Source organism: Falco biarmicus, chromosome 16, assembly GCF_023638135.1.
Source record: "Falco biarmicus isolate bFalBia1 chromosome 16, bFalBia1.pri, whole genome shotgun sequence".
Taxonomy (NCBI): domain Eukaryota; kingdom Metazoa; phylum Chordata; class Aves; order Falconiformes; family Falconidae; genus Falco; species Falco biarmicus.
This window is the reverse complement of record NC_079303.1, coordinates 9096758-9236756: the sequence shown is the minus strand read 5'-3', so window position 1 is coordinate 9236756 and position 139999 is coordinate 9096758. Positions and strand designations below refer to the sequence as shown.

Genomic DNA, 139999 nt, shown 5'->3' with positions numbered 1-139999 from the left:
GTCCTTCGGGAAGGATCCGCCTGCTCTGGCATGGGGTCCTCCGCAGCACTGCGCTGTGGGTATCTGCTCCAGCATGGTTCTCTCCGGGGCTGCAGGGGAATCTCTGCTCTGGCACCTGGAGCAGCACCTCTCCCTCCTCCTTCGCTGACCTGGGTGTTCGTTTGCAGGGCTGGTTTTCACATGCTTTTCCCCTTCTCTGCCCGTGTGGTGGTTTCGCCCTTTCCTACATTTGTTTTTCCTGAGGAGCTGCCAGCACGGCTGAGAGGCTGAGCTGTGCCCTGCGGTGGGTCCATTGAAACCGTCCATGTACAGCACGGGGCGACCCCTGGCTTCTTCTCACAGGGACCTTCCCACTAACCTGCCACCTGCACCTAATACAGCAAAGCACTGAACAGCTTATACATTGGGCAGTATTTGTGCAGCTTTGTGTCTTTTCTGTCTCAAAACAGGTTCTGCTACTTTGTTGAAAATGCAAAACATACTTCTTGAATATGAACGGAGAATAGAACGTCAGAAAAATCAGTATAAAGCGCTCTCAAGAGAAGTAAGGAAATTGGAAGACGAAAGGGAGGAGTCACAGTTCAGAGCGGAGAAGACTCAAGATTTGAAATCCGTGTTGGCTCACCAAGAAGCAGAATGGAAAAGGGATATCCAAAGCCTTAAGTATGTAAATTGTGGTCTGATAATGTATTATCTTGGTAGTGGTTTTGTTCCGAAAGACACTGATGGTGCAGGCAACAGGATGAGAAGTTTCCAGGCTTTTGGGTTTGGGTTTTTTGAATCCCGTGGGCCAGTTATGCTATGAAGTACATAATGTGAGAGGGGAAAAACGTCCGGATACCAGCTCCATGTACAGTCTTCTGGATGTTGTTCTAACTTTGTTTTCTAGCAAGAAAAGAGCAAGAGAGTGTGTACGGGGAAATCAGATTTATAAGAGAGATTTGAGAGATGGTTGGGTGTTTGTTTTTTTTTCATTTTGTCCTTGCAGCTTCAGTTGGCCTATAATACTAGGATTTCTGGTAACTCCACCCAGTGCAAGTCAAACCAGAGCTTAGAGCATTTGTTTGCTTACCTGTTTGTTTGTTGGAAGGGTCAAGTTTGGGATTGCCCCTTTCCCCACACTCCTGAGCTAGACCCGGAGGCGTGAGGTTTCTCATCGCTGTTGACATCACGTCCGACAGGGGTGGCCAGCAGGCACCGTAGGCAGTTGAGCAAGGACAACTGCAGAGCCCTGGCCTGGGAGGGGAGATCTCCTCGTGGTGATCCCCGGTGGGATGGCGTGGCTGGGGAGCTGGCCCAGCAGGGCCAGGCGGCCCAGGCAGAGAGCGAGCTCAGCAGGAGCCACCGTGAGCTGGCAGCTGGGGCGGCCCACAGCGGCCTGGGCTGTCTGGGGGGCAGCAGTGCCAGGGCACTGGGGGCAGGGAGTGCCCACCCCTCCTCAGGGCTTGCTGAGCTGTGTCTCGAGCCCGGGGTCCGGTTTTTGGCCGCCCAGCCCAGGAGATCTTGCCCAGCCCGTGTGAGGTCGGCAGGGAGATGCCGGGCTGGCGCGGGGGCAGGAGCACCAGCCCTGTGAGGGGAGGCTGCGGGAGCTGGGCCTGGGGGAGTTGGGCCTCCCAGCGCGGGGGAGGGGAGTATGAGGAAGACGAGGCCGGTCCCAGCTTGGCCTGGGTTTGACTTCAGCAGGTGTTCAAAATCCTCAAGCATCTGTCAAGTATAAAGAAGTAGTATTTTCATTCTAAGTGAATTCTCCAAGCAGCGTTAAATTTATTTTTAATTCGCAACTTTTTGCGAAATTACACTAGAAATTACATGTAAAGCTTTTTCCTTGCAATATACACCATTCAAATACAAATGCTTCTGTCAGTCTTTCAAGTAATTTTAGTGGTGGTTGATTCTTGTTTTGCAGAATTTCTAAAGCAGGCTTTCAATTGGCAGTTCTTCCCTTACGTTGACGATTTTTTTTAATTTATTTTTTTGTTCACTGTTGCGAGTATATGGGAAAAAATAGTCAAAATAATGATCAAACACAAAGCTGCTTGCTTGTTTGGGTACCGTGGGCACACCATGGACCGTTTTTTACCATGTCAGTGCTTATTGCTGATTGTTTCAGTTGGTAAAGAAGCTGACCTTCCATAAGGCTTTCCTTGTAAGTCAGCTTCAAAATGGAATTGCTGTAGTTTCTCCCAGAGGTAGATCCAACTGAGGTTTAAAACTGTTTTTAATCGTATTCAGCTTAAACCCCATGCATTTCTGAATCTGGTTTTGAACACTGACATCCTTCTGGAGTAAACAGAAGCTGCTTGTTCTGCCTGTGGTCAGCAGTTGTTTTAGACTTACAGAAGGCTTGCTGAAAAATTGTTGGGTCTGCCACAGATAAGTGGCGTGCTGATTCACCAGTGTTGCTTCTGGTCACTGAATCCGTAATGTGTAGGCAATGCTCAGTATACTAAGAAAATGTATACTAACCATAGTAAAAGTTTGCGATGCTTTGATCTGATGAGACAACAAACTCCTTTTTCAACAAAATGGCTGTAATATGAAGATGTTTTTTTTTAATTTTATTATAGAAGTGTGCACACTGGTGTGTGTTTCCCTATACAAACTTACAAATAACTGATAAATCACTCAAAGTTTTTTTTCTGTATCTTGTACAACTGATACCATGCACAATGGAATGAAGTTAGAATTCTTTAAAAAGTTGAAAAGTACAGTAAAAATATGAACTCTGAAAACGTTTAACATTTTTTATGGTTTGAGTTGTCTCTGCAACTCCATCATGTGGAATATCTACTTTTATATCAGTGCTTTTGTTTCTCAAATACTCCGTTAAATCCCAGATGTTCTTTGAAACAAGAAGAAGAAAAGAGGCTCAGAGTAGAAGTGCTGTGTGAGAAAAGGAGAGAAGACCTCCGAAGGAAAGAAGATCAATATTGTAAAGAGATGGAGGAGAAACAGAAACTTGAGTTACAGTCTAGGAATTCAGAAATGGAGTTAAGAACACTGAGAAAGCTCTTGAAACAGGTATATTAAATAATGAATTAAACTCTTTGTCTTATTTTCTGCTTCTTTTCAATTGTATTCCGGTATGCCTAGAGAAGGAGGCGCTTTGTTCACGGAAGAGGCGCTGGATAACAATTGTCAAATTTTGAGAACAGTAGAGTACAGTTGGTTCACAATTGGGTTGTTCTTTTTTTTTTTGCTTTGCAGTTTATTATTCCTTTTTTCCTTTTTCAAAATTTAGGTTTCATTTGTATTTCAGGCAAAGCCTGACCTTTTTTTGAATTACTACAAAACATCCTGTATTTTGCCTTCTTAAATTTTCCTAAGAAAATTTAAATTTATTTATTTATAGGTGGATTATCATAACGGTGGGGAATCAAAAATGTTTTCAAGTATGCAAGGGAGAATGGGAAGATGTATTGCTAGCTCTGTTTTTTCTTAAGATGCAAGCAGTTTTATTGTATTACTGTAGGCTGAAGAGGAACGTGATGAAACACAGAGACAGCTCTCTCAGGAAAAGAGGGCCAGAGCCCTTCAAGAAGGAATTTTGAACAACCACCTTGGGAGACAAACGGAACTAGAAGAAGAGACAAGAAGATCTATAGGAAAAAAATCAGAGGTAAGCAGATTTTTTTTCTAATAAATCAAATTTCACCATGTTTGTTTTAAAGTCATAATAAATCTTACATAGCTTTTTCTGTTTCTTGATGGTTTATTTACTGTTTACCCGTGTAACTTACCTGGGTAAATACCTTTCTTGTTTTCTCTTATGTCTAAAAGTTCTGGAAAGCAGCATCACTCCTGTATGTACCTGAATTACTTGTGCAAGTAGGAAACTAATAGAAGACACTATTTACCCCGTTTCTTAACCTATCTGTTATTTTCCATTTCATAGACATTTTGTCATCGCTTTTTAGGCTTTCTAGCAGTGAAACACCTAGCTACCTATGGCAAGGTTGACCAGGAAGAAAGTTGTTTGACAGTGTTTGTGTTTCCATTGCTTTTTTTTTTTAAATTAGTTATTCCCTTATTGAACTTACTTCAAGTATGCCTTTCTTTGCCACCTCCACATAACTAAAATTTTATGATCGACTATCAGCAATGAATTCAACTCTCTGTAAGAGTCAGAGTAACTGGAGGAGAAAAAGCAATCATAAACACTGTATTAAAAAAGATCTTGAAAAGAGTTTACTGAATTTCCTAAAGAATGTGCAGTGCCTGGAAGCCTTTTTGTTCTTGGCTGTGCTGCCCAATAAATGTAGGGTGAATGTGTTTAAGTGGAAAAAAGTTATACATACAATAAAGAGGAAATATACAGGACTATTGCATTCCGGGGGTGATTGAGTCTTATAGCTAACTTTCAGTAATACAAAAGGATAAGTGTTCAGAAGACATTTGAGAAGGAAATTACCCTTTCTAGCCTTGTTTTTACCAGATCTGTAGCACAACTAATTCAACCTTAAAGGCAGTATTATAAAGGCATGCACATACAAGAAAGCGCTGTCATTTTAAAAGCTTTGGTTGCTGGTTTAAGGGGGGAAAAAAACGAAACTGTGTATTTGGGATGTTCATTTAGGTTTTAAGGATATGTTGCACTTCCGTTGTGTACGTACATTGTACATGTGCATGGGTTCACAGAGTAGCTTATTGCCTGAAACTTCATCTTTGAAGTCATGCTTCAGTACTAGAAATGTTAAAATGCAGTTTATTGCTGCAGGTTTTTTGTAGATTCATTTCCCAATTGGCTCTTTATTCATTTTCCCTGTCATTCAGGAATCCAGCACTGATAGAGAACAGGATCTGTTGTACAAGAATCAGTTACTACAAGATGAGATTGCTGTGCTAAGGCTAGAACTCACTCAAGTAAGACTTAGGCACCAGGAGGAACAAGGAAAATATTTAAAGGAAAATGAGACCTTGAAAGAAAAAAATGAAGCTCTCAAAAAGGAACTTAAACTGAACAAGGAAGCATTAAGACAAATGTTTTTTCAGTTCAACGCGGAGCTGGACTTAGTAAAGACAGAATCTGCAGTGCTGACTTCCAAACTTGAGCAGACAAACAAAAGCAAAGACAGACTAGAGACAGAAATTGAATCATTTCGTTCCTCCCTGAACGCTGCAGTTCAAGAACTTGAACTTCATTTGTCATCAAAAAGCAATGCTGAACGAAGATTTCCCAGAGAACGTGATGAATGCCTTTGCTTGCAAGTCGAGCTCCATCGTGACCTCTCTGACGTGCAAGAAACCAACAAGAGCTTGTCTCTGCAGCTGTGTAAAGCTAAAAGCAAAGCTAACAGGCTAGAAAATGAGCTTCACCAGTTGAAGCAAATGCTCAGAGAAAAAGCTTTGCTTTTAGAAATGACAAAAAAGAATTAAGTCAAGGCCAGTGTCGGGCACAGGAATGTGATCATGCTCGACAACTTGAGAAAGATCCAGTAAGCGAACCTGTAATAAAACAGGAGTCCTTGCAGGAGCGATTGGCCCAGCTCCAGAGTGAAAACCTTTTTACTCCATCAGCAATGGGAAGAGATGCAGAACAAGAGGATCATGAAAGAAAAAATAGTGGATTATGGGCAGGACCGTTTTAATGACATTTTCAACAAACTTAGAGCTGATACAGAAAAGCAAGTTTATCTAACAGAAGAGTGAAACAAGGATTTAAATGCCAAGTGTACTGATTTAAGGGAACAAGTCTTTAAATATGAGACTGACGTAGTAGAAAGACAGGTAAAGTATATGCGTAGAAAGAACAATTTAAAGTTTGTCCGTTCTTGAAATCAGTTTGTTCCTACAATGTATCCGGTGCAAATTACATGCATGGGACCAAAGAATACTGATTTGTTCTGGTTTGTTATGTTTCCCTCGGAATTGCGGAAAGTTTTGGCAACGGGGATATTAGTCCTCAGATCTAAGCAGAGAACAGAAAAAAGGTATCCAAGTCTAAGCTTTGATCAAGAAAGGTGATTCTTCTCTAGAACTTTTTTCCATCTATTTTCCTTAGTCCATGTTATGCCCTATAGAATAGTCTTAAGTATTGGATGGTTTTGATGTAAGTATTGCACTGATGACATGAATGAGAGTGGTATAAAAGGAGGAACCATCCAATACACGAGGGCTGAGAAATGAAGATACAGAGAAGTGAAGTGGTTGGGGATAGATTTATATGAAGCTTCTATAGAGGGGAAAAAATAGGTTCTCTGTAAGCTGCTATCAAGATTGAAGAGTATTAGTAATGTCCAGCTGTTGATTTCTGTATGTGTTTTGAGGGTTCTGAGGGGCCTGCCTGTTCCTCAAAGTTCATGTCAGACGGTGACCTTAAGCTTTCTCTTTTATGATGTGTAGCCACACTCCAGCAGTACTGTCAATCATTGTGAACTGTGACTTGCTTTGTATTCTTACTACCAAAATAATGGGTTCCTTTTGAAGGTCATGTGAGAGAGTGTGTGTGTGTATATGTATATAGCTATATATATATATGAGCTATCCAGATTTTTGTAAACCTAATCTATCAGTATTTCTAAAACGAGCTGAGTAAGAAGACTACAAGAGGATGTGATTCAACATACCCTTAAAGTGTATCTCAAAGGAGCTTTCAGATATTTGTATTCATTTAATTGTATTTGTATAGTGAAGAAACAGAACAAAGAACAATCTAACACAAAGTCCTGCCTTCAGTCACCGGAGTAATATTTGCAGTCAAACTGTGGCTCTTGGATCACAACAGATTTCTTTGGGTTTTGTTAGGAAAAAATACCCGATTGCAGTGTGTTCCTGTGTATTGTTCAAGGAAGAACAATACCTGAGCCTTTTTTATGTGTTAGGAAACAGAAATCCTCATGAACAGCTGCTGATAGTCAAAGGTGCTCAGCTGAGAAAGATGATGAGAGGTCATCATCTGTGCAGATGCCTGCTGGTGGCAGGCAAAATTTCATACTTTTGGGTTCAATCTAGACAGGTCTAATTGTATAACAAAATAAGTTAAAGGCGTATTTCATGTTCTTAGAACTTTCTTCATGCTCATTTAACTGTTTCGTTAGGGCATGTTTGGACAACTGCAGCAGGAGCTTGCTGATGCACTTAAAAAGCAATCTATGCCAGAAGCTTCACTTGAAGTTACTACACGCTACCACAGTGACCTGGAGAGAGACAAGCTGCGCTTGCAAAAGGAGTTGGAAAAAAAGTTGAAAACTAAGGTACTTAATGTCTGTAACTATATGAATAAATCTGAGTGTAGCTGTTGAAAGTAGGAGCGAATGTTGTCCTTTTGCACCACCTTTTGCAGTGTTCTTACGAAAACTGAAGTATAGAGGGAACCAGAGGAGCTTTGCAGAAAAGCTGTAGGGTGATTCTGTGTGTGTGTGCATGTCATCTTATCCCCCAAAGTTGTAACCTCATCCTGTCGCTTCTAGAGTATTCCTTCTTCCCACCAGCTCCAGCTGCTGTTCTTGGTTATGGTTCCTAAGGTGTGTTTTACACTCCACATCAACCTTGGCCATAGGTCTTGGATGGGTGGAGGAGAGCTTAGGCCTGTTTCTGTGTAAGTTACTGCATTCTCCTGCGCTCTTGTCTTTTCCGGCCACCTTACTTTTTCTTCTGCCACTGTTGCTTTCACAGACGCAGAAGCAGAACATGCTGGCTCTGACATCCAAGGACTTGCACAGCACGTGGGAGGAGCACTTGAAGTCAAGATCCCACCCTGAAGAGCGCGTTGCTCAGCTGGACCAGGAGAAGGCTGAACTGTTGCAACAGGTGAGCCCAGAAAATTCTCCAGGCACCGAGCCAATACCCAGGAGAACCACATGCACCTTCTGGTCAGGTTCTTACATATCATTTTCTGTTATCCCTGCCATTCAGGCTGCGAGTACCTTATCGTTTGGGGGTCATGGAGGAAGCAAATAAAAGCTAGATGGGTGTCTTTGTGTAAGTTCTGGAGTGGCTCTGTTGGGAAGAGTTCCCAGTGTGGTTTGCTATCAGTTGAGCACATCGAGCAAGGCCACAGTTCCCAGTTCTTCCTTGGATTTTGTGTGGTCATCTTCTGACCCCTTGGTTTCTGGGCAGGTTTAAAATGCGTGATGTTTCCAGTGCGTGTATGGAGGAGCTGCTGTATGTTTTCAGCGTAGCGGGAGCTTAAAAGCCTTGCAGGAAAACATACTGAAGGAATGCTGGGTAAATGAACGAGTGCTTGGGAAACAAGCAGCGCCTGCCAGTTGCCAAGGGACAGCCTTCCCCTTTTCTCCTTTTCTGTAGAGGGAAAATGGAAGTACAAAGTCAAAACAGCTGCCGGCTCTCCTCTGGTGTGGCTGAGAAAACACCAAGAGGAGGAAAACCAGCATGTGGCTAAGTAAATGCCCACACAGAAGAGGTGGAGGTAATGGCTGAGGGGAATAAAATGTTGAAGAACTCCAAAAGATCAGATTCCTCCACAAGCCCCTGCCTGCTGGTTGCTGGAAGATCCCATGAAAGCTTTGGATGAATCCGTGTTCTCCCATGAAGTGCATACCTACGTAATCCCTACTATGAGCAGAGGCACTGCCAAAAGTGTTCTCCAGCATCTTTTCCACCTGTTATGTCTAGAAGAGGATGGCCTTTGCTTCAGCGAGGGCATCTGTTTCTGTAGTTACATATTGGTCTGTTTGATGTGAAACCTGAAGGGATGGAATATCCTCGGGAATTCCGTCCCATGGCATTCTGTGGGACGTGGCTAACAGATAGAGACGTCCAGCAGCTTCTCTGTGGAGAGCGCTAGATGCACAGACTGTACGTAGGTATTTTTCCCGTGCTCTGTGTGATACATCTTTCTTTTCTCTTTTGAAAGTGTGAGAGTGAATGAAAGGAAGTGAAGAAGCTGGTAGAGTTGAAACGCCCAGCTGAACTATGTCTGGACCAAGAAAAGAAAATAAACCTCCGCTGCAGAAAGACTGTAAGAGGTACGGCTTTTTAGCGTGGTGAAGAGGTATCCCTGCGTAGAAGTCATGTTTTATTAAACTTTAGTGTAAAAATAGGTGTACCTAACTGTGAGCAGATGCCAGCCTCGTGTTAGTTCTTGCAAGGTACTTCTGTACACCAGCCCCTAGTTTTCAATAGCTGCCAAAACAACTGCAGAGGCAGGTTGCCCTGCAGTTCTCCTGGGAAGAAGGGAGTCTTTCATTCCTCTTTTCAGGTGAAATCTGGACTCTCCAAGTGTATGTGGCACAGGAATACTGTTTTTTCCTGGTGATTCCTGGTGTGTCAAGTACATTAAAGATAAAGCAAGCGGTGTCTGTGCTGTTTACATGAGAGTATGTGAAAAAGTCCATTTTGTTCCTTTGCTTCATTGTTTTCATGACTAGTTTGCAGTGCAGGTTGAAGAGGCTGCTGAGCAGAGCTACGAAGGAACTAAGGGTGTATGAGGAGAGAGGGGGACTGTCCCAGCTTAATTTGCAGGGAGAAGTGAAGAACAGGTATTCTGAAATGGTCAATGAAATCGGCAGATTAAGAACAAAGGTGAGCTTTATTTTGTTTAGGTTATTGTGGTGGTTTTTCTTTTGTAACCTTTGTTCTTTCTTTATACTTCTTTTCATGTTGTTGATTTTGACTACTTTTTTCTTGGCTGTATTTCTGAAATTATTTGGCTGGTTTTTGATGTTCCTTCTATGGTCACAGTAGTAGGCGACTGTAATACTGATGTAGCTCTTAGGGGTAAAGATGGAAGTGTTACGTACACAGCAGTATCTGCGAGGGCACATCAGGGGTAGGCTGTCCTGCAGAGGAAGGGCAAAGCAAGAGCCACAGCAAGGCTGGCAGGGTCTGTGACCACACAGGCCAGGGATCAGCCCCACAGGCCCTCACCAAGAAGAGCAGAAGAGTTCTGGGGACAGTTCTGGGGACAGTAAGCAGAGTGCGCCAAGAGTGCAGATCACCAGGCCGGTCCATAGGGATGGGCAGGTCTGCAGTTCTACTGGGCCGTCACGTCCATGGGTGAGGGTCAGGGCTGAGAGCAGTGAAGGCCCAGCACAGGCCTGGCTGCAGCTTGAGGCCGTGGCAGCATCGTCGGGCTCCGACGGATGCATTCCCTCTCGGAAGAGAGGGGAGTAATGCCACCATCACTCGGAACAGCTCTGTGCAGTTGGCCTTGCCCAAGGTCACCCCCTGAAGCCTGTCTCAGGCACGAGTTGAGCAGGAGGCAGGTGGGGGTTTGCTTTTCGGAATGGTGTCTTTGCTTCCCAGGGCACAATGCAGTGTGAGGTGGTGCGGAAAAAACCCTGTAACTTGTTGCTTACTAGTAGCTGACTCAGTCGGTCTTTCCTGGTCTTAGAGACCCACAAATGGTTTTGAGGTTGCTCTGCGGCGAATGAAGAGACGGGACACAGCTTGATGCAAGCAAATGTCAATTTATTGTACAGAAGCACGCGTTTTTATACACTTTCGGAAGCTGCGCGTTTTAAACTAATTGGTTCTTGAAGCTAAGCATTGCATACTAGGCAATCCCTGATTGGTGGTTAACTACCAGCAATTAACCACAAGGTGTTACCTTTCCTTGGCGCCTTCCGTCTCCCACTCCCCTGTGCTCTGCAAACATGCCTCATCATGTTAATTGTTGTCTAGACAAGCCCCAGCACATTCCCCTCAGCTAACTGATTGCCACGCGTGGTCCTAGTTTCCAGCCCGCTCCTGCAGATCTGCAGGGGCTGCTTTTGCTGCTGGCTCTTCGGTTCATGAGAGCTCTTGGGACGTGTGAAGGGTGGGAAGAAGTTCAAAGGAAGAACCCGGGGGGCTCATTTCAGCAGTTCAGCTTCAACAGTCTCTATATGGAAAATGAAAACCCGCCCTTGTGCTGCCACTGCCAAAACGTGATGTGCTGGGAGTCAGCACGGAGACCTTGATCCCCTAAAAGCTGTAGAGTCTGACAGCGCCTCCGTGGCAGAGACCAGAGGCTCTTTTAAGGGATGCACTAGGTGCCCTGTTTAAAAATCAGAAAGCCCTGGCCCGGGTTCCAGCGCAGGGCAGCCTCTGCGTGGCTGCTCGTTAACAAAACTGTGTCTTTTTGGCAAAAGACTTTCCGCTACAAATGCAGTCAAATATTTGTCTAAGCAAAAGGTAACCCAGCAGTCCCTCCCTGAGCAAACCGGCAATTGCTTTGGGATTTTGCTTGAGTTCAAAGTGTGCCTTTGTGGTTGTGTTGGGCCTGTGAAGGCAACTGCCCAGAGCAGGTGAGGCCACATTCAGCTTTGCTTTTATTTCCTTGGTGCCTGCTTCAGGTTAACTTCCTTGCACAGCAGCGGTGGCGCCTGCCGAGTGCCCCAGCACCTCTTAGCGCAGCCCTGTGTGCTGCAGGGAGCTGCGCCAGCTGGCCCGGCAGCAGCCAGGAGATGAGCTTGTCCCTTCAGTGCTTCACAAGTGACAAATAAAAGAAGCTGCTCCTTTCACAGCACCGCTTCTGAACACCCGATGGTGCTTTGTAGCTGCTGTGATGGTGCCAGGTGCTCCTGTGGGCTCAGGCTGAAACATGTGTCATGGGCTGGGATTGTCCCTTCCCTGTGTCCCACTGTGTTGTCTGATTTTTCCCTCTCGCTTGCTTCAGATCACAGAAGCAGATGCTGGTGTTTGAAAGTGCCTTGCAGGAGAGGTTAGGATCGGCTGGGGCTGTGGATGACCAGCTTGCTGTGAAGCCGAGGAGAGCAGTCCTACTGCAAATGGAACTGCCAAGTGGTGCCAGAAGCTGCAAATGCCAACCCAGCTGTTGTGGACTGGGTTAAGGCCGTGTGGGTTTTTTCTTGGCCTGGAGAAGTTGGAGGAAGGACCGTCTGTGGCGTTTAACGTGGTCTCTGGAGCCGACCGTGGGAGGATCTTGCTGGGCCGTGGGTGCTTGGGTATTGCCATGGTTTTAAATGCACGTGATGCCAAGCAGTAGAGAGCTGCCATGTGCTTAGGCTCTGAGGGAGGTCGGGTATGTCGGGTGGAGGAGAGGAGGGGCTGGTAGTCCCCAGCCTGTGGTGCCCCGCAGTATGGGGCGGGATGGGAGATGCCCTGGCAGGACCCTGCTAGCTGAGGAGAAGAGCTGGGTGTGAGGGAGGAGGGACTGCTCCTGCTCTGCATCTGTGACAGACCACTAAGCCCCGCTCCTACAGCGTGGTGGTACTGCAGCATGGTTCTGTCCTCGGTGTCGTGGGGGCTTAGATGGCTCTTAGCTGCCCAGAGGAAACAGGAGGCCAAGAGGGCTGGGGTTAAGGCAGCGTCAGCCCCAGGAACAACTACTTGACCGATCCTGTAACTGCATAGATATGGGTGTCCTTGACAGCTGTACCCTTTCTTGTCTAGGTTGGGATGTTGTGCCGATACCTTGCAGAGTCAGGTCTGAACCTCTATCCGGAATCTATCCATCCTTCTGTGGCACTGTCTTCTGGCAGTCGCAGCCTTGGATACTGCCTTGTTGACTTCCATGTCAGAGATTCCCCTTGAACTGTGATTAACTTCTTGAGGCTTGTAAATTTTCTTCTGCATGTACACAGAGACAGCTGTCTGCATTAAAGGGTATCATAGTATTAAGGAAAAAGAAAAGCTAGGAGGCATCACACTTGTTAGGGCCAAAGATTTTGCTTTGTTTTAAAAAAGCAATGGGAGGAGAACAACTTACTCTGCAAGTAACTGCACAGTTAATGTCTCAAAAATGCAGGCATTTGAAATGCTGTCTTGCTTCAGAGAAGAAGTAGAGAAGCAGTTCAGAGTTTGGAAGTGAGATGTAAACTAAACAAAGTGAGAAAACGAAATGGGTTCCCAGCATGGGTATAAAAAGGGGGACAGCAAAGCCAGGGTTGTGCGTTCAGGTCTGTGCTACCAAAACCAAAATGAAATCGTTGTTCTCCCCTACAGTGTGGGGCTGCATTGCTCAGAACGCGGCAGGGGAAACACGGACAAAAGGAGCCACCTTGATTTTCCTTCTTTCTCATCGGGAAACAAATACGAAGCCTGTTCTGGCTCAAGAAGACTGAGCTGCCTATTTGGGACTTCATCAGGTGTCAGTGGGTAAGTGATCTGACTGCAGTTATTTGTTAGAGGATGTTTTGGTAGCATCTAAAATGATTGAGTGTTGCAGTCAGTCCTTTCTTGAACCGAGCGCTGGAGTTCTTCCTCCATGGGTTAAAATGGGGGTAGTGAAGGCTCCTTCTGCACCCCCTCGTATAAGCTGCCTGTGGCAGCACTTCCCCCCCCTCCCTGGATCCTCACTGCAGCTCTTTGCCTTTGCTGCAGCTCTGTGTCCTCTGCAAGACAGCAGCCGTGTCCAGTTATTCTGTGGGTTTGATGGCGTGGGTGCAGCAATGATGACAGGAAAGGTGCTTCTGATGTGCCTGTTTCAGACCCTGTGCAGGGGTTTTGGTGTTCAGAAGCTGGAGAGTGCCTGTGCTGTCAGGGTTGACCTCGGAGCCCGCAGCAGGGCTTCTGGGGGGTGCTGGCTGACGGTGCTCTGTGTCCTTCTAACGCTGCAGCAAAGGAGAGGTTAATAATGCAAGGTGCCTGCTCTTGCCCGCGGCTGTAGGCTCCTTTGTTTCTGCAGGAGGAGAAGAGCTGTGTAAACAGTGTTTCCCCGGGGCTGGGGGGAAGGATTTTCAGCCTGGGTGGAGCAGCTCCCTGCATGAACCAAGTTCTCTGTGCCTCTAAAAGAGAGCAGGGCCACCAGCCTGGTTTGGTCAGACCCCGCTAGGATGGAGCAGGGTGGCTCGCTTGTGCGCTGCGCTGTGCACGAGTGTGATCCCCTGTCTGCTTCCTTGGGACTAGCTGCAGCCTGTGCTGCTGGGCATGTGTCTGTCAGGAGCGCAGGCAGCCAGCTGGGAGCCAAGTGTGAACCGGGAGGGATGGCTCCCAGCTGAACTGGATGGTGGCAGCTGGATGCTGTGAAGGAGAGCAGAGGTGAGCTGCTGGGGCGGGGGGGGTGTTGGCAGGGGAGGAGGGGCTTGGTCCCTGCGGGAGCAGAGCTGGCTGTGTAGGACCCCAGGAACAGAACGGAGAGGGGGCAGTGATATAAACCCTGTACCCCCAAGTCCATGGTCGTGAGCTTGGATGGTGCTGTGATTTTCAGCCTCTGGGCTCTTTCTGAAAGTGTGCGTCTCCCCCAGGGGAGGTGGCTAAGCCCTGTCCCGGGGAAGAAGCCTGGAAGAGACTTGGTTGTCCTTCCCCTTCCCTGTCTCAGCTCCGCCTGTGTGTCTGGGCGTCCAGCTCTGTGACAGGGGTGGTCTGCCTTACATTTCCATCTCCAAGCATGGCGAAGCCCAGAACTGGGTCAGAAAGCGGTGGCTGCAGTCCTCTACATCCTGCAGGGCATCCTGAACCATGTGTGTAGGCTCGCCAAGTGTGGGCACCCATACCGACTGTAACTTCAGGTCCGTGGCTGCTCGAAAATGGCAGCTTGGCAGGGCTGTCTGGTGTCTGTAGCCATCAGGAGCCGTGGCTCTGGTGAAAAAGCTGCAAGACCAGCTGGCTGTGGCCTCCCTCTTGTCGTCTGCCAGCAGGCTGGCTGACAGCACACACCAGCCGTGCCATCTCCCCAGCCTGCTCTCTGGGAATGCAGTGTATTCCTATCCCTCAAAGTCCCCGTGAGCTAGAAAAAAAGAATAGTCTGCACTGTTCACCTTCCCTGCCCCCAGAAATGAAGCAGCTTTGGCAGAATGTGCGTGTTTTGCAAAATGTTGGAGCACCCCAAGGGCTTTGCGTGCAAAACACGAGCGAATCAAATCAAGCTGCCTTTTGCAGAGAGCGTGGGTCCCCTTCTGCTGGATCACCAGGGTCTCTGCAGCTCCCCTTGCACGGGGCTGCATCATCTCTTCCCTGCTGCCTGCCAGGGTTTTTGTCTGGGTGTTTAAAGGCCCTGGCAAAGGGAGTTTGCCTCCCGTGGGGCTGGGAGCGGGTTGTGCAAGGGGGACCCACGCTCTCCCTCCAGTGACAGGCACTGCAGGGAGGCTGAAGAGCCTGTCTGAGCTGGGGCCCTCTGGGTGCTGTGCTTCTCTAGCCTGGGTGGCTGGAAGTAGCTCCTGCAGACCATCTTGGCGTGCTCTTGCCGAGCGATGACCTCTTCAGTGCTGTAAGTTGGGATTTCCACAGCGACAAGCTGTGCTGCTGTGGGTGCGCTGGTGTAGTTGCCCTCCAGTTGATGGGCGTGGGTATGTCCAGCCCAGGGTCTGGCAACAGCAGATAGATTTGCCTCCATTACATGTGAGAGTTGGGATGTGGGAAGAGGAGCAAAGGAGAAAAAGGCTTTGAAGTCAAGGTGTATGCATTAAAAAAACAAACAAACAAAAAAAAAGCCCCCCAAAACTGAGCATGTTTCTCTCTGTCCAGCATGCTTGAACTCCCCTGTCCCAGGCTTCTCTTGTACTGTGAACTCTGCTTTACTTTAGGTTGAACCTGTCTAAGAAAAAAAAATAAACTGGCTAAACTTTGTGCAGAAAACTCTAAGATCCCGATGGGTCTTAACCTATACGAGAAAACAGAGTGAACTAACCCTATTGCAATGTCCACGTGGTAAAATGGGGGTGAGCAAGCTGACCTGTGATCGGAGGCTGACGAAGGAAGGCGCTGGCTGGGAAGAATGGTGGGTCCTGCCTTCCCTGCTTCCCTGCCCTGCGTTTGCCTCTGCCAAGTAATGACTGGCTCATCTCGGTGGCAGTGCAGGGAGCACAGGCTAAAAGTGAAGTGGCCCACCGGTAGCGTGTAACTCTGAGATCAAAGTCTGGAGGGAGGAGGGTGAGCCCTGGCTGTGCAAGGCACCGGAGGGTGATGTGCTGCACATCGGGGTGCCTTTTTATTGCATGCCTTCGTGTTTTGTTGCTCAGTCCTTGGAAAAGACTGTGCTGAGGATCAGACGTGGCCCCGTGTCCCTTTCCTGTGCCAGGCTGAGCCTTGCCTGAAGGGCTGCAGTTACCCAGGATTGCAATGCTCGTGTTCCCAGGTGCAGTGCGATAATGGCTGTGGGCCTTCTGAGGTCCAGTTACTTGGGCAGAAGCCTTTTTGAGAAGGAAGTATGGGGAAGACTAATATACAACACAAATTCTTTTTGGATGATTATTTCACACTCTGCGATCCCATGGCATATGCCCAAGGCTCAGGCTTTGAGGTGTCCTGCTTGGCTTCTTGATGAAATACCAGCGATGCTCACTCTGAAGTGGGAATAAGTCTCCAGCTGTCTGATTTGGAAGTGCTCTCGTTTGCCATCTTACGCAGCTCCGTGTTTCCCCTGTGGTCTCACCAGCCAAAGAAGCAGTTCTGTCCTCCTAGCTGGAGGAGCCTCTGTGTCCTTGAAAGGAACGTGAGGGATTCAAACAACACTCAGCAAGCAGTGACCTCCCTCGAGCCCTGTGTCAGACCCTGCACAAGGGCAGGGCAGAGGCGCCCAGGTAAGTGCATCTGTCTGAATGGACCACCGGTGTGCCTGGTGCCCGAGCTCCTCAGCGAGGGCGTAAGGGCACCTGTGGGCTCTGTCAAGAGTTGAGAGCTGTGTGTGATGCTGTGCTTAGCAGGGTTTGCTGGCTGCGGTGCTTCCCCGAGGACAGGTCAGTTGTGCTGGTTTGTGCCCGGGTGTGAGCCTGCGCCGAGAGCCCCGCCGCAGGCAGGCTGCGAGGGGCGCGGTGGCAGCGCAGCAGGTGAGCTGCTTGAGCTGGGCTCCAAGTTATCCCAAAGTGAGCAGGCCAGAAGAGCAGCTGGTCCCTTCTGAGGGCAGTGCTGGCACCTCTGTGGGTTGTGTGGCTTGATTTTTAGGATCTGTTGTCATAGTGGGTGTTTCCAGATGGCGTGTGGCTCTTGGATGATGAGTCTGGAGTGCTGGCTTGCTTTCTTAGCCCCGGGGGAAACCCTGTGGGTCCTGCCATGAATTTCTCTAAGGGCTGCCGCCGTGTTTTGTGCTGAGACGGGCAGGGCTGTGGCTGTGCTGAAGCTGGGAGGGTGTGTTGGAGGCAGTGTGGCTGCATGCTTGCTGTGGGCGTTGCACGCGTTCCCTGAGCTGCTGTTGGTGCTTGGAGAGCAGGCTGTGCTAGCCAGGCACCTGCAGTGCCTGTGCCCAGCAAGTGCAGGGAAGCGCGGCTGGTTCCAGTTGCCCTGGGGCAGGGGTAAGTGGGAGCTCCCTGCTGAAGCCGTGAGCTGGTGTGGTAGCTGGGCACAGCTGGGCTCCTGTTTGTGGGTCCCCCTGGGCTGGCAGAGGCTGGGTGGGAGCCGGCTGGGTGCTGAGCATCCCTGCAGCCCTCTGCTGTGCCTCTCCGCGTCCCTGCCGTTGCCACGGTGGCATCGGCCACTGTCCCTGCCGTTGCCGCGGTGGCATCGGCCACTGTCCCTGCCGTTGCCGCGGTGGCATCGGCCACTGTCCCTGCCGTTGCCGCGGTGGCATCGGCCACTGCCCCTGCATTAGCCACTGTCCCCGTTGAAGTGGCAGCCAGGACAAGGGGCTGGCTGTCAGCGCCGACCGGGAGTGCGCGGAGTGCGCGGGTGTCCCTGCGGCCCCGCCGGTGAGGTGGCGGGTGGCTTTCGGTGCCGGGGCCACCTGCGGGTGGGAGGGCTTGGGAGCGGGGCTGGGGGCAGCTCGGAGCGGGGACACAGAGGCAGGGCTGTGCCTGGGCCGGGGTGACACGGCTCCTGCCAAACGCCTCCCGGCAGGACGTTGTGCCCATCTTCCGGCGGGGTCTGTGTCCCTGCAAGGAAGCTGCTTGTGGGGGGGAGGGTTTGGGGGATGTGGCTGCCTGTGGAGGGAGGGGGGGGCTCCTGAGGCACCTGGAGGCTGCAGACATCCCTTGTCAGGCACCGGCAGTTGGAGCCCCTTCTCCTCCCCTCCCGAGCCGGACAGGGAGCGAGCTTTGCTCCCCGAAAGAAAACTCGGTTCTTCCTTGCTTCCCATTCCCACGGGGTGTCGGTGTGCCTGCATCCGGACTGGGTTAACCGTGGAGGGGGTGGAAGCTGCCTGCTTAGCTGCTGCTGCTCTCGCCCTCCTCATCTTGCTTTCTCCCTGTGTTGCCCCGTCTGTAAATGAGGGGTGAGATGAGTTGTTCTTGCTCTGTCTACAAAATGCTGTGAAGGCTCGCGATGAAAAATCGGACAGATGGCCCAGGTAGAAGTGACTGCAAAGCTAACTGCTTTCCTTGCATTTTAAATCCATAGGTGACTTTCTGAGAAAAAGCAATTTGTGTATACATCTAGAGAAAATGCAGAGGCTAGAGTGCTCCAGGAGGGAGCAGATGATTCTTAACAGGCTGTCCAGCCTCACCCCTTCACTGAAGGATGAGCAGTAACTTGGTGGTGAAGCCAAAGCTTCCTCTGTAACACCTTGGGGTTGCAGCCAGTGCTGTAGTATTACAGCAGCAATCCAGAAAATGCAGAATATTTACTCTTCTGGCAGCCAGTAATGTGTGTGTGTGTGCTGGAGAAGCAGGCAGAAGGCTGGAGCCAGCCCAGGCCGGCTTGGGGGGTTGTGTTTCTGCTTTTGGTTGTTTCCCTGCCTCCACTCTGGTGTCTTCAAACTGAGTTAATGTTTATGCTCTGCCAGAGGTAGAAACTCCTGTGTGACAACTGGGCATGAATATACGTAACTTTTCACTGAGGAAGTTTTGAAGACTGAGGTTCTAACACTTTGGGTTGGATTAAGGCTCGTAGGAGCATTTTGGACAACTGGGCTGATGCCCGAGCTCTCAGGGTCCTGGCAGGTGAAGGCAGCTGGTGGGTATACGTGAACACCGTGCAGCCTGTGCTGTGCGCTGCGAGTTGATGGTGCAGAAACTAAGAGATGGTGCAGAAACAAGGGGAGTGAGTGGTGTTTAGGGCTGCTGGCAGTGTCCCTTGTTCCATCTTGGTGTGCACTTAAAGGGTGGATTAACAAATTCTTGCAGATCATCAGAATGGAGATTACTGGTCTTATGCTTTTTCATGCTGCCCAGGGAAGCGGTTGAGTCACTGTTCCTGGAAGTATTGAAAAGGCACATAGACGTGGTGCTTAGGGACATGGTTTAGTGGTGGACTTGGCAATGTTAGGTTTATAGTTAGGCTCAATCCGAAGGGTCTTTTCCAACCTAAATGATTCTATGAAATGCGATCCAGGTGCCAGGAAAAGAGTAAATAAAGAGGGAGTTGCAAATCTGCAAAGCTAGGGTAGCCGAGATCAAATGCTGGGTGAGGCAGCCTGGAAAGGGACAATAGTACTGTAAATACTTAGGCAGGAACCAGAGTTACTGTAAATGATGGTACGTGAGGCTAGGGAATCTCCAAGCAGACCCTTGGAAGTGAGCTTGGTTGCTGTCACTGTCAGCTGGCAGCTGAAGTTTATTGAAAGAAATTAACAGGAAGGTATAACATGAGGCTCCTATTAATTATCTCGACTATGGTAGAGCTTTTGTAATAAATTGCAGGATGGCAGAATCAAAGTGATAAATTAGAGGTGGACTGGAATATAAAGGTGACAGGTGAGGCTTCCTGCGTAGCAAGGCTTGATTTAGAAAGCACTCAACCACTTAGCAGCGGGCTGGAGGGGCAAAAGAGTAGTCTTGGAAAATCTGCTTCTCCTTTCCTGGCTTCCTTGAGATGCTGTTGATATGGTAATTATAGGTAAGCAGGTGATTTCTAAGCAAGAGATGTGATGATGCTACTGAAGCCTGAACAGGGCAAGACGGTCTAACTGAACAAAATTGTTCAATAGCATCCTGATTCTCACTTTTAACGGATCTCCTTGTCTTGCTCTTCCAGCAAAGTGTAATAGAAAAGCAAATTAAGCAGTTGCTCCAGAGAGAGATGGTTTATCTTTGCGGAAGCAAGAAGAGGATTTATTGTGTATGCCAAAGCAAGACTGAGCCACCAGTCTGTGCTCCTACCAGAAAAGCTGGGTGTAGTGTGTTGCAGCGCAGTGTGCGGGTCCATCCCCAGCCTCTGCCTGGAGAGCAATCGGCTGGTGTCAGACCGGCTCAGAGGCTGGTGCTGGTGCTGCAGCACGAGTGACGTGGGGTCCTTCGAAACAGGAGCACTGGCACATGGCATGGTGACAGCTGCAGGATCTGTATGGACAGAGCTGTGCCTTTCCGTCAAACTGCCCTTTTTCTCCTAGTGGGCATTAAGGATTTTGCTGTTTGTTCTTAATTTCCTGTCTTGTTTGAGCACAGTACCATCAGAGAGCGGTTCAGTTTCATTTATAGAGGGAAGCTGTTGGACATGCACACAAAGGGATTTGGATGCTTTAGGGCCACATCTAAGTGCTCTCGTCAAAGTGTTCCTCAGCACAGCTTTTGCCAAGCTCACGGGTGCTGAAGGGCCACTCTGTGCCTGCGTTGGTTGAGCTTTCTGACTTTTCAAGACGTGAAGCCCTGCCTTGTGCCTGCAGATACTTTGGCTGTACGGCCCTAGCCCGTATCGTGAGCCAGGCAGTGTTCAGAGGTTAATACTGCTGCCCTAAGGAGAAGAGGTGCTTTTATTTATCCTTAATGTAGCTCATGGCCAAAACACTCGCCTGGGAGCAGGATGATCCTGTGCAGACCCTTCTTTTCTGCCTAACCTGACTCAAGGAATCTCTGTAGTAGCTGTGAGCCCACATCATGAAACAGATCCTTTTCTGTCACCTTGAAGATTGTCCTGATCTTTTTGATTTTTTTCTCCAGAGGCTCCTTATGTGCTGCACATGAGTCATTAGCTAAAAGACTTTGTAACCCAGGGAGCAGAGCCCCCCCAGCCAAGGGTTTTCCTTAGCTCTCAAGCATCCTAGCTGCTAGCCTGCAGATCAAGCTTTTTCTCACTTGCTTTCTGGAGGCAGCATTGCTAGGAGATCTGGAAGTGATCTTGTTACCGAAATCTCGGAATGAAGAACTTATCGACACCAATGTGATGTAGATAAGCAGACACTTCTTTATTAATGGCCGGGTGTGTGAGCGAGTCCTCTCACGATCAACGCACGCCAGGTCCCAAAATCAGATTCCATATATAGAACTTATTCATACATATTCATTAATTATTCATGCATAATCATAACATTTCCCGTAAATCATTAACATACTCTCCTCCCATATCCGATTCTGTGCAGTAGAGCTTAGAAAGGTCTAGAAATGGGTCTGGGGTGCAATTTGGGTAGGTGGTGTATGAGTCGGTGGTCGCGATCTCCCCCTGCCGGAATTACCTTTTACTGAAGTTCACGGTTTCTTGGCAGGTAACCACAAGCTGTTCCAGTCGACTCTCCCCAGTTCCCATTCATCTCATATTCTGACATTTCAGTACACCTCTGCATACAGAAGACTGGTTAAATACAAAGAAACCTTTCAACCCTAAAGTTATTACCTAAGTTTTAACAATGGTTCCAGCCCCTTCTTCTAGCCTTGGTACAGGACGTACGGAAGATCCCATAACAACTTTTACTGTGCAGCTATAAGTTTCTTATAAGATTTTTTTTCTTATCCTTCTATATTTTAATTTTATTAAATGATTTTATAAAATCAATTAATCAATCAAATAAAATCAATCAATCTTAACTTATTAACAAATCGATAACAATCTTGTCTGGGCTGACGAGCAGGGCTGAGGAATGGATTTGGCCCTCTCCATCTCCCTGGGAGGGCGGAAAGGTTTGGGCTGGAAAACCAGAGGAGTTCAATGGCAGGGACGCAGCTGAGTGTGGGAGCAGGGTGCTTGGGTTTGAGAGCAGGCTGAGATGCCAGCGTTGGATGCTGCGGTGCTTGCAGGCTTTGCACAGGTTCCATGTGGCTTCTGCCATGCAGCTCCATGAAGGCACTTTGCAGCTAGTGGTTTCCCTTGCTAAGCACCTGTGGCTGCTTTGTCAAGTCCTCTGAGTGTGAAGCCTGGCTCCAGCTGTGCTGCTTGCCTGCAGCAGGCAGGAGTCACTTCTGTGCCGAGCCGGGGAGGCTCTGGCATTGCTTCTGAGGTGGGGGAGCGGTGGGCAGGAGCACGTGGTGGCAGACCTGTGGGTGCATCTGGGGCCAAGCATGAGAGCCCTGATGGGTCTCACCTTGACGTCTGTCTTGGAGTTCTGCCTTCTGAGGCAGGAAGCATCACCCAGCGTCTGGTTCCCTTTCTTTAGAGCGCTTCTGTCTTGGAGCCTGGAGCGCACCGGGGTGTCATATCTGAGCTCTGCAGTTCCTGCTCAGATTTGTGGCTGGACACCATGTGGGAGACGTGTTGGAGTGAGTTGCCGCAAGCTAGCTGGCTGGAGAGCCAGCTTTTATCTTCCCTGACCGGACTGTAAAGCCCCAGATAATGTATGCTGGTTTTCCAGCGGAGGGTTCCTGGTTCCCTGCTGAGCAGATGTGCTGATTTGGTTTGCTTGTGGACGTGAGTCTCATGGGAAGCGTTTGTTTATGCCGTATGCTGCGCTGAAAATGCGTGAAGCTCCCTGGCAGCCGAGATGGCCTTGTAAGTTGGATGTCCTCAGCTGGCGTGTGTGTAGATGTGTGCACGGTTAATTGGAACAAGCTCATTAGGTGGCTACTCACCAGGTGCAACAACAGAGGACACCCCAAAGGCATTGTTGGAGCTGTGGCAACACGGTGATTTGCCTGTTCTCTTTTGCGTTGATGTGCTTGGGGTCCTCCCCAGGCAAGCAAAATAGGAATTAAGTTCTTGCTTTGTAAGTCAGCATGGAGGTTTTTCTGTACTCCTTAAAGAAATGAGTAGCTTGTCTGCAGTGTCTGGATGAATTTACCTGAAGCTGGGATCTGTGAGTTTTTGCTTAATTTCGGGATGTCAAAAAGTGTTAGGGTAGAGCTGGGTCTTTCAAGTCCCATAAAATAAGAAGTGGGCAAATCCATCCGTCCCTTGGTCCAGTTAGCCAGAAAGGGAGGGGAAATGATTTCTAGTCCAAAGTAGTGCTTAGTAAGTGCTGTACATACCTCTCTTTGATTTTTGTCGATGCTTGAGACCTGCTTTCTGGGGGTGTTTTCTCCTCTTTCCCTTTCTTGCACCCGCACTTTTTGAGATGCAGATGGAGAGGTCGTCAGCAGGCTGGTGGTAGAAAAAGAATGGCCCATGGACCTGTTGACCCATGCGGCCTGCAGGATGAGGATGCTGGAGAAGAGCTGCCGTGAGGATAGCCTTAAGTGGCCCTGCTTTCACTAACGTTGCGTTTATATTTGAGCTAATTGCTCATGCAGCTTGAATGGTTTCATGCTTTTCTTTCTGCTGTTACACCTTCGAACGCCTGTAGGGAGCCTTGAGTTTGGGTGTTAATAAGTGAAAAAAGGGGCCCTCGTTCTCCATGGAGAAAGGCTCTTGGTCACTGTGGCAATTTCATGCCTGGAAGGAGTCCTGTTTGCTGGATCATTTTTGCAAGTTAACCAAATTAGCTTTGAGAAACCATAGTTGATAATCAGAGTACTGAGCTCTGTGCTCCATTAGTTAAAACCATCACCAACCTCCTTGCACAAAGGGTGGGCATTCAGTTTGCAAAGTAGGAGAGCGGTCTGATTTTGATGCTCGGGGCAGCAGCGATCCCCGGCTTTAAGGTTGTTCCTAATACTCTGAGCACTTAGTAGGGTCAGGCGCAGAGTCGCATCGGGTCAGCTGCTTTTGCAAAATGAAGCAGTGAAGTGACATTTCTCTTTTGTTCCCACCGAAAAACTTTTGAAGAGTAATAAAGGACAGTTTGGGTATTAATCGAGATTTGGATAAAAATTCCAGTAAATAGTTCCAAAATAGGTGGAAGTTGGAGGGAGAAGGTGAGAAATGCCAGCAGGCTCTGATGTGTGCGTGTGGCTTGTGAAAGGCTGTTTTGGCTCAGGGAATGTTTGTTGTGGGGTTTTACTTCTATCAATCTTCACTCTTCTGCTTCAACATGGTCTAATTATGAGACAGGGTGGGGAGGCCGCAGTTATGAAGGATGCCACAACCCGGAGACACAGCTGTCTCCTTTGGGTCTGCCATGAAGGGCATTCTGGATTTTCAAAGTCCTGTTGTTGTTCTTGCAGGTCAACTGAGGCATGGCCACTGGAAAGCCCTGCTGGTTCACGGTGTCCTCCAGGATGGCTGGTGGATTCCCGAGGCAAGTGGTAGTGCCTCGTAATCCGAAGCTAGTCAGAGAGACGGAGAAGCCTGCAGCTGTAAGTACCTGCTGCGGCCAGGTAGGAGCTGTGTAAGGCTGGAAACTGCCCCCACGTCCTTCCTCTACCTGCCCCTCCTGTTGTCTGGCCGCACTGTGAAGCTGGACACCACCTCCCCGTCTCTCTGCTGCCGTGCTTCTGTCGGAGGTGGCGATCATGGTGCAGTAGGGGATGGACTGTGTGCTGCTTCAGGGCAAGCCCAGAGTCTGTCTGGATGTGCCACCGGAGCCAATTTAAATGGACGTACCGGGCATTGCACCGGAATAGCTGAAGCATGAGCGTGTGCTTCGTTCTGTCCCCTTTGTGTGGGCAGCAATGTTTTGTCACGTCGGGATGCTTGCCAGCGCTGCTCTGACCATACCTGCCCTCCAGGCAGCTGGGCACGTGGTGGGCTGCTCAAACTCTGCCTGAAGGTTTCGAGAGGTATGGCTGGTCCCAGATGGAACAGGTTCCAAAACAGTTGTTCTGTCCCGTATCCCCTGTGGAGCACAGACCCAGCGCTGCAGACAGCAGCGGAGTCAGGGCAGTTCCTCCTCCCCATCCTCAGATGTCCTTTGCTGACCAGAGCTCACCTGACTGAAGGCGACCTGGCGCTGAGGCTCTGTCGAGGAGATCTCTCTGCATACTTCTGTGGAGAGGTCTCGGAGGCCAGAACAGAGAAAACAAGTGCTAATTCAAAAGAGATAACTAAAACTTGGAGCCATTCCTCTCCACCTCAGTTTTGGCACAACACTGCTTCTCTGCTTTCCTCTGACTCACCCAGCAGTGACGTCTCCACATGTGTGGTGGTTGTAAGCGTTGTGCAAGGATGGAGTTAGGGGGTTGCTGGTAACTCCTCCCGACCTTCTTCAAAGGTCACTGGCTCAATCCAGCAAATCTGAAGAGGAAACAAATGCCTGAAGAGCCAAATCCCCCAACATGTCACATCAAATCACAAAGGAGAAGCTACTGGGACAGAGCCACTTGGTTGGAGCGTGTGCATTCCGCTCTCTGTCATTAATTTACTGATGTTAAATATTTCAGCGGGTAATTATGGGACTTCCAGGACTATCCTAGTGGCTGTGATCACAAATTATTCATCAGTGGCTCTTGCACAAGAAAAGCCTTTCTGAATGAAGGCATTTCTGTAGCTCTTGCTGGTGTTTTGCATTTCAGCTGACTCCCTCTGCCTTCCTGAAGGAGATGACTCTTAGCACCAAGCAGAGGCTGGCCAGCACTCGGGAGATGCGGCAGCCCCAGATTACCCAGCTTCTCGACGTGAGCGAAGCCTCCCGTCATAAGGTAGCCTTTTCTTGCCCTTTTCCTTGCTGTTTGACGTGACATTTGAAGTGGGCCTATGCTTGTGACAGGCTTGCCTCCAGCTTATCTAAATACTTTGGTGGTGGCAGTGTGTCGTTTCAAACTGCTGCTGGTGGTGGTGGCGTTCCTTCTGCTGGGGGAAAGGTGAAATGTTTTCCCCCAGTGAGCTGTTGAAGTCCTGGCCTGCACTAAGCCCATATAAATCACCTCTGCTGAAGTTGGTGGCTTTTGCTGGAGACGAGCTACTGTGGCTAAAGCATGATCCTGGAGAAAGGCTGGGGGGGGACACAAGGATGCAAGTTTGCAATTTCCCACCCTCCTGCTGAAATAGGCAGCCCTTGGTCTGGTGTAGTCTCTGTCAAACGCTTGGGGTCATCGGATGGCCTCAATGGTGGCAGCGTTGGTCTTTGAGGGCTGAGGGCCTACGGTAACTCTTCAAGGTGTAGCTCAAGCAATTGCATGAATGCTTTGGGTTGGAACGACGAGTGGGACCCTTACAGGGTGTTAGATTTTTCAGGCTGCCAGGTACACAGGGGAATGGCGCTGGGCAGAGGGGAGCGGGTGTGCTTTATCTGGATCAGTGTTTGCTTACATGTATGTTGAAAGCTGCTCTTCTTACACATCTGCTTAGTAGAACGCACGTTCCAAGTGGGTAGATGACTGAGGTAGGCTGTTGAGTGGAAAAGTGCCAGCAAGAGACCTGTAAAAAATTGGTTGGAGATTGCCTTAGACAGCACGTGAGGTTGGGAACGCCTCGGACGAGCGCACACAGAACTGGCCGTGTGCTGTGGCTGCTGGCTTCAGCATGACCCTGACTCCTGTGCAGAAGCAGGAGACGTGCCTGTGTCTTGTGAGTGCGAAGAGTTCAGCTGGAAGGGGGGAGACAAAGCAGGGAGGGATTTTCTCCAAGTAATGCCTCTGCGCCGTAAGCGTTTGCTGTTTCTGTGTGTCGTCAGGCGCGCTTCTGTAGTGGTATTAACTGACGTGGCAATAATGGACTGTAATGAAGCATCCGTTGAAAGCTCATGGGAAAAGGAGATGCCAAGTCCAGCCCTATTCAAGTTGTGCAGTAGTGCTGGGGAAGGAGCTGAACCTTATCACCTCATCTGTTGCTTTCTTAACGGCGGTGTTCCTTTTTGGCCTGTCTTCTCTTCCTCATGGTTTCTAGGCTGTGTTTCAAAAAAGAGATTTGAGGATGGGTTGGACTTGGTGACTGTCTCAGGGTAAAGATAATCCCCAAACTGTTTCCCGTGGAGTCTCCTGTAAATGCTTGGCTTTCACTTGCTGCACGAGTGCTTACGGCTCTCGCAGTAAGTGCTCTGGAGCGGTGTGACCGTGTTAGCCCAGGGCTCTGCCGGAGGTAAGCGCTGCCTTGCCTTTTGGAGCAGGAAACCTGGAGAAACGGCCAGCAAAAGAGCTGCTCGCTTGAGCCTGCTCAGTGTGGCCCAGAAACATTTGATCTGCTCAGAGCACAGGTGGGTGAGCTGCCGTTCCCCTGGCGTGAGCTGGGCAGGCGTACTCACCGGGAGACTGTACTTCACTGGGGACCGATGTAGTATTCTCTGATTGATGAATCTTTCTCCCAGCGGCTGAAACTCTGTTTTGCATCTGCAGTTCTCGGCACCTTCCCCGAGACAGCGCTCGTTCCAGCCTTTCCCGTCAGAGGTGGTATTTCAGAGCTACGTCCCCTACGAGGTCTATGAAGTGCCACTGACTCTGAGGAACGAGGACAAGGTAAGTGCTGGGATGTGGAAGTTTAACCCTGTGCTGGAACTGGAGAGCAGTGTCATCCGCGCGGTGCACAGCACAGCCAGTCACCTGCTGCAGCACAGCACATCCGGAGTAAAATGTCTCGCCACCTTTATTTTGCAAGATGGTGGAAATCTTGCCATGCTGAGGTTTCTCGCCCTGGTTTTGGCTGTGTGTTGGTAGTCCCTAACCGAAAGGAGCTTTTCTAGTCAGCATCCTTCTCCCTGAAAGCCCTGGATGGCTGGGAATGTTGAGGGCTGTACAGTTCTTCCCTGCCCTCGTGCTTTCCCTCGAGTGTGCACCGCGTCCTGGTGGCTCCGTGGTTAATCTTGGTTTCCACAGGGCAGCTCTGCCTCTGGGTGAGCTGCACAGAGAGCTGAACGGGCTGTCAGAGCTCGGGGGTTGAGTCTTCTCCGCTTTATGCTGGAGTAAGTTATAATTAGTGGTAACAGCGCTTCAGGAAAGGTGGTTTGAAACAGCAGTGGAAACAGACTGATGTAGCAGAAGCAGTGGGAGGCCTTTAGGTGCCGCTTCAGGCTCCTGCTAAGCTTAATTGGGTTCTGCTCAGGTTTTTCTGAGGCAATGTGACGCTCTGCTTCCCCTTTGGAGAGCCACAGCACGTTCAGAGTCAAGTGCCCTCGGAGGTCTCCACCTTTGCTTGAAAAACCTGATCATTTTGAGATTTCCCAAGAAAGCTGCAAATGGAAAAGTTGGAAAATGTCAGCAGTTTTGTTCCACTGTAAAGAGGGAAATTGAGACCTTTTGAATTTCAGTTGGGGAAACATTTGCTGGAATGAGGCATGTGCCAAGAGCAAGCTGGTGGGCGAAGGCAGAGGGAGGAAAGGAGCTGAGCTCGGTGTTCTCTCACTGCGCACTTTCCTACACGCAAGGGTTTCTCTTGATCTGTAGCAGTAAGTGCACTGGCAGCAGAGAAAGGTCAGGAAGAGAGGTGTAATTAAGGATACTCTTTTGTAATGAGGAATAAGAGGTATGTGTGAGGGGAGGGTGGGATGGGAAGATGGAAGTGTGCGCAAGAGCCGGTGAATTCCGCCCAGATTTCCAGATTTACCTGCTGGGGGGGACAAACAGGTGGACAACAAAAAAAAGCTGCCAAGGCAGCGAGTGGAAGGACAGCGGGAGAAGTCCAAGTATTTCCTGAGAGAACAGGTTTTGACAGGGATGTGGGTGAAAAGGGAAGACCCTTTGGCTGGGAAGGATGCGTGTGTGGTCCCTCAGTTATTCCTGGAGAGTACTGCACCATTCCTGGTCTGGCATTTAACTTGGGAACGTGGATAAGGTGTGGCATGGGTGCCTGCACCCAGGGAATGCCACTGGTGTGGTCTACACTGGGGTTTGGGCACCCCTTGCTGTAGGTATCTTCTTCCCAATTAAAATGTGCCTCAGTTTCTCTCTTCCTACTCTCTGCTTCGTTCCCACTGAGTCTTTTGGCTTCAGCTGCTCCATTATCCATGCAGCACCTCAAAATGGTTATCTTTGCCAAGTACCAGCCAACAGGCAAACAGTTGATTTGCTCTGTTCATGCTTCCTCAGGTGGAAAAGAACATCTGCATAACATTTCTGCCCTTCCCAGTAAGGAATAATAAACTTGTCCAGCTGCACCTTGGGGTTTACGTGCCCTGTAAAGGGGGAGGCAGTGTGTGAATGTGGGATTTTTCCAAACCGAACTAGTTTTGAAGCCGGTAAGACCTCAGCCATTGGAGAGCGTGGGTGTAAAAGTAGGATTAGCTCTAAGGAAAATCCTTGGTATGTTCTAAATACAGAAAGGTAGAGATGATAATCCTGAGAGGGTGTTCTATTCTAATTTTGTTGGCTTTTGGCAATGTCCTGGAGAAGAGCAGTGTTGTGCTCTGTCTCAGAGTTTTCGCGCTGGTTTCCCAGATTCTTCTGAATCTTATACTGCATGGCAGCCTGAAGTTGTTTGCCCCCTAAAAATCCAGCTGACAGCAAAATGTATTCCAAATAGAGGCTCTGTAATGGTGCAACTACAGAAGTGCTTCGCTATATACTTACTGCTCTCACCTGTGTTGTACAATTGCTTTTCTGTCTTCAGGCTGTTCCTCAGCACCCTCAGGTGTTCTGGGTGGCTTTTGCTGAAGGTCTTAGCCACACGTGCTCCTCTCCTAAGGGACTTGGTGACCAAACTGCTTGTGTGCGCTGTGAAACTGGCTCCTGGAACCCGCTGCCCCAGGACATTGCTGGGTTCCAAGGGCGTTTGGAGAGTTCAGGACTGCCTGGGCCATGGGTTACCAGGCTCGGGTGGGTGGTGCAGAACAAGCCTCCATTTTTTCCAAGCCTCCTGTGGGGTTGTTGTTTGTCAGTGAAGCTGCCCGTCAATCCAAATCACCTGCTTTAGACTTTGAGATTTGGTGCTCAGGGGTCGAGAAATGCCTGCGTGCTGTCTGTGTGCTGGTGGTGTCCCAGAGGGCAGAACCGTGCAGCAGGGTGCCTGCAGGGACTGCTGGGGGTGGGCAGGGATCCCCAGGGATCTGGCTTGCCTGCGCTGGCAGCTGCCTGGCTACGGTCACAGGCAGCAGGAGCCTCCGGAGAGCAGAGGTTGGCTTTTAAAACTGAGACTCCAGCGGCAGTCAGTGCCGGTCATGTATCTCGAGGCAGAAGATGCCTTTGGAGCCCATAGTTGATAGCCACAGCCTGGGGGGGGTCGCCTGGCTTTCCATCACTTTGCCAAGTTGCTGGCTCTCATCCTCTGCATCAGCCTTTCCTTGTAGCGTATTGTGCTTCTCCCTTGCTTCTTTACAGCTCCCTGTGAATTTTCCTAGCCATCCTCTGTTTGTGGGGTTGTCGCTTTGTCTTCCCATGTTCCTCCTTTTGCTCTTCAGGCTTGCTTTTATTACCAGTGAGGCCACAGTATGTGTGGTCTCCTCCTCTTGCTGGTCTGCATGCATGACTCTAGCCCTGCTCAAACCTAGCATGTTAAAGTGCATTTCTTCCTTCCCCCAGGATTAACACGTACTGTTTGGCTTTCAGATAACACAGTCCCCTTCTAGGGGCATGACTGCCTGGGTGTGTACAGGCAGAAGCCGGCAGGTTCTTTGGGCCTGTTGAATACACGGGTGGCTTGATTCAGATATTATATCTCGGTGCTGCTGGTGTCTTCCCTGCTTGGCCCTTCCTTCATTGCCCTGCTGCCTCTGGCCTTGAGCTATTTTGCCCAGGCAGAAGGGATTAATGTTGACTCTTGTGTATTATGTGCACGTACCTCCAGAGCTAAAAGTGCTTTGGAAAGGTGGTTAAGGAAGGCTATTGGCAGGTCTCTTCTGCTCCTGTTTCCACAAGCTGCAAAATCATACTTTCTTACCTTTTCTGCAGGTTCCTCAGCTGCTGAAGGTCACCTTGGAGAGGTCACCTTATTTCAAGTTGATCAGCCACCATGCCGTGTGCCGCAAAGTACCGCCTGGCATGCTTGTGACTTTCCACATCGTTTTCACCCCCAATGAGAACAAGGTGAGACTGGAGGTCCCAAGAGACAGGTGCCTTCAGCGGGAGGCGAACCTGCGGGGCTGGGTTCAGAACAGGGCGTCTGCTGTGGGGTTTGCGGCACTGCTAATATCTGTCCGTTGCTGTATGGTTATGGGTTTGCTCTGATAATTATAAATACAAAAGCCTATTTAAAATTGACCTGTTGTTTGGAGGACGCGAAGTTGAGCCTGATCAGAGTGAGGACCACCACTTTTGAAAACTGGAGTCACTGGGATGCGTATCACGTTGGACACAGCAGTGAGACAGTGGAACGTTCTGTCTGAAGCCGGCACTTTCCTTGCGCACTGGTTATAGCCCGTGCCGTGCTGCAAGGTTTGCTCTAGGCTGTGGTCAGGCAGCCTGCGGCTGGTCACATCCTGGCTGGCAGCACCATGCGATGCCACCGCAGCAGGGACTGTGCATTCCCTCCCCGTGTTTTCCTGGGCGTTTGCAGGGGAAGGTGCACGTGGGACAGTAGGAAGATGGCCGGGAGGAGTGTTGATGTTTAGCCATCCCACCTCTCTACTCAGTGTTAGGGGCTTAATTATGATAGAAAATACTAGAGGAGTGAATAGATGCAGAGAGCTTTCCTCTTTCCCATCTGGCAACCAGTTCCCTGCCTCACCCAGGGCTGGAGCGAAGGTGATGCTTTTTCATACCCTCTGTGTTCCAGCCTTGCCGCTGTGCTGCCCCTGAGGATACTTGCCTGCCTGTGCTCCAGCTGTGATTCTAGGGGAGAAGATGTGCTCGTGGCGGGGAGCCAGCCTGGCACAGCCGCACTGAGCTCTAGATGTCTTTAATCAGCAGGGGGCCGGTGTGCTGCAGATGACAGAGACATCTGGAGCACACCCAGGCATTGAAGGGGCAGGTAGAATCTGCAGGCAGACACTTACCCCGGAGCCTTTGGGCAGTCACGCTGGTGTGGCTGTGGCTGTGTGCATGTGGCTGTGGCTGCTGTGTCAGCTGGCACCTATTCCCTGCCCCATGTGCCATGCTTTTGCTTGGAGGTTGGAACATCGGTGCTGTGGCTCTGGCAAGCCTGGCACGGTGCCGTGATGTGAAGGGGTGACAGTGTTGTCTGGAGGCTTCTTAATGCAGAAGGGTTTAGCACACGGCATGGAAGGGAGGAAGCATTGCAGGGGCATACAGCCAGGCTGACTCTTTCCAGCAGCACTCTGCTGCCTCTTGGCAGGGTTCTTTGTGTGGCTGTGTGGGCGAGGCGAGGTTAGGGGATAGCTCTGAGCCAGCTGATGCTTCTGCGCCAGGCCAGAGGCGCAGGATCCCTTTGGGCACAGCTGTTCTCTCATCTTCTGTTTGCTGCTTAGATTTAGTTTAATGCCCTGTCCTATCCTCAAACAGCGTGGCTGTAGCAAACTAAAGAGGAAATGCCCTGCGGCCCCTGGCTCCCTGAGCTTGTGAAAGGATCTGTTGCTTTGGGGAGGGACTGAGAAATGGTTTTACATCATTCGTATGGAAGGTTAAAATGACCTTGGCCTAGGGCAGTTCTCCATACTGCCCAAGTGACATAAGAGCTTAACCTCACCGAGGCAGGCTTTGCAGAGGACACTGCTTCCTTTAAAATGTGATTTATTAGTATTCATGAGCATTCATTTTTGGGGTGGAAGTAAATCGGTTCCCATGAAGGGCAAATTGCTGCTCTTCAACTAGAGAGAAGCAGCAGAGCAACACATGAACATCACCCCAAATAGAAGTAGGGTGAGAGAACCCCCAGGAGCACTCATGTCCAGTACTTTGTCCCTTGTCTTGCCCTTGAACTGGTGAGTGTGTGGCATTAGGGAGCTGTGCCAGCGAGGTCCTCTGCACAGCTTCAGCGACACCACGGCAGTTTCTGCTGACCTGGGTTTTGTGCTCCTTGCAGGGCATTGGGGGAGGGATGTGGGCTGCTTGGTGAGGAGCACAAGGGGATTGTACAGCAGAACCAGAATGTTGTACAAACGGAATGTTTTGGCTCATACTTGATGGAGCGTGAGTCAGCGGAGTGCCAGAGTGCTGTAGCTGAGCTAGAAATGCATCAGTAGCATGGTCAGGAGGTGCAGAGCACCTTGCAAAGCCCTTAGCCAAGAGGCAGGCTTTGGGAAATGGTTCCGTAAAGCCACCTGTGCTGGGCTTGCAGTTGCTTGCCTGCAGAGTATCTGTGTGTTAATTGTGGAAGGCTCAGGAGTGCTGCCTTTGAACAACCTCTACATCCCTGATGCTGCACGATCCACAGGGACTGTGGGTAACCCAGTGAACTGGGATGCGGGTCTTCCTGATGGGGAGTTGGTTTGTATAATTCTCTTGCTTTGAATCTGTTCTTCCCTGGGGTAAGTCTGACTTCAGTGAAGTCACTCCTGAATCAAAGGAGTACAGTTGTGGCCAAGCCTTAAGTACTAGGGCCATGTGAGCTGTTGGTGGCTGAAATGCTGTGTGCCACGTAGCCCTTTCTTGGAAAATGAGCAGTTTCCTACTGTCTGGCAGTCATTTGGGAATGTGCCATGTGATTGGACTGTCAGAAAATAAATAAACAGCTGGCGTGCCTCTTGGTTTATTGGCACTTGTGTTATAAATGAACTGCTAATTTTTCTGCTGGGCAACATTTCCAATTTGTTACTCTTGCTGCTTCTGATTTGCACGTTTCTGTTTTATGGCTCCAGTTGTACAGCGTGGGTGTTCTCGTGCCAGCCCCTGTTCCCACATGTTCTTGCGTTATGGTCTGACGGCCTCTGCTGAATTGGAAACCATTGTGGCACTGACTGGCAGATAAACAACAGACAGAAATACTTCCATTTGTACGTCCTACAGGCTTATTAATAGTTTATTGTAAAGGAAGAAGGAAGTAAGAAGCACATAAAAACATAGCACAGCTTATTCCGTGTTGTCGTCTTGCTCTTTTCACTGTAGCAGTGCACTGTTTTCAGGCAATGCAAGTTCAGTCTGTGAGGTTTGTGAAATTCATTACTGATGCTCGGTGGAGACTGAATTAATGCACATTGATTACTATGAAATACGACAGGACAGCGAGTTACTGCATTACTGAAATAAAGTCCTTTACAATTCAGCGCAGCCCTGTTAGATGCTTTGTAGCGCCCAGAAGCTGTTCCAAGTATACTTTCAAGATGACTCGTGTGGGGAGGAAAGGGGCAGAAGACCAAGGCAAATGGCCCGGTGATAAATGAACCTGGAGCTAAGCGACTCATTTCAGAGTGCTGCGAACCGGCAGCTGAGGGGGGCAGGTGCAGGGGCACCCCCTTCTCCTGCGACTGTATCTTCATCCTCCGGTCCCTCCTCTCTGGTCATGGCCCTTATTTTCCAGCCTTTGATATCAGGGTTTCAGCGGGAGCTTTCCCTGCTTGGCTTGCCGTGTGACCTCATGCTACAAGGATCTTTTCTGTGCAAGTCGTCTGCTGCAAGGAATTCAGTGAAGGATTTAGGATGGGTTATGCAGGAAATCTGACATCCGAGTGTGGTGTTGTGGGCAGCTAAGGTTGATATCACTGTGGCAGTATTACCGTTAGCCCCTGAGTTTGCAGAGAGCCTGAAACAGCATCAGAGACGAGCAGCTGCTTCAGTTCCAGCGGGTGCCAGTTCAGATGCCAGTGGCGATACCTGGAAGGCCAGAGCTTGTAATTTACTGCTTGTCAAAGGGGTGTGAGAGAAGGGGAACCATCGTACAACTGTCTGCCATCCTTGCAATGGAGAGGGGAGTTGTATGAAGGATGTAGTCATGTTTTCATGAAAATCTGTAGCCTGAAGCTGTGTCTAAACACAACAAACTTTAGAGCATAGATGGGATGCAACCCCTCTGTCATCCAGGCACGTTTATTTAGAAACGTGGTCTTAAACAGTCTGCTAAGGGTTTGTAGTTGCGAAGCAGAACAAGATTTTGAACTGGTCTCAACAGTTGCCCAGGCTGTAAGCAAGTGTGTAGCAGAGTTAGTGTCCAGGTAGCACGAGGCAGTGCTGCAGTGGAGACTGCAACCCGTTCCCCACCCAGGGGGGCAATTCAGCTTTCAAAAGCTTAAGGGACCGTGGGTCCACAGCGACACAAACAGCCAGCTTCTGCCTAGCACCCCTCCTGCCTTGGGTTTCGCCCTGTTTGGGCTGACGCTGCATTCAGCCTGGTGCAAGGTCCCGCTTTGGTGGGGTGGTAGAGCGTGGCTGAAGGGTCAGCCTGCTCTGAAGTGCTGAGTCAAGCCTTGCACGGGATGCCATGTTCCACGGTGTCCCTGGAGAGGGGGCTTGGGACATGATGTGCATCTGCATGAATGGTGAGAGGCAGCTTTCTCTCCCAAGGTCGTGGTTGTCTCTGTGAAACCAAATCCTTGCTTCTTTAGCCTTGCCCTCAGGTCCCTGGAGAAAGAATTCCCTTTCCTTGTGCGTTGCTGTGCAGGTTGTCCCGGTGCCCCTCACCAGCAAAGGAGCTGGGAAGGTTGCCTGTGCTTGCTTTTGGGGGAGGGGGGGATTTATTTCTTGGGCTCTTAATTGCCTTGCTGTCATCCATTTGCTCCTTAGCAATGACAACGACTTGACAATTACTTCCTTTTACTTCCCTCAAATACCTCCAGTTGTTTTAAGTTCCTTTTTTTTTATCTCCCTGCTGATCTGAACTTGCATCCTCCTCTGTCTACCTGGCATCTGGAAGAGAGAGATAAGTAAATATGGCATGCCAAGACTAAGGCAGGTAGCTTTCAATTGGATTTGCCTTTGTTACAGTAATGTGGCCGAAATAACAACAACAGCAAAAGCAAATGGCACTCTCCATTTGCTAATGCAGTTTCTGAGCATCTGAACAGTCTGGGAGGTGAAGTACCCAGGAGGTAATGGGTGCTTTAAAGTCATATGGGCTGCCCGTAGCTTTTATTTTAGAGGGCTTGGGCTGCAAGATTGAGTACAAACTTGCTAATTCAGAAAGACTTGCTGAAGATGAAACCCTTGCCTGGAATATGATGTTAAATCCTGCAGGTTGCTTGCTGCAGTTCCCTTGCTAGTATTTTACCTTCCAAATAGGAAAAGCAAAAGCCCTTGTGCAGTTTGTAGGGTGACTGTTTGAGATGTCTAGAAGAAGAGATCCTTCTTTATTCTTTGTGCCTTGGATGGGGCAGCATCTGTTTTGTCAACCTTAGTGGTGGGTGAGGCGCTGGGTGGTGGGTGAGGCGCTGGGTGTCAGCTGTTGTGTTGGAGCACTGGGTACGTGTCTGTGCCACGGCTGGCTGCCTTAGGGCCCTTCCAGGAGGGGATGGGGATGGGAGCAGGAAATCCCAACCGCGGAGGAATCCGGATCAGTTCTGCTGAAGGGAGTTTGCTGCTGTGTGCGGTTCCTAAATCAAAGTGCTTGCTGCTTCAACAATTACAAGAATATCAAATGAGTTAAAAGCACCGGGGCAAAAATCAGGGCAGCGAGTGACTGATGAGAAGCAGAGCTTTGATCAGCTCATCAACAAGAGCGCTGCTGGGGGGTAATGGCTCCTGGCCCTATGGCAGCAGCTTTACCACTGATTTCAGTGGGGGCAAGGTGATAGTTCCAGCGCAGCGACGCCATGCCATACATCTGGAGACTGCTCTGCTCATCCCTACAGTAAAATGCTTTTGGTAATTTGATTTGCCTTCCTGCTGCTAAACGCCAGGCAGCCGGGGCGCGGGGGGGATTGCCTGGCTCTGTTCTGAACGAGCCAGTGGCTGGGAATGCACAGCCGGCTTTGCTCTGGTGGGGTGTCTGAGTGTCCCCCGTGTGCAGCTCCCGATGCCGCCTGCCTGGGGTGGGTGTGCTAACCAGGCACCCCGTCACTTACTCCTCTAGAACAGACCTTACAGAGGGGTTCGATTAAGGCATCAGCCAGAGCTGTCTCTGTGTCCCCTGGGGCTGGGTGAGATGTAAAGGGAAACTGAGATGAGGCAGAGGAAGAACTCTCTTGAATTGCAGTGCAGAGCTGGCGTAGGCTGCTGAGGGCAGGGGTGGAACTGTTAGTGCTTTGAAGTACCTGTGAAACCTCTTGCAAAAACAGTTTGGGTCTGGAGCTGAGCCGGCTCTGGTGTGGGGAGATGGGTCAGGTGGCTTTTGAAGGGTGCGTGTCCCCAGCCTTGGCCCTGTAAGGCTGTGGGAGCGGGTGAGAAATACAGCTGTACCCTACACTCAGCTGGCATCGCAGCAATTACCGTGTCCAGCTTGTGAAGCATTTCCCCAGCGACTGACCGTTGATCACGTATGTGCTGAAGTCCTTTTGAAAGTGTACCTGAGCATCCCCTGCCAAGCTTCAACAAGGTCTCCGCGTTGCTGGCTTTGAAGTTAGTGCTGTGGCACAGCTGGGTTCTCAGTGGTGCTTCCAATAGTCTGCGGTGGCGATTGAAGCAGGTTCCATTAGTGCTGTGATCCCTTGCGTGAAGCGACTCTGTTTTGGTGCCTCAGAATCAAAGCATCAGATAATTGTGGTGCTGCCAGCTTGCTGCGAAAGCGGGTGAATCAGTGGGCTTGTTTCTTCTTTGCAAGTTAACAACTGTGTGCAAGTCATGCTACTGGAATGAAAGGTCATGAAGGTAAAAGGTACTATTATTCCGTTATTGAACGCTACTGCAACAGTCCTAGAAAACAGCAGTTTTCCTTCTGCCGTGGGAATGGTGCTAAATGCATTGTGCTGAGATTGTTTCTTTCCCTGCAGGATTATTTCCACGAGCTCATCTGCATCACAGAAAGGGAGAAGTTTGTTGTGCCAATCCGAGCTATAGGTGCCCGAGCTATCCTGGACTTCCCCGACCAGGTGAACTTCTCAGCCTGTCCAGTCAAGTACAGCACCCAGAAAACGCTGCTGGTTCGCAATGTTGGTAACCGGGAGGCCCGCTACTGCATCAGCACGCAGAGGTAGGGAGCTCATCTTTTTTTGTGCAAAACACTGTGGCGTGATAATATAGTTGGAAAACAGCAACAAAAAGGAACCGGAGCACCTGAGCTGCCATGCTGCTGTCGTGGCTGGAGATGGGCAGGGCACGTGGGTTTTGCTGTTGATTATAGTGTTTGAAGCATGGCGCAACCTCTGCTAAAACCTTGCAAGCTGCAGAGTGGAGTTTTATAGTGCAACGGTGTCTTCAGAGCACAGTCGTGCAAGACTGATTCTGTTAGACTGAAGGAGCAATTGTAAGAAGGCAGCTGGACTGCCCTTGGGCTGTGGAAGATCCTGCGGGGCAGACGACAGCTCTAGGAGCTCAGTTCCTGCAGACCAAGGGCAGTGTTAAGAAATGGGCAAGCTCTGAGCTGGTGGAAGAGACATTTAAGAATTTATCAGCAGTTTGTCTAGAGTAGCAAGTGCAATCAGAGATTGCAGATCAAAGCAATTGGTATCGAGACCCTGACAAAAACAGGGTGTGGTCCAGGACCTGGTTTTCCAGTAGGTTTGATCTGGTCCCTGGGATCCAATATTCTTCAGCAGAATGAGCTTGTAAGTGGAGACGAGCTGGCAGTGGTTTCAAAGCTGCACTACAGCCCCAAAGAGGAATGCCTTACAGCGGGGGCCACAGGCCAAAGATGCAGCAAATACCTGGTGCGTGGGTTGGGAGCCTTTTCTAGAGCTTTGTCTCTCTCAGATCTCCTGGAAAGTGCTCTAGCATGCTGTAGTAGCCACCACCAACCTCCTTGATCCTCAGTACCTTCTGAAATGGTTATGTGGCCCTGTTGGCCAAATATACGCGTTCCTTGGGAGGCCACAAGCACGTGGTATTTGGGCAGTCTCCTGGTCAAGTGCCTGATGTGTGCTGTGTCGTGGACAGCCTGTACTGTTCCTGTTGGTCTGAGAAGACAGTCACTGTTTTTCCAGTTTGCTGAACTGCACCTGCAAGGAAACCAGTTCAGCTGGCTGGTAGTTAGCTCCGAGTTGCTTGGTCCCAGAGGTCTTGGTGCAGGAGCTGAGGTCCAGAACACAGCAAAGACCTGCCATCTGCCTTAGTGCACCTGAGTTGCTTCAGTTTCTTCCCCAGGAAAACAGGGGTCAAGAGAAGGCTCTTTGCTCTTTCTCCTGGGAAACATGAGGGTCCAAGAGGCTCCTACCAAAGCCTGGCAAGGCTATGGAAGCTTCCAGGATGCTATTCAAGCAGGCTGCTGCTTTTCACTGTGGAAATACGTAGGCAGGACCTTGTAAATCCCTGTACAGCTTCCCTCTGGGATTTCCAGATCTAGTCGTCACCACCAAAACAGATACCCAGTCGTGTCTGGCATCTCTTGGCAATGTCCTTGCCAACTATTCTGTTGAGTGATCCAGCGTGTGTTGAATCCTGCTTGATACGGATTTTATGCTGAACTTCAGCCATTAAATTTTTCAGTCCTGATTTGCAACAGAGAGATGGGAAGTGTTACAAAAGCTTTATTTCATATGACACACAAAAAAGTACAATTCTGAATAACTGGATTGTGTGTGTGCAGAGATCAAAAGCTGGTAAGATTTCCCATGTCAGCTGAAGGCATCAGTCATCTCTTCCATTTCATTACGAATTTTTGAAAGCCAGTTTGAAATTTCAAACTGATGATTTAAATCTTTGAGTATAAGCAGCGTTTTATTCTAATGAAGTCGCCTCCACTTTCATTCAGATTTCTTTTTAAATACTCTGAAGTTCCTGTGTTTCTGCTGTTTTTATTTTTTTTGCTTTAAGTGTTCAGCAAAATGTCATAATGGATTCTTCATTGGGAACTTTCTTAGAGGTTGAGTTCCTCCAATGCCTGTCTGTCTACCATCTGCTTGGATATATGCACAAATGTATAGGAAATATGAGAAATTTGGGGGCTATATGTGAAATGGAATTGGGCTGATGGAGAAGAGAAACTCAGAATAACTTTGGAAGGGACCTCTGGAGATCATCTGACCAAACACGGCGCTCAAAGCAAGACCAGTGTCAAAGTTCAGTCGGGTGTGCACACAACATGAGAAGTAAGATCGGGTAATACCAGCCTTGCTCTGTCCTCCTCCAGGCTGTGCAAAGCCCTTTATCCCAGCATCTCCCTGTATGTCCTGTGCTGCAGCCTCTAAGCTCCCTTTCCGTAGAAAGGCTTTTGTGCCCTCCAGCCTGTACTGCCAGGGATTCTTCCACCCCAAATACAGGTGGCTGCATTTCCCATCCCTCGGCTGCATGCAGTTCTGCTGTGTCCCAGTGAATGGCAGCCCAGCCCTCCAGTATCTGGACCGTAGTGCCCCAAGCTTGTATCCCCCACTCAGAATCCAAGTGTTCCCCCCTCTTGACCAGGTCAGCACATCCCCTTGCAGCCCGAGAGCAGAACCCCCACGTTCTTTCTCCCTGTGCGATGAGGCCATGGTGTGCCAGGAGCGGTTCTTCCAGCCAGTGCTGGGGACTGCACTGTGTGACAGTGGGTTCCCTGCTGCTTGTGCTGTGAGAAGTTGCTCAGGTACCTGCCCCGAGGTCCCAGGTGAGCTCAGTGGCTCCAGCAACCCCAGCAGAAAAGAAGTGGCCTCCCAGCTGGCGTGACAAGCAGGCTGGAGAGTCAGAGCAGTACTAGTGTAAATATAGAAAGTCTCTTCCTGTCGTTCTCATTGTTAAGGCTGGATAACGAGTTTCTTCTCCATGGCATTCAGGGAGATAAATGTCATTCCAGTACGTTTCAGTTGAAAATGGCGTCTGGAAGCAGATCTCAGCGCAGCACTGCCTTTTCCTGACGTTACAGACCTTGTGCTACGCTGTGCTATGGCGCCAGAGAGGATCCGACTGAGAAGATACATTAAGGAATGGCCCATCAGGCTCTGAAAGCTCAGGAAATGATGCTACAAGGTGCAGTGCTAGGAGCCCCCTGTAGTACCCATATACGACATCGAGGTGTGGGATTGGAGAGTTACCACAGGATGTACAAGGACAGGACAACAGATGCCAGAACAGATCCCTATGAAATTGCTTACTAGTCTGGTGTTGCTCCCTTTCTGCAGGGCAGTAACGGGCAAGATCTCAGCAGGTTCTGACGGGAAGGTCTCCCTCAGGCTGGTGTGGCTAGAGGAGTTTATACAAGCTGGGGATTGCAAGGCACCGCTGGGAGATCTGGACCTGTGACAGTTTAGATGTTGTACAACAAAGCAAACGTACAAATGGACATAGTTAAAAAGGATGTCAGAAAAGAAGCTGTTAAAAAACCTCCAAACCTTATGTTTCCTGTTTTTTCAGGAGCAGTAGTGATTCACTAACAGGGTAGATCTAACAGGACAAGAATTATCCTAAAGAACAGCTCACAATTAATGGAGAGAAGGCCAGAGTTTAGCCTGCCAGCTTCATCTCTTGGCAGTGGCTTTCATGTGGCTATTAGTGTGTCAGGGACGTTTCCTTAGCATCTCTTATCTGTAGGCTGCAGGGAACAGCTTAGTGATGTGGACTGAAATTCAGAGTTCAGGTTAAGCATGGACCTTGCATCCCTCTGGGTCTTGGAGAACCAGGTCTACGTGAGGGATACCAAGCTCCCGCGACAGCAGTAACAAAGTTGTCCTGTGGGTACAGCGTGGGGTGGGAGGCAGGAGGTGCGGTGTCTGACTTGTGCTCTGTTTCTCAGTCCTGAGAATGAGTCCTGACCTTGGTGGGATCCTCTTCTTCTGATAATTTGAAGATGGGAAGATACCTTCTTTCTCGGGCATCCCCTGAAGTCATCCTCAGGAGTGTTATGCCCATCCCAGCTATCTGAGGGCAGGGGTATGCAGACAAGGGGATGGGATGGGAGGTGGTGCTGAAGTGTGGCCCTTAACCAGCAGCTTTTCTGTTCTGGCCATGTTTCGGGGGGGGGGGGGGGGGGGGGAGGGAAAAAAAAAAAAAAGTTGGGGGAATTTTTCTGTGCCTTTCCCCCAGCAGGCAGTGATGCTAGCCAAGCACCAGCAGAGCCCTGCCCAGTATAACCAGGCACAACCCCCAGTGCAGGTGCAGGGCCATGTAGAACAATCCAGTTCTGAGGCTGGCGGCGCCTTGGCTTTCCTCCTCCCTCCCAGGTGTCTCAGGTCCAGCACGTGAACATTGCAGGCCCAGTGCTTCCCCATTAGTCACTGCCAATGTTCTTGCTGTTGTCAGGGGAGCAGGTCAGGCCCCTAATTGCAGCAATATCTCCTTAATGAGCAGGAACTCCAGCAATGTCATCAGCTGTCACTACTTCCATGAATGAAGCTCAGCTCGTGCATGGCTCCAGATTTTCTCATTATTTTTGTGTGCTGCATTCCCTAATCACTGGGAAACTCTCTGGAAGGTGTTTTTGAGGTGACAAATTGACCACCAGCAAAGCACTAAAGCCAGTAACTTTTGCTTTCTAAGTGAGGCTGTACAGGAGTCACAAAGCCCAGCTGCTGTTGTGCAGGAGCATGTTGCACCTGACTTTTCCCTGAGCGTTAAAGAACTGAATTATGTGTCTGTCAGCCGAGAGCTGTTTACCTGGCCACAAATCATAATTGCTCGTGTTAAATCTAAAGTACACCAACACGTTTTCATAATTATTTCCAACACATTGCACAGAATTCCCCCAGCGGGCCAAGCAAACAGTTACCAAGCTTGGATTACAACCCGGAGCCCCAGATTGCATTGCTTGTGAATACACCGAAAAGCTCCTGTTAAACTTGCCTCGATACGCTCCTGCTGATGGTGCTTCATTTAGCCAGAGATCTAATTGTTCAGGTTGTAAATGGGTACTCCTTTTGTGTCTTGTTCCCTTGTTATTGTATCACTCTAATGTGCCTTTGCACTCATAGAGATTTTTCTTTGCTTAGAGCAGCTTTCACTGAAACACTGTTAAAATGTGCCCTTTCTTAGGCAAAACCAGGATGCTTTCAAGGTAAAAAAAAAAAAAAAAAAGAGTTGAATTCTGCAAATTAAACTCCAGTTATTCTCTGGTCTTCAAGAAGAAATTCTCTTCTCCCTGTCTGATTTCCAGGCTGCAATCTCACTGCCTTGACATTTGTATCTCTTGAGGTGTATAGGTGGCAGGAAAAGACGGATTCCTGAGGAAGTCTGTGTCAAGCTGTGCATGCAAATAACCCTCACCATCTCCGTGCTCTTCAAAAACCCTCCTCCGATCGTATTGCTAGCAGTCAGACTCTTGAGCCTTGCTGCAGAGAACTGGATGCAGGGTATGGGGGAGACGAGGTCGTTTTATAGCATAGGATGTTCTGAGGGCTGGAGCTCTTCAGGAGTTGAGTTGGTGGCTCAGTTTCTGATACTGTCTGTTCTCTTTTTCTTCTGCTGACTGTGGTTTGTTTGCTTCTTGCTTGCGCAGGTGAGCTGGAGTGAACGAGACAGCCACATAGTCCCCAAATGTCCCACAGTAATCCTGATGTGCCTCTCTGTGTTGCAGCCCTTTCTCTGTCGATCCCTCTGCTGGGACTCTTGGGATTGGTGATGCCGTGCAAGTAACAGTGGACTTCCACCCACAGAAGACGGGTGATTATTCCGGGTCCCTGACAGTACACTACGACACAGGTAAGTGCGGGACACTGCATGGTGCCCACGCTCTGCGTCCTTCAAAGCAGAAGACTGTTAAACTTGCTTTGCAGACTCTTCTAAACCCTTTTCTTTCTAAACCCTTTTCTTTCAAAACCTCTGCATGTTTTGGTGCTTCAAGTGAGCAGGTAAGGGGCAAAGGCTGAGTGTGCCCTTGTTCTGTGTGGCTGCGTGCTGGTCTCTCCCTGGGGGACGCTGGTGTCAGCCGGGAGCGTAAGTGTGTCTGTGTCCCCGGCTCCTCTCCAGGAGAGCAGCAGTAGGGGATGCTCAGCAAAGCGTGTAGAAGCAGGCAGTGCATGTGCTTTCTGCCTCGTGGGCCCTGGAGTTAGCATTTTTCTGTGCTAGAGGCTTTATTCTCATCTTTGTTTAATCACTTCTGATGGTTTTACCTTCCAAGCCTTTGTCCAGTTGCTTTGTGGGTTTGTAGCTATGAGCGTCTGTAGGCTCCCATGGCAGTACGTTCCAAAGGAAGGAATATTCCTTGGGAAAGTGCTGGTACTACACTTCTGTAATTTCTGACTAATACTATTTCAGGCCCTTGGGTTCCTGTTTTACGACAAATGGTGACAAATTTTTCCTCCTTCGGATTTTCCCAGGCCGTTTGTGCTCTTACAAACCTACCTATCTCTTGTGTGATTTCTAGGTTAAGGAATCCTGTTCAGTCTTCATATAGAAGCTGCTCTGTACTTTGGAGAAGGGCAGAAAGAATGATTACATTTCAAAGGCTTCAGCTTGGCTTTGAAGATCAAAACTATACCCATTATTTCGAGACCCACGTGGCCATGGGTTTAGACAGTGAGACCATGATAGTTTTCGTGGAGTTTATTTTGCAGTAGTTAGTTGTCTCGTAGAGCATGAGGTCATGTTTCCATGAACCGGAGTTGTGCATGCTCGAAGCACTGTGCATGTCTCCCAGTTCTTGGGTCCTGCTTCCTCTGCTTGCCAACGTATGCCGAGGATTCAGCGGAGGGGGAAGGCAAGCTTATAAAGCACGCCTGCCTCTGTAACGCTTCTGAACCTCGGTTATTTTTGTACGCTGAGTTGTCTGTTACAGAAAGCAGGCTGTCCAGTCACTGGAGACGTTGCTGTTTCTCGCAACATAACTCGTGTCTGGCCACGAATCCCTCCCACTCCTCCTCGGCTCCCTTAAGAGCAGAGAAGTCGAGGTTATACAGGCACGAAGGCTGAACTCTCCATGTGTGGAGATGAATGAATGGCTGCAGAGATCTGTTTGAAGGGTGAGTCGTTCTCCAACCTCCCTCCAAGAGAGGGGGGGCTCTTTTTGCCGGCACGACTGTGATACTGCCAGATTGTGTCTGGCTTAGGGTTTAAGGAGTCCATCCAGTAGGCAGCCAGCTCTCCCCTTGTGCTTTTGTGTGGCAGCCTTGGAAAGGCAGGTCCATCCCCTGGCTGCCTTGCTGTAACCCGTGCAGCGAGGGGAAGGCTCTGCCTCGGCAGAGGGATGCTCTCCAGGGATGGCCGGGTCGCTGCCCTTCTCAGCTGGGGCTGGCTCTGAGGCTTTAAACACGCTCCACAGAAGTGCCATTTCGATGGAGAATGTCTCGTGTTTGGGGTTTGCTTCTCACCTGGGAGGCCCTCACCTGCAACAGGCAGAGTAGGCTCGGTGCTCAAGTTTGTGCTTAGTTGACTCCTGGGAGTTGCTTGGTAGGAAGAATGAAGGTTTGGAAGCTCTGGCAGTGAGGGACGCTTTGGTGGGGGTCTCTTCTGGAGGGTGAAGTGCTGGCAGGTGCTCCAGCAAGACTCCAGGCGTTAATCGGCTGCTGTGCGCAGCCAGGGACTCTCTCCTCTTCAGCTCGGTCTGAGGCGGAAAGCAAAGGTGTGCTCGCTCGGGTTGTGGGACAGCTTGGGAATACTCGGTGTAGACTTGCACGCTCAGGCATAGGCACCAGCAGGCTCCAGGCAGAAGAAATGGGCTTGCAGGGCTGTGATGGGCAGGTTGGTGTGGGCCGTGCCCCACCGGTCTCATTCTGACATATCTTCACAGACCCACAGCAAGTGAGGGCACTGCTGCTCCAACACGGTGAAGTTCTCATCCGCGTCCCATCCTGCCGTGGGCTGTCACTTTGCCTGTTTCTCTTCACCTCCCTCTTCTGCCTGCATGCCCCAGGCATCTTGTCATGTTGGCAACAAGGGATCAGGAGAGACACAACCCTGGTGGCGTGCTTGCAGGAGACTCTGGGCGAGCCGTGACCGAGGTGGGGCCTCCTCAGAGTCACCTGAATGACTTTGGATGCAGAATTCCCTGTGACCCAGGTGGGATGGCAACCCAAAGGCCACCTGGGCACACTGAAAACGTCTCCCTGTAGATAGTGTTGCCTTGGGGATAAATGTCTACAAGCCCACCCAGAAATAAGGTGCTTAAGGTGGTGCCCAGGACATCCTCATGCTGTACACCTGCAGCTCTTGGGGTGCAATAAATATATTGATCTGTGGAACTGCTCACACAGCTAAAAGCTGTGACACTTCTGTTCCCTGTGGTTTCCTCCGTTCCTTGTACTCCCATCAGCAAGGGCGATGAGCAATGTCTGCCTTTTGCTTCGTTCTAGGTGAAGATACGCACACAAGCCTTCATGGAGCCGCTGAAGATGTCAACATCAGGCTGGACAGAAACTCCTTGGCAGTTGGGAAGACCTACATCACGCTGTCAAATCACAGATGTGTGGTCATCCACAACCGGAGTAAAATCATAGCCCACTTCCAGTGGAAGGCTTTTCTTACTCAAGAGGAGGAGGATCAGGAGAAGCTGAGGTTCGTTGGAAAGATTCCTTTCAGTAAGACACACTGCCCAGGAGTGAAACTACCATACGGCCTCAGAGGGATGTTGGTGCTTTTTTGGATGGTGTAGGAGAAATAAAGCATCCACCGCATCCGGGTCTGTGTCCATGGGCTTCAGGGTAATGGAGCTCGGTGCTTCCCATTCTGGTTCCATCCATGTTCCAGCTGATGTTTTGGGGAGGAAAGGTTGATTGCAATGACTGCATTTCCTCGGAGAGCAAATTCCCGTCTATGGGAGCCCTAAATCAGTGAGGCCAGGTCCCTGGGCTCGCAGGGGGTCTGTGAGGCTGAGGAAAGTGTCGGCCCTCCTTACCTGGGGCGGCGTTGAGCGGTAGCACCTAACAGCTGCAGGCAGCGTACCTGCTGTGATATTCACTGCAGTTTCTTCCCCTCCAGCTCTGGTAGGATGGCAACCTTCTTCAGCCTGCTTTTGCAGTAGTGCGCAGGGCAGGGTGCTTTGCTGGCCCCGAACGTTGAGGCCATCCGGCTGTAGGATGCTGAATTGCCTCGCGCTGTCCCGGCTTCCAGCACAGCGAGGTATCCCTGCCCCTTCTCCGGGGCTGGGGAGAGTTCGGAGGTGGAGGGTTCTGCGGGGAAGGCAGGGACAGGACTTGGAAGTGCCTTTGGGCGTCAGCACCTGTGTCTTCATGGTGCTGAGAGGTGGGGCAGGCTCTCCAAAGGGTGTCTCTGAAGCTTTGAAATTCCGTTTGGGGCAGGAAGGAAATGCTTCTAGCCCAGGGGGAGGCACTGGAAGTGACACTTCAAAGCTGGGGTGATGTAGGGGGGTCCTTGTGTGACTTTTCAGAGTTGGACGGCTGTAGGTGTATAGGAGTTAGTCTGAACCCAGAGCTGATCAGGAAACTGCCTTCAACTGGAGCACTTTTTAAGGGCTTCTGAGCAAATAAAGTTCAATGTAATTAGGTCAGAAAAGCCTTGAAGGCCAAAACTAGTTTTCCAGTGTTCTCTGTTTTTAATTACACAGTGCATGACTTTGGTGCAAGCGCAGTGTGCTAAAGGAAAAAATCTCATGACCTTGTCTTGGTACTTCCCTGCACCATTCTTTTCGCATCTCTCCCCAGCTGCCCGTCACAGATGGGACCCTGAGCGATCCTCTCTCCCCTCAGAAGCGACCAGCTTTCGCCACAGTTAACGTGTTTCCCCAATTTTTTTGCAGTGACGCTTGATCTCGTGCCAGCCTGTGTTCTTTACTGTGACCAGGGCGCTTTGTTCTTCCTTACTTGCAGTCTTAGGGGTGGTCATGGCTCCGAGGCCACTGTGCTGCTGTCGGAGCAGCTTTTGAGATCTTTTGAGAGCAGAGAGGACTTTGACAATGGGAGGAGGCAGTGCAGCAGCCTGTGCTTGGCTGTCACCCAGAAAGACCTGGCTCTCACAAGGTCTACCCAGGGGTTTGCTCTGTCTCCCTCCTGCAGGACTTTCTGGGATGTAGCGGTGGGATTCTTGTCCGTTGCTGAAGGCTGAGTTGAGGGTTGCTCATGTCGGTGGCTGGAAGCCCTCCTCATGCACAGCGCTGTAGGTCAGCCATGGAGAAACATTTCCCACGACACTCCACTGGGAGCGAGCCAAAGAAAGTATTTTTGGCACCGGTGACAGCATCTGCCCGAGGCTCTGTCTATGTGCCGCTAGTAACGTCCGTGACTGTGTTTCCTTGCTGATTGTATTGGAATTCAGCTGGGTGGTGACTGCTGTCCTGTTTATAGCGTGTTGCCTCGATTTTCTGTGTACGGAGCCTTCCCCTCATCCCCCTCGAGTAGTCACCTGCTGGTTCTTGGTGGCCGGGGGACTGGAGCGTGAAGGGGGCACAGCAACGTGCCAGCTGGGAAGCAAGTGCTCTGCAGCAGTGCTCCCTTCTCACCTCTCGGTTGTGAGCTTTCAATGCTGCAATGATCGCTGCTACAACTACCAAGTAAGGGAGAGGTGACCTGTGTCAAAGCTCTGTGGAGAAGGCCCAAAAGAGGAAAAAGGTGAAGTGGTTCAAGGCTGGATGTAAGGGTTTGGATTCAGAGGTGCTGGTGCTGACTTCTTTATTGGCTAATGCTGATGCCAAAACGGCACAGAGTAACAGCTCAGAGACTAATTTTGTCTTTAAGCAGCAAAGGTATTTATTTCGTGCAACACTGGGGAGCTACCGATTTGCACCGGACAAACTAGCTCCGAAGTTTTCGGTGAAAAGTCGGGTAATTTATACAGTTTTTGTGAGAGGTTACAACATCTTTACATACATATTCATTTGATTTTGACATCTAATCATTCTATTCATAATAGGTGGGATCTAGGTGGAGTAAACCTTTCAACTTTCTTTGTTCAATGATCTTCTGACTCATGGTTTTCCTTTAACATCCTCAGTGGAACCTTTCCTAATTATTCAGAGTACACGCCTTTACCTTTTCTAATCATTCAGAGCACATTCCTCTACTTTAACGTGGTCAGTGGGAGGGAATAGGCCCTGCCATCTCTCTCTTACCTCAACACAAAGAGAGCATCACCCAGAGCACAGTACCAAACACATCCTGACTAATCTTTTTAAGACCTTGCTCTGTTTCAATGCCAGGCAAAGCTCTCAGGGCCTCTGTCTTCATGCACCTAAACCCATTAATTTCACTGAAGTGATGCGATGCCCGAATGCATTAGCTTGCTTTGCAAGTGCTCTGGGATCCTCTGCTGGATGGCAGTGTAGGCAACGGAGCAGCCAGTTTGCTTATCCCTGCCGGTGCAAAGGGGAAGATAAACAAGTGATGCTGGTAACCTGCAGCTGAAGCCCGGCTGCTTCTCCGCTTCCCAGCGAAGCACTGCAGTGGGTGCTCCTTCATCTCCATCCGTCTCCCCCGAGCACCTCTACGGGCAACAAAGCCATCTGAGGGTGTTGGTGGGGTTGTCCATTAGTCGTGGCTGTAGCCTTGAGCCAGGAGGCTCCCCTGAGGGCTGCTAGCTTTCAAACCCCTCTTCTTAGCTTGTGAGTGTGGCGTAAAAGTACCTGCCGTGCCAGTGCAGGAGTGATAACCTGATCTGCTTGGGACCCCATGGCTTGGGGTCAGCCCCTTGCTGAGCTGCTGCTGCTCTTCCTCCCCCAGTGCGTTGCTGCTCCTGCACTTACATGACAGTCTCTGCAAATATGTTGTTTGTTAAATGATCTGCTTGGTTTGTGTCTCCCCATGGCTGCAGGCGCTGTCGCAGGCTGCAGAAGCAGGAGGAGAATGAGAGGAATTCTTTTCTCAAGCAGCGCGCGGTGGACCCCACGCTCCAAGAACGCCTTGCCCTTCTCTCCCGTGCCTTCCAGAACCAGAGGGCAAAGGTGCAGGAAGACTCTATGCTTTTCTCTGATGATATTTTTGCCATTGAGCCAGTGGTAAGTGGTAGCTGGGAACCTCCCTTCCTCCTCCTCCTCCTCCTCCTCCTCTTCCTCCTCCCTGAATGAGGTTGCTTGGCAGATCCCCACATCAGTGTCTTGATGTGCCGAGAGGGAAGACATGATGTTTGTAGTGAGGCTGGGAGAGATTGTTGCAAAAAGCATTTCTAAACTGCGAGCTCCGGGCAGGCGCTGAGAGCCTGCCTAAAGCTGAGCTCTGCTGCAAGGGCTGTAAATTAAGGGCACTTCCTAAGTGTCCTGACAGTGTTCCGAGGTATCGATGATTATATATAAGGGCACTCCTTACACGTAGCGTATGGGGATTAACCATGAGTATTAGTTCACATACTGAAGAATGAAAAGGTCCTCTATGGAAAGGAGGGCAAGTTCAGCCCAAGTTTAATTGCGGCAAGACCAATCCCTTCATATAATCTGGACTTAGACCGTGCCTGAATCTCCCTCCCAGCATCGTCTGTGACCTGCACGCAAGGCTGGCGGGTTTAAACAGACTTTTTTGAGTTCTGTTGCACGCTTAGAGAAAACTTTTTGCTTTTGTATTTATGCAAACAAAACCTCATGTCCTTCAATTAACTAGAGCCCTGATTCTGAGTATTTGTGTGGTCTGAGATGACGAGTGCCTGCTGTCTGAGCAGTGTAAAATCCCTTCTCATCTTGGAGCAAACCCTAGAATAATCTTAGCCTCTTCTTTCTTGTAAAATAGGTGAAACTATTGTTTTATTATTTATTTTTAAGGAAGGGGATCGTGTTCTCTTCTTGGTTGCTCCTATAGCCCGTACAAGGCTGAGAGCCCCCCATGTCAGCACAGCTGCAGTTTCACACCGCCGCAGCTGAGAGCAGCGTGATGTGACCAAGAGCCTGTGTCGGAGCAGCAGGGCTGTAGCAGGGAGTGGGAGCTGATCAGCTGAACATGAAGAGCATCCTGCAGTGTGTCAGCTGGTTTTGGAGCGTGTCCCAGGGCTCCTGCTGCGGTACAGCCGACTATACCTCCATAACGAGCTTAACCTGCTCTTGGGCTCCTGAAGTGCATTAGGGTGAGGTCCAGCAGCCTGGCTGCCCACTGAGTCCTGGTGCTCCCTGTAGCGCTGTACGGACCCAGAGTGTAGCCTGGCCTCACGCCTTGAGTGGAAACCTTTCCTAAATGGCTGTGTTGATGTTATAGTTTGCTCTAGGACTGAGCGTAAGTGGGCTGCTGCAGGAGCCTCTCCCCTTCTGTCCTGTCCAGCATTATCAATCTTGTGATTCCCATTAATTCCATGATCTATGGAACAATGAGTTTCACATTCAGAGTTTTGCTCGTGTCTGTCTTCCCCCCCGGCATATGGGTGTCTTCACATCAAATGTTAGTATTTTTTCCTCTTTATCAAGTGTAAAATCTAAGAATGCACTGCCGCCGACTTCCACAACCTTCTCCCCGGTGACAGCCCCGTAACTTTTAGCTTGGGCAGGCCCCTTCTGGCAGCGCCGTGTAAATCTGCTGGAGGGGCCCCACCAGAGCCTGGACCTTGCTGCCTTGGACCTTCTGGCCAAAAGCGGCTGCTGCTCTTCCCACCTATCACCCTGGGAGCACCCTATAAAAAGAATCAAACCCTTGGAAGAAGCGGCTGGAGGTTCCCAGAGGTTAGGAGGCCGCTGGAGGGACGATAGCCTTGGAAAGGCTCTCTGGGCAGGGTGGCTTTGCAGGGTTTGTGCAGCAGCTTTGCTGTGTAAGCGGGCCGGTAGCTGCCAGGTGTTGCTCTCTGTGGAAGCTGCAGCGGGTTATTTCAGCCTGTATGGGGTTAACTTGTGGATGAAAATAATAACAAAAAAGGAGGCAGTGATTTTGGAATTAGCATGTGACCATGAACATTCCGAGCAGCCATCCAAGCCTGTGGGAGACAAGCTGTTGTGTAAGTCTGGCTTTCTGAGCGTGTCTCCGATTTGATTTATCGGAGATGTCGGCTGTATTTCTGTCACAGATGTGCTGGCCTTGGAGTTCATCGAATCCCAAAGTCAGCTAAACTCACTCAGCTGGAAAAGCGCGCTGTTGTTAGCAGATACGTATTCACCAGGCCAACGGTTCTTTTTAATTTTCTTCCTTTCCCGCTTAGCTTCGTTTTTGCTTATGAATTGTGTTACACTTGCTTCCATTAACGGGAGATGTATTGCCTCTGTCAGCCTCTGAGTAATAACCAAACTGCCCCGAAGCGTCCACAGGGCCAATATATCTGATGGCGGCACATAAAATAGACCAGTGAGTACCACTGGCTTGTGATCCAGCAGAGACGAGCAGCAAAAGAGTATTTTGCTAGATAGTTGACCTGAAAGACTGATACTGCTGCCTTAGGCTGCCAGAAGCTTGTTTTCTGGCCTCAGTGGAAGGAGAGATTTGGTTTGAAGGCTCAGGATGCGCTCTCCTTCCCCGCTTGGTGCCCCTCTAAGATGAAGACCTCAAGCATCGTCACTACTCTCAGCATTTCATTAACGTCCTTCCTCAGCACAGCAGCAGCGATGGTTTGTGTGGCGGGTGGTGCTGGTAAGCCTGGCAAGGCACAGTTTGTCGCGCAGGAGCTGAGCGAGGGCTGTCAGCAGCTCTCTGGGCAGAGGGCCCCAGCAGCTGGAGGATCTAAGGGCACCACTGGGCAGCTCAGCCCACGCAGTGCCCTTTAAGGAGGAGCGCAGAACGCCGGTGAGCCGGGGTGTGTGTTCAGCTACAGCTGTCAGGCTGGAAGCAAATGCAAGCAGCTGCCTAATGCACGCCCCCCCCCCCCCCCACCCCCCCAGGGACTGCCGGCCCAGGGTGAGACCACTGAATTCAGTCTGTTAAACATACAGCGAGCAGCTGGGTGAGGAGCGCTGGTGAGTTATTAGACTCTAATTAGCCAAGCCAGGGAAATCCGTCATCTGAGTGTTTCTTCTCAGTGGCTCGGCTTAGGCAAGCTCCAGGTGTCGTAGCAGGGCTTATGTTGTTCGGAGCAGCACCCCAAAGGCTTTTATTCCTGTAAATTCAAGATTACTCTCTGGACGCTTTTGAGTCTGTGCAGCATCCCAGCAGGACCCGAGGGATCTGCTGTCTCGTACGCTGACTGTGGGTTGCAGGCTGGTGTCCCCAGTTTGCTTCCTCAAGCGAGTGTGTTATCATCTAGTAATGCTTCATCTTCCTCCAGTTGCTTGCTGGGTAGAAACACAAAGTCCGTTTGATCTGGCAAAGTGTTTTCTCTAGGTTTTGAGAAAAATCCAGGTGACTTTATTGTTTCTTCTGTGTTCTTACGCTTGGTTTGTTGGAGTTGGAAACGGTTCTCTCTACCTGTTCTTCCCTCTGAGCAGGCTGTGCATTAGGGAATCATTGTAGCTGCAGCCCAGTAACTCAGCATGTCATAGCTCTTTAATTTTTGTGGGGGCTGGCCTCTGAGCTCTATGTGCTAAGTTGATGGGAAGTATTATAGTTGTTTAATATTTATGCTGTGGCAGTGCTGGAGGCTCCACTCAGTTCAAGATTCCCCTGGACAAAGCACGGAGAATACCCAGCAGCAAGCAGAATCAAGCTTTGTGCATAGAAAAATAACTGTTCTTTTTGTGGTCTTCCCAATTTTTTTCATTGCTTTAAAATATTATTACGGTTGTCAGAGATGCATATATTTATGCCAACAAATGGATGAAGAAGCATTTGTAGTGCTGGGGACTGAGGGGAATATCAGTGGTGCCTTTGTTGAAACCGGTCGCAAGAAGCAAGAGCCTTTAGAAGCCAGGGATGTCTCTGAAAACACATGACGAGGCTCCCTGGGACTGAGCACCAGTGCCAGGACTCTGAGAGAGGGGGAGAGAATGAAGACCCTGAGGAAGCAGCGGTTGCGCACACACTGGTACCATGGGCCGGAGTTAAATCCCGGAGCAAGAGCCTGGCAAGGTAAAGAGCTTGCTGGTTGCAGTAGGTGTGGAGCTGTAAGCAAATGCCATCTTTTCTTGTTTGAGCCTGTGTTCAGGGAAACAGGGATGTACGCACCTTGCAGAGAGGACTGGGCTGCATGTGACTCTCAGCTCCCTTCTCAGGTCATCCATCAGCTGGAAGAGCCTGCGAGCTGGCTCAGTGCTGGCGGCACAGGGCAGGAGGAGCCTGGTCTTCACTGCTCCCCAGGAGGGCTTGTTCTGCTTGGTGCCGAGTGCCCTGACTCACCAGAATCCATTAAAGAGTTAAATGCACGTACAGGTTGAGGGTATAAGAGGCAGCACGTTTGTAACGAAGAGTGGAAAAATCCCTTTGACTTGCTGACTCTCTTCTGATCTGGGTAAAACATTCCCATGGCCATAGGGAGACAGGGATGCAAGGGAAGGGTTGGAGGAAAAGGTGCCTTGTGCTTAGATCAGCTGGTACTTCTGAAGAAATGCTTGATTTGCTGAAGCCAGCCAGTTGGGTTCCTTTATTAGAACCCTAATTAAGAAAAAAAAAAAAAGCCTTTACCAGGTGCTAGTAAAGGTAAGGGACTGACATTTTTTGCAGCTGCTTCCAAAGTCTTACAAACCTGGATAAGTGCTGTTTGCTTCTTGCTCTTCATTGGTGCTCTAAATAAAGGCTTACAGGGCTGTGGTTGAAAACAAGAAATGTAGTGTTTGAGGATAAATGGTTTGTTGTCTGCTTCTGTTTTAGGAGGGAGATGTCTGGCCAAATTCTTCAATTGAAATTAAGGTGATCTTCAAACCCCGAGAAGCCCGAGTCTATCAACAAACAGCCTACTGCGACATCTCAGGTACGGCTCCTTTCTCCTCCTCCTGCCACCCACCGCAAAGGCAGGGCACAAATACTCTTCCAGCCCCCTTGGTCCCCGTGGACTTGCTAGGAAGGGCCGGTGGTCAGCAGGGCAGCGCCGGCACCTTCCTGCTGTCCCTGTGGCTTCCAGCTGGTCTGTGCAGAGCCAGGGCTTAGGATGCCTGGCTCTGACCACTGATGGCTCTAGAGCAGCCAAAGCAGCGAGGGGATAAGCCTTCCTACCAGGCATTTGCTCTGCTGCAAGGTGTTTGTAAAGGCCAGAGAGCTACACCGCAGAAGAGCTTTGGTGGACGAGCACTGAGCCCCTGTAGACCTGCAAGATGAGCCTTGGATCCATGGATGCACTGTCAGGCTCCTGAGGCGGTAGGAGCTGAGTGAAACGTGCCCCCTGCCGCTGGGTCACCTCCCGCTCTCCAGGCGCTGCCAGACCGTAGGTGGCTGAGCCCCGCTGAGCGCAGGGTGTCTGTGAAAGTACCAGGCGTGTGCCGCTCTCCCTGCGTGGGACCAGTCACCTCGTGGCTCGAAGTCCGTGCTGCATCTGCGTAGTGTTGTACAGGGCTCGCTGCCCTCAGCAGGGTGAGCTCCCTGCCCAGGAAGCACAGTGCGAGCAGTCTGCTAGACAAGCTTTATGCTCCTCCTGGCTGACAGAAGTGCTGTCACGGCTTTTGCTGGGAGCAGTTATCACTGACCCACCGCGTTACGCTGCCTTTGCCCTTACAGAGGTGTGACGGCTTTGCTGTGCTGGCACGGGGCAGGGAATGCTTGCAGCAAGCTCCGTGGTTCAGGTTACCTTGTCCTTCCTCTCCGTCTGTGTGGTGCTGCTTGAGGTGGTTTTCAAGAGCGGGAGGTCCCTGTCAGATTTCCATCCAGGGAAATGATTTTCCCCATCTAAGAGGAAGGAGGTGCGAGGCCAGTGGTCCCCAGCAGCCAGGCTCCCGTTCTGGAGGGTGCTGAGATCACTAACCCAGCTGCTTTGATCCCGTCCTTACTGCTCCAAGCTGACGGATGCAAAGGCCATGAAACAGCTTTTTATTGATACGGTAACTGCGCAGGGTTCAGCAGGCTGCTGGGGTGCGGCTGTCAGCCGGCTGCTGGGCCTTGCTTGGGCTCTTCCTTCTCAGCTCCTGTGCGGTCATCTCTGATGGCAGCGATACAGACAGCAGGTTTTTATCTTTGGTTCTGTTTTGTGAGCTTTGTGCCTTCACTGAACGGATTTCAAAGCTTGTCTAAGTGCATGGGAAGGAATTCCGAAATTGTCTTTTATGCGCAGCATATCTTCTTCAGGGTGCAAAGTGATTGCTAAGTTATAAAGCAGCCCGAGGGCTCAGTTAGAAATGAGAAGCCAGCCCCGAAGTATATCTCCTGAGGGAAGAGAGGGGTCCTGTATCTTCTCGCGGAGCACCTAGTGCTGGTGCCACCCAGCCCGGAGTCAGGGACTGGCTCCGAGGCTGCCTGGAAAATCCAGGCGAACCGAAGGAATTCTGTACTGACATGGCAATCTCTCCCCAGGCCGTGAGACCAGGCTGCCCCTGCGCATCAAAGGGAGCGGCATAGGGCCCCAGCTGCGCTTCAGCTTTGACCAGCTGGACATCGGGAAGGTTTTTGTTGGATCAGCCCAGAGCTATGAGGTGAGCAGTGGGGTTTTCTGGGGTTGGGGTGGATCCTGATGGCTCCTGGGGCAGCGGTGAGCTTTGTGGGCCTGCGGGATTTCTGGCAATGCCGGCAGTTGTGAGCACGGAATATTTGACGTGAGTGAAATGTGGGAGGTTTTGCAGAATCTGGATAGTTTTGATGGGGTCTGAAGGGTGTGTCTGTTGTTCCCAAAGCCCCGATCCCTGCTTTTTGGCAACCTCCCTTTGAGACCAGCTGGGAGGCTTCATGCAGAAAAACCAGCCCTTGACACATGAAAGCAACACCGGGTCAAAAAGGTCAGGATCCAGAGGCTTTTGTTTCAGCCCTAGAATCACTGCACCCTGGTACCCTGGCGGTTAAAAAGCAGCTGGAACAAACGTGTTGTGTTCCAACTCGAGTCCGTTGCAAACACCTTTCAGTGAAGCGCATCCTCCTGGCTCCTGGCGCCGGAGGGAAGCCGGCCAGCCTCCCCGCACAGAGCTGCCCGCGCAGGCACCGGGAGCGCTTTCCCTGCTGACCAGCCTCCTGCCACCCTTCAGACCTGGTGCACCTCTGGCTCTGTGAACAGAGCAGAGCAGTTCTGGAAATGAAGCAGAGGAGCTTTCTACATGTTTCCCTCCCCCCACCCATGATGGCAAGTTTTCTGTCAAAAAAAACAAACCACCAAAACCCACACAAAGAAAAAAAACAACCCAAAAAAACCAAAACCCCCCCAAAAAACAAACCCCCAAAACCCCAAAAATCTAACCCCCCCAAAAAAATACAGCAACTGAAAGAGGTAGAAAATGAGGCAATACGTCGTGCCAGATGCTTTCAAAAGCTTGACTGTGGCAGGGAAGGACATGTTAAGGGGTTTTCTTACCAAAATCTTGTGCGCTCTATGCATTTTTAATGCTGATACTTTATGGAGTCTATTTATATAAATTATTTTTTTTCATTACTTGAGAAAATGTGAATGAGTAGATGATACTGTAGGTGCTGTATTGAGCAGCCAGACTGGAGGTGAACCTCAGCGCAGGATCCCTAAGTGCAATTTGTAACTAAGGTGTAAAACACATGAGTAGTTTTCCAGTTACCAGTGCAGAGTTGGAATAGGTGAATGTTTTCAACAGCAGCTGCAAAACTGGAAAATAAGGGCTGTATGTCTGCTTCTGTCTCAGTTTTTCTGACAGGTTTTGGGGGGACAGAAATTAGGGAAAAAACCTCCAGAGCAGGTAGTTGGGAGCGCAGAAATGGCAGGATGTCACCTGCAGCCATCGGAAACTGTAGAGCTTTGCTTTTGGGTAGGTCTGGTGACCAACAGCGTGCTGGTACTCACAGGCAGGTGTGGGCGCTCCTTGCTGAACGTGAAGAGAGCTGAATCTCACCAAGCGCCGCAGGATTGCGTCGCTTGTTGGAACAGTAAATAATGGTAAATTGGCAGATGATGGCTGTGAATATTTGTGAAAGAGAAATTCTTTAGACTAGGAGGAGCTGCTATGCACCTCACTCTCGCCCTTTCTTGACGTGTCTGGTTGAGCAAAGACAGAGAGACTCTCGGATGAAAGAAAAGAATAAAATGAGCCTCACTGACGTACCCTAGCAGAGTCGGGGAGTGCTGCTGAAGCTGGTTATAGGGCTGTCCCGAGGTATTTTCCACATCAGATGAGCTTGTTGGCGGCAATGGGAGCTGAATGTGTTTGCCCTTGGCGGGACTGGGCTCGTCTGGAGCAGAAGCAGTTAGGTGGCGATGCGCTAGTAATGCTGTGACCGCCCTTTGCTGCTCTTTGGGGCAGGTCTGCATCGCCTTGGTGATGCAAGTCCAAGCGGACTGCTCTGTGTCAGTGGAATAAGCCCAGGGTGACTCAGTTTCTGTGAAGTTATCGCTGTTCTGCATGCAAAAGCCCAAAGGCAGAACCTGTCCCGTTGTGTGTTCTTTAGCTTCAGCCAAGCAGCAACACGTGGCATCTTCTGCCTTTTATAGATGTCTAATTAGAGAAGAAATCAGCCTTCTGTAAGGAAGGAAGATTCCTCATGTATTTCCATTTTGATTTCTTGCTGCTGCAGGCGATCCTGTTTAACAAAGGAGTCATCGATGCCCCCTTCAGCTTGGTCCCTCCAGGGACGGCTCTGGGCTCCTGCTTCTCCTTCCACCCCCAGGAGGGCATCATTTCACCAGATGGCCTCCAAGTCCTCCGGATCTCCTTCAGTTCCACCATCCTGGGGCCATTCACAGAAGAATTCCGGTTCAGTGTGGGTGGGTCCCCTGAGCCTGTGACCTTGACTGTCAGGTGAGGAGGGTTCTAGGAGCCTGGTGGGCACATCTGTAGCCATCTCTGGGTAATCATCTCCCACCTACCTCATTTGGTGATGGAGCAGAGAAAAAAGGGTGTCGTCTAATGTCTTAGTCGAGCACGAGGGTGACGGGTTGGTTTGAAACCCACTGTGGTGCTGAGACCAGCTTTTCCCTGTCCCGGTGGTAACAAAAGCTGAATGCTTTGCAGTTCTTTTTAACCAAGCCAGTTCCTCCTCTGCCTTTGTCCTTACAGGGGCTGTGTCATTGGACCAACTCTCCATTTCAATGTACCTTCCCTCCACTTCGGTGATGTCTCCTTTGGTGAGTGTGCCCTGGGCTTGGACTGCAGGTTGGGAGGTCTGTGCCTTACTGAAATGAAGCACTTGAAGAGCGTCTGTCGCTTGTGTTCCTCCACAGCAGCCTTCAGGGTGTTAAAAGCAGGGCTGCCGCTTGCTCAGGTGGTGTTTTACTGTCGTGAGAGCAAATAGGGCCAAAGGAATAGCAAGCCAGTATTTTTCTGGTGCCCTCAGAGCCTGCTCAGCCCCAGCCTCCCATACCTTGGCGACAGAATGATGGTGAAAGCCTTTGTCCCAGAAGGGCCCAGGGGTTGGGGCTGCAGGAGAAGGGCGTTGGAGCCACACGCTAGCCTGTGGTTGCTCAGGGCGAACGCTCCTGCTGCAAGGCGAGGACACCACTTACCCACTTGACCTTTAGTGTGAGATGTTGATTTGTGCCGTGAGGGCTCCTGGTTATCTAAGCCCAGGCAGTAGCTCTGTGTTGGGCACTGATGTCCCCAGAGATGTGGGCTCCTTCTCCTTCCCCAGCTGAAGCGCTGACGGAGCGGGTGGCTGAGCCCCAGTGTCTCCATTGAAATGCAGATTCTGATTCTCCATCTCGAGTCTCACAAAAGGCTTTTTACTGAGATGATCTAAAGTTTAAATGTGAAATCAATTGCGGATTGATTGAAGGGCCGTTATCATTCTGCACCCTGGATGCCTCTGTGTTTTCATGATGTTTGTGGGCTTTTTAAAGTAAACTCATTACCTTCCCCGAGCCGCTTCCCCCTCTCCCTGCATCACCGCTCTGCCACTGCTGTGTTTCCTTTTGAATAAATAAACCCACAAGAAATGCACCAGGCAGGAATACGGTTGTGTAATAGGAGATTCATCCTACTTAATCTGATTTCGTTAACAAGGCCTTTTCAGCTGAAGGCAGCTATTGTATTTTTGCTTCTTGTAACTGTGCTGCTGACTGTTGTCTGCCTCTGGCGACTTCGGTCCCATTTGGGGCTGTGCAGTCTGTGTGTGTCCTTTCTGTGCCCCCCCCACCCCCCGGCCGGAGTAATTGCTGGCGGTGGGCAATGCTCACTGCTGATGGGCACGGAGAAACATCTGCTGTGCCTGCAGGTGGTTTTCCTCCCTGTCTGCATGCAAATAGCGCTTGGTAAGCAGGGCATGGGAGGTGTCTCCTTCTGGCAGAGCTGGTGTCCGCTCCAGAGCAAGCTGCGGGCTGGTGTCCTGCCTCTGCAGCACATCCCCTGCCACCCAGTGTGGTTGTATCACTGGTTTTCCATTAGGGAAAGCAAGTGTCAGAGCTAAAGTGATGTCAGGTGTTGCGGGCAGTAATCAAAGGCAGCGAGGATGTGATGTCCCCATTTGTTAGGTAAGGCGAGACACGTTCCTGCTCGTTTCTAAGGAAGCGTCAGGTTTCCTGCAGTGGGGTGGGCTGAGTTGTCCTGTGCTCAGTCGTCCTGTGCTCAGTCTGGTTGCCCCGAAACGGGAGCTGCCTTAGGGATCCTGCCTAGGGAAGCTGCATCAGAGTGCTGTGCATCATGTTGTAGTGCCCAGTTTCGTCCTTCCTTGTTATTGAAGAGAAGCTACAGCAAGGAAAATCTGCTACTTTCATATATTGAAAACCAGGGGAATGTTCATGGAGTTAATGGGGAATTTTACAGGCTGAATTTTCAGGATAAATGGTCTGTCTGGATGCACGCTCGTCAGTGAGAAAGAGTTGGGGCTGGTTTGGGGGCAGGTGAGAGGGCTCCTCACAGTTAGAGGGAGACTTCTGCTCTTCAGCACCAACACCGCTGCCCATTGCCAAGGAAGCAAGCTCGGCCGTCGAGAGAAAAGGCAACTTCAGTCACAACTCGCTCCTCCCCGAGCTTCTCAGTTACCTGCCGTGCACATTGACAAGAGCTCAACTCCAAGCAGGGTTTTATCCTAACAGGAGAGTCGCAGCAGGAATCGCAGCGTAACTGGGGACTTAACTGGTATTTGTCTCACCTTTCCAGGCTTTCCTCACACCCTGTCGTGTCGCCTCACTAACACCTCCTTGGTGCCTGTGACTTTCAACCTTCGCATTCCTGGCGATGGCTCAGGACAGCGCAGCATCACCAGTTTTACTCAGATTTCAGACAACGCTTGCCTGTCCTGGAGGAAGGGAGCCCAACATCACGTCGAGCCAATGGAATTTACCATAATGCCTTGCAAAGGCACCATCCGCTCCCAAGGAGCCCTGGATATCCAGGTATGGGATGAGCCCGGCCATACGTGCTTCAACAGGTGGAGCTGCAGCGCTGCTGGCTTTGGGCATAACCGAGTAAGAGATGGGCTTTTGTTAGCTGGGGGACTCTGGGATGGAGCAGCGTTTTGTTTCCAGAGTCGTAAGCCAAGGATCACGTATCGTGTGGTCAAGCACAGAAGCCGTGCGTGTGTTTCTGAGCTGCTTAGAGCGATTTGTTTGATTTGAAGGGGGCCGAGGAAGGGTGAGGACGGAAGGTGGCTGTTGAAAAGAGAGATGCCATTGCCTAAAGCAGTTTGCTTTTCTTCCCGGTCTTATTTTTCCTCTCCTGTTGAGCAGGATGAGTTGCATTCACTGCAGCGGGGGCTGAGAAAGCTCCAGCAGCCATGAACAAACTGCACAGCTTTTGCTGGGCCACGTTTTGCCCTCAGCTTCCCAGTGTAAAGCTGAACTCGTTCTGGGAAAGTCAACAGATCTCCCCTGGGTTCCCGCTATTGTAGTTGAGATGAAAAATTGGTCCCTTAATACAGTGGTGAGTAGACCATGAGTTGTGCTTTGATTTAGCTTACACGTGCCCTGGTGTGCAAGGTGTATTTCACAGGTGGGGTTTGTCAGCAGAGTTTTGTTACTGGGAAAGGCAGTGGTCCACACGTGGAGCAGCAGCAGAAGCAAGGCAAAACACTCCCTTTCCTTAGCGTGGAAGGAGAAGGGCAGGACACCACACGTGCGTGGCTGATGGCTTCTGGGAGTGCTGAAGTATTTGACGCCGCTCTTCTCCTCTACCAGGTCACCCTGTGTTCCAACACGGTGAGGCAATACGAGCTGGCGCTGGTGCTGGACGTGGATGGTGTTGGCCAGGAGGTGTTGGCGCTGCCTCTCACAGCCAGGTACCGGCGCTTTCCTTGCAGCTGGCCACCTTTCCCCGCGTAGCCAGGCCCAGCACGCTGCCTGGCGTGTGGTGTGCTGGCTGCCGCCCCAAAGGAGAAATGGTGCTTCATGAGCTGGTTCTGCCCAGCTCGCTGTGAGCACAGCCGTGCTTTGCCAGCGGCCCTGTTGAGAAGCACCTGTGCTCCGTGCTCAGGGCCATGCCTTTCTTGTTCTGTTTTGAAGGCAACAGTGCTTATATTCCTTGTTGGCCTGTCGTCTGGGACTTGAGGAGTAACGAATCTGCAAAGGGCTGCCCCTGCTTCTCCCTGCAAGCGGTGGGCTTGTGTTGGGTTGGCCCAAAATGCAGCATTTGTTTGGAAGGCGGCGAGCAGCCTGCTGAAAGCTGGGGTCTGGCTCAGTTAATGAAGGCGTGTGCAAATGGGAAAGGGGCTTACGGCAGGACTGGTGGGGGGAAACTAAAGGGGAAACTCGTCCTTGGTGTGGCAGGTGAGCTCAGCTCTCTCTGGTTCTCTTGAGCATGAACGTTCCCAGACTTAAGCCAAAAGCTGCTCTTGCTGCAGCCACGCTCAATGGCGTTGCGCCGCAGCGGGTGCCAGTTTAATGACGAGAGGGACGCAGTTCGCTGGTGCTGTTCCCTCTCCCAGGCAGTCAGCCAGGCGGTGCCTGGGCTGCAATTTTGTAAAACGAGTGGGAATGGGAAAAGTCAGTGTGTGGGCTGGTGTGTGGAGGACCCAGGCAGCTGCAGGAGCTGGGAGAGGCTGGTCACCCACTGCGAGAGGCAGGCGGTGCCGGTGCCCTCCATCGCGGGGGCAAGCGGCTGAGGTTTCAGGCAGGGCGAGAGCGGTACGGGAGAGGAGGGAGTTGCTTTTACGGAGATGCTGGAGTCTTGTTTTTCTTGAGCTTTGGGGAGCGCTGGTCCTCAGCGGGAAGGCTCCCGCAGAGCTCGTGCCTTGGTGGGACTGTGGGAGGGTCCTTGCCGGCCTCCTGGGGCAAAGGAGGGGCAAAGCTTGATGAGAGAGCACTGGGGCAGGGCACTGGGCAGCCTCTGCCACGGGAGTCTGGGGCTGCCCCTCCTTTACAAGAGTCTGTTGATAAAAAATAAGTTAGAGGTGAGTGATTGCTGTAGAGGTAGGAAACGTCTATCTGGCAGAGACAAATGCCTTGTGTCTATTTCATGCTGTTTGGGGAGTGAACAACTTCTACATTCTCTGTGTCTCTAATTCCTTTTGGTCATCTCTTCACCCAGATGTGTGGTTCCTCCGCTGCACGTGCTCAGCCCTGTTCTGAGATTCGGACGGTGCTTTCTGAAATTCCCTTACGAGCGGACACTGACCCTTGTGAATGACAGTGATCTTCCAGGCTGCTATGGAGTCCTTCCTCAGGTTTGGCATTGCGTTCGCCTCCTGCCCTCCAACGTCGTTATCGAGGGGTTTATTAGGAAAAAAGGGGGTTTGGGGAAGACCTTGCTGTTTAGTGTTCAAACCTAAAGTTTTGCAGAGAACGGGAAGCTACCTGAATATGAACTTCAGGAGCGGTTTGAACTCTTTAGGAAGCAGTTTTGGTTCTAGTCTTTGGGGTGCTTTCATGCAGGAGAACTTTGAGGGTTGTGAAAAGCAGCTGCAAGGAGGCCGCCAGCACTGGAGTGGGTGTTTGTGGGTGCAGCAGCTTTTGGACCCTGTGAGGATGCTACTTAGCCCCATATAAATCTTGCACCTTGTGTTGCGCTTTTCTGCTTTCTCCTAGGGATTTTTAAAAATGTGGGTGAATTGCTGTTGTGGTAGATGTTAAGGAGCTTGAAGTTTCCTCAGACTCTGAGGTTCTGTCAAATTCTGACAATTGTTGTCTTTGATTCTGTCCCTTATAGGAGCACAAGGAGGATGCTGCTGTGTGGTACTCCAGCCCTGTGCCGTGTGGGATTATCCAGCCTCACAGCTCGGTGGAGATCCCGTTTACGCTGGAAGCCCAGGCGATGGGAAGGCAGGACACTATTGCTAGTGTCTCAGTGTTTGGGAATGAAAGATCCCTGCTGGTGAGTGCTAGGCGAGATGCGTGCCTTTGTGTGACTCATCTTGGTGGGGCATAAAGTGTGCTGGGGTTCTGCCAGGGAAAAGGAGAAGGTCATAATATGTGGCTGGTGTGGACAAGGAAAGAAGGGGTTCATGGCATAAGTAACAGCTAATGCCTAGAGAAGGGTGGTGTCCTCGTAGGCGTCTGAGATGGTGTTTAATTATGGGCGTGTGAAGCGGGATAACAAGCCCAGCCTGAAACCCAGAACAATTCCTGGGTCTCTCGCTCTCCTGCATCATTAGATGAGCAGCAACTGCTGCTTCATTAGAACTTTTGTTCAGGAGCACACAGGGACATTGCTGCATGCCGCTAAAGCAAGGGCGGTGTAGGAGGCCGTGCTGAAATGATGATTTCTGTAAAGCTGGATTTAAGCTTTCGTGAAAGTCAGGTCCATCCCGCCTGAGAAATACCCATCATATCTCTTTGCCAAAAGCCCCATCCAAAGATGCATGAGACTCCACGCTGCTTGCATCTGGAGCACAGACTGTTGTGTGTTTGGTTTTTTTTTTCCCTACCAAGCTTGGAAAGGGGTGAGGCAAAGCATTCCTTGACTAAAGCCTCCTACAAGACATTGGCATTCAGGCATGTACAGCAGCAACAACAAAGTGTAGGCAAGAGAATGTTGTATGTGGTGTCCTGGCTTCCACTGGCTGAAACAGAGAACAAATTTAGTTAATAATTTAATTTTAGAACCTTTTTAATTTAAAAGGAGATTAACTTTTGAAGCAGCTGTTTTAAAATGTCTTGTCCTCTCTCTGAGCACGGAAGGGGATATCAGAGGATTCCTGAGAACCTGAAGCTTTCTGTAACGGAAAGGAAGGCTGGCATTTTGAAAGCAAATGCAGGGCTATAAACTTTTTATAAAATGAATTGAAACGATGATGCCAAATCCCCTGGATGCCACTGATCATCTCAACCCCGGCTGCTGGGGATGTGCATGTAAACCAGTCAACAGCAAGGCCAGGCAATGCAGGCTTTGCAGGGAAGTCTCACGTTTGACAAAACAGTTGCTCGCAGATAGAAGGCATGCTTCCCTGGAAGAGGAGGGTTTCTCCCCACTGGAATAGCCAGTTGTTTAAATGTCACCTGGTTTTTGAGCTGCAGGTCCCTTGAAAAGCTTTTACCCTTGGGCTAACAATTTATAAATTGAAAGTTGACCTTACCTTAATCTTTTGTATTTGGCCGTGAACGTGTCGATGTTTTGCCCAAAGGGCGAGCATTTCAGCTGGAGAATCGTAGCTGTCCCTAAAGAAAGGACTAGATGCATTGCGTTTTCTATAGGTCTGTCTTCTGGTTGCAGTGCAGTTCCAGTAGTTCCCTGGTAGCTGACGCACCCAAAGCTTTCTGGGCTGGCAGAAGAGCTGGCTGTCTTGTTACATGTCCTGCGCTGGTGGCAGATCCTACCCGTACGGCTGCAAGTCTGACCTTGGGAATCGCTGCAGCGTGTTCCAATAGAACTTCAAAGCTCGTTCTTGCCTTCGGCTGGGGTGCCCAGTGTCGATGCCTGGTCTTTACCACCATTTCAGGCGGAACGTGGTACAGATCTTTCATCCAGGTTGTGCAGAGTCCCTCCACAGCTCTGTTGTCGGGTATTTTGTTTGCAGGTGACCGCGTGCCAGCTTCAGTCTGGTGTGTGTCATCTGCATGAAGGAGCTGGTAAATCCCAGCGCTGGCGTTACTGGTGGCAAGGCAGCCTCGTGTGCCGCGGGCAGGGGGTTTGGCAGCTGACCGCTGTCAGAATAAGCGGGCACTCGAGCACAGCTGTCCGCCAGGGTCAGATGCTCTTCATTCCTAAGTGATCAAATGTGACATGACCTACCTGTTGACAAAGCCAGAGGTGCTGGGGGGTGGGGTGGGGTGGGGCGGTGGCTGGTGGCTGTTTCTGTAGCTGTGGCAATATTGCTGATGGCAGAGCTGCCATCTCTTCTTGCTGCCTTTCCCTGTGCCATGTTGCCTGTAACGCTGTTGCATGGCATTTTTCTTGTCCCTTTTAAGAACCCTGTAGACGAAGGGGTTGGGGTTTTTGAAGCCCTCTCCTTGGTGGTGAGGATGCGTCGTGTTAGTACACAGGCTGACAGAAGCCAGCTTGCCTGGGCATCCTCCAGATGTTGTTCTGCTCATTCCCAAAGAGCTCTGCCCTGCCTTTGCTGCTGCTGTCCTGCTGTCACCAGGAAGCTGAGCTGGCTGGCGAGGCGCAGCTCTTCCCTGCAGCTCCTCCTTCCTGGGAGCTTTGGGCAGCATCGCCCAGACATGCATCGTCGTGCGTGGCTTCAGTTCCTTATTTTTGAGGCCCCAGCCTTGGTAGGTGATTTTTTTTGGTGCTTAGTTGCATGCATCAGTGGCCTGTCAAGGGATGAGCATTTCTGGATGCTGCTGCTTCTGGCTGAGTTGGGCTGGTGATTCTGACAGCTGTCAATACCACTTCCTTGAGCCAGACATCATTTAAGGTTGTACACGGTGGAGGCTGGTTTCTTTTTCGGTTAAATCGTACTCTGTGCCCTCCAGTGAATCATACAGCATCTGGTCAGCATTGGGAGTTTTATGCATTCAGATCCTGTTGAAGTGTTGAGGTGTTTGGAACCAGTAAAATCCACAGCAAGACTGGACAAATTCTCCTTGTTTTTAATGATGTGGGAAGGTGGTTTAGCAAAGGGATCCGTGTTCCTCCTCCAGTAGTCTGTGCCAGTTCTGCAAGGAGAAAGCTTTTTGGGTCTGACTGTCAAGAGAAAAAACACCGCTTGAACGATGTAATGAATAATTAATGCCTGTTATTCATGTCATACCGGCAATGCACCTAGGCACACATCAGATGTGTGCAGTAACTTGCACGATCTCTGCTCTGAAGAGCCTGCTTCGCTTCTGGCTTGTGCTGGTTTTCAGAGGTGCATTTTTGGGAATGTCAAAGAAGTAACCGTCCAAGTGTCACTGTGCAGCAGCAGCGGTCAGGGAGGTTTGGGGCTCGGCTGAGCAGCAGAAGGAGCGGGAGCAGGCACAAGGCAGAGAAAGGAGAGCTAACTGTGGAGGAGGTCTGGAAAGGAGAGCGTGGGACCCAGGGTTTCTCTGTCCCCTGAGAACGGGAGCTTGTGGCTTTCAGATGGGATCGCTCCCGAGCCTGCACTTGCCCCAGGCCTTCTGTTTCAGCCTTGCAACACTGAAAACTTCCAACAGCCGTACTTATCGCCCCGTCGAGGAGGAACCTTAGAGCTGTCTCATATTTTTTAACTTCCCCTGCTTTTCTTTTTTCTTTCCTGCCTGCTTCCTGGAGCAGAATGTGTCTTTAGTGAGCATTGGAGAAGAACCGGTTGTCTATGTGCATCCGAGGGAGATAAATTTTGGCAGTATTCAAGTTCTACAAGATGCGTCCAAAAGTCTCCACCTCTCCAATCAGGCTGTCATCCCTGCATCCTTCTGTGTAGAGATGGTAAGTATCTGTGGGGCTGTTTCCCAATGAAAATTGACTGGTCTGTAGCAGCCTGTGGCTTGATTTTTACATGCACCGTTTCCATATTGCTGTCTCGGAGAGAAAGCAAGGCATTCCGTCCCAACGCAGCGAGAGAAGCCTGGCTCTGGGGGCAGTTTTAGCTGGGGCACCCCTCAGTAAAGTAGACAGCTTGCATAGACGCTTGTGCAGAAAGGAGTCTGGATCATCTTTACAAGTTTTCCCTTTGTTTTCTGGAGGGTATTTAACGGAGAGTCGTGTCTTTGGAACTCTGAGATCAAGAGGCCCCTGTGGCCCTTTGCTCCTGGACGGGCATGGATTTCCCGACACTTTCCCCATTAGGTCTGCGTTTGCTTTGTGTCAGACTGCTGTTTGTGACAGAGTCTGGGGTGTGAAGTTTGTCCTCAGCCTGCTTGTGGTGAGGTGAGTTTCACACCTGCTGGGGGCCCAACCAGCTGTGGTGTTGCACAAACATGTAACGGTAAGGGTTGTGTAGCTACAGGGTCTGTGGGCTCCGTCGCGTTGCAGAGCATCTCCAGGGGCCAGCCGCAGGGAAAGGCCGTTGAACTGATGGAGGCCGCAGCTGACAAGCTGCGTGGCAGGTGGCAGGAGGCGGTTGGGTTGCTGCCCTGTCGGGGGGGGCAGGGCTGGTGCAGCCAGGGAGGGCTCCGTGCGGAGGCTGGGTGGGATGTGCCGCTCACTGGAGGTGGGATCTGTGAGGGGCTTAAAAACAGGGTTGGGGGGAGGTTTGTTCTGCTCCATGCTAGGTGGGCTGGATTTGTGGAGCTGGTTCACCCAGGCCTGGCTCTGTGGGCTTGGTTGGGTCTGCGGGTAAAGCATCAGGCAGCGTGCGAGAGGCCAGGCTCAGCCTCCTGGGCCAAGGAGGAGGGGGACGAATTTCCTCCTTGCTGCTTTTCCAGCTGTTTGGGGGACAAAGGTAACCTCCAAGTGGGGGAGGGATTCCCAGGGCAGCTTTCTCTGAATCCACCATGAAAACCCACTTTCCATCTGTGGCGAGAGCAAGCCACCAGGGATGGCTGGTACTGGTGTTGAAATGATGGGTTTGCATGCCTGTCGCAGGCAGTGACCCGCAGAGCTGTTCGGGTCCTGCTGCCCCGGTGCAATGCCTCCCTCCTCCCCGGGCAGCTCGCGGTGTAGCCGGGGGGCTTGCAGGGTACATCTGCCCCTCCGTTGCCTCAGGGCCCTAACCCATGGGACTGGGCAATAAAGCCTGTCGTGCTTCACCGCCATCTCTGCCAGTCCTGGGGCTGATCAGTCACTAGAGCAGTAACACGAGGCGGCTCAGGGACGGTTTCTTTGCCTGCAATAAAGACGGGCTCTGCTTGAGCAGTGGCTTGGACCAGATGATCTCCAGAGGTCTCGCCAGCCCCAGCCGCTCTGTGACTGTGTGTGTGATGATCCCCCCTGCTGACTCCACGGGGCCGAGTTCCCCCATGGTGAGCATCTCTGCTTTTCAGGGCAGCTGCTGCTCTCATGGAGACGTGCCAGGAGGCAGGTCCTGGGAACCTGCTCCATCAGCCGCTTCACCAAGGGCTCTTCAGACAGACTCCGGGCACGGTGCTGCTGAGGCTGCCTGATGGGAGCAGCGCGGGCGTGGGCGAGATGTGCCCGAGCTGCGCCCTGGCCCTCAGCAGCTGCCTGCTCTGCCGCTCTTTTGCTGCCCCAGTTGAAGTTTTGCCCTTGGCTGCCTTACGCTGCCTGGCAGCTCCTTGACGGGAAGCAGAGGGGACTGAATAATTGTGGAGATAAAGCCTGGGATGCAGTCGGGCGTCAGGGTGACGCGCACGTGTCCACCTGAGAGCGGAGCAGGCTGGGCTGTGCCTTAGCCCAGCTGATGGGTGACACGGGCATCCTTCATTCCCCCGTGTCCCTGAACCCAAGCCTTGTGTCCTGTAAAGCGCCAAAGCCACTGCTTTGATTCCTGCTTGGAGGTTGCTGCAGGGGGGTGAGCCGTGATTTCCCTGTCTCCCATTTGTTGGCCAATCTGCAAACGGTGGCTGTGAGGCTCAGAGATCATGGTCTCCACTTGAAAGAGCGAGTTATTGACTGAAATTTTCGCAGGAGCGTTGCATCGGGAATGTTATGCGCACTGACCGGCAGCTTGACAAACTGAATGAGGTTAATTTGAGGGGCAGCAACAGGGCAAACGAAAGGCTGGTGTCTTGTTTGAAACAGAAAAGGAAGATGCTGTAATGCAGATGGCCGTGCTGCCACCCCGATGGTACTCTTAACCGTTGAGTGAAAATTGCTCTTCCTGTTAAGGCAAGCTTGCTGCTCGCTTTGGGGGAGACAAGATCATTACCTGAGCAAGCCAGGATGATTTGTGGTGAACTTCACTTTGGGACAGTGACTTCAGGAATTACTTGCAGTTCCCCTCAGGCACCAGCTTCCCTGTACCCCTCTCCTCTCTGCTGGGTGAGTTGTGTCTGTTCTGTTCTCAGTTGCAGGGAGCAGCAGGGAGCATCTCTGCCACCAGAAGAAAATAAATAAAACCCTGCCAAATCTGTGTGTTGAGATGGGGCTTTTTGGGTGGGAAGAGGGTTGTAGGGACTGCATACCTGCGTCCTCGGTTGGCTTATCCCTGCTTGCCAGGGTGTCTGCAGATCTGCGACCCTTGGGACCAGTGTGTCATCCTGTGCTCACCCAGTGAATCCTGTGTCTGTCGGGTGTGCTTTTCCCTGTCAGATTGCTTTCCCAGCTGCCAGGCAGCCCAGCGTGTTAGGGAATCCTCTGGATCCAGCAAGGGGAGGATTTGTGTCTGTCTTGGGTAAAAAAAGACTGGAGGAATGAGTCAACATGAAGGAGCTGTTGCAGCTTAGCTGGGGGCTGATGTAACCTGCTGACAAAAGTGGCTGTTTCTCCTCCTTGCTCCATTGTCATCTTCTTTTCCTGCCTCCCTAAGTGCCTGATTTTTGCCGTATTGACAAGTGCCAAAGGCTTGTTATGGACTGATGGAAGTGTTTGCTCTCCCTGCAGAAAGGAAAAAGCATCATTCTTAGGTCATTTCCTACTTGTTCTTTGTCATGCTGTCTTCTCGGAGATGTTTTATGTGGCTGCTAAGGCTGACATCTCTTGGCATCACAGAAGGCAGCTGCATGTCACATCTCTGTGATCAGGAAAGAAGAGACAGGCCTAGGGTGTAAGTTTTCTTAATCAGTGGCAGCTTTTTTCTGCCTGCATAACCCCCGTGCTGGGTCTGTTATGTGCTGCCACAGGGCGCAAATGGTTTCCCAGCGCCTTGTAACGAGGGAGGAGGCAGAAGACCTTCCTTGGGATTTCCTCTTCTCATGACAGTCGTAATGCGGGGTCCTGTCTCCTTCAGCCTGGTCCCTGACCTCCCTGATCCAGAGCCCTGTGCTCCAGGTGAAGCTCGCTGCTGCCTGGTTTCCAGCAGCGGTCGTACAGCCAGCTGCTTCGTCTTCAGGAGGGTGCCTGGTGGCTCAGTGCAGATCCCCCTCTGCGTTCCCAGGGATGAGCTGCTGCCACATTCAACTGGAGCTGACCTTGCAGCATAGACCAAGATTTCGTTGGTTGGTTGGTTTTTTTTTTTTTTAAAAAAAAAAAAAAAAAAGCTGTACCTGGTTATCTTGTCACTGGGATTCGCTGTGGATAACTCCATGGATTTTTCAGGCAGCGTATAAAGGCTCTTGGTCAGGTGTGGTGTAAGCAAGGGCAGAACACGCAGTTCCCATACTCTCTGCTCCCCTGTAGTGCAGGATTTGTTTCATTTACTAATTTCATTGCTTATTCCCTCAAGCTTTTGATGACATTGCTTTTATTAATGAAATGGCCATATGGAAAGACCGCAAAACACGGAGATAAACTTCCAAACAGTGCTGATGCTGCTTTAGTGACTCTGTTTCTGGGTCTGGCTGATGGGTGATTCTGTTGCTCTCTGAGCAAACCGTGCAGGTTGCGGGCAGTGAAGGCTTTGAAGAGCACATCAGCATTGTCTGCAGTTCTCCCCAGCTACTCTCGCTGAAGTCGGAGCAGACTTCAATCAGCAAGAGGATGGTTTTCAAATCTACTGTAAATCACTCCCCCCGCCCCCAAAGCAGCTGAATAATTGGCCAGCCTGTCAGTGTTTGCTCATAGTGAGACAGAGGCAGACAGTGCTGCGCCCTTCTCATGATATCTGCAGTGCTGTTTAGAAATTAGGATTAAATTAACTTTCCAGGGTACGGGCAGCACTAGCCCTGCATATGTGGCCTCTTCCAAGGTGAGCAGAAGTTTTGAAGATGGATAGGCTTAACTCTTTCCTGAGCTGTCCCACCAGAGCCTCATGGTGCTCCAAAAGCTCGCCTTTAGAGTGAAACCCTTGGTTTGGCTTTAAAGGCTGTGTTTTGCTTATACACAGCGGTACCAGTTTGTGCATTTCCACCCAGTTTGGTTTTGCCGGAGCCCTTTGTTGTAGCTGACAGGGCCTGGAAACACACAGCATCAGTCGTGAACAGGGCTCGTGGCCAGGAGCGTCCAGTCTCATGCTGGTGAGGGGTTGTACCAAAAGCTGAGGAAGGTAGAAGGCTGTTTCCCTCCCAGTGTCACTCAGGCTTAGGTCCAGGGCACGTGGGCCTTAAAAGGGGGAGCAAAGGTTTGGAGGAGACCTTGGAAAAGGTGCCTGAAACCTGGCCTCAGGGAAGAGTTTGGATTTTATGGCATCCGGTATCTTCTATGGGTTCATGGTCTTTCAAAATTGCTGTGTTTCAGTAATGGAAGAAATTGTTACTCTGCTCATCTAGGAGAAGGGAACTTGTCGCATTGTGCTGCACCCGCTGGCCAACAGGGTTCAAGAAGGGTAGAAGTCTTCAAGGCAGTTACGCTGCTACAGGCCAGAGTGACTCAGCTGTGCTCTCTTCCCAAGGGAAAAGCCGGAGGATTTTGGTTGTTCAATCCTGTGCTTGGCAGCAGCTGGCCAAGCCGTGTCCGTGTCCTGGCTGGAGAGCCCCAATGTGCAGAGCGGTGGCACTGGTCTCCCCAGCCCAGCGGGGAGGGCAGATGGGACCTGGAGGGCTGAGCAATGGCCAGGGGACACAAATGGAGACAAGCTTTGCTGGCTCACTCAGCAGCTGCTGTTAGCTGAAGCAAGTGTGACAAATTGGGCTCCGTTGTCAGTGGCAGTGAGTGCCACACTTTAATTCTTTTTTCTTTTCTTTTTTTTTTTCCACTGGCTTTAGAAGCTCTGCCTCGATTTCACAAAACTTCTCCTTGCTGGTGCTCTGGGGCAGAGGCTCAACCAAAGCGGTCCCCCTGCTTTTGCCGAGGAGATGCTGGTGCCGAGGTGCCAGGAGGAGGCTGGTGGCTGGTGGGAGCATCCGGCCAGCCTTGTGCTCTGATCCCCACCCTGTGGGCCTTAGGGTGCTTCTGGGCTCTTTCTGCCACTGGCAGTTTGTGCGGGTGAGGAGTCACTCTGCTATGAAGAGCACAGGCTCCCGCCCCTTAGGACAGCTAAAGCCCCTGGGACAAGGCTCCGTGCGCAGCTGATGTGGTGGGGGGTTATTTCCCCTTCGTGCGTGACCCCCACTGGGGGCGGTGGATCCGCCTGACGAGGTGTGAGCGCTCTCTCGCCAGAGCTATGGCTTGGTAAAGTACAGCTGCATTTTTCGTGTTGAGTTCTGCTGCTTCTTCCACTCGTGCAAGGCTGGAATGACCAGATGGCTTCAATTAACGGGCTCAAAGTAACTTGCAGAGGGCAGCGTGGTGGGTCCTCGGCCATCCCTTGGGGCAGCCATCCAGCCGTCCATCTCTGATGCGCGCTGATGCCCGCTAGAAGCAAACGTTGGCAGCTCTTATTCCCAATGAAATCTGTCCCAGGAGAAGCTAACGATCTCAGCGCTGAGCTTCTCGAAGCGGTTGATGCCAGCCCTTGCCTGGCACTCTGACTCTGGCGTCCAGTGGTGCAGGCTCCTGCAGGGACAGAAATAGCTGCTGTCTTTGTCTGCCCAGCACGTGCAGCTATTGCATCGTGTCCTGGAGCATTCACGCCTAAGCAAGGAGCAGGGATCTTGTCAGAAGTTAGATTTTGGCCTTCAGAGCAGGGGGATGGATGCTTTTAGCGTGTTCCCAAGGGATTTCTTGTCTCTGGGACACAACCTGGACCGGTGTAGGCAGAAGCTGACCTAAAAACCTGAGCGGAGCTGGTCCGGCAGAGCCTTTTGGTCCTGGCAGGTCTCCTGTTCAGCGGTGCACTGTGCTGCCCCTGGGACCCACACCAGATGCTAACGGAAAGGATGAGGATGCGATGCAAATCGTGCTCCTCCGGAGTGGGCTGTTGGCCTGGCAGGGCACGGTGGGTCTGCGCTGGGTCACCCTGGGACACTGCGAGTCTGGCTCCATCGAGACAGCCTGTCATTGTTCCTCAGTAATAGTTCCTTGGGTACAACTTACTGCGCGGCTTGTTGCCAAGCTGTGATAAATGAGCTTTGTCAGATAGCAGACTTGCAGATTCACCTCTGGAGCAGAGCTATCGGGTCTCCTTTTCAAGCAAGCTGCTCGGTGTCAGCGTGAATCGGAGGAGAAGTTGTACATTAACGTCAGTGAAAACCTAACGCCCACTGGCTCGGTGTGAATGAGCTGGCTGGGTAGCCCTTGGCTGGCGGCAGCGCAGCCGATGCCTCCGAGGCCGGCGACCAGCTGCAGGGACCACAGGGGAGGGTTGGTGGGAATCCTCCGTGGTCAGTGAGGCCCCAGTGTTTACCCCGTGGCAGCCACCTGCCTCCATCCCAGTCTCGTCTTGCTTTTTTAAAAATTTTTTTCAAGACTCTTTTTTTGAAGCCCTAGAGGACAAATTAAATGGAGCTGAGTGTATAAATGTTGCTGGTGCCTGGAATCGTTTTGATGCCTTTGGCACGCTCCGTTATGGGATGCAGGCATGCAGCCCTGACCTGCTCTACGTGGAGGGCACAGCCAGCCTAAGGAGTTAGCGTAGCGGGAGCACCTACGCTTGCTGCTGGGACCCTGAATGCTCAGCAAGTTACCGCTTCCCTGGCCTCCAGCTAGCCTTCACCTTGTCAGCAGAGGTCATTTTGGGGTGTTATTTTAAATGTTTCTGTGACTTCAAAGTGCTGCTTGGTTTTCTGCTGCTCTTCTCCCTTGGGCTGGCTGGTGTCCTGTTAGAGCTCAGAGCTGCCAGCCCGCCGGACAGAAACTCGAGCTAACTTCACCTGGATCGAGCACTTGCTTTTATCATGTCAGGCCTCTGAGCACACCGTTGTTTTCTATTTAAAGGAAAAAAAAAAAAAAAAAGAAAAGGAAAGTAACCCTCTCCTGGACAATACTGTAGAGTTTTGGATGAGTGGTGCCTGTCATCCCAAACACAGCGCTGAACTGTGATGCATGTAGCACTGATGCTGTGACGGACACTTGAAAGCCACGTGTCTGCATCCCAGTGCATTTCCTGCTGGCCCGGGAGCACTGCGTGCATTTCTCTTCTGCGAGCTTGCTCCTTGTGAATGTGGCTTTAGGTGGGCTGGAGGGGTCCAGCGCCTCTGTTGCCCCATCCGTAGAGGGAGGCCCGTGAGGACCCAGAGGAAAAGAGTGCTTGGGAAGCCCAGGCCATGCCCACAGGGCACATGTCTTGTGGTTTTCTTTCTGCTTCTTGTTTCGCTGCCCTGCTATAAACACTTAGAGCTGACTTTGCCAAAGCAGAGGGCCTTGGGGCACCTCACTGCAGGTGATGATCCGTGGGAACAGAGGGCTGCAGCCCTTGAGGGGCTGTTGAGAAGCCTGACTCTTGGGAAAGAAGACTTTGGGGTTTCATCAACCGCTTTTGCAAAGTTATTCTTTGGGGTCTCAGCAGTATCCCCCAGCCGTGTGGCTGCGGCGGGGGGACTGGAGCAGTCCTGGCTTCCTCTGGCCTGGAGCCTTTATGGCAGAGCTGGCCACCGTTGTCAGGAAGCCAGGAGATATCAAGTGGCTTCCCTGGGTGTGCCCTCCAAGAGGGAGGCTGGAGGGACAGTAGCATTCTCCTGAGGGTGAGCATCCCTTGGGTCAGACAAAGCTGGGTTAACAAAGTGAGTCTGTTAAGGGAGGGTAAAACAGAGGTTGTATGAGCTCCTGCACGGGTGCTGTTTCCAGGCACTGTAGCTCAGAGTTGGGGAAACGAAGCCTTCATGGTTTTTACCCTCATGTCTTTAATCCTTTTCTGCATCCCGCAGGAGACCAGGGTCCATGGTTTCCATCCTAAGTTACTGTTTGGCTCATCTTACAGGCTGGCAAACGCTCGCGCTGGAGGATTGAACCCAGTAAAGGAGTGATCCCCCCCGAGAGCGAGGTGTCTGTGGCCATCATAGCAAACTTGGACGACACCGAGAGATTTGAGGATGAGGTGAAGGTGTCCATAGAGAACAGCCACACCTACGTCATCCCCGTCCAGGCTGTCGGCACGGGCACAACGATTGTCACCGACAAACCCATTGCTCCGGAGCTCAACTTGGGCCTCCGCTTCAGGTAGGGATCTCTCGGCTCCCACTTCCCACGTGGGCTCGGCAAGGAGTTTTGCTGTAGTCCTTCAGGCTAGTTGTTCTTCAGTGCTCGAGGTCCTGGCTCTGCTTCACCGAAGCCACAGGAACTCCTTTAGGAATGTTCTATGGCCATTTCAAAGTCGTTAGATACCCTCAGAAGCTACCAAAATGGAAACCAGTTGCTAGGTTGTCCCTGACTTGTCTTTAGTTGGAATATGTTTATTTCCATACTTTATCAAAGAATGAGCTGGAGGAAAACAGCAGGTCCCAGAAGCCTCCTGCTGGAAAATGCTACATTACAAGTATAAACATATTTCTGTTTGCAATAACGTTGCTTACCTTTCCAGTCGCTATGGTCTATTCTCTCGCAAGAGTGGAAAACCTTGGTGGTAGCTTGTTAGCAACTCCTCGACTGAATTAATGGTGCTGGTTTATTTCCCTTGTGCCTGGGAGTCCTGCAGGAGCTGCCGAGTTTCTTTGCCCTGTATCATCCATCAGTTTGCTCGTCTTCCCCGGTTCCCCGGCTGGGCCGCTCTTTAGAGGCGCTTGCTCTTCCCTCGTTTCCCCCGCCCGCTTTCCTTGCGGTCTGCCAGCACTGCGGCGGCGGCAGCCCGAGGCAGAAGCGAGCGAGGGTGCCTGCAGGAGCAGCTCTGAGCGGGAGAGGAGGAGAGGTTGGCTGAGGTTGGGTGGGATAAATTGCGTGTGCTGCCTGAAAGAGCTTAGCTCGGGAGGGGGCATTCGCGGATCCTAGTGCGTGTGTCTGAAACTGGCTACATTCTTATAAATGGGAGAGAAAATAAGCCTTTTCAAAGCGCTGTTGCTGTTGGAGTCCTCTTGGGACGAGAATAATACTCTTCTCCAAGTGCCTGTTCCTTTTGCTGGCTGCAAAGAGGCTCCACAATGCTCTGATACCTAAATTTTGGGCTAGAAAGAGGAGGTTGATGCTGCCTTAAGCATTTAGGCTAGATTAGTGGGGTGGGGTGGGGTGTTGGGGTGTGTTAAATGTGCACCCACAAGCCCCCCAGGTAAGCAGGGACATTACAGGGAGATTGGCACTTGGCCAGCGTGCCCTGTGCTCTGTGCAGCCACAGATGGGCTGCACAGCGGAGGGGAGAGTGTGGGTGGGATTGCTGTCGTCGTCCTCTGCCCCCCTTCGTGTCTTTGCCTGCAAGCTAGTTGGGAGCCGCCGTTGGCAGCGGGTGCAGAGCTGCCACCAGGTGAGCTGGGGGGACCCAGGTGACATCCCAGATGAGGTGGGCTTTCCCAGAGCCACAAATCAGGCATCTACCCAGAGCTTCCCCTAGCCTTCATCTGCCGCTGTCCACAACAGAAAACCGGTTCATACTAAGCCTTGTACACATCATTTGTGAAGTGTGTTTCAAAGACTCGTTTGTTCTAATCTGTCACTTCTGTGTTGGTGTTTAGCTGCTTGTGGCAGACGTGCATTTTGCAAGCCACGTGTTCTGTACCTTTCAAAAACCCAATAACTGTTGTAGGAACAATTCTGTTCCTGGTGGTGCTCAGATTTATAGAGGGTAGAATAATTATTCCACGCTGGCCTGCAGTTAGTGTTTCTTTACATAATGGAACCAATTTCCATGGAATATTCGTTTTGGTTTATATCTAGCTGTAGAGGTCAATCTCTTGTTGTCACTCCATTCCCTCAGCTGGTAGACCGGGTCTTGTTGCTGTGTTTGTCTTGGGCGAAGCTTATGCTGATCCTGCGTTCTCACAGTGCGTTTACCTTCCGAAGACACAAAACCATCTGCCCTGTTCAGCTGATGCGTTGGGGGCAGGGAGAGTTGGATGCTCCCTAAGAGATGGGGGAGTGAGGGGGGTAAGATGGGCCCCGACGGTGGGATAACTGGTGCCCAGATCTCCAGATGAGTCTCTGCACCCTGCCAGCTCCCCAGTAGCATCTTCAGAGGAAGCCACCTGAGGCAGCAGCTCCCCAGGGGCAGGTGAAATGGCAGCAGAGCTGTTCGTCCACCCACCTGCAGCCAGGGCAGACCAGCTTCGTGCCTGGTGCAGGGAGACCTGCAGGACGCACCTTGGGAAAACCCTCTGAGTGCTGAGCACCAAAGGGTGATGCTCTGCTCGCGAGTACCTGAGGTGATGGATCTTTGCGAAGCTTTTCCTTGCTGTACACAAACTGACCAGCTGCTGGATGCTGAACTTCGGGCCAGCCGAGGTCTGGCTTTGGCTGAAGCTTTGAGCTAGGTCAGCCTTTTCAGAGGTGGTTTTGTTGCTGGGCGTGTGGTCAGATAACGCCATCGGGGTGCTGAAGCTGGGTGACCGCTGGGAAATAGCAGCTCCCATAACGTTTTCCATCTCTGCTTGTCTTCTAGCTTTGATCGCTGCTGTTACCGTTTCAAGATGACAAACAGAGGACGACGCACCCACCAGCTGTATTGGTCAACAGAAGGCTTCCCCACGTTCAGCCATCGTGACCGTCTCCGTGCCATCAGTAACACCAAGGGCACAGATTCCTCCCAGAGCCCCAAACCTGCCTGCCCTGTGTTTAAGCTTCAACCGCTGAGGACAGAGCTGATGCCGGGCAAGACTGTGGAGATGGTGCTGGAAGGCTCCTCCAGCACTCCCCAGGTGAGGTGCCCCACGAGGGCTGCGCCCTCCCCACCAGGTCACCTCCGCTGGGGCTTCTTCCGACCCCTTGACATTTGCCTTGGGAAGAGGAGCAAGCGCTTTCCAGAAACTGTTTTAATGCCACAAGTTGCCATGGCAGCACCGGCTGCTTTCCTTGCTGGCCGCCATCAGTGTTTCCATAGCCACCATAAACCCAGCTCGCTGGTACCAAAATGCGGGCTGAAGGGAATGTTGCTGCTTCAGAAGCAGAGGGCAGGTTACAGGGTGTCGTGTGCTGAGGCAGAAAGGAAGGGCGGAGAAAATAAGTTACGCTTAGGCTAGGAGCAGAGGCTGTAAATAAATGAAAACATGTGAGGTCATAGATCTGGTGAAAAGAGTGAGTTAAAAAAACCCAAGCACCAAACCTGTGAAGAGAGGGAGAGTCTGAGAGCAGCATCATTTTTCCTCTGTAGACAAACATGGGCAGAGGCTTGTCTAGCGCCGAGTCCTGGAGGAGAAAAACAGTGCGTGCCAGCCCTGATGGTCAGAGTGACGTTCATCCACGTGGGAAAGTGTTCCCAGGGACCGTTATAATTGACAGCTTGACTTGTTGTCGGTATTTCCATACCAGCTCACCCCAGACTCTCAGCCAGCCTTGGTGTCCCAAGGGCAGCCGGGTCTGGCAGCACCCTTGGGTGGCAGCTCAGCAGGGTCACGGGGTGTTCTCCCCCCCCGGGCCCTTCTTTCCAGGCCAGGGGAAATCCAACTCTGCAGAGGAGCTGCCAGCTAACCCTGGTGTACATTCCTTGGCTCTGGGACCGCTGGGCCCAGGTGTTTAAGCAAATGTGGAATGAATCTTCATGAAGCTCCTGCTGTTCCTAATGATCTGAAAGGTGCTTGCAAGGGTTGCCTCAGTGGCAGCTTGCAGAAGGCTTGATCGCTCGCCTAGCTGAGTGCCCTCATAAATAGGATGCAGCATAACAAGAGGAGGGGGCTATTGAGGAGAGCAGTGGCTGTAAGTTGCGGCAGGAATAGGGTCCGTGGTTGGGTGGCTAGCAACTGCAGCGTGTTTTGTGGATGCCCTGCCAGCACCTGCTTGGGTGACGCGTGACTCTTGCATGCAGGTGGTGAAGGAGCGGCTGCTGTGTCACGCCGTGGTGGGGAGCAAGGCGGGGAAGGCACAGATAATGCAGATGGACGTCACGTGTGAGTTCGTTGATCCCGTTCTGCAAGTGTCTACCAGAGAAATCGCATTCCGGGTGGAGAAGGTAAGTCTCAGGATTGCATCCTGGCATTGAAGAGCGTGGCTGATGGCCGAAAGCCTGCGGGGTGTGCGTGCCCGTTAAACACGGGGGGACGGGGATGGTTAAACCGCTTCCCCAAGTCCACGGGGCTTCGGCTATCGATTCGAGCCAGAGCAAGCTTTGGCCGTTACCACGAGATGGTTCTACCACAGAGATGGTGATTTTGCTGCCCTGGGGTCGGGGACAGTCACAGCTCTGCCCTTCTCGAGGTGGAGGCAGGATCGAGCTGCTGCGCCAAGGGCACAGGTGAGGCAGTGGGACCCGCGAGCGCAGCGTGGCCGTTGCACAGCTGCCTTGTGCGCTGGGGCTGCTGGGGGAAGAGCCGATCGCTGCAGCTGAGCGATGCTAAACCCCTCCTCACCCTTCCTGAGGTGCTTTGTGAAGTAAGTGAGGGTATTCTTAGTGATGAGATGGTTTTCTGACTTCAGCGAAGTAAAGCTGAGATTGCAGCTGCTGCGCTGAGGGGGGATCGTAGCCACTTGTAGAGAGACACGCATTTGTGTAGTCAGGATGAAGGGAGGTTTTTGAGGCTCCTCCAAGGCATGGGGATGTCTGAACGCCGATCCTGCAGGGAAGCTGAGAAAAATGGAGCTTCCTGCCAATTCCTCAGGCTGGTGAAGGAAAACTGTCATCTTTTGTCTCTCTCTGCCTTCCCTGCTCTTGGCATGGATGCTCTTTGCGTTTCCCTCAGCCTCACCTCCTTCAAAGGACCTGCAGTCATCCCTCAGCTGCAGTGATGACAACACCGATGCAAAACAGGAGCCCTTTAGTCTCTGGCTCCTGACTCCTCCATCATCTTTCCCTCTCCAATGCGGTGTCTGAAACAGAGAAGATTGTCCATTATTTAGTTTCTGTATTTTCAGGCCTCTCCTCTGGTTCCCAGGCTTCCAGAGAAGCACAAAATCCTGTGAGCGGGCGGTTCACACTTAATGAGAAGCTTTTCAGCTGTTCCTGATGTCTGCCTGTGTTCTGCTTGATGCCCCGTGCTCTGGTTTATCGAGTGCTATGACACTGCAGCTGTTGGATATCGATACATCCAGAACTAGTTTCCCAACCGCTGCCTAGTTGATGTGAACCCTGCAGGAAGGCCAGAGCGATGCATAAGCAGGAAGAAATAGCTTAGGCTGAGCTTGACTGTGAGGCTACAGACACTTTGTCACTGGAGCAGGGACAGCAGGACACACGTTGCAACCAGACCGTTGAGGTTTCTAGCTGGCTGTTTGTGCGTGTAAATGTTCCAAGCTAACCTTAGGCTACTGCAGGCTCTCTCCTCCAGGCCAAATCCTGCTTGCTTTTCTCTTCTGACTAGCCATCCCTGCTTTTATGAGGCTCCTGGAGCCACTAAGGCTGTACGAAATGACTGGGGGTGAAAATCGTCTTGTGCCATTCTGCCCAAGAGAGGGTAAACTGGAGACAAGCGCTCTGGGTTCACTTTCTGCTTTTGACCTTGGTCAAGCAGCTGCCTCCTCTCGAGGTGCTGTTCCCTCGTCTGTATGTGAGACTGTTTCCCGGCCCCCTGGGGGATGCTGTGGTTTCTAAACGTGAAAAGCACCTGACGTTCTGAAAGAAAAACCTTGTAGAAGGGTAGAAACTAATACAGACAGTGAATAAGAGATGTGTGCAATTTTGGGGTTGAAAACTCTGAAATGCGTCGGAAGGGAAGGGAGGTGCGTGGCCACTTCAGGTTGTTTTTTTCTTGTCTCCTCTTTCTGTAGCTACCCAGTGACGTCCTCAGCCTACAGCATAAGCCTCTTTCTTTAAAAAACATGTCCTCCCTGCCGCTGGGCGTCGTCCTGGCCTTAGACCAACCCTTCCGAGTCTGTGATGCGGCCCGGCAGCCCCTCCCTGCAGATGTCCAGGTGAGCAGGACCTTCCCGCGGTGGGCTTTGAGGAGGAGGGATGTGGCGGTGCGTTCCTGTTGGGAGGTCCTCTGGCAGGGTCTCCTGTAGAGTCAGCAGTAGCCTGGCCCCAACTCAATCAGATCTGAAGCGAGCTGCTGGAAGAAACAAAAATACCCGAGTTGGGAAGATACTTCGTGGCTCAAAGCCATGAGGAGAAGGGAGCAGGCACCTAGGGCTGGGCAAGCCATGGAGTAGAGGTATCTCCTGGGACTTGCAGCAGCCGTCCTCAGCCAACCTCAAGAGCAGCTTGCTCTCTGTGAGGGCAGCTCTGCCTTCGGGAAGGCTGAGGATGCTCCTCCCACTGTCGCCTGGCACCTGCCCTGTCGGTGGTGGAAGGCGCTGGACATGGGCTCTGCTGGACACGCGCTGGTGGAGGTGCGGGCACCGTTCCTGTGCCGCACCGGTGACTGGCCCCTGCGAGGCTGAGGCTGCCGTGCCGGTGCACTTGTGCTGTGAGGATAAAGGAGTTTCTCTGGAGTCAGGGCAGCAGCCCTGGCTTGCCGGAGTGCTGGTTCGGCTGTGTGTTTAGCACAGAGCCTCTGTGGGTCCAGAATTCAGTAGGACAATATTTATTTCCCCCTGGTATCGATGCAAAGCGCAGAAACGTGAGCCTGCAATAGTCTGACGAGAGCGTGGTGCTTGCAGTCAGGCACTCGCTGTAAAGAACGTGCAGGGTGGGCTGAGAAGCCCACGCTGAGGTCATGCTTTAAGACATTGACGTGTTCCATGCTATCCAGCCTTGGACTTCATTACGCTGGTGTTTGATCTTTTTAATCTCCTTGCAGCCAACGAAGCTGGAGGTAGGGGAGGAACGTCATTTCTTCATCGGATTTAACCCTGCTCACGAGGAGCGTCTGAATAGCTGGGTGGCAGAGAAGGCTCTGAAGATACAGCTGCTCGAGCATCCTCACGAGGAGCAGGTCACTGTTCGGGGAGAAGTCTTCTTCCCAAATCTCCAGTTCCAGACCATGGCCGTGGACTTTGGGTGCATCTTGAATGACACTGAGGTGGAGCGTTACATTGAGATGACCAACTGCAGCCCGCTTCTCGTCCGGTACCACTGGTCATTCCTGACGGGCGGCCACGCGAGCCAGCTGAGGTATGTGCACCGTTGCCCTCTCCTTGAAGCTCCTCTTCCTAGTGTCCTGTCTGTACCTGGCAAAGACCCAGGCTGTTTGCCTGGGATCTGGCAAGCAGCTTTCAACTCTCCCTGGTGGGAATAACACCTGCCAGCCGTGGTCAGGCTAGATGCTCAGGGAAAAGGTGATCTCTGCCGGTTGGACGCTGCAGGGGAGAGCATGTTCTCCAGCCAAGCTGGGGCTGTATGACACTACTAACGCTTTTTGCTTAGCCCATACCCTGGAGTCCTGCTGTGCCTCTGGAGCTACAAAGCCACGCTTAGGCACGTGGACGGTAACATCACCGGTTTTCCATCCCTGCCGACCCTGTACGTTGTCATTTCATCCTAAGAGCCTACATAGGCGCTGCCACCAGAAGGACCTGCTGCTGCCCCGGTCCCTTGCTGCTGCTTTGCTGTAGCCCCCGTACTGGTTCCCCGGGAAGGAAAGCTGCTGTGGAGAGCTGTGCTCGCAGACCCTGGTGGCCTGAGGCAAACACCACCCTGGAGAAGGGAGTTTTTGTCTGTTAGCTGTTTTGTGAATGCGATGTGCAGTTGATTCAGCATTTTTCACCAAAACGGCAGGTTCTGCTGGGGCTGTAGGTCCAGCTGCAGGTGTCAGTGGGAGCGCTTGTCTGAGCATCCCTGGGAGGCAGGGCATCCAGCCCTGGTCAGTGGTTTCCAAGCCCAAGAGCACTCTTGCAGTGGTGCTGCAGCACGTCTATAAACACATTTCTAGCAGTTCCTCCCGCTGTGGCCTCTCTGCGTAGTACAGAAGTCTAGTCTGGGCGGTTTTAATGGCAGTAGCAACTGGTTTTTCCATAATGCCCTGGGAAACCAAGCAAAGTTAACCACTGCGCGTTGAAGTGCTGCTATTGCAAATAACAGAGATCAGTTTTGTTTAGGGAGTTGGAATTTGGCTTAGAGGAGACTGGGCACTGGCATTAGCTATGGCGGTGAGGAGGGCTTGGGGGAGAAGCTGTGGACACTGGGGTAGCCCGTTCACAGCGGGGTCTTACCAGGGAACGGCCAGTCTGGTGTGGCCCTTCATGCGCGGCACCTTCAAGAACAGACCCTAAAATGCAGGGGAAAGTCTGCAAAAGCAGGTGCAAGGAGGTGGACAGGGAAAGAGTAACAGGGCTGTAAGCTTTGCTCGGAAGCCCCTGTCATCTCCTGGTAAATTAGATTAGGGTTTAATTACAAGCTAAGGGAAAAATCTAATGTTGATGGTAGAACAATGCATATATTTTATGATAACAGAGAAACACACACATTGGAGCAAAGCCTGTGTGGAATTAATTTCCTCTGGGGCCACTTATTGGCCAGTTGCCTGTTTGGTTTGGTTTTTGTTTTTTTTTTTTTTTTTTAGGGTTTTGGAAATGTGACTGCTGAATCAGTTTTCAGCTTTTAATTCCCCCATCTCCACTTAAACTAGCTTTGCTGGACCTGAGCCTGCAGGTTCTTCCGGCAGACGCTGAGTTACCCAGCTCTGAGTTGGTAGCAGCTGAGGGTCCTGAGCATCTGGCAGGATAGCTGAGCATCTGGCAGGATAGCAGCCCCTGCTCCAGAGGGTTTGGCATAGCCCCTTTGCTGGCTCGTTAGTGCTGTGGACGTTAGGACAGCTCCCTTTTCTGCTCTGCATGTTAATTCAGCAGTAATGTGCTCGCTCTGGGTCCCTCGGCAGACACCATGTGATTCTCCATGTCAGGGCTGGAAATGAAGATGGTCTCCAGGCTATTAACACCTCAGATGGCTCATTAAGAGCCCAGCAGAAGGGCAGCATGTCAGATATTATTTCTGGTCTACATTAAGCACTGTTGCTATTCTAAATTATCAGATCAAACTAACTTGGTCTGACATCGAGGGAATCAAACATCGGGTCTCGTGAAGGCGAGATCGATAGAATTGAAGCGTCCACACTTCTAACCTTGCTGGAGCTGATCGCCAGAGACTCCCAGCATCAATCAGACACACACATTTATTTTGGCCAGGAGAGAAAAATGTTGTTTCTCTGCCTGGACAAGACTATTTGTGCTTAAAGTGGGTTTGGTTTTTTTGTTTCTTCTAATTGTTCAACCCATTTTTTCCTCCTTACTCTTTAGTCACTGCTGCTACTTTGAGCAATCATATCAGCAACACAGTCCAGCCATTGCTGTGCGGTTAGTCATTTCCAGGGCGCGCACAGTGACAGTTGGAGCTGTCGGATCTCACTGTAGTGATGTTGCTTCTCTGTCTCTGCGCTGCCTGGTCTGAATGTCAATGGGTGGTTCAGTAAATGCACAAATCTTAGCTCAGCAGAGGAATTTATCCTAGCAAAGAAATAGTCATCAGGGCATTGGGACAAAATGCAGTTTCTAGTTTTTGCTCTTGGCGAGGGCAGACCATCACCACCACCTTCCCCAGCTGCTGGCCATGTGGCCCAGCTCAAGCCGCGTGTTCCCACAGGGTGCACTGGGCAGGTTTTGAGTTTACTTCTGTATCACATTGTTTTGTTTTCAGTTGCAAACACCCTTGAGCTGTCTTGCTTGTTCCAAAGTCCCTTTTTAATCTGCGTCTGTTGGCCTGCAGGACAAATCAAAGTGCATCGTCGGGGTCCGTAAGCCTGTTTAGATGCCTCAGGGGCGCGTGGTCTCTGGTGCTTTGCCCTGTGACAGAGCTCGGGCTTTGTTGGGGGGCTTGTTTTCCCCCGGTGCTTTGGCTGTGCCGAAGGGATGCACCAGCGTGTGGTCCCTGGGGGCCTGGGCAAGGATGCTGGGCGTGTGGGTGCCACGCACCAGGGCAGCAGCCTCAGCGCTGTTAAAACTCCTGCATTTAATGCAAAGGGGTGGTGGCTCCTGGCACGTGTCCTTGGTGCTGGCAGGACCTGCAGGGACCTCGGGTCTTCAGATCACCGTTCTGGGGTGTCTGTCCTGCTGGTGGTGGCTCTCACACAGCCTGAGCTGGCAAGGTCACGTCATCCTGCCTGAATCTTCACGCGCAGTTTGCAGAAGCGGTGTGATTTCTAGCTCCTCTGTTTTGGGAGGTGGGTGTGGGAAGTGGTGTGAAGCTGTGTCCTTAGGAGGCTCAGAAACCAAGAGACAGGCTGAGATGATTTTTTTCCTAATGTCTCAGCGGTTCGGATGGTGGGTGGCACAAGGCTGTCCTGGCCCTAGCAGGAAGGACTCTTCTCTCCCTGCTGTCAGTGTGCCTGTGCTGCCATTGAATCCCCCCTGTTAATACCTGGATCCATTTTGTCTCATCTGACGGGTGGTCAGGTTGGGTGAGATGGACACAGGGGGGTTAACACCTTGCTGTCAGCCCCTCCAGCCCCAGGCTGACCTGCTTATGTCAGGAGGCTCCTCATCTCCGCTCCAGCGTGCTGGTGGAGGCACTTCCGCAGCCCTTTGGCCCCTCTGCTTTGGGGCTGGTCCCTTCTGCAGGTGGAGGAGCCGCTCTCTGCTCCTTGCCTTCATCCCTGCGTTCACAGCCTTGCTCTGAAAGTGCTGGAGGCTGCCCAGAAGGTCCTGATTCTGAGAAAGGGTTACCTCAAGCCTGGGCTGATGCCAAACATCTCATCATCTTGCCCTTCTTTCCCAGGACCAACCCCCTTTCCTTCAGTGCCAGGAAGATGTCGTGTCATAGAGATCAGCTTTCTGTTGACACCTCGGGTTCCTCACTCCCTTCCTTTTCATGTGATGCTCATTGTTGTTCGTTTTGACTTTCCCCCACTGGAAAGAGTCCCTGGCTGTGCTGCTTCACGCTTCGCCGCAGCAGGACTTGCTAATCGCATCATCTCCCAGCGCTGGGTCCCAGAGGGCTTCTACTTTAGAGGGAAAAATACTGTTGTTGTCTAGGCACCACAGTCTGGTGAAGTTGCCTCAAACCGTTCTGTAGAACTAGAGGTACCTTAATAAATGATTATGGATTTTCCATCTCGGGGGTTTCCCTCTCCTCGGGAGCTGTTACTCAGCCGCAGTATTTATCACGAGCCACTCTAAGAGCTGCGGTTTCATTTCCTCACCATGTGCATCGTAGCGAGCGGTTCTGGGACAGCTGCCGTGTTGACGGCCGGACCCAGGCACCCAGCGGGTGCGTGGGCTGGTGCGTGGCTGGAGGGTGTTGAGGTGCTCCTCTTGGTGGCCTGACACTGCGGGCATCTCCCCTGCCACCAGGGAAAGGTAGCGTGCAGCTGCAGGCTGCCCAAAAGCACCACTGTCCCAGCTGAGCTGGATTTATCTCATCCTTACAGAGCTGCCCAAGTCAGCGGCCGCTGGAGGTGTCGGGCAGTTTGGTCGCCCATCAGGGCCCCCCAACATGCACCCGGGTGCCTGGGCTGAGAGGAGCAGAGGTTGCGTGGGTGGGACCGTAGGTGGGCGATGCGCTGCAGGGCTGAGCGAGCACCTTCATCCCCTCCAGCCCTGGTTTGTTCTTCCCCACGGACGGTGCCGAGCTGTTGCTCGGGGTCCCCGTGGCGTCCCAGCAGCAGGCGGAGGGAGGGCTGTCAGGGGCTCACCTGGGCCAAGCCGTGTTCTTGCATGTCGCTGTAGGGAGGGCAAGTCAGGCGGGATCTCTTCCGGGTTATGAAGAGCAGAGCCTGTAATCCAGAAATGAAAACCAGCCTTAGATACTAAAGACAAATCTTTGTTTGGAGCCCGTGGTTCAAGGCACTGAATTCCCAGCTGTAAAAAATGTGCCGTGTTTGACGGCGGGGGGAACGCTTACGACTAGGCACAGCGGCAGGTAGGCATGGCCTGAGCGCGTCCCTCCACGTGGCGTTGGAAATCCAAGCAGAGCTACTGTGAGCACCTGCTGCAATTTCATACAGGGACCATAGTCAGAGTCACTTGGGAATTCTGAAAACGTTAACTCATATGCTTTTTACTGGCTGCTGTTGCTCAAAGGATAAACTCGGCTCTGTTTGCAAAACGAGCGGTTGAACTGCTTTGCTGAACCATTTGCCAAATTTGTCCTCCAACAGTTTGTGTTTAGAAACTGCTGGGGAGGTAATGATGGCATCAGGACGTGCCACACAGGTTATAAGCTCGTTTCAGCAGAGCTGCAGCCTTTGTGGCGCGAGGTGCGGTTCGAGCTGCTGTTTTGCAGCCAAGGAGTACCTGTGGCACGGCAGGGAGCTGAATCTCGGTGTCGCGATTGGAATAGATTGATTAAAAATGACCAGCGTTTCCTTCCCCAAAGTACTAATCGCGGCTGCTTTGGTGCTCATCGGGGATCAATGGGCTGTTTAATTGCGAGTCTCTGCCTGGAGCCGCTTGACGTGTCTTCCCGTGTTCCTTGCGTGTGCGAAGGTGTCCCGTGCTGGGCTCGTGCCGGCTCTGTCGGGGTTCAGGCACAGCAGGCGGCGGGCTCCGTCCCTGCTCCTGCCATCGCCGCTGCTGGTCCTGACCCGCAGCTGTGCGTAACCGCCCAGGGGAGAATTCAGGGTAAATACCTAGAAGAGCTGAAAACCTCCTTGCGGCGCTGGGTCTGTGCTGGCGCATCGCCATCCAGATCTGCCCCTTTGTGTCTCAGTCCCACCTTTTTGTGCAGTTTGTCCTTTTGTCTCCCTGCAAGGTGTTCACCTCTGATATCTGCAGTTCCTCATGGCAAGCAGTTGCCACTGCTGGACCAGCGTTGTCCCTGGGCAGCCCCCAGCATTGACCTGCTGCATCCTGGTTCTGGAGCTGCCAGGTCGGATCCATTCCTGGGCTGGCGGCACCAGTGCCCACCCAGGGGCCACGTCCTGCCAAGGAGCTGCTTGTCCAGGTCTTCCTCCCTCCTACTGCAGCTTCATGATGGAAGTTACGGTTTCTTCCAGGTTCAGCCCTCCAGCACCTAAACTGTTCATCAAACCCCAGCCACCGAAGGAGGAGGGAGCCTGCTCGGAGCACTCGGCATCTGCAGAGAGCAGTGTCAGTGATGGATGCGTAGAGGAGCCAGCTGAAGCCCTGGGAGCAGTGGGGGATCCTGCCCAAGAGCCAGCAGATGCAGAGGACTCCCTGGAAGCAAAGGTAGATTTTCTTGTACGCTCACTGTTTTGCGTTGCCTCCCCCAGCTTGCCACCAAAAAGCCGTGCTGGTGCCAGCGTAGCGTCCCTTTTTTGCTGCCCTGCTGCCATGTGCCCTGAGAGTGGGCTGGGCAGCAGGGCCAGCAGCTGGACACGGGGCTTATGGGGAGGGACAAGTAGGGTAGTGTTGTTTGGAGAAGCCCATTCAGGTCCTCCTGACCTGTGGTGAGGTTGGGGTTTTTTGGCTGGGTTTTTTTTGCACTGTGAAAGGAGGGGTTTTACCTGCACCGTGATGTGGAGGCTTCCAGTTCCCTTCCTCTGTCAAGCCCTGCCCAGTACTGGTCTCCATGTACCACCTTCTCAGCCCCAGCTAGAGCCACCCGTTGTCACGTCTCTGCCTTCGCCCGAGCCCCGGTATTGCAGCGATGGCCACAGAGCTGCCTTTTTATAAATGGAGACTTGACAAAGTTGCTGTCTTTTCCTCTTAGTATGGGAAACAGCCTTTGGTCTGCTGACCTTCCTGGTGAGCCTCGGTGCTTTGGGGCTTGGCCTCGGTGCTAGTGGGAGCTGATGGCACCTTTTGCTTCGCGTGGGACAGAGGCTGCTCCTGGGGCAATAAAAAAGGATATAGGAGAGCACAGGAGGTTCTGAAAGTGCCGGAGTTGGTGTCAAGTTCAAGGAGGGGGGTTGCACCTGCTGACATCTAAATATCAGTGGTTTTAATGTTGTAGCTCTGCACGTGTTTTCTGAATCAGGAAAAAGGATACCTGGTAGGCATAAAGAACAGCGCGGCTGAATGTTTTCAGATAGAAGCATGAAATCATTTTTGTGCCCTGCTTTGTTGCCATGTATGCGCAGATAAAGCAGGGAAATTCAAGGGGATATGGCTAGGTAGGATCCAAAATTGCTTCAAAGGATACATCTGGGTTGCAGTGTTGTCTTCTGCTTGTGTCACTGTATCAAGGCAATGTCCATGTAGCCTTCCTGGGGAGGTGGGAGACCATAAGCCTGGGAAAGATGTGGGTTAGCGTCTTTGGGAATATGCCCTTGGCAAAGCTTTGCAGGCTGGAAGATGTGGAGACAACAGAAAGAGCACTGAGATGTGAGAAGGCTCAGCCTCCCCAGTGCTTTATCTCCTTGGAGAGATGTAGCCTCTGGTTAGGCCTGAGGATGTGCTGTACATACCCTGCCCATGTCAGAGCCCCAGCACAAAGCCCTCCTTCATGTTACCGAAGCAGCAGGTATTCTTAAACTTCAAGAGCAATCACAAAGCCCTTGCTTATAAATAGGGGTCAGAAGCCCAGGGACGAGGTTCCATTTAAAGGATGGCACCTCTGAGGTTAAACACCAGCCCTCAGCTGCTGCAAGGCAGAAAAACATCTCAGCTGCCTTTTTCAGGATGGTGTTATTCAAGAGAAATGGCGATCCTCAGCCCTCCGGCACTGACGAGTGCACAAGGGGAAAGCTAAGCACCACCTGAAATGGGACAGCTGTGCCAAGGACTTCTGAAGTCCTTATTTCCCCTTTTTGACACTTCTCGCTTGCAGCTGCATTCCTATTGTTGTCATGGAGAACCTGAGCTGTCCAGGGGTGGGGTGTTTGGTGCGTTTCTTGGGCAGGAGTGAGCAAAGCTGGGGTGGCATGAGGGTGCAACGTGCCCTCGAGGTCCCTGCCAGGACAGGGTGCTGGGAGCACCCCGCTTCCTCGTGCAAGCCGGTGGGTCCGAGCCCACCTGCCGGTGTGACACGGGCTCCACCTGCACCTCGTGTCTCATCCGCACGGGTCTTGGACCCACACTCGGCTAATGGCACAGGCGTCCCCGTACTTGGTGTGTGCCTGTGTCCCATCTTAGCTGCTCTTGGCTCGATGAGGCGGTGGAGCCTGCAGCACAGTGATCCCCCTCAGCCCAGCCAGCTGCCTCCTGTAGCCCATGGTGCTTGTTTTCCAGCTGCTGCCGTCCGCTGCTGTGGATCTGGAAAGTCGGAGGCCGGTGAGGACCCAGGAAAGGATGCGGTTTGTGGAGGTGGAGCCCCTCCCCTCGGGAGCGGAGGAGGTAAGTGGGCATCTGTCTCACTTCCCCGTTCCCAGCGTGGCAAACAGTTACGTAGCCCCTGCTGCCACTGGTGGCCCTCGGTGCTGCTCACGGAGTGGCCTCGCATCCCTCCCAGCACGTTGCGCAGCGCTGCTGAAGCAACCGGCCATGTAGGGCTGACCGAGGGTCCTGCCTGTGCAGCGCCTGTGGAGGGTGTATTCATCTTGTTGCTCATCAGGTGCTCGGTAGGAAATTTTTGCAGTAGCTTTTGCAGTAGCTTTTGCGAGAGCAGTGTGTGGGTCGGAGAGAGAGTGAAAAGTGTCAGGAATCAGACGAGCTGGGCTGGAGTCCACCCCCAGCTCCAAGGGCTCTCATCTCCAAGTCTCGTGTGTTTCTGAAGGCAGTAAAAAGTGTTTTTAAAGGCAAGTTCTTCAGCTGAGAGAATGTCTTGCTGCCAGGAGACATCCCAAATTAATTTAGTGTATTAATACATTAATTAGTATGGGAGAAGATTTTTCCCAGGGTCTCTCCCACCGGTAAGTGGAATGGATGCAGAATGAGATTAGGGTGATCTCGCCTGTGATGAAGAGGCCCCTCCAGCCACATCTGTACTTTGCTCCAAGCCACGGCTGCTCTTCTGCATCAATTTCCACGCTCGACATCTCTGTCTCTCCTCCCCTGCCTCCAGGTTTTTGATGTCCTGCCACTGTACGGCGTGCTGCCGCCGGGCAAGAGCCAGCGCGTCACATTCACCTTCGTTGGCCGCACAAACATTGCTGCCCGTGTCACGGCGCTGTGCAGTGTGGAGGGAGGCCCGACCTACGAGATTGCGCTGAGTGGGGAGGCTTCGCTCATCAACTACTTCCTTGACGTGACGGAGATCGACTGCGGGCTGCAGGTACCGCACGCTTCTCTTGGCAGAGGTCCTTGTCTTGGAACTGTCGCCGGCGCGTTGCTGCCCACCGAGGTCTCGGGCGCTCTTCCCTTCCCAGCTACTCTGTTGGCTCTGTCGCTTGGAAGTACTGCCTTTGGGTGATACATTCTGCATCAGAGTTGTTTTTTAATGGCCATCTCTACCCCCCCATATTTGGGATTTCCTCCTCTTCAAGGTAACGAGCGCTGCCTCCCGGGACAGGCAGGGACCCCGTGGTGATCTCCAAAGGGACATGTCCCCAGGACCCTCATCCGCCCATCCGTTCCTAAAGCCTGAGGTCCAAGGAGATGCTTTCTTTTAATGCTCTTGATTAATCAACAAAATAAACCAGGGAGGAAGTTAACTTGGGCTTCCAGTCACTGCATCTGGCGAGAATGTCCCAGAACAATTGGCACTCCTTTTCAGTTAAAATCTCCACAGACCCTTCCAGCTGTTGGCCCTGTTTGGCTGTTGCCCTGTCTGTCTCTACTTTTGCTTCTGTTTTGCCTGCAAATACTTGTATGCAGGTGCCTCTTGTTCTGAAATGCCTCGATGCCTCCTCTTTTGTTTCAGCTGGCTGTTAGGTGACACCTTAAAGAGCAGGGGGCTTGTATCCCCTGGTTTATTTATTACTGCACCTCTACGTGCTGCCGTCGATAGTGTTCCTGCGTAGGGCTAAGAGGTACCCTGTGGCTGGGGGTTGCCCAGGTTAACCCAGGACACCGCAGTGCCTGTACCTCCTCTGCGCTCCCTGCTTCTGCGCTGTGTTCATGTGCTTTCAAGCCAGGGAAAAGGGAAGGAGACTCCCAGCAGTAGACCTGCGTCTGTAACTTCCCGCTCCTCTGTCTTCTCTCCAGCTGTTTAACAAAGTCAGGGAAGCGGAGGTCACCCTGCAGAACAGAGGGAAGATGGGATTCACCTACGTGGTGCTCGGCTCCAGCGCAGCCGCTGCGGACAGCCCTCCGCTCGGCGTGCCCCTGGCCGTGCCCAGCACGGTGAGTAGCACGAGTGATTCACCCTGGCCAGGCTGCCCAGGAGAGGGTTATAGGGAAAAAAGGTGGTGGGGTGGGTGGAAAAAAAGAAAAGGAAGACAGAGCCACAAAACCAGCACGGAGAGCCAGGGCTGTAAGCAGCTGCTGCTGGGTGGCAGAGAAGGTCGAGCAAGCGCGGTCTTACTAGAGCCCCTTCATGGCCTTTGCTGGTGGGTGGCTCTGGCATCCTGCAGCAGCCGCCGGCGGGAGGCACGAGGGCTTCGGTAGCTCTTTGGACCCCGAGTGCTGAGCTCTGTGGTTGTGCCGACACTGGAGCCAGATGGTGCAGGCTCTTGTGAGGGTCACCTTCCCCAGGTTGTGTGGTCAAGCAGGGCGTACTCCCTGTCCCTGCCTGTAAGAAACCCCACCTGCCCCCTGCCAGCACTAAGCAGGACTGAAATACTGTCTTGCCTGGGCATGAAGCTGCTTTGCCAGAAATTTTAGCAGCCCCTGTATTGGTCCCTCCTCCAGCTTTGCTGCTTTGCAGCAGTTTTGTGGGGCAGCGAGGGGGTCAGGGAGGATCGGGGCTGGAACAGCCAGGAGAGGAGTTTGCAGCATCCCGGCGCCCCAGCTTCTTAGTCCCGCGTGGATGTCTTTGAGCTGAAGCAGCGTTCTTACCTTTGTCTCTTTTTGCAAGGGGAAGAGGAAGCCAAATGGCTTTCACATTGTTTTCGTGCCCGTCTCCTACAAGGGATGACACACTGATGCCCTCTTCCCGCGGGCTTCCGAAGACGCAGCTCTGCTTGGACCCGTGCAGCCAGCTGCTGCAGCAGCAGCGTGGGTGCTGGCAGCTTGGCAGGGCTCACCTTTGCTGCAGCTGCGCTGTGCGCTGGAGTACGGGCTCAGGGGACCAAGTGGCAGGAGCTGTCCCACTCAGCGGCTTCCCCTGCAGCGTGAAGGGGAGCCGAGGGTCCAGCCCAGCGTGCAGAGGGCGAGCCAAAGGCGTCTGCGTCTGTGCCCGGTCACCCAGAGCCATGCTGCTGTCTGCTTCCATTTGCTCTCGATGTGGCTGGCGTGAGCCCAGCCTGAGGCTTGGAGAGCCTTTCTGGAAGCCCAGAGAGGAGATGTCCTTCCCAGCAACACCTTCTTCCCTAGAATTTGTCCTAGTCTGCTCCTGCATTTCCAGAGATGTATGTTTGCAGGTCGCTGTGAGTCTGGATGGGCTCACGCACCCCTGGTGTAACCACGCAGGCAGGAGATGTTTGGTTGGGATGATGAATGAGTCAGGCCCTTCAGCAGCAGCCTGGGAACCACTGACGTGCAGTGTGAGGAGCTGCTGGCCCTGCTGAGGGCATGGGCTTTAGCTCGTCTTCCACAGCAGCTGGTAAAAGAGCTTTTCTTTATTCAGTCTGGCTCTTGCTAGCAGAGGGTAAGCGCTGTGAGCAGCAGAGCTGCGCTCCTGCTGAGCAAAGGGCGGTCTGTGCTGTGGGAATGCAGCCTTGCGAGCCCTCTGAAGGACGTACTGCACCCTGGTGTAGGAGACTCGAGCTTTTAGGATACGAGAAAGCCAGAAGGCCATGTTGTCTGACGTTTTCTTCCATAGGAGAAGCTGTTTTCTCTTCTCAGTGTGTCTGTCGCCTGAGCCGTCCCCCCACCAAACGCTCTTTGGTGCATTCCCTCTCTTGTCTCCCGTGCCCTGCAGGGTTACATTGGACCTGGCAAGGAGCAAGTGCTCAAAGTCTGTTACCTGCCAGGAGTGCCTGGAGTCTTCTGCAGGGCTTTGCAGATTCAAGTGGGTCACCTGGAACCAGCAAGCATCACCCTGAGAGGAGAAGGGACCCTTCCCAGGATCTGCTTGGACCTGCCCAGGAACATCAGCGGTGAGCACTGCCTCTCTGCTCCGCAGGAAGGTCCCCTGGCTTTTTCCCCATGTCATATGCCCACAGGGCAGCTCACCCCCACCCCCACTGAGCCTGGAGGTTTCAGGGCTGTCAGAGCAACACTCAACCCTCGGGTTGCTTCCTGAGTCTCTAGTAGGTGAGTCCATGTGGGCTTTGCCCCAGGAACCACCCTGCAGAGCTTGCCAGCATATCTGTCGGAGGCCTGGGAAGGTGGCGGCTGGGCAGAAAAGCTTGGGGAAGCTGTAACGCGGGCTGGCAGGGATGTTGGCAGGGTTGGATTTGCCATGGCGTTGCAGGGGATGGGATGCTCCTCTGTAGAGGGGAAGGTGGGTGGTAGTGAACGTCAGGATTCAGAGAGGAGCAGCAGCATCCACTTCCCATAGATTGCTCAAGGAGTTTGTTTCTGGGAGAGGCCAGCATCAGGGGAGTGGGGCTTCCCAGCTTAAGTGGGATTGGCACGGCATCCACGCTTCTATTTGTGGATCTCTTCTTCCTCCAGGAAATGCAAAATATGAGAAGGTCCTCAAAGAGGCCAAAGAAAAGATGGCAAAGGACAGCCAGCGAGCTGAAGCAGTTGCTTTGGGGGAGGCGGCGGCCGCGGAGCCACCCAGGGACGATGCGGACACCGCGGTGAGAAGCCCCATTTGGCATGTGCCACCCTGCCCCTGTGTCACTCGAGCCCTGGGCACCCCGCAGCAGGCTTCCTGGGGCCCTGCTGGCACTTGGGACCTCCCTGCCCGCACCTGGCCACGACCATGTGTCAGCTCAGCGTTGCCCCAGGGGCTGCCCAGCTCTGGCTGTTGTCCCTCCAGCAGATGCACCAGCTCCCCGACTGCCTCAGGGAGAGCTCCTGAAGGCCGTGCTCAAGTGACTGAGTTCCTGGCACTTTGAAGGAGCTGCGGGTCGTGGCTGAGGGGTTTGTTGCTCACGACCCAGCTTACCAGCAGCAGCCTGACTGCGCCCTGGGGCTGTGCTGTCAGCGGTCATCTCCAAGAGGCGTCAGCTTTCTCGTGGTTCCCTTTCCAAGAGAGCTGCTGTCCAAGCTGCTCTGGCACTGGTTGGGGGCAGGCAAATACTCGGAGCTCTGGAAGGTTCCTGGCTTGTCTGGCTGTCTGTCTGGCCAGATCAGCTTTTGTGACAGTGACTGGGCAGGCGAAGGTGCAGGAGTTTGTTTCCCTTGAGATCAGGTCTTGACTAAGGGAGCAGGAGGTGTCACAGACGCTGAGCAGCGAGGCAGAGGGACTCCATCGCCCCTCTCAACAAGATCAGGGTGGGATCCTCTCTCAGAGACAAGCCTGTGCCTTGGGCAGGACCTTTGCTAACCAGCCGCTCTCTTTCCTTTCCTCAGTGGGACACGCAGCTGCAGCTGCAGATGGAGCAGTTGCTGATAGAGGAACATGCCCTGGAGCAGCAGAAAGCTCTCAGCTCCGGTCCCCCAGAGGAAGCGGCCTTTGACCAGCGTGCTCGTTGGAGGCTTCTCAAGTTAGTAGAGACTCCAGGTGCCCCAAGGGTGACACCCAGCAGTGCACCCCTGCTCCCGAGAGCTCCTGGTGTCTGCAGAGCTGGCAGTAGCTGGGCACTGCAGAAAGGGTCTGACCCTGGTAGCTCTGACGTGCTCCCTGTGAGCAGCCGAGTGTCCTCACTTCATAGTGCCACCCTGGGGTGCTCAGCTCCCCACAGATGCTGGGTTCTGCTCTTAGTGCTGAGGGGGTGCAGTGCAGACCATCCAGCCCCTCCAGACAGCACAGACACCGTCCCTGCTGACCAGCTCTGAAAGAGGCAGCTCAAAGCTGGCATCTTTGTTCCAACTGACAGGCCACGCTAAGCAAAGCCAGCAGGGAATCGCACGGGCTGAGAAACCCTAAAGCAGGGGGTGTAGATGCTGGTGGGACCGTAGGGCTTGCCTGGGTGCCTTGGTCCTTCCCTCTGCTCCTTCCTGATGAGGCAGGGGCACGGTAGGCTCCGGTTCAGGAAGAAAATGCTCTGCAAAACAGACCACTTATGCGCTTTCCCGAGTGGGATTGCTCTGGAGAAGGAGCTGCCCTTGAACGCTGTAGGTGTCGATTCCTGCCTTTCCCGGGGCTGCTCTGGGGACAGACCTGGCTGCAGAGCAGGGAAGATTGCCTGTGCAGGCAAATCTCATTGCAAGGTCCTGAAGCGATTTCAGGCTTGGGCTGTACACCAGGTTAGCAGTTCCACTGAGGCCAGTGGAGGTCTGGTGGACTTAGCCACAGTGGCTCTTTGTAGCCGAGGAGCTGCGACCAGTTAAACACAATTTTATGTTGAGGTCCCGTTGGTAGCTGATAAAACCTAGGACCTGCACCCTCCGTGACTTACCAAAGTGTTACTACCAGGTGGTCAGGCCTTGGCTTTCACAGGCTTGAGCTGGGTTTTTACAGCAGCAAATACCCACTTTATTTGTGTCTTCTGTCCACCTGGAAATGTAGCCGGGCTGTGGTTTAAGGAATGTCTCTATTCCTTTCAGAGTTCAGCTGCCTGAGTACATCCTGGACTTTGGCTGTGTCATTCCTGGTACCGTCCGCACACACCTTGTGAAGATCACCAACCCCGGGCGGTTGCCTGTGTCCTTCCTCGCCGATAGACGTGTCTTGTGTGGCACAGGTAACCAGTGCTGGAGGGACTTCCCGTGGGCTTGACAGATGAGCTTAAGTCACTGGGTGTGTGGGGGGGTTGAGTGCCTGTTTGTACAGCTTTTTTCTTCCTGACTGCCCCCTGCTCGGTGCTTTAGAGCCTGAATTCTCCTGGCCAGCAGTGCCCAGAGACCTGGTCTGCCTGGGACTGCCCTGACACCTCATTTCAGGGACTAGGTGGGCTGATCACCTTGGTCACCTCTCATCATCTTCTGCTCTTGGCTACCATGAGTGACAGCCGAGGTTTTGTGCTCTCTGTGGGCTCATGTTGCAAACGGACGGGACCCTTTGTGGTTTGGAAGTGCTTTGTTTAGACTTCATGATGTCATAGCCCTTCAGTTGAGCCTTTATTGAGAAAAGAGCCTGTGAGATCCTCTGGTGTATCAAAACAGGCTTCCACGACAGGCCCTGAGGCAAGGCTGTGTCCCATCAAACGGTGACTTGCTGTGTCTGAGGGGTGGTCAGGTGTCTTCTCTAAGTTGTTGTCCAGGGAACACCGCAGCATGGGGGAACCTTCGTTGGAAATTCTCCTTTGGGGAGGTCTGTGCCTCCTTCCCTGAGATGCCCAAGGAAGGAATTGCTGAAGCTCAGCTGATGGGTTTCATTTTTACCATGTGGACCTTGGATTCTGGCTGCAAAAACGCTTTCTCCTTGGGCGGTGACAAGGGAGAAAGAGCAGCAGGCTTCTCCGGGGATACAAGGGGGTCTTTCGCAGAGCTGCCAGCCAGGACACCCGCGTGGCCTTAACGTGCTTGTGACACACAAGCGGCATGAGATGTATCTCAGCTGCTTTATTTTCATCTGTTCAAGGTTTCAGCGTGGATCTGGACCATGTGAAGTGCCTGCCCTGCTGCAGGACTAAGACATTCAGAGTGCGCTTTGACCCACAAAGCGCCAACCTGCCACTGGGAGAGGTGGACGTGCTCCTGCCCATCAAGGTACCACCTTTTGGGGCAGGCAGCAGGCTGGACACAGCCGCAGATGTCACCTGGTCTCTCAGCTGGATGTTCTGTCCTTCACTAGGTAGCAGGTGGCCCCACGTTCCATGTCCGCCTCCGTGCCGACGTGACTGTGCCGTCCCTCTGCCTCTCCAGGGACAGGCTGGAGTTCTCCGCTGTCCAGTGTGGGCAGTGCCGGGAAGAAACTGTCCAGCTCCACAATCAGCTCCAGGTCCCCTGTCAATGGTTCGTCACCGTGCACGAGCCTGTTAAGGTAAAGCACAGACAACGTGTGACACGTAACTTCTTGGTTGGGTTTTCTTTGCCTCTCTTGCCCTTTCTGCCCCCGTGGCTGCCTGGGCGCTTGGGCTACAGCTGGGCTGAGGAAGCTTCTGAGGGTACGGAGCAAGGCTGCTTCGCCTGGACCTGTTCGTTAGCTGATGCTTCACTTCTCTGCCATCTTCAGCCATTCCTCCTCCTCTGAGGACAGTGCCTCCCCATCTGCCTGCCCTGCCTACACATCTTTGCTCCCATTTATGGTGCCACCAGGTTATGGTGGCCACGTCTGGTTTGGACATGGGTGCTCTCCGCACTGTAACAGTATCTCAGAGCACGGCAGGAACCAAGAGTCTGTCCCCACAAAGGCCACCTCACACGCCTGGTTTCTGTGCCCAGGTGGACAAATGCTTGTCAGCGAGCATGCATCGGAAGCTGCTGCAGGAGTTGGAAGCCAAGCCCCGTGTCTTTGAGGCACTGCCCTCGGCCGGAACCCTCGCTCCTGGACAGCGATGCAACATGCGAGTCAGGTTTTCACCCGTGGAAGAGGTGAGATTGGCAGGTGTCACCCCGCGGAGGTCTGGCAGGGCAGTGTGGAAATGAGAGCCCAGCGCAGGGGATGAGGTCTGGCCTCCGCATGGAGCTTTCTGCCAGCCCCGTACCCACTGTGCCCCAGTTTCCCCTGTAGCGCGCACTTCTGAGAAGCGCTTTGGAATCCCCACGGGGAGTTGCACAGGGAGCATCCAGGCTCGGCGGTGTGGCTCCCTCTCGGCACGTGGAGGAGATCCACCTGTTTCCCCTCATCTTCCACCTGGTGTGGGCATATCTGCAGGCTGCAACGCCCCGGCGCAGAGCAGCTGGCATGCTCGCAGGGGACAACCCTGGAAGGGCCAACCTGGGCTAATCCTGCTGCCGGTACCAGCAGACAAAACAGCCGCCAGACACCTTCCTGGGCACGGCGGGACTGTCACCTGTAGCGGTACGCTGCCAGCAGTCCCTGTGGCTCTGGCCCAACCTGCCTGCGTGTTCCCATGCGGTCTGGGAGTCAGCTTAAGCGATGGAGCATTCCCAAAGGCAGTTTGCATGTGGCCACAGTGACTTGGAAGCTGGCAGTGTGTGACAGCATGGACACAAGTGCTTCCATGCCTGGGAACAGTCCCAGGGACGGTAGAATTGCTAGTAGGGATGCAACCAGCTTGTGTTGGGCTTTGGCCAGAGCCAAACGCTGAGCAGAGAAGATGACCCTTATTTCTAGCCAGCGGGAGCTCATCTGCCTCTTGCGTGGCTGGTGTTTGCCTGATGCAGCAGTGCCGCAGCTGTGTCTGGGCAGCGTAACCCCGAGGACCTTTCTCACGAGCACTGCGCTCCCTCGTGACTGGGTGAAAACGTGTGACAGACTGTTTCAGATCTGACACCAAACAGCCAGTTACACCTCACCCAGGATCCATCCCAGTTACCCGGAGCCAGCATGCAGGTGCTGCAGCCTCTGCTATAATTAAATACCTGTTTTCCATTCACCTTAGAGGTACTGATGACACCGCTGACCTTGGGGCAAGGGTTGAATTCCAGGCCCTTGTCACCTGGGACTTAGTGCAGGACCTTTCTGTGCTTCTCTCTTTTCAGAGGTCCTACAGAAGGAGGCTGAAGATTAACATTTGCCAGAGCAGCCAGCACCTCCAGCTGCAGGTCTCGGGACAAGGTCTGGAGCCGCAGCTGGAGTTCAGCCCCCCAGTGCTTGAGCTGGGACCGGTGCTGCCATACAGCCGTGGGGCGGAGGGGACAGTGGTGGTGAAGAACCCGTGCGAGTTTCCCATCGAGTTTTACTCGCTGGAGTTTGACCAGCAGTACCTTGAGGAGGAGCAGGTGAGCGGGAAGGTCTGGTCCCCGTGTGCGTGCTGCCGTAGCTTCACAGCGCTGTGGTGGCATTCCCGGGCTTGCGCCAGGGAGATGGAGGCAGTCCCCAGGGCACAGCCTGGCGGCACTTGAGGGGCAGCCAGCTCTGCTGGCAGGCGGAGGGGGGTGCTTGGGTAGTCCGTGTTGGGAGGAAGGCATGAGGGAGAAGACTGGTTGGCTGGGCAGTGTGTTCGTGTGGTCAAGAAACCCCTCCTGTACGTGGTTTCTCTTCCCTCCGCGCACAGGTCCTGCGCATGCTGAAGGACTACGACAGCCGCAACACCTTGTTGCTGCCTCTGCGTGGCCCGGGTGAGAAGCTGCCCCCAGAGGTGCTGGAGTACTCTCGGGACCAGAAGAGGCTGCAGGATGATCAAGCAAAGCCCAAGACCGGGGACCCAGCGGACCAGGACAAGGGTGAGGGTTTGGCATGGTCTGTCCTGAGTGTGGACACAGCAGGGAGTCCAGGCTGCGTACCCTGAGTTCTCCATGACCTCATTCTCCACGGAAAGCCCGTGCTTTTAGCAGCCGCCTGTTCCCCAGCTTGGTGGAGGAATTGCCAGGTGAAAACCTGTGGCTTGTGAGACGCATCCTCTCGCAGCCCTGAGTGCAGCTAAAGCAAGCTCATATCTTACTGCCACACACTGGGGAAATCATCAGGGTGTCCCCTTGTGTCCCTCAGCCGCAAAGAGCAGGCTCAGATGAGTTCTTCAGCCTGTAGGACCAAGTCTAATCTAACGAGCTGGTTTAGATTTGTTCCTTCGCGGCAACACAAGCACAAGCTCAGAATACCCCTGGACAGGCTCCTCGGTGCCTTGGGAGTCTCCCTCCTTAGGAGATTTTTGCTTTTGCTTGTGGCCCTGCAAAGTGGGAATGGCCAAGAGCAGGTTGCCATTCCTTCCCCACGTCCTTCCTCCTCGGCCAGCTCTGAAGGTGCCTGGCACCTGTCAGATGGGGGCAGAAAGCACTCCGCTGGGGTTGTTTGCAGCACCTCACCCCGTAGCTCGGTCGTTCCCCCCTCCCTTTTCGATGAAAGCCAGTCCAACAGGGTGAATTCAGAATCCGAAGAGATTCTTCTGTGGGGAAGAGGAGGAGGAAGGTGTTAAGGAAAGACGCGGGACGGCTGGTAACCCGAAGCTCTTCACCTATTTTGTCCATTGTAGCAAAAGAGCCCCAGCGGTGGACTTCAGTGCCACCTCCATTGCTTCACTGCAGCCTGGTGCCATCTCCCTCGGGACTGTTCCCAATGCCCAGTTGCACCTGTCACCCCCCTTAGGCACCAGGACCCGGGACCAAACTCCCATGAGGACCGTGGGGAGGGTTCATGGAAGATGTGGCCTGGGCCTCTTGGGTGTTGCCAGATGCTCTTTCCTCCTCCTGCCACCCCACTTACTGTGCTCTGAACAGGCCCCTTCACCAGCAGCTGGATCTGCGCGAGCCTCGAGGACAGGCACGATGAGATCTGGGCTGTGACATTGGTTTCAGCAGTCTCCTCTCGCAGGATCTGAGGGGATGGGGAGGGCGATCAGGGTCACAGGGAGGCAGGAGGCTGACTTTTCTACCTGGTTCTACACAGCAGAGCACCAGCAGAGCACCAGCAGCAGCAAGGAGGCTGCGGGAGAGCTGGCCGACAGCCCTGTCCATAGGGCCATCGCCCGCCACCTGGGCATCGATATCCCTGCAGAAGGGCGCACAGGCGGAAACCGCAGAGGGATCGTCATCATCGTCCATGGGGCACCTCGGACAGGTACGTGAGCTGTTGGCTGCAAGGAGAGCGGGAAGCAGGAGAGACTTATCCTGGTGGGCCGTGGTGCTTGGTCGGCCAGTTGAAGCGAAGTGAGGCAAGCCACAGCTCTGCTGGTCCGTGAAACAGTCCCAGGCCTTTGCCTAGCTGGTGCCAGTGGTGTGGCTCATCTTGTGTCCGTATAGCTAGGCTCTTGTCCCCCCAGACGGGGTGGCCACGTCCCTCTTGCTGCATGGGACCACATTGCCTAGTGCCCGTGTTTCCTCATGGGAGCAGCCCCTAGCCCGTGCTGACCCCCAGACTGTGCCCAGCTGGCACCCACCAGCACAGGGTAGCGAACGGTGGTGGTGGGACAGGGCTCGAAACAATGTCCTGGCCCAGGGCTGAGGTCACACCACAAGGGACAGAGTCCTGGGCTGAACCGGAGGTGGAGGCGATCCACCTGCCTCTGGAGTTCAGCGCTTCTGACCGTGCTGAAGCTGCCTCCCTCGTGGTGTCCCCTAAAGGGACATGTGCTTTCTGACTGTCCTTGAAACCTGCAAAGCCTCTGGGGGGGCTTTCCAGAGCCTGTCCCTGAGAATGCTTCACCTGCAAATGTCACCAAGCCGCCTTCCTCTCTCTCTCAAGGAAAGACAGCGGCAGCGGTCGCCCTGTCCAAATATTACGGCGCTGCCTGCTTGTCCATCGACGCCGTGGTGACAGAAGCCATCTCTGACGGGAGCAGCGCGGCAGGGCTCCGTGCCCGGGAGCTGTGCGTCAGGGCTGCCGCTGAGCAGAGCCACAAGGAGACAGAGGATGAGGGTAAGGAGGAGCACTGGGCGCAGAGCGGCGCTTTGGAAACCCACCACGGCCACCTGCTTCTGCTTGCTCCAGAGGAGTTTGGCAGCCCTTGGGTCTCTTGGGGAGCACGGGTGCAAGCGTGTAGAAATGCAGAGCCATTTCATAACACAGCTCGGGTGATTAAGCAGCTCTGCTTTGAGGGGTCAGACAAAGGCATTTTTACTGCCTCTGGGCTTCTTGACACACGTCCCTTTTTCTGGGAGTGGTGAAGCACACCCGTACCTTTCTCAGAGCTTTATAAAAACATTTTCTCAGAGCTGAATCCAGCTTGCTCCCTGTGGCCATCAGGCAGAACTGCTGCCCACTTGAACAAGGAATAACCCTCTGAAGTGGCTCATTAAGCTCTAGGTGACTGACTGTGAGTGTAGCTTCACAGACATGAGAGGAAGGGAAGAATAACCTCCTGGAGGAATTTTGGATGAGACTCACTGCAGATGAGCTCTTTTTCTCTGGAAATGTATTTTTTTTCCCCCTATACTGACACTGCCAGGTTGCGGAGCTGGCGCGTGCTGTGCTGTGCTCCATGTGAGACTGGAGACTTTGGGGAAACTTTCTTGGGCAGTTGTTGCCCTGAGCTCTGCAGGGTGAGGCCAGACGCTGGCCTTGGCGGGGGACATTTTACATTGCTCAGCTTTGAACCTGGGTGGTTGGGAGCTGGTGGAAGGGAAAAGGCTCTGGGTGCCGGGTGGGGTTATCCCAGGCAGAGGGTTTAGCTTCCGTGGAGATGGGTGATGCCGCTGGGGCAGGGCTGCCCGTTACAGTCTCCACGGGAGAAGGCAGGATGGGTGCAAGGTAGGAAAATGATGGTGCTGGGGGACGAATCTTTGGCTTGATCCATAGGGGAGCTGCTGTGCAAAGTGTCACCTGTGTGCATGTTTATTAAGGAGGGACACGGGGCTGTGCACGACAAACTCTCTGGCTTTTCCGTCCTCTCTCAGCTTTATCGTGCTAGTAAGGGAAGCAGGGCAGGAGCTGCTTCTGGAGAGCAGCGCTGCTAGTGCCCAGCAGGCTGGGGGACAAGTGCTGTGTCCCTGCCAGGGGTGGAAGGTGCCCGCTTGCTCCCCGCAGCACCCATCGCCAGCCCCGCTGAGCCATCTGTCCCCTCTGCAGGTCACAATGCAGATGTCTCTCTCAGCGTGCAGTGCCACGCCAAGGCCGGGCACAGCTCAGTGCTGCGCCAGTCCAGCTCTGGGGAGGACGGCAGCCTGCAGTCCCCGAGTTCCCAAAGGCCGGTGAGCACTGCAGCAAGCAAGAGGAAGGCGGATGGCCGTGCATCCCAATCCCGGGAACAGCATCGAAGGGATTCGACAAGCTGCCAGGTGAAGCGTGATCTGCGCTGGTTAATGCCTGGGTCCTTTCTGTTGCCTCTGAGAAGCGAAGGGGCTGCTTAGAGTGGGGGCTGGTGTGTGGGTGTGTGGTGCAGAGCGCCAGCTGGGCATGCTTGGGGTGGGAACAAACCCCTGTGCTCTGGCAGAAATCTCGACTGGGCCTCAACAGTTTGTTGGCAAAGTGCAGTCCTGGCTAATGTGGCCGCAGGCAGTGGGCAAAGCTGCGGGATGCTGCGCTGGGGGCTTGCAAGCCACGGGATGTGTCCTCCAGGGTTGTCCCCTGGAGCTGCTGGCCTGCAGGGTTGGTTCGAGCCTCCCGCTAGTGGAAAACCCTGGCTGCAAGCCCAGCAGTTGGAACTGTTCAGGGGTTACCCAAGTGGTTTACTTTTCTTGTGGCGTTCAACATTGCAGGGCTCCTCCATTTCTCATCTCCACCCTCCCCTTCCCTGCGTCCCTGCGCAGCGACGGCTGAGCATCGGTGGCAGCACAGAGGGAGGGCTGGGCTGTCTGAGCTGCGTGCTGCCCGAGGACTTGCTGGTGGCCATCCTCTCCGAAAGGCTCCAGGTACGTGGGTGGGGTGGGGGCAGATGCTGCGTTCCTGCTCCAGAGAGACAGGCAGCGAGGCAGTTTGGAGAGGAGGTCTGTATCTGCTCTCAGAGGAGCCCCGAGCTGCACGCAGGGATCCTTGGGGGAAGCTGCAGATGCCCCAAGGTGGCAGAACGTGGGGAAAGATCAGAGCTCGTCTGGGCTGATGCGCTGGACACAACGATGGCTGGTGTCCTTTGACATCTGCTGACAGTGGACATTTACTGACTGGCTGAGAGCCCCGTGTGTGCCACAGCTGACTAGAAAAGCTGTTCCTTTTCAACTTTATTCGCAGCTGAGTGACTGCTACCAGGGCGTGGTGTTTGATGGCCTGGAAACCCTCTTTGCGCACAACATGGCATCTGCTCTCCTCTGCCTGCTCAAAGCTGTTGGAAATCGGCCTCACATCTACGTCGTGAACCTGTTCCAGGATTATGTGTCCTTTAAAGCCAGGGAGACAGCTGCAAAAGAGCAGGAAGGTGAGACTTTTCATCTCCGCACCTCTCAAATCTTCCCTGTCAAGCACTCAGCCTTATCTGTGTGTATCTGGGTTACCAGCAGAGCTTGTAAGAAGTGGTCTTATTAATCCTTCCACCTTCTGCCTGGGTGTAGCCAGCGCTCAGCTCACAGTCGCTTAAAATGCAGCAGAGCAGAGCTGAGGCTGGGAAGACTTCCCTTGGTCTCTACCGTGAAAGCCTGGGCACAAGTGCCAGCTGTTGTGGCTCAGTACCGAAGCAGCAGCAGCAGCTGCCTGCCACGCTGGTGCGCAGGAGCCAGGCAAGGCGCGGGAACTCGCCGTGAACTGTTGACAGTTCAGGGGCTGATCTGAATTTTGGAGCAGGGCTGTGAGCTCCCCAGCATCTCCTGGCAGGATGATCGGCTGGCTCGGGACACAGCTGTGAATCCTGGCAGCTCACCCCCAACAGCAAGCTCTGCTAATGGTTTCTCCTCTGGCCTTGGCTGAAGGACGGGAGCAGGAAGAAGCTGCCCGCAGGGAGAGAGAACGTCTCTGGGAGATGGACGAGGATGAGTATGATGCCCTCAGTGCGGAGCAGAAAATTCAGCTTCATAACAAGATACGCCAAGTCCAGCGCGAGAGGAGGCAGAGGTCTGTGCGCCTGTAACTCCCCAGGAGGGTGCCCCTGCAGGGTTTTCCTGCTCCGGAGACCTCGGTTGAGCTCAGAGGGGTCACGGGGCGAAGGCCCGAAAGTGTCTGTTCCAAGCGGGCAGTTCCACCCCCCAGGTTCCCAGCAGAGGAAGGCCCTTCCTCCCGGGAGAGAACATCTTCTCTCCAGCTGAGCGGAGAGCCCGCGGGTTTAGACGGTGGCTGCCGGGACCTGGGCTCTGGGCTTGCCTGACCGCTGCTCTTAGAAGTGTCTCTAAGTTAATTACGTTGGTTCTCATCTTCACCCCCCTTCTTCCCCACACCAGAGGGGTTGTGGTGTGGCTTGGTGTGAGGCGCAGCTGTGCTGGCTTGGTTTAGATGCCAGTCCTGCCGTAGGGGAAGTCCTTGCTGATCTCCTAGGTTTTTCCTTCCTGAGCGACACTGGCCATAGAAGCCGGTGGCTCTTGGGCTCACCCTCAGCTGCAGCAGCAGGTCAGCCTGGGAGAAGCTCTGATCCAGCAAAGCAGCCCAGGAGGGGAGGCCGCAGGGGTTGAGGAGGATGCACAGGCTAAGTCTGAAACTGGGAGGGGGACCTGTTTAAAGCGAGCGTGTGTTTCCGCACTTCGTTCAGCCCAGGCTGACCTTACGAAGCAAGGCTGAGGTTTGGCTGGCCCTGGAGGTCCCCTCCCACCTCTCCTCACATGGGATATTCCCAGCCTCCCCAGGCTGAGGGAGGTCCACAGAGATGGCCTAACGGTTCTGCCTGGCCTCAGGGTCAGGGAACGAAGTGCAGGACCAGCTGGGATGGCGGCAAGCCCAGGCTTCTGGTGGTGACTCTCGGGCATGTTTTCTGTTTGGCTTGCTGAAGGGAGATGGAGCAGCTAGCTCGAGAGCTGGAGGAAAAGCGTCGGCAGGAGCTGGAACGCTTGAAGGAGGAAGAGCTGAAGAATTCTGAGCAGGGGAAGAGAAAGACTGGAAAAGACCAAGAGAATTCTTTGAGGAGGAAAAGCCGGCCTGGTGGCAAGCAGGTGCGTGGTTGTTTACAGAAATGACTGAAAGCCCTGGGGACCTTCCTACAGAGCTGCGCCGTGCCCCAGGGAGCCCCACGCAGTGCTGGGGACGAGCACCTGGCAGGAGCAACATGTGGGGCTGTGCTGGGAAACAACCACCGGGGTCTGATCGTGCTGCTGCTGCACCGGGGTGTCTTCCCATGGGTTTGCTGCTAGAGCTGCTCTACTAAGATCATGCCGCCTTTGAGTCCTGGCTTCATGTAACTCCACATACTGACTACTGAAGCCCTAGGTAGTTTTAGTCCAGCGTTTCTTCCCACTCTGCCTGTGACTTACACCTGTGAGCCATGATCTGTCTGGGATGTGGGGTCTTTTCCTACATGTCTGGCAGGAGATGCCCCCAGGCCTTAGGTATTCATTAGCAGGCAGACTTTGCAAAGGATCAGCCAGCCACAGGGATGCTCAGCGCACCAGAAATGAACCCAGAGGACTGCACGGGAGTAAGGAGGTGTCTTAAGTTCTCTGCTTGGGTTGGGAACCTGTTCTGTTCCTCAGCTGGTTTGCAGGACTCCTCATCAGTCTGACACTGAAGAGTTTGGTTTGTTGAGCTAAACTGGGTACCAGCTATGTTCTGAACTGGGATTTGTAGGGTGCCTAGCACAGGTCTCGAGCGAGGTTTGGGGTGCTATTGTAAAGATCATTGCTGCCCTACAGCACCTGAGTCAGTGCTTTGAAATGCTCACTGCTTTTTTTGCTCTTCCTGCCCAGGGCATGAACAGTCCCACCAGCAACACCAACACATCCAACAGCCGGAGGTCGGAGGTCGCCAAGGGGGTGGTCAAGACACGATCTGTAAGGAAGCACCCGGGCTCTGTTGCACGTTGCACGAAGGAAGATGAGCAAAAGCAGAGCAAGGTCACCCTGATGGATGCCCACCTGGCAGCGGCTGCACACCCCACAGACCTGGAAGAGGGGGAAACCAAAAATGAGGCCCAGAGTGACAGCGAGAACTTAGCCCTGAGGTTTAATATCTACGAGACGTCGCAGAAGGATGTTGCGCATATTTTGTCATCCTGGGACAGGGTTCAGGGTATCCTGCTGTTCCCCCTGAACCACGAGGACGCACGGCACCCAGCAGAAGAGCAGCCCCAGCACACATCCAGCCCCAGGAGCCGGAGGGACAGAGAGAAGGAGCATCAGGGGAGGCTGGAGAAAGAGCATCTGGCAGAACTGAAGGCTCTTGAGGATGCCAGAATACCTCAGCTGGAAGGGGAAGGTGCAAAAGGGTCAGCCAGAGGCCAGGGTGTCGGGGTGCCCTGCTTGGACATCCAGGTGCTGGGCTCAGAAGATATTACTAGGAAGATCCTGGAGAGCAGCGAGCTGCCAGCGGCAGAGCAGGTAAAGCCCTGTGAGGCTCGGAGGCTGAGCCTGCCGTGCTCCTGGGCCCCGGTGCATCGTGTCCCACCAGGTGACAATGGCACAGAGCCTTGTCCGGGCCACCGATGATGTTCTACAATGGCTCCGCAGCAGCCCCATGGCTGCGGGAGGTTCTCACCATCCCTCAGGTGGGTGGGAATCAGGAGTGCTCTCTGCACAAGCATCCCGTCTGTTGAGAGAATTTCCCAGCCTGGAAATCATTGCAAATGGTCCCAGGGCAGGGCAGCTCAGGTTTCCTTCAGCTGAGTCACTGCAGGGAGAGGTTTCTCTCTAGGTCCCACTTGTAGGTCCTGGCACTGCTCTGGAGCCTGCCCACTCCGCTGGGCATGAAGAAGCACGGTGCCCGATATAAATAAACCCCCACCACATTGCCGAAAGCTCCGTGCCTTTAAGGAGTGAGTGTGAGGATGAAGGTGACAGGAGTACAAACAGGGTTTTCTCTTACGCTTTAGGTCCTGGATAGCCTTGGACTGGGTCCCTCCGGGCTTCCCATCCCCCCTACTGCTTTCTACTCCGTGATCCACTACCCGGCAGAGCGGATGGCCCCTGCAGCAGAAGCCCTCAAGCACTTTGTCTTTGTTGTGCCAGAAGGCGCCACTGCAGAAGAAGACAAGAATGCTGCCGTAAGTCTCGTGGATGCCCCCGTTGTGCCCGAAGTGAAGGTGCCAGGGCAGGGGGGTGGGTGGGGAAGGATCACTGTGATGTCTGTAAGATGAGAATAACGGTTTAAAAAAACACCTCAAACCCTCGCCTTGCCTTGAGGTCCTGGGCAAGGAGAGTGTTGTAGGCAAAACTAGACCTGATGAGGAAGACCAAGTCCCTGGGCAGATGTGGTTGTTTATTTAGTGCTTCCCCTAATTGTTAACAAACCCACAGCTTGCTTTCCAGGAGGGGGATGTCTCGGGGCAGGTCTCACCTCTCTGTTTTCTCCCTCCCCTTGTGGCTCAGACCCCAGAGGAGCAGGTCGCCCCTGTGAGGAGCCAGTCGAGTGAGGAGAAAGCTGCGGGCAGCTGGGAGGCTGCGAGGGAGAAGCAGAGCTCCGGTCAGGGCAGGAGATGTCTCCAGGGGCTGGACAGGGAAGCACCCGTATCTTCTCCTGGGGCGCACCAAAGCGGCGAGGACATGGTCCCATCCCCGCCGAGACATGTCAGGTGAGCTGAGGGCTGAGGAGATCGCTCTGCTCCATGGCCACCCTGTCAAGTGAGGTCTGTCATCCCCAGCTCCTCAGGGCCGCTCTGTTGGTGCCTCCGTGGGATGGCGAGTCCACAGCCCTCCTCCTCGTCTTGTTTGCTCATTAGCCGTGTCTGAAGCCCTCTCTTTAACTGCCAGGCTGAGCAGCTGCCGGTGGATAGTGCCTGCCCGCGGTGAGGTGGAACTGAAGGTCCACTTCAGCTCCACGGTGCTGGGCCAGTTTGAGCAGACGCTGCGTTTCGAGATCCTGGGGACAAAGCGACTGTACCAGCTGCCCTGCAGGGGCACCTGCCTGTACCCCACCATCAGCCAAGACCCACGGTAAGGCTTGCCCCTGGGAGCCTCCCACGCTGCTCCCCCCTGGGCTCAGAGCCAGGGCTGCCCCTTGTACCCCGGTGACCTTCTGGCTCGGGCAGAGCGTGCTGCCTGAGCCGCCCAGCATCTTGTCCCATGCCTGGAGCTGGGAGTACTGGTACCGCAGCCACCAGTAAGGGTTACGGCTTTCTGACCAGGTTTTCTACTTGGAGCATCTCACAGCTCTTCATTCCCTGTTTTCTCTGCCCAGGCTGGTGTTTCCCCACCGAAGGAAGAGCAAGGCAGACGACGACATTGTCTTCAAGCAGTATGTCATGGAGACGGGTGTCTTCCACTTTGGACCGCTGCTGTGTGGGAAGTCAAGAGACTGGTACGTGCTCCCCGCCCTGAGCGAGCATCCTGATGCGCTGCCTGCGCAGCATGGGACGTTGGGATGGCACCTCCAGGGCCTCGTGCTGTCACGGACACGTCTGGGGACGAGCCGTCCCAGAGGCACAATTCAGGGCAGGCCCAGGTGGAGACCTGCCTGGGAGATGCAGGGGGCTGAAGGGCCACAGATGTGTGAACTTGAGCAGATGATGGGCAAGTGAGTCCTGGAGGAGCAGGGGAGAGACGGAGCTGATCTTCCTCCCTGGTGGGTGCCTTGGTGGCCAGAGCCATGTGCTGCTTCCAGGCTGAAGGTCACTTGGAGCAGCTTGTGTCTCCCCGCCACATCTCAGCTTCGCCACCTAAGAAATGAACTTTATGGTGTTTTTTAAAAGTGCTTTGAGCTCTACAGGTGGACTGAACAAGCAATTATTTTGCTGATGGTTTTATAAAACATTCATCCGTTTGTAATATTAGTAAGGCCTTATGATTCGACCTGCCGATATGGGGGCGTGGGGGATCTGCAGAGGAATGAAAATGGAAATTCTGTTTCCCTGTCCTCAATGCTGGACAAAGTCTGCCGGAAAAAGTTGCCATTGTAGCTGCTGGCGCATTTCTATTTTTAACATAGCTTTTTTTTAAAATATTAGAAATTAAGTTCTCCTCTTCATGGGAGCTCTGGAGAGCCAGTGGTATTTTGACAACCCAAGCAAATGAAATCAAAACAGTTCAAAACCCAAAAGAGGATCTTTAGCCAGGCTGCTGCATGGCCTTGGGTTTCTGTTTGTGCTTTTTAACCCTTTAACTCCCAAATCTGCTCCATACCCGAGGGAAGGGACGTTTTTTAAATTCAGCATTCCTCTTGGGAATGAATCCTCTCTATTTCCTTCCCTCAGACTTTGAGCTAACCTGTGAAATACAAGGCAATCTCGTGACTGTTTTGGAAGACAAAAGCTAAACTATTTTTAAAAGCTCTTTCCAAGAGCATTTCTTTGTACCCTGCAGGGAAGGAAACCCAACAAAGAAAGGGGGAGAACCCACGTGCCTGCAGTACCTCTGTTTTTCCAGGCATCTTTGAATTTCTAATTTGTAAAATGCTCTTTAAGTGGCCTGTGCATCATCACGCGTCTGGGCTGGAGGCACCAAGTACAGGGGTGGACATCAAAGTAACGCAAGGATGGACACACATAGCATCCAGTGTGCCCCTGAAAATGATCCTTTTTCTTGGCCTGCTTGTTGGTACATGGTCTTGCAGTGCAGCCTCCCGCTGCCAGGACATGGCGCTTTCCTTGGTGTGGGATGAAGGCGACGGTCTCCTCTGCAGCCTTTTCCCCTTTTGTGGACAGGTACAAGGCACTGGACTGTCCCAGCAACTGTGAGACGATAACCATCCTCAACGTCACCCCCGTGGAAGTAGAGGCGCGTTTCTCCTTTGAGCGCGATCTCAAGGCGGACACGTTCCTTGTAGAACCTCCCAGCATGAGGCTGAAACCGAACGAGAAGCAGGTAGGGGACAGCCGGTAGGGCAGGCACTGGTGTAAGTGCCCAGGAGCCATTCCTCCTGCTCACTGAGTGCTCTTCTGTATTTCTTGTTTCGGGGACGGGGCTAGAAGCTGAGCATTTGGGCGTACCCCACTTCAGCTGGTCTGGTGGAAGACAAGCTCGTCTGCCGCGTTAAGGAGAACCCAGAGCCGGTGGTCTTCCCCCTGTGCTGCCAGGGGGTGAAGGTGGAGCTGAGGGTCAGCCCCAAGCACGTGCATTTCAACAGGCTGCTTCTGCACAGGTCAGTCATCTCACGGCCCCTCTGCTGGGGACGGGTGCTGTCGGTGAGCTCCCCTTCAGCCTCTCTGGCTGGCTGCATGGCCCTTCAGGCTGGATGTTGGGCTGGCGTCCCTCTTTCTGCCAGCAGTTCCCGGTCTCTTGCTCACCGTTCCTTGCTGGCTTGGTTCTCCCAGGACAGCCGCAAGCTCTGTAGCCCCCAGCAACGTGGTGCAATGGGCATCTTGATTCATTTGTATCTCGTCTGCTGGTTCGGAGAGCAGTGCAGTTGCTCCTCCTTATGTCCCTTCTGTTGGATACACCGTTAGCACCCAGCCCTTCCCCAGGACCTCACCTCTGAGACTTGTGACACAGAGAAAACATTTAACTAATGTTATGGATACTATAAATACTGGATGTGTATAGATAAAGATATATATATAAACTAATGCATAGGGCTGCTCCAAGATGCATTCAGTTGCAAGGCCTATCCTGACCATCGAGCAGCTGGTGCAGGGTGTCTTTCTGCCTCTGCAGGGAGGACAGCAAGACCCTGGTCCTGCAAAACAGCACCCTGCTGCCTGTGGCCTGGCAGCTCTGCGGGCTGGAAAACCTGGGCGAGGACTTCTCCGTGTCACAACGCGAGGGCATCGTGGCTCCGCGCACGGAGTTTGACGTGCATCTGTATTTCAAGCCCACAAAGGCTCTCAACATTGAGAAGAAGATCCGACTGGAGGTGAGGGGGGGACTGTGCCCTCCCTGGCAGGGCAACGAGATCTTCGGGGTGGAGGCTGTGCTTGAAGGGTTCCCTGCAAAGAGGGGGACAAAGGATGAGCCTTCCTGAGGTTCCTTTCTACCCGCATCGCCGGGGGGGCAGGCCTTTAGCAGCAAGGAACTTGCTCTTATAGCTGAGCTTCAGGGGGCATGTGTGCTGCTGGGCCAGGAAGAGCTGCACCTGAGGGACACAAGGCTGCTGTGACCCCAACTTCTGCTGCCTTAGCCTGGGTTCACCAGAGCACATGGTGCATCCCTGAGCATCTGCGTCAGCCCAGACAACCAGGCGCTGTGTCCTGAGCGCACGTTACAGCCACCTTGCCGCTGTGCGTGGTTGAATGCTGCTGTTTGGTTGTCCAGACCTCGGCGTGCTCCCTGCGCCCATGCTGGAGCCTGTCCGGGGCTCTTAACGGAGAGCAACAAGCTGTCACCCTGGGGTTTTGTTCCCCGTGGTTTGGGGGCTGCACTTCAGTGAGGATGCTGGGTGATTGAAGAGGAGAGGGTTGACGGTCAATGCCACCTGCTCTGGGACACCTCACAATTCTTGAGGTTGTTTTTCCATCGCTGTGTCTCCCCGGGTGCTTCCGCGGCAGCACTCCCTGCTGAAGGAGTGCCGAGCTGGGCTGGTAGGGCTTCTTACTGCAGCAGCATCTCGCTGGGTCAGCCCGTGAGATGAGCAGGTTGGGAGAGTTTGGGAATCCACAAGTGCTTGTCAAGCAGGGGAGGCCATGGTGGAAGCAGCCAGCAGAGACAAGGACTCGTACGTTGTCTACCAAAAGAATTTAAGAGAACGGTCTAAGCAGTGTTCGTTTCTCGCTGCCTCAGGTTTCAGATGCAGAAAACATCCTGGGGATTGTCCAGACTGAAAATATCCTCATTTCTGCAGAGGGCTATGACGTTGCTCCAATCATCAGCATTCCTAAAGGTCAGTGGATGCCCCAAAACAAAGCAGTCTGGGTGTGTTGCCTTGCCTTGGCAGGTGAGCAACCAAAGCGCTTGGGATGGGGTAGCATGCAAGCGTGGCCCAGTCACATAAAGCGCGTATCCTGCAAGTTGAGTGGAGTGAAGGGCTGTCAGGGCACAGCCAGCCTCGAGTCTCTCGCCCCTGAGCTTTGCAGTGTGCAGGTTGGTCTGGGGGCTTAGAAACAACAGCAATGTGAGCGAGCAATTGGCAGCTCCTGAGGGCTCAGCAGGGCACACAAAGTTGTTGGATCAGTGCTTGGAAGCAAGAAGACAGAAACGCAGCTCCTCACCTGCTAAACCCTGCAGATACCCTCCGAGTAAGAAGAGCAAGGGCAGCAAAGTAGCTAAAGAAAATTTCCAAGAATGGAGACTTGCTGAGAAGGGTTTTGGGCTGCCTGAGAACTCCAAGTGTCATAGAACAGTTTGGGTTGGAAAGGACCTCAAAGATTGTCTTGTCCCAACCCCCCTGCCATGGGCAGGAACACCTTCCACTAGTCCAGGTTGGCCCAAGCCCCGTCCAACCTGGCCTTGAATGGGGCAGCCACAGCTGCTCGGGCAGCCTCTGCCAGTGCCTCGCCACCCTCACAGTGAAGAATTTCTTCCCAACAGCTAATGTAATTCTCCCCTCCAGTTCAAAGCCATTGCCCCCTGTCCTGTCACTACAGCCCCCCCGGAAACACCTGTCCCCACCTTTCTTATAAGCCCCATTTCAGTATTGAGAGGCCAATTGAAATTGGCCTGGAAGTGTTGAAATATCTGTCTTGTCACTTGGTGTGGTCTGTAGCAGCTCACTAATACTCCCCGTTTCTTGCCTGGCTCTGCGGGTTTTCTGCAGGTGCAGGTGGCACCGTGGATTTTGGAGTCCTGAAAGTCCTGGATGATGCAAAGCAAGTGCTGACTCTGAGGAACAAGGGGAAGTACGAGATTGCGTACAGGTGGGTCCAGCTGCCTGGTCTGTGAACGCGTGGTGCCACCATCTGCCCAGGCCTGCCTTCTCCTCCTGCCCATGGCTAGAACCGCTTCCCGTGCTGGCTGCCTCGTGGTCTGGTTAAATAAAAAGCCCGGGCTCCCTAATCTCAAAGACTTTAAGGGAGAATGCAGCCCCACACCAGCAGTCCTTCACAGCTGAGCAGGAACCAGAAGGAGAGACCCTGAAATTGAAGCCACTCACTGCTGAGATCCATTGCCTTCCTCTGAGGGGCAGCTCCTTTCTCTTTATGACTCTTTAAAGGAGGGGATGAGAAAATTGGGTGTCGAGGTTAGTTTGCAACACTCATGATGGTCTGCACTCTGTCAAGATCTGAGATTCCCCAAGCAGAGCTGGACTCATTCCCTTTTAATTTTTTTATGGTCTTATGTCAAGTCCTGGCTGTGCTGGTGGCACTTGTACTTTTAACTGCAGAGGTCTTTGTTCCTTCCCTTTCTCCCCAGTTTCCAGCTGAAAGCTGCAGGCACCACCATACCAGACCTGGCAAGCCACTTCACTATCCAGCCGCAGAAGGGCCTGCTGGCTGCCTCCGGGCGCCCTGTGCAGGTCCAGGTGTTCTTCCACCCCAAGACGGAAGTGAATATCGAGGACAAACCCATCCTGCACTACCAGGTGAGCTGCCCCAGCCAGGCAGTGGTGGCACAGCACGTCTTGGGAGCGTGAGCAGGACAGGTGCCTTCTGGAAGGAGGGCTTTAGCTGGGTAATTCTCGTAGGTGACAGCAATGTCTCAGAAAACATTTGTGATGCTTCCTAAGCGGAGCTGAAAGTCTGGCTCCGGAGGAGGCGTTGAAACAGGGAGGATGAGCTGGTGGGGACCTGGGGTGGGATCAGGGAACAGAGTCAGAGGCTGGCCTCTTTGCTGGTTTTACCAAGCCCTCCTCTGGCTGCAGGTGATGGAGCCCAGCATCTGAGGAGGAGGCGAGACCGTCGCCGTCATCCCAGTGAGGGTGTCGGCGAAAGCTGTGTTCAGCAAGTACAGCATTCACCCCGCCTCGCTCATCAGCTTCGGTGCCATGGTGAAGGGCAGCAGGAAAACCTGCACCTTCATGCTGGAGAACAAAGGCAGCCTTGACTTTAAATTCCTCATCTACCGAGCAGACCAGGACGCATCCCGATTGCAAGAGAAAAGGTGAGAGAAGACCTGCACCACCTGCCCTGCCTGAGGAGGCACGACAGCATGGCTGGTGTGTGACAGGCAGCCCAGACACCTGGGTTATTGTCCAGTTCACGTCACCTGCTTGTGAACAGGGAGTGGAAAAATGCCTCAGTGTCCCCGTGTGTCGGGCAAAGCTGGTGATACAGCTGAGCTGTCCGTAAGCTGCAGGAGGTGCTGCCGGGGGCTGCGAGGGGCAGGGAGGCTTTCCTTGGTGGGGAGGGGAAGGTCAGCTTTGGCTTCAGAGGAAGACGAGGTGGGGGCTCAGCATGATGGATGTTTCTGCTTTCTCCTCTTAGTGGATGTCAAATGAAATCTGCCCACTCTGGCAAGAGTGAGAACTTACACCAAAGGACTTCCTCAGCCAAGAAAAGCAAGCGCTCGCTGCAGAAGGTTGCCAGCCCCTTCATGCAGGTGGGTGGCTCCCGCTCCCCAAGACACACTGCTGTGGGTGCTGTGGGAGGACGCTGATGGGGACTCATCACCGTGGGATGGGACATGGTCTGCACGATGGAGGTCCGTCATCTCCCAGCCACAAGCAGAGGCAGGAGCTGCTCAGTTGCACTGACAGTCCCGTGCTCCGGCTCAGACTTGGAGTTGTGGGGTCAAGAGAGAGGAGCAGGTCCCGTGTTTGGTGGCTGCTAGCCAAAATAGGTCTGTGAATACCACAGATGTGGGCACGTTCCTGTTTGAAGTCCCACTCCATAGATACCAGCTGACCTTGTGTTTTCGTCTTCCCAGTCCCCTCTCTTCCCTCCCGTCACTTCTCACAGTTATTTCTGCTCTCCTGTTTTACCCCTGAGGCTGGAGGATCCCAGCTAGCACCTTCACCTTTTACACCCAAACTCCTTCCTGTGTGCCAGCCAGGACAGGCCTGCAGCTCCTCCTGGCTTGTCCCTCTCCTCCTGGCTTGTCCCTCTCCTCCTGGCTTGCTTGTTCCTCTCCTCCTGGCTTGTCCCTCTCGTCCTGGGGCTGCCTCTGGGCCGTGCAGTCATCCCTCCCTGCCCTGGGACTGGGGGCTCGGCCTGGCTGGAGGTTGAGGAGTGGCGTACTCCTTGCTGGGGATGCTCAAGGCTGGGCTGCTGGACATCAGCTTCTCCTGGGACTCTTTCTGCAGGCTCGCATCACTCTAGGCATGTTCACGGTGTACCCTGGCTTTGGTTCCATCCCTCCTGGGGGCCAGCAGATGATCACGGTGGATTGCTCTGCGGAATCACTGGGGACGTGCGAGGAGCACCTGCGCATCGATATCAGTGACAGAGACCCCCAGGACAATCCCCTCGGCATCCCCTATACCCTGCTGGCTGAGTCCTGCCTCCCAGGTACGCCCCGTCCACAGGTTCCCGCAGCCAGACCTGCTGCTGGTCAGCACCTGAACTTACTGCTTGGTTAGAGAGGCGCCCTGACCTTGAAGCTAAACCCTAAAATCCTCAGAGGTTCCAGTTCTTTTCAAGTCAGCCAGCGGGGAGAGGCTGGGAGGGATGCATGGAAGGATAAAAGGAAAGCAATACTCCTTGACTGGGACTGAGCTCCATCCTCGCAGCCGACTCCCTGCCCAAGGCTGGGTTTTGCAGTGACCTGGGCAAAAAGGGTTTATCAAGCCTTCCGAGAGGCCAGCAGGGTCCCGAGAAATTCATCAGGAATTCAGCATTCAGCCCTCCCTCTGCTCTGCTCGCAGCATTTGTGGTTGATGACATCGAGTCCATCTTTGAGGAGCACCGAATCTGCAGCAACGTCAACCTCTGCCAGACCCCGCAGACGGTGCGAGACAAGGGTGTGTATGTCAGAGATGAGAACAAGTTTATCTTCACCGATGTTCGGGTTGGGCACCGGGCCACAGCTCGCTTCAAGATCCACAATGTCAACAAAGTCCCCTGCAATGTGGTCCTTTCCATCAAACCCATCGCCGGTGAGGTAAGAACAAGAGGCCAGGGTGACCGTTGCTCTTTACAGGCTGCGCTGCCTTGTTCTCCAGACTCGCTGCTTCCTCTTGCCCGCACTAGTCCAGCTCCGTGCAGGTCAGGCTGCAGGGGGGAGCAGCAGTGCCAGGGTGGCAGTTCTGAATTTGGCACGTCTCGAGCAAGGCTTTGGCTCGCCGCTCTGGGTCTTTGGTGGGAGACCCAAACCCTTCTGCACATCTCTTGGAAGCCCGCTCGGAGGGGGCCTTTACTGGCCTGACGTGCCTGGGCTCAAAGCAGACCATTCCCTCAGGCTCCCTGGCCTTTTCCTTCTCTTTAAAGGCCAGTTTGAGGTTAGTCGCGGGGTTTCCGTGCAGTGCCCCCCTCCCTTGTGTGCTGGGGTGGCTGCCCAGTGCTCAAAGCCAGCTTTTGCGCTCCTGGGCTCCCTGTGCAAGGTCAGCACCGCTTTGGAGTCACCCCCTGCGATGGAAGGAGCCTGCCCAGGGCAAGCAGGAAGGGAGACACGCTGTCTGGGGCTGTTCCCGCTGACGCATATAAGAATAAGACTGCGTAAGAAACACCGAAGGATGTTTCCTCCTAACAGGGCTCTGTGGGTTCCCCCAAGTTTCACAGCCCCATCAGGGACATTTTCAAGGTGGATCCCGTTCGGATGTGCGTGCCCAGCTGCTCCCACGCCTTTGCTACGGTGACCTTCACTCCACAGATGATGCGGAGCTACCAGTGCACTTTTGAGGCTTCCCTCGATGTCCTGGCGAGGTAACTCCCCCTGTGAAATCTGGGCGGGGGGACCTGCCTGATGGCTGCCCCTCCTCTGGGAGGACCCCGACCTCTTGTTAACCCTGATGCTCTCAGTAGCCTTAGGCAGAGTGCTTAGCATTAGAGAATAGAGGAGGCGGTAACTACTAGACAGAGTAGAAGGAGAAGGGGTTATAGCTTAGCCTCGAGTGACTGTGAAGACAGTGCAGCATTTGGCAGCCAACTGGGAGTTAGTGAATCCGAAAGAAATGGAGATGTGCAACAGTTGAGCTGGGGCTTTCCAAGGACAAAGGTTTAGATGAAGCCGTTTCTGTGCCAGCCAGCCAGCGTGCGTTATTTCCTCCTTGTTTCTGTTAAAATGAGATGATTGTATGTGATTACCTGGGGTATGTTAAGCTATTCTCTGTCAAAGGAGCGACTGGAGCCCTTCTAAAAGAGGAGCCCAGTTCCCCTGTCCTGGGACGTGTGTACCAGGGCCCTGACCGGCTCTTCCCCAGCCGTTTAGTGGCTGAGTCAGGACAAGTCAGCTTTCTGCTCTAGTACGCAATTCCTTTTTTAGCGTCCTTGGAAATAATCATTACTGATGGTGCTATTTATTTTTCCCTTCTTGCTTTTATACTATTTCCATGCTGCGCTCGTGCTTTTTGCATGTGTCTCATATCATCGCAGCCAGTGAATTTGCCATGTCTCACCTGTCGCCTCATTATTTACCTGCTGTGCTGCACGATTCGATTCAGTGACATGTTCTTTAACTGCTACTCTGGAAGGCTCTGGCTCTTCAGAGCTCTTGTGAATGGCCCTGATCGGACTGGGAGGAGGGGGGTGGAGGAGACCTGTGTCGTGGGGTACAGGAGCACCAGCCAGGGGAAATGCAGTGGGTGGCCCCTGCTTTGTTGCTTGCCAGGTGGGAAATTGGTTAGTGCCAGCCGTCATGATTTCTCCTCTGCCTTTCCTGCAGCCCTGCAGCAATTAAAGCGCAAAGCCTGACCTTCCGTGTCAGTGGAGATGGGACTCTGCCTCGGGTGACAGTCCTGCGCCCGGTACTTCACAGTAAGAGAGGGAACCCTCTGCTGGTCTTTAAGAAGCTGTTGCTGGGTGATTCACAAAAACTCCCTCTGGTCCTTCGTAATGGTGGCACCCTACCTGTCCAGGTGAGGACCTGCTCAGGAAATGCTCTGGTCTGGGAACAAGTGCTTGTCTCGTGGAGAAAAGGTCCCAGGAAGCATGGCAGACCTGGAAACAGCTCTCAAATTCTTTTTAAGCAAATGAATGACTTGTAATTTCCAGGAAGAGAGTTCCTCTTGGAAATGCGATTTTTCTGACTAGCCTATCCTTTTCAGTTAAATACAACGCAAGAAAGTTGGTGGGGTGTTTTCCCCCCATCTCTCTTCTCACGCTTTGATTCTCGGGTGGGCACCTGTGATGTCCTAGTTGCATTAGATTGTATTTGATCCCATTTTACTACACTTTAATGAAAAATTCTGTTCATTACTTTTGTATCCCAGCGCCTCTGAACACTTCTTTTTTCTGTCTAGTTTTACTTGAACTTTGTAAGTTTAGCTACGAGCTGTGTTTGAAGCGGAGAAGCATGCTGGATGCCCCGTGCTGGACCAGCACCAGTACGGTGCCAACCCACGTGTCACCCTGTACCCACACCAGTGTGGTTGTGCTCTGTGTTCCTTTTTCTCAGTTGACGATAGACCTGTTGGATGAAGCGGGAGTTTTCTTCTTGAAAGCCAGGCCCACCACACAGTGCGTCTACCAAGCTGGGGGCGTGAAGGAGGACTCTCCTGCAGGACGTAAATCCAGTAAGCGTGAAGCGCGGTCATCCACACAGGGGAGAAATGTGTGCCCTGCTCTTGGCTTGGCCAAGCAGCCGCCAAATGTTAGATGTTGTTTCTTTGCTGGGGCTCTCTGTACCCCCAGCTTCTCATGTGGACTCTGCGCAGGGCTTCCTCCTAGAAAGTGGTTGGAAGTTTTTTCTGTTCCTCTGGACATGGTGGGTTGAGTTGCGGGGGCCTATCACCACTTCAGCGGACTATCTGAGGTCTTTGCTGCGTGTGAGAGTAGCAGCCTGAATGGAGGCAGCCCCTGAGCCCACAGCCAGCCAACAGAAGCCAAACCCATTCTTTGGCTCAGCTTTACGTGTGCCAGGAGCTGACTGACTGCAGTTTGAGTGAGCGCTGGGTGTTAACCTGTGTTTAAGACACTTCAGCAGTGATACGCGTGGTGCTGTCGTAGCCTTGTGAACATAGGAGGAGGGTCTGGCACCATTGGTGGGAGAACCTGTGCTTGGAGGCAGCTGGGTTTCAGCCCCTTACGCCCCACGGAAATATTTCAGCGGTACAGCTGTATCACTTGTCGCTGATTCCATTGCTGTGCAGAGAGAAAGCCTCACACCGCTCTCCTGGTCCTGCTCCGTGGGGAATTAGCAGAGTTTGACGTGCTTTTCAAACCCACCCTGGCCCAACGTGTGGAAGGCAGGATCCACCTGTCAGTGGTGAACAACCCGTATGAGGAGACCGACATTCAGCTGGTGGGCGAAGGCTACGAGGATGACTTCACGCTAGATAACATCCACGGACTGGTGGCAGACAGTGAGGAGGAGGAGAATGCTGAGGGCAATCTAGAGGAAGACGTAATTGAGGGTAAGAGAGGAAAGGCTGCCCAGGTGGATCAAGGAACAGGAAAACAGACGTTTCTGCTCACCCTGTGCCGCGCACCTGCGGTCCAGCTTCAGCAGCCAGATCCTGCTGCCTTTTGTAGCCTGCAGAGGCTTAAGAGGCAGCTTGAGAGCAGAAGAGAAGATCTTCTGTCAAGGGAGAAGCTTGCAGGCTAGCAGGGAAGGGTCAGAGATACCCACGTTCAGCTGGGTATCTCCAAAAGGAGGGCTGCCAGCCCATGGTATGCTATGGAGATGAAGCCTGTGCCTAATGATTTGTGCCCTCGATATACGCAGCCTGTGCTGTCACCCCCTGACCTGGCGGTCTGGGAGCGTGCTGGCTCTGTGCAGAGGGGCAGTGCATGCTGTGCTGCGTGGCTCTGCACAGCCACAGCCACGGGTTTAGGCATGTGGCAGGGCGCTTCCATGGAAGCGGGAGGATGGGGAACTGCGTCTCCCCAGGGAGGAAGGCTTGGAGCAAGGAAGAGTTGGCCACGCCTGTCTCTGTGGATGTGAGGGGGGTGGATGGACCTCAGGCACACTGAGACCTCCTGCTCTCATTCCTAGCAGCTGCCAGAGTGAATCACATCCCGTTTGGGGACTGTCACATTGGGAAACCCTACAGCGTGACCTTCACCATCACCAACCGCAGCAGGACGGAGGCGATGCGGTTTGAGTGGCTGGCAGACACCCCATTTCACTTCTCCCCCAAGGTGAGTTTGGATGGCTCTGCCTTTTCCCATTGCTCCAGCCCTGCCCGGCGGGTTCCCAGGAGCTGGCAGGGAGTCACCACGTACCGGTGAGAGCCTGTTTCAGTGCCACAAAGGAGCTGCAATCCCCGGCTTAGCTGGCGCGGGGCTGTCAACCCCACAGAAAAGGCTCAGTGTTACGGGAGGTGGCATCTTTTGTATTTTCCTCTGTCAAACCTCAGATGAATACACGGTAAGAGGCAGATTCCTGGCACAGCTGCTCACCACATCGATCTCTTTGCTGTCAGTCCTGCCCTTGCTAGTGATTCCAGTTTGGTCTTGGCTCTCTGGTTCTCCCTAGGTGGGACACCTCCATGCTGGCTGTGCTAAGGCCATCACAGTGACCTTGAAATCGGATGTCGCGGTCACCTTCAAAATGCACCCTGTGAAGTGCAAGGTGGCTAGGATCACCTTCGCGCTGCCGCCGGAGCAGATTAAAGACTGGGATGACTGCCTGCGCACCATCAAGTGGGTGGATACCACCATGAGGGGCCCAGGAGCCACGTGGCCTGTGAAGAAGAAGGTAAGAAACGCAAACAGGAAAAGCTAACGGAGCTGCTACAAAAAAACCCTGGCAGGCCACCATCTCTGCTGGCTGAGCAGCTCCTGCATCCTCCTGACATTTAATCCATCCGTGAGGTTCACCCGCAGTGCGTTTTGGGGGAGAGGCAGATGCAGTGACCTGTGACACCAACACAAAATGGGGAGGTCTTTTGACAAGACACGTTTAGCCACATGCAAACTACCGGTCTCTGCCAAAAGCTGAAGTGTTGCAACCTGTTTGAACGGGAGGGCACATTTTACGATTTTATCACGTTTTGTGGTGTTAAAATTTCTTCATCAAATTCAGTGCCTTGTCACCAACAGGGAGTTTAAGACGCTGCACTCTGACTCTTGTTTTGGAGTGGAGAGCCACACTAGTGCTCTTGTGTGTGCACTGGCCAGCCCACCGGCACATGGTGGGTGAGCTGTCAGCTCTGCCTACACCGATAGCAGAGATTTTGGTGGTGGTGCCCATGTTGTGTGGGATGTCTCATTGTGGAGCAGCCCGGGCGCTGCGTGGCAGTCGTGCAGCAGTCTGGAGAAGCATCGCTCCAGAAACTGCCACACACACGTACCTGGAGTGACGGTTCCTCCCTAGTTTCTGAGCCTTTTTAAGACCTGTAAACCACACTTCTTCCCCGTCAGCAGCAGCACTCGGAGGCTTTCCTAGTGAGTTCGTCCCCATTCCAAAATGCCCGTCCCCAGCCCTCACCAGCGTGGCTGTTGCCCCACACATGGTGTCTGGAAAGCACCTCCCGCTAAGACAAGAGGGAAAAGGTGCTTTCTGGTTTGGTTCAGTCTTGGGGTTCTCCATCCACAGACCTCCCACAGGGGAACTTAATCCTAATTTAGAGGCCTGCTGGATCTGTAGCGGGCCATGAAAAAGGTCTGACACTCTACAGGGTTGAAACACAGGGAGAGGTACCTATGACCCGGTCATTGTCCCCATGGGTGTACTCTCAGTCGTGGTGGTGATTATGGTGTTCAGTCGGTAGAAACAAACACTGTAATGGAAGGGTTAAATTTTATCACCTTCCCGGGGAAATAAATGGGAATGGTCCTTTCTAGCCCCTGTACGTGGCTGATCTTGGAGGCCAAAAGCCTCCTCTTGCTCAGCCGGGCTTTCTAGGCTCTGCTCAGTGATTCTTCCCTTTCCTGTTTGGAGGTGATCGAGACAGACCCAGAACCAGCTCACACTGTCCTGGAGGAGAGCAGCCGTGAGGTGGAGCTTTGCCTCAGTGCTGTTGTCGACTACGCTGAGCTCAAGCTGGATACGGACACGATTCAAGGAAGTTCAAGGAGACCTTGCTCTTCCAGATGAGGACATTCACGTGAGAGCCAGAGGCCAGGCAGGGACCCGTGCGTGGGAGCTGCCTTTGCCCAGGGCTGACCTGGTGCCTGCTTCGCCGGAGCCGTGCCGTGCTCTCTGGTGGCCTCTGCTTCTCCTTCTACTCGTGGTCTGGCGAAAATAAAGGCAATAAAGTGCCAATAAAGGCAAAAAAACCCCACTGACGTGTTTATTGCTTGGCCACTTAATAAACCTCTTCTAATTTCTAACTGGGTGATTAGGCCTGGCGGGGGGTGGGGGCAGGGGTGTGTGTGCTGCTGCCTGCTGGTTCTGAGGTTTCAGCTTCCACACATCCTGGGCGCCTGGAGATGCCTCACATGTGGACTCGAGTCCCTTCTAGGGCTTTGTGTTCAGTCTCACCTGCTGTTCTTCTCTTTAAACAAGTCATGTATTGTTTCATCCTGTCCAAGTCCTGGCAGGGTGCTGGGGCCTGCGTATCTGCACGTAAAGCCAAGCAGGAGATGGTGGCCACCATCCTGCCAAGACGTGCCAGGAAAGGTTCGATTCTGCCATGCCTTTCTGCTGACAACAACCATGGGTTTGCTTCCATTGCGTGTTGCCTGTCCTCATCTGCTCGAGGACAAGTTTGCAGTCAAAATAATGTCAAACTGAATAAGACCCTTGGATTAAGTCTCCTGGGCACCATGCCTGCCCTTTCCTCTTTAACCTCCAAACTTTGAAACACTTTGTCTCGGGGCAGCCCAGGGCAGTGGTCTAGACGTGGCAGAGTTGCCTGGGGACAAAGATACTCCTGAGCATCAAGGAAGGGGTACCAGAAGCTCACCATACAGTGTTACTTTTCTACTTGCTTTGTATTTATTGGTCATTGTCTTTTCACTCCTCCTTCTTGCTTTTCAGTTCCATGCTGTCCAACACGGGCAATGTGGCCCTGGAATACAACCGGATGGCGGCTGTGGAGGACGAAAGGGCACTGAGCCACACTGGGGAGCTGCTTCCACCCAGTCTGGATGGTAAGGTGCTGCAGCAAATGAAGAGACGGGACACAGCTTGATGCAAGCAAGTTGTCCATTTATTAGTGATTTTCTTACAATAACATATGTTTCTACCTTCTACATATTACACACTGTTTGGTTAAATCTTAGTGTAAAAAACACGGATCGGTTGATACTTAAGGCACACCGTTAGAACAATAGGAACTTATTAGTTTACCTTGACATAGCAACAATTTCTATTCCCAAATTAGGGGGTTTCTTTCTACGCGGCTTTCTTGATTAACAAAGTTACATATCGGCGCCATCCGTTCCCTTCTCTGGCTACTTGTTTCTCTGTCCGTCTGGTTGCCTCCTCAACTGTGACGGCTCAGGGGTCTGCAGTTAGCTTGTTCCTTGGTTCCCAGGGCTTGTGCCCTACAAGTTCTAACAAGTCTCTACTCATCAGGCTATCAGTACTTGGACTCTTGTCCTTGAGGCCTTGTCCTACATCTCCCCCTTCCTGTTGCACAAAAAGAACCCTGAAATCGAATGAGTTATTAATTTTTGTAAGCATTGTAAAAGACAAGGTGTAAGTAATAAAACAAACAAAAACGCAACTAAAGCATATATAATCATCTTCACTAAACTTAACCATTCTGAAATGCCCCAACCACTAATATCTAACCAATCCCAAGTATCACTTTGTTGAAGATGAGAAACTCCATCCTTCAATCTTTGGATGCTAGCATGAATTGATTCCGAATGATCTGAAAGGTTCATGCAACACATCCCTTCAAACTCTTCACAACCGTGACCTTGTGCCAGAAGCAAAAAATCTGTTGTTGCAGCTCTATTTTGTAATGTCGCGTGGCGAACACTATCAACATCTAATAAAAGACCAGACAGGGCACTGCTTGTGGCATTAGTTTGTTTGGCAAGCCAACAGCCAAGCTTATCTAATGTCGCTAGAGCCTTTCCTGCAGCAGCTCCAGGCAACAGAAGAGATGCAATAAAGCGTTGGCCAAAGGACCAAAATTGCATGTTATCATCACAATCGGAGGCAAATGCATGAACGCCACGCTTTGTCCTTCGAGAGTAGCGATGTTGTAAAATCATAGATGTGTTAGGAGTCAGGACGGAAAGTCACCCTAAGCTACACGGACCTCCTTTTATATGAGAAGGAATGACAGGCCATGCTCGATCACCACAAGTAAAAAATACTCCAGTAGGTAGTAAGAGCGGAGCATTGCTAGATTTAGACAAGTTGTTAGCAGTGTAATTACACCAGATACTTGCATTTCTAAAAACAGGATGAATAGGGGAAACGTCCCATTCCCTAGATTGATTCTTTCCCATGTAGTTAAATTTTATGCAAAAATCCATTTTTACAGAACCAAGGAGTTCAATTTCTTGTGGTTCCAAAGTGGCCAGTGGGAGATGGGGTATCCATACATCCTAATTGTCTGTCACATTTTTTGATACGTTTTTGGGTGGAAAAAGACTTTGAAGGTCCCTAGTATAGGACATTCATCTAATGGTAAGCCCACAAGACAGGTGGAAAAAGGCTGATCCGGAGAGGCCATAGCAAGACACAGAGTATCCTGTCCAGTCAAGTTCGCCAATGTGACCCAAACATTTACCTTTGGTAGAAAAGGGGGATAAGAGCTACCTTCAATAGGCCAAGGTCCAGGTATGAACATCATTATCCATATTACTGACAATGCTTGTTTCTCTTTTTCTTTTTCCATTGTCGTTTTACAACCAGCCATTCTTCTGGTCGTACTGTCCATGACCGAGGCACTGCAATTGATTGTCCACACTCTAATCCTACAATAATATTCTTGTTAATAATATAAATTCTGCTTGCTAATGCAATATATTGAAACAACAACCGTGCAATAGCCCGTACTTCTAGGCTTTCAATCAATGATAAAAAATTTGCAAAAACTAAGTTTGGCAAAATCTCAGAACCTAACCCTGTAACTCCCTCTAATTCCAAAAGAGGTTTTCCCATAAAACATTCAGCCCACTGTATCTGATTAAACCTTAATATTTGATTATTACACTCAGAACACATCCAATGACCCCATCTGTCCCTTAGTCTTACAACTCGCCAGCGATCGTGATCACAGAGTTCACAATGGATCTTGATCCACGGTCGACAAGATGGTCCGTGTTCATAGCAACATAACTGTAGAAATCGAGACGCTGTCCAATCTGGTTCATGACAGTGTCGTTGAAAGTCGATGTAAGGGAAGATAATATCTGCTAGTGGTGCCGTCAGTGCGCTGGGGATCTGGTCTGGTCCAAACGTATTACCTTTGTTAAGTGGTTTAATCCAGGGTGATATTGTCCGTTCCAAGCGCTGTAAAAAGCGAAACCTAGATGCTATATCCTGAATTTGTTTACCTGACATTAATGCAAAACAGAAATCCTCACGCAGTTTTTATTTCATTCTGTAGGGTCGGTGTCGGTATCAGTTGTCTGCGGTAAAGGTTCACAGAAAGGTCGTACATTCTTTGCTGGGATCCATCTGGGTCCTTTTTCTGTGGAGACACAAGCATAACCTTTTCCCCATGTAACAAGAGGATATGGTCCCATAATTTTACCTGTTTCTGGATCTCGGACCAACACTGGGGCTTTAACCTGTGCCTCAAAAGATGTATTTGCAGTGAAATGTCGAACTATCGGTGGGTTGTTATCTATTAAAGAACAATTTAAAAAATTAAAAACATACAACGCTTTCTGTAACCGTTCCTCTGGAATAGCCATTCCCATTCCCCCTTTTTGTTGTTGTAATAGACGTTTTAGAGACTGATGAGACCCTTCAATGAGAGATTGACCGGTGGGGGAATGAGGAATGCCAGTAATATGAGTTATACCCCATAGGGCAAAAAAGGTTTTTATAGTTGTTGAAACATAAGCTGGACCATTATCTGTCTTGATCTCTGAGGGAATACCCAAAGTAGCAAAAGCACGCATTAAATGTCTACAGACATCTCGTGCCTTTTCTCCTGTGTGACACGAGGCAAACAAGGCACCTGAAAATGTATCAATGGAAGAGTGGATATATTTAAGGTTACCAAATTCAGAATACTGTGTGACATCTGTTTGCCATAACGGTAGGCTTTGTAATCCTCTAGGATTAACTCCTGCAGCAACTGATGGGAAAGAATGTTTTTGACAATCAGGACAGACAGCAATAATATTTGATGCTTGTTGAGAAGGAAGGTCAAACTGTCGTTTAAGAGCTCCAGCATTTTGATGGAAAAAAGAGTGACTTCGTTTAGCTTGTGCAATACGGTCTGGCAGTACTTGAACTGGTAACGGCAATAGATCAGCTCGTCGATTGCCTTCTGCAAGAAAACCAGGTAGTGAGGTGTGAGACCTAATATGCATAACAAGGTGCAGATCGAGCGTCCAAAAGGAAAATAAGTTCCTGTAACAGGGTAAAGAGTTGTGAATGCGAAACACTCCGCAGCACAGAAGCTCCAGCTCGTGTAACAATACCTGCAACATAAGCGGAATCAGTAACAAGGTTGAGTGGTACGTTCCATTTTCGGAAAACGCGAACAACTGCATTCAGTTCTCCTGTTTGAGGTGAACCGGAGACTGTCTCTATGTCCGAGTCCCATCGTCTCCGTTGATCATCCCACCATAGGAGAACAGATTTATGTGATTTGCCTGATCCATCTGTAAACACAGTAAGTGCCTGTAGGGGTTGCTCGCTTCTTCTGGGTTTTAACATCAGACGAAAGTCAATGTTAAACAGTTTGTGTGAAGGTGGATGGGAAGTTATTTGGCCTGTATAGTCGGCAAGTGCCATAACAAAGGTGTCTGATTGCTGATAAAGCCATTGTAAGTATACTGTTGTTATTGGTAGACAAATACAGACAAAATCCTTCCCTGATAAGGTTAACAGGCGTGATCTAGCTTTAACAATCAGGGAGGCAAGCATTTCATGTTGTGTCAAAATAGTTTTTGTAGGCTGGTTAGGTAAAAAGATCCATTCAATAATTAACAAGGGGTCTGAGTTCTGAAGGTCCCATTGAAATATCAGGGCATGAGGCTGTCGAGCAGGGTTTAAAATAATCAAGTAAAAAGGTAGTTCAGGGGCCCATCGGTGGGCCTGTCGAGAAGCGATAGCTGAGGCAACCTTTTGTAAAGATGTATCTGCTTCAGGGTTAAGATTACGTGGAGAGCAAGGATTAGTGTCCCCTTTTAGTAGGTCAAACAGAGGACCCAAGTCTGTATTAGAAATTCCCAATAGTGGTCGAACCCAATTTATTGTTCCCAGTAATTTTTGTGCATCATGCAGGTTTCTTACATTGGTATTGATCTGCAATGGTTGAGGAACAATAGTTTGTGCTCTTATTCGCCAGCCCAGATATTTCCAAGGGGGAAACTTCTGGACCTTTTCTGTTGCTATACAGAGACCTGCCGAATTCACGGCATCTGTGACAAGGGCTACAGCTTTCTCCATGACTTCGTGATGTTGTGCTGCCACTAAAAGGTCATCCATATAATGATACAATAACACAGTAGGCATAGCATTTTGGACAGGACTGAGTATTTTTGCAACGTACCATTGACACATTGTAGGGCTATTTTTCATACATTGTGGCAGTACAACCCACTGATATCTCTGCAACGGAGCTTGCATGGTGATGCTTGGAAATGAAAAGGCAAATTTCGGGGCATCATCTGGATGTAACGGGATACTGAAAAAGCAATCTTTAAGATCTATGACAGTCAGATGCCAGTGTCGAGGGATCATAGCTGGGGACGGGAGCCCGGGTTGGAGGGCTCCCATGTCTTCCATAGCATCATTAATTTTTCTGAGATCATGGAGCAAGCGCCACTTGCCAGTTTGTTTTTTAATAACAAAAACAGGTCAATTCCATGGGCTAGTAGAAGGTACAATGTGTCCTTGGGACAGTTGTTCTGAGACTAAGTTTTGAAGTGCGCGAAGTTTTTCCAAAGGAAGGGGCCATTGATCCACCCAAATAGGAACATCAGATTTCCAGGTTATTTTTAGGGTGTCGTGCACTTCAGTGACCCCATCTAAAAATGTGTGCGGATAGACATTCCCCATTGTGACAATACATCACGTCCCCACAAAACCATAGGGACAGGCAGCACAAAAGGTTTAACAGAAGCCACATGTCCCTCTGGTCCTTGAATTCAAATTAGTTCCAAACTCTGACGACTGTTACCGGTCCCCCCTATCCCAGCCAGTGCCTGAGAGACATTAGTCAGCGGCCATTGCGGAGGCCATTTGGCTTGAGAAATTACGGTGACATCAGCTCCAGTGTCAATGATCCCATTTAGTGCTATTTGTTGGTCATTGTAAATAAGGGTACACTGATACATAGGTCGCTGTGGAGAAATGGATTGTACCCACAAAATGTGAGGTAACCCTGTAGATCCAAAACCTCCCCTCCTCTGCGGAGGGTGATCAGTGATAAGAGAGTTTACTGTTGCTGGAATCAGAATCAATTGCGCTATTCTACTACCCTGAGCTATCGTACAGGGTGGAAATGGAGTCCGTGCCATAATTTTGATTTCGTCCACACTGTCATAGTCAATAACACCTGGTAAAACAAATAGACCAAAAAATGTTGTGGAAGATCTACCAATTAACAGAGCTTGTGTATCAGGGGGTAATGGTCCTTTGACATTTGTTGATAATAAATGAACCGAGGAATCGAGCAGTGTTACTGTGTGTGAGGTTGCCAGGTCCAATCCGGCGCTGCCTGAGGTTGCTGGACAGAGACTTGAGGTGTCGGTGCTTCTCTCCGAGCTTGTTGAAATGTCAGCTGTGGCACTTGTGTCTGCGCGCATCGCTGCCCCGCGCTCCGTGGTCGGTTTCCCTGTATCGGTTGTCCCTGGAAGTCATACTTAGATCGACATCGATTAGCATAATGACGCCCTTTCTGACATTTCGGACAAAATCCAGGACCAGGAGGTTGTTGTTTATTCCCCGCAGCCCGAGCAAGACAATTTCTTTTTAGATGACCAGGCTTACCACAACCATAGCAATTCCCCACACCATGCATCGTTGCAAAAGCAGCAGCCATAGCTTCAAACTTGTGGTCAACCGTACCGATTCGGTTACATGCTTCCACCATTTCCACCAGAGTGGGGTTTGGGTTGGGAAGAGACTTCAGTAGCCTTTTACAATCAGCATTAGCATTTTCAACAGCTAGTTTTGTTAGCAATATATCCCAATCTTCCGCATTATCTACTTGATGTTCCAAAGCCTGTTTTAGTCTATCAATAAACTGCATATAAGGTTCTCGAGACTCCTGAGTGATGTTAGTAAAAGCTTTTTGTGGCTTTTGTACATCAGGAACCTGGAAAAAAGCCTTTTTCGCCTCTTCTCTAATTGCCTCGAGAGCCGCACGGGGGCAGTGTTGAGCCCGCGCTACCGGATCAGCACGTGCCCCGGTGCCCGTAAGATGCTCTATTGTCAGTGCAGCTAATGCAGCACCATTACGGTTAACGTACGTGAGCAGGAGTGCTTGCAGTCCCCCTCTCCAGTGCGACTCCCACAACGTGTACTGAGTCGGGGTTAGCAGCAATCGTGCTAAAGGTTTCAAATCATGAGGAGCATGACATAAGTATCAAACACAGAAGATAACAGGCTTATAAAATAGGGAGAAGAAATACCATGTTCCGTAACAGTGCGGCGCAGTTCTTTAACAACCGAAAAGGAAAGAGCCTCCCATCGTGCTCCCCCTGCCCGACCCTGAGAATACAAGACCGGAGCAACTATAGTTTTAGCCATTTCTAGATCCCCCTCCTTTAAGGCTTGTTTCTTTATTTTTGCCCACACATCACGCAGATCAGGAGGGTATAAATCAGGCTCTTGTTCAGGGTCTACCGGTCCCGGGTCAAAGGGGTCGTCTTCTGGCGGATACCCCACTGCATTGACACCCAGGGGTTTAGAGCACTGTGATTTAGAGGCTGATAAGGACAGGGCTATATGAGCTTGCGACTCCTCCTCTCCTTCCTCTGCCTTTTCTTTTTGTGCTTTCATAGTCTCAAAAATAACTCTCCACGAAGAGAGCAGACGGTGGGACTCAGTATCGCCTTTTGTCGCAGAATCCCACAATTTCACCCCTGTGTCGTCCCAAAGTTCCCGCGTGAAAATTGTAGTTGCAGTCACTGCAGGCATATTTACTTGCACCCACTTAAGCATTGCTTTAAGGTCATGCCCAGAAATACTTTTCTCATGTTTGTTAGGGAGACCTTTCATAAGCTCATAAACGTCTCTTTCTGGGGACGAAGCCTGATTCCCCATTACGGATTTCCCACAGCTCACCTCTCAACTCCGGAGGGATTTCTGGCCGGCTCCCGCTTCCTTTCAGCAGATCATTCAAAGTTCTGTGGGATTCGCTGCATGTCGCTCAGTTAGGCAATTCGAGAGCCCTTCACGTCAGATCCTTCACTGGATCACGTCGGGGTCACCAATTTGCGGCAAATGAAGAGACGGGACACAGCTTGATGCAAGCAAGTTGTTGGTTTATTAGTGATTTTCTTACAATTATACGTTTCTACCTTCTACATATTACACACTGATTGGTTAAATCTTAAGCGTAAAAACACTGATCGGTTGATACTTAAGGCACACCGTTAGAACAATAGGAACTTATTAGTTTACCTTGACATAGCAACAATTTCTATTCCCAAATTAGGGGGTTTCTTTCTACGCGGCTTTCTTGATTAACAAAGTTACATATCGGCGCCATCCGTTCCCTTCTCTGGCTACTTGTTTCTCTGTCCGTCTGGTTGCCTCCTCAACTGTGACGGCTCAGGGGTCTGCAGTTAGCTTGTTCCTTGGTTCCCAGGGCTTGTGCCCTGCAAGTTCTAACAAGTGTCTATTCATCAGGCGATCAGTACTTGGACTCTTGTCCTTGAGGCCTTGTCCTACAGGGGAACACAGACAGACAGGCTGATTCTTTGCACCAGCACTCTGCTGCCTCTTGGCAGGGTTCTTTGTGTGGCTGTGTGGGCGAGGCGAGGTTAGGGGATAGCTCTGAGCCAGCTGATGCTTCTGCGCCAGGCCAGAGGCGCAGGATCCCTTTGGGCACAGCTGTTCTCTCATCTTCTGTTTGCTGCTTAGATTTAGTTTAATGCCCTGTCCTATCCTCAAACAGCGTGGCTGTAGCAAACTAAAGAGGAAATGCCCTGCGGTCCCTGGCTCCCTGAGCTTGTGAAATGATCTGTTGCTTTGGGGAGGGACTGAGAAATGGTTTTACATCATTCGTATGGAAGGTTAAAATGACCTTGGCCTAGGGCAGTTCTCCATACTGCCCAAGTGACATAAGAGCTTAACCTCACCGAGGTAGGCTTTGCAGGGGACGCTGCTTCCTTTAAAATGTGATTTATTAGTATTCATGAGCATTCATTTTTGGGGTGGAAGTAAATCGGTTCCCATGAAGGGCAAATTGCTGCTCTTCAGCTAGAGAGAAGCAGCAGAGCAACACATGAACATCACCCCAAATAGAAGTAGGGTGAGAGAACCCCCAGGAGCACTCATGTCCAGTACTTTGTCCCTTGTCTTGCCCTTGAACTGGTGAGTGTGTGGCATTAGGGAGCTGTGCCAGCGAGGTCCTCTGCACAGCTTCAGCGACACCACGGCAGTTTCTGCTGACCTGGGTTTTGTGCTCCTTGCAGGGCATTGGGGGAGGGATGTGGGCTGCTTGGTGAGGAGCACAAGGGGATTGTACAGCAGAACCAGAATGTTGTACAAACGGAATGTTTTGGCTCATACTTGATGGAGCGTGAGTCAGCGGAGTGCCAGAGTGCTGTAGCTGAGCTAGAAATGCATCAGTAGCATGGTCAGGATGTGCAGAGCACCTTGCAAAGCCCTTAGCCAAGAGGCAGGCTTTGGGAAATGGTTCCGTAAAGCCTCCTGCGCTGGGCTTGCAGTTGCTTGCCTGCAGAGTATCTGTGTGTTAATTGTGGAAGGCTCAGGAGTGCTGCCTTTGAACAACCTCTACATCCCTGATGCTGCACGATCCACAGGGACTGTGGGTAACCCAGTGAACTGGGATGCGGGTCTTCCTGATGGGGAGTTGGTTTGTATAATTCTCTTGCTTTGAATCTGTTCTTCCCTGGGGTAAGTCTGACTTCAGTGAAGTCACTCCTGAATCAAAGGAGTACAGTTGTGGCCAAGCCTTAAGTACTAGGGCCATGTGAGCTGTTGGTGGCTGAAATGCTGTGTGCCACGTAGCCCTTTCTTGGAAAATGAGCAGTTTCCTACTGTCTGGCAGTCATTTGGGAATGTGCCATGTGATTGGACTGTCAGAAAATAAATAAACAGCTGGTGTGCCTCTTGGTTTATTGGCACTTGTGTTATAAATGAACTGCTAATTTTTCTGCTGGGCAACATTTCCAATTTGTTACTCTTGCTGCTTCTGATTTGCACGTTTCTGTTTTATGGCTCCAGTTGTACAGCGTGGGTGTTCTCGTGCCAGCCCCTGTTCCCACATGTTCTTGCGTTATGGTCTGACGGCCTCTGCTGAATTGGAAACCATTGTGGCACTGACTGGCAGATAAACAACAGACAGAAATACTTCCATTTGTGCGTCCTACAGGCTTATTAATAGTTTATTGTAAAGGAAGAAGGAAGTAAGAAGCACATAAAAACATAGCACAGCTTATTCCGTGTTGTCGTCTTGCTCTTTTCACTGTAGCAGTGCACTGTTTTCAGGCAATGCAAGTTCAGTCTGTGAGGTTTGTGAAATTCATTACTGATGCTCAGTGGAGACTGAATTAATGCACATTGATTACTATGAAATACGACAGGACAGCGAGTTACTGCATTACTGAAATGAAGTCCTTTACAATTCAGCGCAGCCCTGTTAGATGCTTTGTTGTGCACAGAAGCTATTCCAAGTATACTTTTAAGATGGCTCGTGTGGGGAGGAAAGGGGCAGAAGACCAAGGCAAATGGCCCAGCACCACATGAACGTGAAGCCAAGTGACTCATTTCAAAGACTCCTGCGAACCGGCGGCTGAGGGGGGCAGGCGCAGGGGCACCCCCTCTGCTGCGAACGGATCTTCATCCTCCGGTCTCTCCTCTGTTGTCACGGCCCTTATTTTCCAGACTTTCTGGTATCAGGGTTTCAGCGGGAGCTTTCCCTGCTTGGCTTGCCGTGTGACCTCATGCTACAAGGATCTTTTCTGTGCAAGTTGGCTGCTGCAAGGAATTCAGTGAAGCATTTGGTATAGGTTATGCAGGGAAATTGACATCTGAGTTTGGGGTTCTGGGCAGTTAGGGTTAATATTGCTGTGACAGTAATTACTGTTAGCCTGAGTTTACAAAGAGCCTGAAACAACACCCAAGATGAGCAGCTGCTTCAGTCTCAGTGGGTGCCAGTTCAGCTGCCAGTGGTGAAACCTGGAAGGCCAGAGCTTGTAATTTACTGCTTGTCACAGGGGAGCACGAGAAGGGGAACCATCATACAACTGTCTGTATCTTCCTTGAAATTGAGAGGGGAGTTGTATGCAGGATGAAGTCATATTTGCATGAAAACCTATAGCCTGAAGCTGTGTCTAAACACAACAAACTTTAGAGCATAGATGGGATGCAACCCCTCTGTCATCCAGGCACGTTTATTTAGAAACCTGGTCTTAAACAGTCTGCTAAGGGTTTGCAGTTGCGAAGCAGAACAACATTTTGCACTGGTCCCAACTGTGCCCCTAGGCTGCAAGCAAGTGTGTAGCAGGGTTAGTGCCCTCGCAGCACGAGGCAGTGCTGCAGTAGAGACTTTGCAACCTGTTGCCCCCAAGGGAGGGCAATTCAGCTTTCAAAAGCTTAAGGGACCATGGGTCCACAGTGTCACAAACAGCCAGCTTCTGCCTAGCACCCCTCCTGCCTTGGGTTTCGCCCTGTTTGGGCTGACGCTGCATTCAGCCTGGTGCAAGGTCCCGCTTTGGTGGGGTGGTAGAGCGTGGCTGAAGGGTCAGCCTGCTCTGAAGTGCTGAGTCAAGCCTTGCACGGGATGCCATGTTCCACGGTGTCCCTGGAGAGGGGGCTTGGGACATGATGTGCATCTGCATGAATGGTGAGAGGCAGCTTTCTCTCCCAAGGTCGTGGTTGTCTCTGTGAAACCAAATCCTTGTTGCTTTAGCCTTGCCCTCAGGTCCCTGGAGAAATCCCTTGTGCATTGCTGTGCAGGTGGTCCCAGTGCCCCTCACCAGCAATGGAGCTGGGAAGGCTGCCTGTGCTTGCTTTTGGGGGAGGGGGGGATTTATTTCTTGGGCTCTTAATTGCATTGCTGTTGATCCGTTTGCTCCTTAGCAATGACAACGACTTGACAATTACTTCCTTTTACTTCCTTCAAGTAGCTCCAGTTGTTGAAGTTCCTTTTTTCTTTATCCTCCTGCTGATCTGAACTTGCATCCTCCCCTGCCTACCTGGCACCTGGAAGAGGGAGCTAAGTAAATATGGCATGCCAAGACTTAATAAGGCAGGTAGCTTTCAATTGGCTTTGCAATGCCTTTGTTACAGTAGTGTGGCCAAAAGAACAACAACAAAAGCAAATAACATTCTTCATTTGCTAATGAGTTTCTGAGGATCTAAACAGTGCAGGACGTGAAGTACCCAGATAACAGGTGCTTTAAATTCATATGGGCTGCCCATAGCTTTTATTTTAGAGGGCTTAGCTGCAAGATTGAGTACAAACTTGCTAATTCAGAACGACTTGCTGAAGATGAAACGCTTTCCTGAAATGCGGTATTAAATCATGCAGGTTGCTTGCTGCAGTTCCCTTCCTAGTATTTTACCTTCCAAATAGGAAAAGCAAAAGCCCTTCTGCAGTTTCTAGGGTGAATATTTGAGATGTCTAGAAAAAGAGATTATTCTTTTTGTCTTGGATGGGGCAGCATCTGTGTTGACAACCTTAAACCCCAGCTGAGCAGGTGGTAGGCGAGGTGCTGGGTGGTGGGTGAGGCGCTGGCTGTCAGCGCTTGCGTTAGAGCAATAGGTACGTGTCTGTGCCTGGGCTGGCTGCCTTAGGGCCCTTCCAGGAGGGGATGGGGATGGGAGCGGAAATCCCAGCCGTGGAGGAGTCTGGATCAGTTCTGCTGAAGGGAGTTTGCTGCTGTATGCAATTCCTAAATCAAAGCACCTGCTGCTTCAACAATGATGAAAATATCAAATTAATTAAAAGCACTGAGGAAAAAACCAGGGCAGCCAGTGAGTGATGAGAAGCAGAGCTTTGATCAGCTCATCAACAAGAGCGCTGCTGGGGGTAATGGCTCCTGGCCCTGTGGCAGCAGCTTTACCACTGATTTCAGTGGGGGCAAGGTGATAGTTCCAGCGCAGCGACGCCATGCCATACATCTGGAGACTGCTCTGCTCATCCCTACAGTAAAATGCTTTTGGTAATTTGATTTGCCTTCCTGCTGCTAAACGCCAGGCAGCCGGGGCGCGGGGGGGATTGCCTGGCTCTGTTCTGAACGAGCCAGTGGCTGGGAATGCACAGCCGGCTTTGCTCTGGTGGGGTGTCTGAGTGTCCCCCGTGTGCAGCTCCCGATGCCGCCTGCCTGGGGTGGGTGTGCTAACCAGGCACCCCGTCACTTACTCCTCTAGAACAGACCTTACAGAGGGGTTCGATTAAGGCATCAGCCAGAGCTGTCTCTGTGTCCCCTGGGGCTGGGTGAGATGTAAAGGGAAACTGAGATGAGGCAGAGGAAGAACTCTCTTGAATTGCAGTGCAGAGCTGGCGTAGGCTGCTGAGGGCAGGGGTGGAACTGTTAGTGCTTTGAAGTACCTGTGAAACCTCTTGCAAAAACAGTTTGGGTCTGGAGCTGAGCCGGCTCTGGTGTGGGGAGATGGGTCAGGTGGCTTTTGAAGGGTGCGTGTCCCCAGCCTTGGCCCTGTAAGGCTGTGGGAGCGGGTGAGAAATACAGCTGTACCCTACACTCAGCTGGCATCGCAGCAATTACCGTGTCCAGCTTGTGAAGCATTTCCCCAGCGACTGACCGTTGATCACGTATGTGCTGAAGTCCTTTTGAAAACCTACCTGAGCATCCCCTGCCAAGCTTCAACAAGGTCTCCGCGTTGCTGGCTTTGAAGTTAGTGCTGTGGCACAGCTGGGTTCTCAGTGGTGCTTCCAACAGTCTGCGGTGGCGATTGAAGCAGGTTCCATTAGTGCTGTGATCCCTTGCGTGAAGCGACTCTGTTTTGGTGCCTCGGAATCAAAGCATCAGATAATTGTGGTGCTGCCAGCTTGCTGCGAAAGCGGGTGAATCAGTGGGCTTGTTTCTTCTTTGCAAGTTAACAACTGTGTGCAAGTCATGCTACTGGAATGAAAGGTCATGAAGGTAAAAAGTACTGTTGCGTTACTGAATGATACTGCTACAGTCCTAGAAAACAGCAGTTTTTCTTCTGCCGTGGGAATGGTGCTAAATGCATTGTGCTGAGATTGTTTCTTTCCCTGCCGGATTATTTGCACGAGCTCATCTGCATCACAGAAAGGGGAGAAGTTTGTTGTGCCTCTCCGAGCTATAGGTGCCCGAGCTATCCTGGACTTCCCCGACCAGGTGAACTTCTCAGCCTGTCCAGTCAAGTACAGCACCCAGAAAACGCTGCTGGTTCGCAATGTTGGTAACCGGGAGGCCCGCTACTGCATCAGCACGCAGAGGTAGGGAGCTCATCTTTTTTTGTGCAAAACACTGTGGCGTGATAATATAGTTGGGAAACAGCGACAAAAAGGAACCGGAGCACCTGAGCTGCCGTGCTGCTGCCATGGCTGGAAATGGGCAGGGCACGTGGGTTTTGCTGTTGATTATAGTGTTTGAAGCATGGCGCAACCTCTGCTAAAACCCTGCAAGCTGCAGAGTGGAGTTTTATAGTGCAACGGTGTCTTCAGAGCACAGTCGTGCAAGACTGATTCTGTTAGACTGAAGGAGCAATTGTAAGAAGGCAGCTGGACTGCCCTCGGGCTGTGGAAGATCCTGCGGGGCAGACGACAGCTCTAGGAGCTCAGTTCCTGCAGACCAAGGGCAGTGTTAAGAAATGGGCAAGCTCTGAGCTGGTGGAAGAGACATTTAAGAATTTATCAGCAGCTTTATCAGCAGTTTGTCTAGAGTAGCAAGTGCAATCAGAGATTGTAGATCAAAGCAATTGGTATCGAGACCCTGAGAAAAACAGGGTGTGGTCCAGGACCTGGTTCTCCAGTAGGTTTGATCTGGTCCCTGGGATCCAATATTCTTCATTAGAATGAGCTCTTAAGTGGAGATGAGCTGGCAGCGGCTTCAAAACTACACTTTAGCCCCAAACCAGAATGCCAATGGGTGCACCGGCAAAAGATGTAGCAAATACCTGGTGCGTGGGTTGGGAGCCTTTTCTAGAGCTTTGTCTCTCTCAAGTGCTCTAGCATGCTGTAGTAGCTACCAGCAACCTCCTTAATCCTCAGCACCTTCTGAAATGGTTATGTGGCCCTGTTGGCCAAATATACCCATTCCCTGGGAGGCCACAAGCACGTGGTATTTGGGCAGTCTCCTGGTCAAGCGCCCGATGTGTGCTGTGTCGTGGACAGCCTGTACTGTTCCTGTTGGTCTGAGAAGACAGTCACTGTTTTTCCAGTTTGCTGAACTGGAGAAGGTAATGCATTTTGGACACTGCACCTGCAAGGAAACCAGTTCAGCTGGCTGGTAGTTAGCTCCGAGTTGCTTGGTCCCAGAGGTCTTGGTGCAGGAGCTGAGGTCCAGAACGCAGCAAAGACCTGCCATCTGCCTTAGTGCACCTGAGTTGCTTCAGTTTCTTCCCCAGGAAAACAGGGGTCAAGAGAAGGCTCTTTGCTCTTTCTCCTGGGAAGCGTGAAGGTCCAAGAGGCTCCTACCAAAGCCTGGCAAGGCTATGGAAGCTTCCAGGATGCTATTCAAGCAGGCTGCTGCTTTTCACTGTGGAAATACGTAGGCAGGACCTTGTAAATCCCTGTACAGCTTCCCTCTGGGATTTCCAGATCTAGTCGTCACCACCAAAACAGATACCCAGTCGTGTCTGGCATCTCTTGGCAATGTCCTTGCCAACTATTCTGTTGAGTGATCCAGCGTGTGTTGAATCCTGCTTGATACGATTTTTATGCTGAACTTCAGCAGTTGAATGTTCGGGCGCCATTTGTCGCGACGGAGGGAAGACACAGTCACTCAATATGAGTGATCAGCAGACTTCGTTTATTGTTTCTCACAGTCACCTTTTATACCTTGCTATAATTAGCTTATACATATTACAAAAGTTAAGCTCATTATTGGTTAGTTGCCTAAATACCAAGCCCGCCCCTTGTTTCTCTTCTGTAGTTTTCTGTTCCCACCTGCAACATTCTTTTCCCACCGCAATCTTCCTGTTATTGTGTAACAAGGACAGCCAAGGACAGTGTATTTTTGCTTTACTTCAGGTAAGCTGAGAGCGATGTGCATTTTTGTCCAGCCAGCTGGACTATGTCTATGTGACCCTTTTCAGCTAGCCAGTTATCCACATTCCAGCTGATGTTTTGGGGAGGAAAGGTTGATTGCAATGACTGCATTTCCTCGGAGAGCAAATTCCCGTCTGTGGGAGCCCTAAATCAGTGAGGCCAGGTCCCTGGGCTCGCAGGGGGTCTGTGAGGCTGAGGAAAGTGTCGGCACTCCTTACCTGGGACGGCGTTGAGCGGTAGCACCTAACAGCTGCAGGCAGCGTACCTGCTGTGATATTCACTGCAGTTTCTTCCCCTCCAGCTCTGGTAGGATGGCAACCTTCTTCAGCCTGCTTTTGCAGTAGTGCGCAGGGCAGGGTGCTTTGCTGGCCCCGAACGTTGAGGCCATCCGGCTGT

General features: G+C 52.1%; 1 protein-coding gene and 1 pseudogene across 1 annotated transcript in view; both read left to right on the top strand.

Annotated features, from left to right (window-relative positions):
• The window catches only part of LOC130159634 (ankyrin repeat domain-containing protein 26-like), a 4686-nt gene extending 1632 nt beyond the window's left edge, over window positions 1-3054 (top strand). The window contains exons 2-3 of the mRNA XM_056361449.1: window positions 450-663; window positions 2838-3054. Coding sequence (XP_056217424.1) covers window positions 450-663; window positions 2838-3030 — 407 coding nt within the window. The 3' untranslated portion in view covers window positions 3031-3054. The remainder of the gene's footprint in view (window positions 1-449; window positions 664-2837) is intronic.
• Window positions 3055-24185: 21131 nt separating this feature from the next.
• On the top strand, window positions 24186-124249 carry LOC130159856 (hydrocephalus-inducing protein-like; annotated as a pseudogene).
• Window positions 124250-139999: the final 15750 nt, after the last annotated feature.